The 144,179-nt window shown below is 37.1% G+C and overlaps 7 protein-coding genes across 17 annotated transcripts; 3 read left to right on the top strand and 4 right to left on the bottom strand.

Annotated features, from left to right (window-relative positions):
* Window positions 1-16,316: 16,316 nt before the first annotated feature.
* mideasa (mitotic deacetylase associated SANT domain protein a) lies at window positions 16,317-36,771 on the bottom strand. 8 transcript variants are annotated; one of them, XM_059356614.1, is made up of 13 exons: window positions 36,386-36,771; window positions 34,226-35,941; window positions 30,477-30,695; window positions 25,291-25,630; window positions 25,135-25,201; window positions 24,896-25,038; window positions 23,937-24,043; window positions 22,566-22,641; window positions 22,300-22,388; window positions 20,129-20,272; window positions 18,627-18,743; window positions 18,353-18,510; window positions 16,317-17,293 (listed from the first exon to the last, which is right to left on the bottom strand). In XM_059356614.1, the coding sequence occupies exons 2-13, from the start codon at window positions 35,705-35,707 to the stop codon at window positions 17,017-17,019; spliced, it is 3,219 nt and encodes a 1,072-aa protein (XP_059212597.1). In that variant the 5' UTR covers window positions 35,708-35,941; window positions 36,386-36,771; the 3' UTR covers window positions 16,317-17,016. The 8 variants fall into 8 exon arrangements, with proteins under 8 accessions (XP_059212597.1, XP_059212598.1, XP_059212603.1 ...); XM_059356615.1 differs by having other exon boundaries at window positions 23,937-24,040; XM_059356620.1 differs by having other exon boundaries at window positions 24,911-25,038.
* A 1,995-nt stretch (window positions 36,772-38,766) lies between these two features.
* ttbk2b (tau tubulin kinase 2b) lies at window positions 38,767-55,828 on the top strand. The gene is made up of 15 exons (XM_059357005.1): window positions 38,767-39,083; window positions 40,169-40,291; window positions 41,317-41,464; window positions 42,639-42,712; window positions 43,560-43,700; window positions 43,799-43,903; window positions 44,292-44,357; window positions 45,407-45,499; window positions 45,588-45,713; window positions 45,807-45,964; window positions 46,217-46,406; window positions 47,767-47,981; window positions 49,483-49,948; window positions 51,900-52,600; window positions 54,623-55,828. Exons 2-15 carry the CDS (start codon window positions 40,223-40,225, stop codon window positions 54,972-54,974), a joined length of 2,904 nt encoding a protein of 967 aa, XP_059212988.1. The 5' UTR covers window positions 38,767-39,083; window positions 40,169-40,222; the 3' UTR covers window positions 54,975-55,828.
* Window positions 55,829-56,404: 576 nt separating this feature from the next.
* Window positions 56,405-59,012, bottom strand: churc1 (churchill domain containing 1). The gene is made up of 4 exons (XM_059355801.1): window positions 58,780-59,012; window positions 57,532-57,667; window positions 56,925-56,995; window positions 56,405-56,792 (listed from the first exon to the last, which is right to left on the bottom strand). The coding sequence occupies exons 1-4, from the start codon at window positions 58,816-58,818 to the stop codon at window positions 56,700-56,702; spliced, it is 339 nt and encodes a 112-aa protein (XP_059211784.1). The 5' UTR covers window positions 58,819-59,012; the 3' UTR covers window positions 56,405-56,699.
* Window positions 59,013-59,082: 70 nt separating this feature from the next.
* On the top strand, window positions 59,083-79,812 carry znf106b (zinc finger protein 106b). 3 transcript variants are annotated; one of them, XM_059355799.1, is made up of 21 exons: window positions 59,083-59,155; window positions 60,310-60,425; window positions 61,098-61,159; window positions 62,645-62,848; window positions 62,937-64,124; window positions 64,213-64,567; window positions 67,136-67,196; window positions 67,316-67,473; window positions 68,422-68,482; window positions 68,573-69,329; window positions 69,853-69,902; window positions 70,611-70,753; window positions 71,502-71,636; window positions 73,057-73,173; window positions 74,041-74,232; window positions 75,049-75,111; window positions 75,247-75,366; window positions 75,505-75,576; window positions 75,681-75,752; window positions 76,980-77,126; window positions 78,005-79,812. In XM_059355799.1, exons 2-21 carry the CDS (start codon window positions 60,312-60,314, stop codon window positions 78,059-78,061), a joined length of 4,128 nt encoding a protein of 1,375 aa, XP_059211782.1. In that variant the 5' UTR covers window positions 59,083-59,155; window positions 60,310-60,311; the 3' UTR covers window positions 78,062-79,812. The 3 variants fall into 3 exon arrangements, with proteins under 3 accessions (XP_059211782.1, XP_059211783.1, XP_059211781.1); XM_059355800.1 differs by having other exon boundaries at window positions 59,104-59,338; window positions 67,319-67,473; XM_059355798.1 differs by having other exon boundaries at window positions 59,104-59,338.
* Window positions 79,407-101,993, bottom strand: capn3b (calpain 3b). The gene is made up of 22 exons (XM_059355802.1): window positions 101,333-101,993; window positions 97,390-97,459; window positions 96,017-96,135; window positions 95,195-95,328; window positions 93,345-93,513; window positions 92,021-92,104; window positions 91,835-91,926; window positions 91,610-91,687; window positions 90,852-91,012; window positions 90,547-90,716; window positions 90,443-90,454; window positions 88,890-89,098; window positions 88,735-88,756; window positions 86,467-86,553; window positions 84,875-84,952; window positions 84,671-84,728; window positions 84,520-84,584; window positions 84,110-84,178; window positions 83,951-84,029; window positions 83,615-83,731; window positions 81,473-81,531; window positions 79,407-80,681 (listed from the first exon to the last, which is right to left on the bottom strand). The coding sequence occupies exons 1-22, from the start codon at window positions 101,642-101,644 to the stop codon at window positions 80,655-80,657; spliced, it is 2,271 nt and encodes a 756-aa protein (XP_059211785.1). The 5' UTR covers window positions 101,645-101,993; the 3' UTR covers window positions 79,407-80,654.
* Window positions 101,994-104,753: 2,760 nt separating this feature from the next.
* On the top strand, window positions 104,754-115,708 carry nrbp1 (nuclear receptor binding protein 1). Its single transcript, XM_059356575.1, has 18 exons — window positions 104,754-105,316; window positions 105,562-105,819; window positions 105,915-106,037; window positions 106,951-107,052; window positions 107,154-107,243; window positions 107,408-107,448; window positions 107,718-107,812; window positions 107,973-108,056; window positions 109,106-109,164; window positions 110,099-110,197; window positions 110,295-110,427; window positions 110,629-110,719; window positions 111,210-111,260; window positions 111,568-111,703; window positions 112,607-112,660; window positions 112,769-112,832; window positions 113,233-113,288; window positions 114,105-115,708. Exons 2-18 carry the CDS (start codon window positions 105,589-105,591, stop codon window positions 114,198-114,200), a joined length of 1,605 nt encoding a protein of 534 aa, XP_059212558.1. The 5' UTR covers window positions 104,754-105,316; window positions 105,562-105,588; the 3' UTR covers window positions 114,201-115,708.
* A 4,817-nt stretch (window positions 115,709-120,525) lies between these two features.
* On the bottom strand, window positions 120,526-139,596 carry si:dkey-12h9.6 (macoilin). Of its 2 annotated transcripts, XM_059356571.1 has the most exons (11): window positions 139,396-139,596; window positions 136,934-137,075; window positions 136,701-136,827; window positions 135,979-136,102; window positions 135,459-135,637; window positions 133,378-133,843; window positions 131,939-132,097; window positions 130,391-130,561; window positions 127,138-127,264; window positions 125,258-125,432; window positions 120,526-123,881 (listed from the first exon to the last, which is right to left on the bottom strand). In XM_059356571.1, exons 1-11 carry the CDS (start codon window positions 139,470-139,472, stop codon window positions 123,691-123,693), a joined length of 1,938 nt encoding a protein of 645 aa, XP_059212554.1. In that variant the 5' UTR covers window positions 139,473-139,596; the 3' UTR covers window positions 120,526-123,690. The 2 variants fall into 2 exon arrangements, with proteins under 2 accessions (XP_059212554.1, XP_059212553.1); XM_059356570.1 differs by lacking the exon at window positions 120,526-123,881 and having other exon boundaries at window positions 124,515-125,432.
* Window positions 139,597-144,179: the final 4,583 nt, after the last annotated feature.

The following is a 144,179-nucleotide window of genomic DNA, read 5'->3' as shown; positions in this document are numbered from 1 at the left end:
TACTGGCAGGTCTTCCTGCTGCACCACCAAGCCTCTGCAGATGATCCAGAACAAGCAGCTCCGAGTCTGGTCTTCAACCAGCCCAGGAGAGCACATGTCACTCCGCTCCTCATCTCTCTGCACTGGCTCCTGGTTGCAGCCTGCATCAAATTCAAAGCCTTGTCTCTTGCCTACAAAATAGCAGTAAGCACAGCCCCTGCATATCTGAACTCCTTTGTTCAGGTCCACAAACACTCCCGTCCACTACACTCTTGTAATGAAAGACGTCTGGCTCCTCCACCACTGAAGGCCTCTACGTCTCAAACCAGACTCTTCTCCTCTGTAGCGCCCCGGTGGTGGAACCAACTTCCAAACTCCCTCTGATCTGCTGAGTCCTGATCAATCTTTAAGAAGAGACTGAAGACCAACTCTTTACTGAACACCTTCACTCTTGATCTACACTGATGACTATGATAAATAAATAAATAAAATAAAACAAACTGTTCACACTGACCGCTCAGCGACCTAAAAGCACTTTCGTCTTAATGGACTCAAACTGAACCCACGGCACTTACTCTGCTATGTTTCTTGACTTCATCTTTGCTTATGTTGTATTAACTCTCATCTGTATGTTGCTTTGGATAAAAGCATCTGCTAAATTACATTGTAGAATTGCAGTATGATCATGAAGCGTTTTACATCATGATTAGGCACGTTTCCATTAGGTACTTTTCCCTCTAGTGAGCCGCTATGGGTGTGGCCTGGGAGAGAGGATCCGCCCAACTTTACCAGTTAGCGGCTCAGGTAGCAGCGCAGAAAGTACCTGCCTCGGGTCGGTACTTTTTCTTGCCTAAAAACAACTAAACTGGCCATTTCATAACGTCAGCAATGCGTTTAAAATGTCAACTGTTACGGTTATGTGTGAGAATGGGTTGAGGGCGCTATTTTTGGAAAGGGGTGTCTAAAAACAAGATAAAAACACCAAATCTGAGGGAAATTATCTCGCTGCATGGACAGATAATTTCACTTGACAAGGTTTCTTGAAGTAAGGTTGTTAAAGCTACAGTAAGCATGTTGAACACTTAAAACAAGAAATTAACTCTTAAGACAAGATCAATTATCTAACACTTCTAAATCTAAGGTTTTTTATCTTGGTAAGAAACAAATAATTTGCAGTTCACTCCTGTAGTTTGTATTTGACAGTAGGACAACACGACACGTGAGGTTGTAGATTTGTTTGACTCCACCGACAGAAAAACTTCTGCAGTAGGCGCCTCCACTGCCACATTTTGCCGCGATGACACACAGACTCATAAAGGGAAAACAATATGAGCCACACAGGCTGTTGTATCGCCAGTTGTGCTGTCAAAGATAATTAGACCTTCGAGATTGTACCTTTAAAGTAAGCCTTTATTTCTTGCCCAGGTGACATTATTGTGGCCTGATAATGCTGTTGTAAGCAGTCATGTGAACGGTCCTCGGGGATGTTTTGTCCATCGTTGGTCCCTGTAGAGTAGAAAATATTGGACAGATAGAAAGAAGAATAGATTAATCAATATAAAGCGTCAGCACTGCAAGTTAATGTCCAAGAGTCAGTCAAGGCAATTAAGATGAAAAAGATTAACAGTGAGTAATGGTATTATTGGAAATGTACAATATGCATGTCTTTAACATGCAGTTCATTCAACAGACCTACACACAGAGGGACGTATAATTTATATATTTCTATCATTTGTATGCTTCTATTTCTACTACATTTTAGTGGTAAATATTGTTCTTTTTTTAAAGATAATTTTATGGCATTTTACTGCTTTATTAGATAGTGACAGATAGAAAGGGGGAGACATGCGGCAAAGCCCCTTCTTTTGAATTTACTACATTTATTTGACACCTTAAGATCATAACATATTAAAAGCGTAAAATATGGTGCATTACTATGGAAAACCAACTGTGCAAAATGATAACGTTATATAACGTTAAAATTCTGCTTAAACCTGAATGCATCAGGATTTATGATCCAACAAAATAATATAAAATAACTTAATAAATACTCAGTCACAGGGGTCATTTTTCTGCATAACAAGTACTTTCAATTTTGATACTTTAAGTACATTTTGCTGTTAATCATACTTTTCTTAAAGTAGGAGTTTTAATGCAGGATTAATTCTTGCAGTTGAGTATCTTCTTCGTGCTCTGATGAGTCTTTTATTAGATTTTTTTCTCATGAAATTCTGGTAAAACTCCCTACTTGTATAAAATTATATAGTGTATCCCATAAGAAAGTGATAAATCACCATATATGCTCCTAAACAAGTAATGTTTCTCTTTAATAAAACAGGTCATACATACTTATTAATGCATGACTTATTGCCTGCTAAGCCTTGCTCATACTTTAATGAATAATGTTGGACTGAACTGAGGAAAGCCCCTCTGAGAAACTGGTCCGTCATCATGCAGCTCTAGTCCAGCTTGTTCACTAATGGAGCTCTGGCTGCACGCCGGGATCGATCACAACGCCACACCGCTGAAGAATTCCTTATTTCAACAAATCAGGAGCCGTCGTCCAGTTTACATCCCTCTGCTGATGTAGGCTGACTCTCCATCACGGCTGGATACACGAGAGCTGCTCAATCATGGCGGTGGGGGTGGAGGGCAGGTGCAGGTGAGACAGGCAAAGGCAAGACGGGCAGAGAAACAGTGAATCACAGAGATAAATCAGAGCATCTCGGCCTCTACATCTCCTCCCCTCTGAGAGGAGAAGGCTGCATGTTGATGACTTTATGATGGATGACTGATTCAGTATCTATCAGATCTGGTGATGGATCGCAGCGAGATGTAACAGCAATGTTGGGCAACATAAAAAACTGTTGGCTCAGGGGTTTCTAGAGGAGCATCCTCGTGCAGAAAGAAACATGCTGATGGGGTTTATGTATCATCTGTGAGTTCAGCGGAGCGTTTATTTGTTCTGAGTGATTTATCACATTTTTACTCAACAAATATCTGTAAAATCAGGTAAGATGGAGGGTTGCTTTAAATGCACAGTCTGTCATTTCTGCTGCAAGGAGAGCTTTGATGGTGAAGCTGTGTGGGATTGTGGGAGTTATTGTCTTTTTTGGTGAACAAGCACCATTGCCCGTCACTGACTCGGACAGAAATAATGTTGAGTTTGTGTATTAACCTCTTACCATTCAAAGACCTTTTTGGTGGTTGTGGGCAGTGGATGTTTAGGGGGAGATAGCAGGTCAACAATAAATGCCACATGGAAGTGGTGAACAGCATCTGAAAGGTTTGAACCCGAAGATTAATTTGAAATGCAGCTCAGCACCGTGAGTCAAGTTGTCCTGGTCAAAAATATCTAATTAAGATGACTTAATAAGCCTATTATGGTGAATAAAGGGTCATAACATTAGGGTATGCTTTATAAAGTCCAGTCCATGTTCAACTGAAATGTGTGTCCCAGAAGTTGTTGCAGCAATTTTTGAGTTGATACCATTTGCTACAGACATTTGATGCTGAATAATGCAATTTTATTCATATTGAGAATGGATAAAATGGTCAGAAAAACCCTCCAGAATATAACATCAATATGCCAAGACCTTTGGAGCAACATAGAAGAATCCATGCTGAGATTTGGGTTTAAAAATTTTGGTCATTTTGGAGATTTCTGTATTTTCAGCGATTGGATGATGAGCACTTATGTTCTACAAACTGCTGAGAAACCCTCTTATTGTCAATATACCTAGGGAAGCTGCACACGGTCAAGGTCAAGACTGACTGTCAAGAAATGACATCACTGCAATGAACTGACTACTACTGATGACTAACATCATCCCACATGAAGAAAACTGGGCTCATTGAATCCACAAGAGGCTCAGCTTTCCAGTGATACCAGTTTATGTAATTCAAAGCCTCAGTATGCACAAAATTTCACATACAGTAGGCAGAAATAGCAAATTAGTACTGCTGCCGTCTGCTCTGCGCTCTGTAAAGTCTCTTATGGGAAAGGAGTAAAACACATGAAGGATGAAATCACAAAAGGTATGTAGGCCTAGCTAACTGATAAAACTGACTTAGACGAAGAAGTCCACACACATGCAAAGTATTCTCACAAACGTGTTCGTATGATTTCTTACAAAAAGTTATGCTATGATATCCTTCAAAATAACAGTTGCTGATTTAAACACATTGATAATCTTGTGATATAGAAACTACTTAAAGTGAGGCAACTACTTGTTTAAGGTTAGGAAAGAAGAACAGGGTTGGGTGATGTCTGACCAGAGGAGGGGAGGACATAGACTTTGCAGAGAGGAGAGCAGACGGAAGCTACAGTTGGCAACTTTAGCAACTCAAATTCAGCCAGTGTAAGACGCTATGCCAGGGGTCTGATTCTGGACCCAACAAACTCCCCACTGGATCTGCAAACTTTTTTTAACAGATGTCAGTGCTGCTGCTGGCCACTGGCCTGCTCTGATCCCCAGTACTGTGGTTTGCACTGGCTGCATTTGAGTTGCTACAGGTTTAGTATTACTCTCTAAAGTGTCATCTTTTCACGGAAATTGAAGCCACCAGAGGGTAAAAGAGCAGCCAAATGACACGGAGCATTACCTTAAATAAAATGACAGATCTTTTTGCATTTGAACATTGTTTAACATTTGGGATAATGTAAACTTTATCACACAGGTCCAGTCTTTTTTAGACATTTTAGTTCAGAAATCAGAAACTGAGTTATAACACATTACATTTTGGGAAACAGACATTTTTTTTGCCCAGTGTTTTAACTGCCAAAACTAATGACCTTTTAAGGCTGACTGAAATATTTGATATATGAAATTAATATCAAACAGATGCAAGTTATTCGAGGGCAGGGCCCATTAGGCTTAAACAAGATAAATTAATGTATGGCAGCTGATTTCTTGATGATAACCCGCAAATGTAGAAAGAGTTTCTGGGCAAGGCGAGCACATTTCATGCAACACTTTACTTCTCTATGATGATGTGATTATGTGACACCTTCTTATTATGTTCTGAATGTATCGCAGGGTCATGACTACAATGAAAATGTGTTTTTTGTGGTGTTCCTGTCCCATTTCTAGTGAAGCGAAGCTGTTTTATTGCAGCGTAAGCAGTAAATAATGTCCTGGTATATAGTGAGAGTGTCTTTGTTAAAGCGGTGACTCACTGAGGATGGGCCAGCAGCTCTTGTTCTCTCATGGGAAGATTGGCAGGAGTCAGGAAATGAGGACTGAATTGAGAGCACTTACAGTGAGTGAGTGCATTTGGCAAAGCTACAGCCACCACCCCTTCCACTCCCGGATAATTTCAGCAAGGTGGCCACCCGAGCTGCTTATTCTGCAGAGTCATGACAAAGGACGAGCCTCCCGCAATAAACAACAAGTGACTTCATTAGTGAAGAGGACGGGCGAATGAGCAGCCCGAGATTTTCGCTGCTGTGATTTAAATCCTTCTGTTTAAATGTTTCTCACTGTTCAAGCTAGATTAAGTTCTCCTTCCCTCGTCCGCCACACCTGGTGGCTGCTTTATATGATTTAAATGTCAAGAAGCCTTCTCTGCAGATCACATTACAGCACTCCCCTGTGATGTAGTTAAAGACTTTGACATTTGGGGGAAATATGATTATTCTCTTTGTTGCAGGGAGTTAGATGAGAAGATTGATGGTGCATTCATGTCCTGCTCGGCCCATTTCACTAGTTGAGAAGTAATTCTTCTGACTTTGATGTGATCGTGAACTTAAAGTCTTAATGTTGAAACCACATGGACTGTTGTGGATGTGGAGATGTGGACTTGAGCAATTTGAGAACTTAATTTAGAAGTTAAAGACTTGAGACTTAAGACTTAAGACCAGTGGTGGAAAAAGTGTTCAGATCCCTTATGTAAAAGTACTAATACCAAACTGTCAAATTACTCCACTACAAGTAAAAGTCCTGTATTCAAAACTTACTGAAGTAAAAGTCCAAAAGTATCAGCATCAAACTGTACTTAACATATTAAAAGTAAAAGTAGCCTACTTGTTATGCAGAATGGACCCACACAGATTGCTTTATATATTCCAAATATATTATCAGAATATTTATATTGATGTTTTCATGTAAGCAGGGGTTTAATTTTCTCAAAGTAGGGTTAATTTTAACTACTTTATATACTGTTATCTGGTTTAATTTATAAAAAATGTGTAATCATTTAAAATTATTCATATTTTTTTCATGTTAAATCTCAACCTGAAAAGTAACTAAAGCTGTCAGCTAAATGTAGTGGAGTAAGAAGTATAAAGTTACATAAAATGAAAATCCTTATGTAGAGTACAAGTACCTCAAAATTGTACTTAAGTACAGAACTTTAGAAAATGTACTTAGTAACATTTCATTGTTCAGTTTGTAGTTTGAATCTTAAATATTATTTCATTACTATAATTTGGATTAAGTTTGTTGAAATACACAATCATTTAATTGACAACAAACCTTGTTTGTCATTTGAGTAAGTAAGTGTCTGTGAGGGCTGATGTTAGCTAACGTTAGCTAACGTTAGCCTGATACAGTCAATTCTCTCACAATTCGGCAGCTAGCTGATGTTAGCTAACGCTAGCTCTGCAGCTAGCTGATGTTAGCCTGATAACGATTGAGCACCAATCAAGCTAATCAATAGAATAAAACATTGGCTTTGTAACATTACATTTCTGCAAACCATGGACATGTTGAAACCCAAACTCTAAGTTAAGTACGTTTGAGTGTTGATAGCATTTTAAAATGCGTGCATCATTAACAGTTAATTTAATGGCTGTTATCTGTTGAGTGTTTTAATGGCTCCCATGCGGACAAGTGGAACTGATATGGACGGTTGCTTCTGTGCTGTTTGAAAGCTGCTTTCACCAACATTTAACGTGATGTTTGTGGTCTAGACGTGAGGTTAGAGCATAGACTGTATAAAATAGAGTGGTATGTTCAGGTTAGAGTGGTATGTTCCGGCTCTTGAGTGCAGTTTAGTGATGGGAATTTGGTCTCTTTTTAGTGAGCCGGATCATTTGGCTCAGCTCACCAAGAAGAGCTGGCTCTTTTGACTCCCAAATGGCTCTTCATTTTATCACTTACACCTTTTATAATTCAGCCAAATTTAGCGTTGTTTTGACTTGTGATTTGTATCTGAACACATATATCACTTAAATTTTAATGAACTGCTGTAGTCAATTACATTTACAGTTGTAAAATCCCTTGTAACTCACAAACTTGCTTGAAGAACCACTCTGCTACTCAAAGCAGATAGAAAATGCCTACAAAAACCTAAGCATAGAAATTTAAAAAGGACAGCTATTGACATTTTTTAAAATTTATTTAAACACACACCTAACAAAACAAGTAAAGTACTGAAAAAATAGAAACTTAATACAGCAATCAAGTAAATGTGCTTTGTTAATGCCAACTACTGACATCTAGACAAAATATATGTTTGGGCAGCACACTGGTTTAAACTTTGACCAGCCCATTTCGTTGGCACATAGGCTAGTCCAAGCCTCTTGGTGCTTCAGCTTCTGGACACCGCCCTGTGGAAGGAAAAAGCTAACAGCACACTTCTGTATCTTGTCTAAGTGTTCGTCAGTGTCTATCTCCGCCTGGGCTCATGACCTTGAATTGTAGCACCAAGAGTGCTTCAGTGTTTCATCTGCTTGCCCTCAAATATGTGGTTATGTGCAAAATGTTATCAGTATGTCCTTTCTGTTGATACTCCTTATTTCTGTGTGCTGTGCCTGGCATATATAATGTGTGTTTTATGCTTTGCGAACTACATTTCTAAGCAGCATTTTATTAAAGGTCATAATGCAGATTTTTGCAAATTTTATTAATCTCTAACAAGATGTAAAGTGTTAATTAGTGATTTTAAGAGGTGCTAGTTGGTGTATTTTGTTACCTTTAGACAGCACCTTAACAAGCTGTTTCCAGTCTTAATGCTAAGCTAACTGTCTTCTGCTTCATTATTTACTGTACCAAGTTAAGAGTGTCAGTGTGGGTTCTCTCCGGGTACTCCGGCTTCCTCCCACAGTCCAAAAACATGCACTTAGGTTTAATTGGTGACTCTAAATTGCCCGTAGGAGTGAATGAGAGTGTTATTGTCTGTCTCTATGTGTCTGTCCTGTGACAGTCTGGAGACCTGTCCTCGGTGTACCCAAGCTCTCGCCCAGTGTCAGCTGGGATCAGCTCCAGCCCCCCGCACCCAGAGTAAGCGGATAAGCGGTTAAGGATAATGAACGAATGAATATACGAGTGGTATTGATCCTCTCATCTAACCATCGGTAAGCAAGCAAATTAGTGTAATTCCTGTAATTTCTACCAATTTCCTTTAACCTGCTGGAGCTCTGTATGGTCCCTCAGGGGAACACCTGATGTTTATAAAGGTAGTAAATTATTCTTGCTGCAGGTGACAGCAGAGAAAGGAGCCTCTTCACTCAAAAGCAGAAGCAACACTTCAAAGTGTAGATTGCGGCAAAGATCTATATGTTCCATTAAAATGAGCAGTGATACAGATCTCACTAAAACATGTTGGTGTCAGTCACCAGCAGCTCGTATTTCTCAGGCACCACAACCTCCCGAGATGGATGGACTGTAGTGGAGGGTCATTTGCATAACTGTGAGAGAGTAATGCTGCTGACTCCAGCTGAAATACTGACAGATGGCTTTAATTCCATTATGTGAGCTACTGTGTAAGGACGGAGTAGCGGCTGACCTGCAGCGCAGCGCGGTGCTCTTTTACGTTCATAGCACTGATCCTGTAAAAAGCGGGAGAGCTGTAGGTACAGATGACAGAAATCGAAGCGGGAGGTGTAACGGGTCGAAAGGTCAGCCCTGCAGATTGTATCCCTCAAGGCCATTGACCGCTCACTGAAATTGAGCTGAGTGGTTTGTCAGTTATATGGCCGCTGTAGTCATTACGTGGGGCAGTTTTGGTTTGGCGTCAAGGACAGTTGGATGTAAGCAATGCTCGAGATCATGTGTGTTAGAGACAGCAGAATGCAGTCAGAGGAAGATGAAGAGAAGCTGCTTCTCCTCTTTAGACAATTTTACTGTTTGTACACAATGATGACATAGAACGCATGCGTGCGCATTCTGGCAGTGGAGGTGGTGTTGTTCTCCGGTAGTTCTGACTGACCAAGAAGCATTTATAAGCATTTACAAACCATATACGCAACAACCAGACATGTTGATGCTGGAAATAGTTTGTAAATGCTTATAAATGCTTCTTGGGCAGTCAGAACGACTGGAGAACAACACCACTTCCGTTGCCAGAATGTGCAATCAACATTTTGTGACGTCAAAATGACGTCAACTTGACCCCTTCTACCCGACTCAGCAAAAGTAACATCGAATGCTCTCGTTTTGGAATGAATTAATATTTTTTATGTTTTCGTTGCCTTATGCCCAAAAGGTGACACCCAGAAATTATATATCTTTTATATCGCCCAGCCCCAGAATAGAGTAGATAGAGGTTGAGGAGGAGAGGGAGGATAGAGAGGATAGAGAGGAGGGTTGAGAGGGGGAGAGAGACATACGTGTAAAATGACGTGTGCTCTATTTTTAGAATGCTCTTTACAGCGAAAAGCTCATTCGGGTCATTATGGGTGGTATTGACAAACGACCTATTCTATCATTTAGGTTGGAGGTCTTGGGCAGAGTCTTGGCAGACACCATCACAAACGTCTATACACACCATGTGTATTAGGGCTGGGCGATATATCGATATAGAAATGATATTGACATATTTTTAAAAACTGATATGGAATTAGACCATATTGCATATATCGATATAGTAAAAAAAGTTTTCTGATTTTTTAGGATTTGTCATATTTATTTATTTATCTTGTAATGTTTGTTATTCTTTTCTCATATAAATATATTTATTTCAGAAAAAGAATGGCCTATTTTATTTCATAGGCTATTTTTTATTTAAGAAATTTTTTTATTTAAATGTGAACTTTATGGATCTTTGATTTTTTTAAAAAAAGCTACTCCTGGTGTTCCCTTAAATAAACACTTTCAATAACTACTTGTGACATGTCATATTTGGCTTTGGCTTTGACTGAACATTTGCTCTCACTTTGCGATGAAAATATTGGAATATATATCGTATATCGATATTGAGCCTAAATATATTGGTATATGACTTTTGGTCCATATCGCCCAGCCCTAATGTGTACCATTCACTAACATGCACTAGGATTGACCAGGTATCCATGCTTGCTCAAGGTACTTGTGCACCAATTTGTTCAGGTTCTCTCCCCTGACCCTCTGGCGATCTCAACCTTAGCCCCTCAAGCTCTTAGGTTAATGCCTAACCTTAACCTATTTGGCTACTACACAAGGTCTTTCCAAGAATTGTTGTAGGATTTATAATAGAGCAAGGCGGAAATCAATTAAGACCTGCCATTTTGAAGGACGTCCCAATCTCCCCACTGAGCCCAGAGGAGTCAAGGCTGGATGAGAAAGGAGACTTCAGAGGAGAGGGATTCATGAGTGCAGCCCACACATGTATAACTGCCTCACCCGCAGCACTACAGCTGGCAGAATTTAACCCTCAAGGCCTCTTTAAAATTAACGAAGGAGGAAAGAAGCAGCACAACCAGAAAAGACAGCCAAAAGTGTCTTGGCATAGATAAATTAAATATTAAAAAGGTGGTATGCCCCAGTCTTATAATGGTGATACAGCTCTGTAAAGGACATTGTTTATATGTGACATTTTGTGAACAAGGACATCCAATTTTGCATCCTACAAACACGGAGCTACGACCAAGGAAGAGGAAGGGAAATTAGATGCAAAATATGATAATGGACTGATGAACCCATTGCCCTTTTACTACATGCATCCCCCAGATACTGCTGCACCCATCTACACACCTGTTCCAACACACTTCTTCACACACTCCTTGCCATGTGCTTCATCTTTTAGGGTTTCCATGTGTCTTCCATGTTGCCTGTCCTGGATTTACCTGGATTTTAACCTGCCTGTCTGCTCCTCGCTACCTATTTGGACTTATTTCCTTCCTCAAAGTTATTGTAAGTACTCCACCATTCAGCGTGCATAATCTACATGTGGGTCCTTCTTCAGTAGTGGAATGTAACTAAGTACGTTTACTCAAGTACTGTACTTAAGTACAATTTTGACATACTTGTACTTTATTTGAGTATTTCCATTTTATCAATCAATCAGTCAGACTTTATTTGTATAGCACTTTTTTATACAAGAGAAATGTAACACAAAGTGCTTTACATAAAAAAGGAAAAAATAATAATAATAGTAATAATAATAATTATAATAACTAGAAAATGTCCTCTGGGGAAATTCTGAAAGGGCTACGGGGGCTACTGCCAGTGTGTGTACACTATGATGAGATTCTTCAGAGATTTCAAACAATTAATACTAGTAATGTTATGATACTATAAGTATCAATTATTTATTTATACAGCAACCTATGACCTTTAACCTCAAAATGTGTGTGTGTGTGTGTGTGTGTGTGTGTGTGTGTGTGTGTGTGTGCGTGTGAAGCATGTGTATCTGGAGGAGTGTGCGCGCTAACACGCACATGTGTGTGTGCATGCGTGCGTGCGTGTATCTCTAACTGTAATCACATCAAAGGATCAAAGGCAATCAGAGCAGAGCAATCAACAGAATTAACTGCAGCTGTAGAATGTTCCGAAACAGTGACAGCAGCCAGAGGTGGACAGAATTTCTGGCCTCGAACAGAAAGCATCTTTGGCAAAACCATAATACCTATCATTGATCCGACTTCACTTTGAGCGTCCTGAGTTCTTCCTGAACAGCTACATATGTTTTTTTTTTAAAGAAAAATGAAAAAATAGCTTTGTAAGAGCGATCTAAAAAACTGTTAAATATGCTTTTCTACAGAAATCTTGCTGTGTTTTTAATATTGGAGTCAATGGGGTTGTTGGTACGTGTTGGTGGTCCGTCCTACGCCCAAACTATAACTCTGACAGCTTTACCAGAGGATTGTGAGTGAGAAGACAAATTTTTCTAAGTTTCTATGTATAAATTATTTCTGTAGAGTGGAATTTGCGGCCTGGACACAGTTTTCAAATGTATTTTTTGACAATTTTTTCTCTCTCTCTACACTGCGTGATGATGTCACACACTGTGACACGAACATTCCATGCAATACACACCCATTATAATCTCAGAATTTCTCCAAAAGTGATCATGGTCATTGAACAGGGATTGATAAAAAACTATATGACCTATCGAAACGAGGATTAATACACCCACACACAAGACTTGTGTCTACTGTTTAAAGTTTAAATGGAGTCTCTAGGTGAAATTATGCCGGAGAAGTAGACTTTTGAAAATCTCCAATTATTGTTCTTTTTCGCTCATTTTTTTTCGGCCGTCCCATTCACTTCAATGCACGATTTTGGGCAGTTTTTTTTCGACTTACGTCACAAAAAATTCATATTCCATAGAGAAAAGTAATAGCACACTGATCCCGATCAAACCGCACGTTTTGATGTATAATTTGACTAGAAAAAAGAAAAAATCCACAGTATAACAATAGCTATTTCTGTAGGGACCAGTGCTCGGTGCGATTGCCCCGTGGCCCTAATAAAACATAGAAACAACCAAACACCCTCCACCCCTGACTCTCCAGCCACCCATCACATTATAAACAAAACACAAACTGAGGAAGCTCCATCTCAACGCCGAGCAGTGAGGAAACACTGGAGGTAGGCTATAAATTAATTAGATATAATAAATAAAAATAAAAATGGTTCAAGTAAAAGCCAAATTAAAAAGATAAGTCTTAAGTTTGCTCTTTATGTAACTTTATACTTCTACTTCACCACATTTTAAGACCAAATATTATACTTTTTTTTCTCTACTACATTTAGCAACAGCTTTAGTTAGTTTTAGTTTTTTAACATGAAAAGCATGATAAATTTAAAATGATTCTGCATTTTTATAAATTAAACCTCATAACAGTATATATAGCTAAAAGGAGCCCTACCTTTGCAAAATTAAAACACTGCTTACATAAATTCATCACTACAAATAATCTGATATTTAGAATATATAAATAATCTGAGTGGGGTCATTCTGCATAACAAGTACTTTTACTTTTGATATTTTAAGTACATTTTGATGCTGAGTTTTGAACGCAGGACTTTTAATTGTAGTGGAGTAATTTCTCATTGTGGTATTAGTACTTTTACTTAAGTCAAGGTCAAGGTTCAAGTAAATAAATAAGTAAGTAAGACATCTGAATACTTTTTCCACCACTGGTTCTATCCCTGTTACCTTACACAAATCAGCGCTTGGCGAGTCTTTCCAGCTGTCGATCACTGTCACTTGCAGCCTGTCTTGCACTGAATTTCTTCTGGAACATGCTTCCCTTAAACCCTTAATTCATCTTTAAATAAAAAAAACATTAATGAAGAGTTTTCAGTCTTTTTGGGAGCAAAATCCTAAATTTAACAACGATTAATCCTCTTATTTTCACACAAATGAGTGTAGGGACAGCTGATCATGATGTGTTATATATGTGCACTGCAGTCACTTTATTAACATGCTGTGGCCTTGTGTGTCTTTCCGTGTATTTACTGCAGGAATGACATTGACCTGCAGTTTCTCGGGGTCATGCCCAGAAAATGATCAAAGTCTTATCGCAGAGTGGTCGAACATAAATAACCTTAATGTACATTTTCTGCTTTGCATCAGATTTAACCTCGGCTCTGCTGGAGGAGAAACATCGATCTCATCATTTGTCTTCCAGACATTTAGTGACATTGATCCAGAGTTATGCTCCTGTCTCTGTCCCTCCACACCGGTCTGCCTCGTAATGTCTTCATCCTCCCCTCCATCCCTAACCTGTTTTACTGTGTCCATGTAACTGGGTTTCTAATGGGGTCTTATTAGCAGGCCCACTGCTCAGGGAAGACATTTGATCCCCACAGTAGACCTCCATCGCTCCGTCACAAGCCCTGGGGCAGAGAGGACCCTCTGAGGACACTAAATACACCACAGAGTCATTTACATTTTCACTGCACACCACCATGTCTGTGATAGGGAGATGGTAGTAATGAGCACAAGTGCATTGACAGCCATGTATTTTTTTTTTTTTTTTTACTCTTTCTTCTTTTTTCTTTCTTTAAAAAAAAAAAAAACTTTTACAGCATTTACAAATTAATACTTAGAACTTAATCAAGAGTAATCATAGAGAAATAAAGAAAAAAGACAGAAACCTAGACATTCTACATACATTCCATTCCTATGTGTACGTAGTATCATCTGTATGTATGAAAGATTTTTTTTAAAGAGAGAAAAATATATATAATTAATTAAATATTATATATATATATATATATATATATATATATATATATATATTTAAAGTGCAAAAGTATCAGCATCAAAATGTCCTTAAAGTGTCAAAAGTAAAAGTAGTCGTTATGCAGAATGGACCCTCGTAGATTGTTTTATATATTCTAAATATATTATTAGCCTACTTGTATTGATGAATTTATGCAAGCAGCATTTTAATTTTGTAAAGACAGGGCTCATTTTAACTACTTAAAATACTGTTGTAAGATTTAACTTAAAAAAAAAGTCAAATCACTTTAAGTTGATCATGTTTTTCATGTTAAATCTCCACCTGAAAAGTAACTAAAGCTGTGAGCTAAATGTAGTGGAGTAAAAAGTTCAATATTTGCCTCAAAATGTAGTGGAGTAGAAGTATACAATTACAATAAACACACACACACACACACACACACTTACCCAAACATTTCCTGATACAGATCAGCATGTTTACATTGTTATTGCAGCACATTTGCACATATTAGGGCTCATGCAGGAACCACTCGTACTAACAGTTTTGTTCGTATTCAACAACTTTCACATACAGTATTTTGAATTCTCTCTTTGGCACAAACACAATTAAATTAATTAATTAATATTAATTAATTAATAATAAATTATAGATTGCAAAGTAATTTATGATAGGAATACATGAATGTTCTTGCAGGAGCCTCATTGTGATGGTAGCATGCTGCTGTAAAAACACACGGTGAAGATGTCACTGTGACTGAAATTTAAACAGACAAGAGTACTGAATAAATAGAAATTTTGCGGTAAACTGTCCCTTTAATGTAATTCAATGCAGAAAGCACATAAAGCAGCAAACTCAATGGATTTTCCTCATTTCTTAAACTTCTTATGTCCAGATTTTGGTTCAGATTTGTCAACTTCCTATGCATTCTGTCTCTGTTTAGCATCTTTCAGTCTGTCCTTACATCACATGCATGGCTCCTTTTCCTCCACACAAACTTGGCTATCCGTCATTTTTCATCCAATCAGATTTTTCATTTCATTTTAATTAACAAAGTATAAAGCTGCCAGGAACCCAAAATACAAACAAAAGACACGTGTCAATGGAAATGTACCTTTTTTAAAATTATTTTTTTTTACCATTTATACACACAAAAACTACAGAAAAAATAATAGAACTGCAAATAAACTGCATATAAATTAAAAATATTAATAGTTTTCATTGTAGAGAGAAAATTCACATTTTAAAAATGGTCTAGAAACATAAATGGCACACTGTGAAAGCTCCTATGATTGCATTTTCAACTGTTTTTTCTCAGCTTGTCTACGTATCATATGTAAATAAAGATATTACTGTAAATAAAACATGTGTATTGTCAATAAATAGATGGACTCCAGAGGGTTAAAGCAGCTATATGTGTGTCTATACAGCAGTTTCTGCAGCAGATGAGAGCTGACGAGGGCCAACATGTTAGTGATGAGTGAGTGGGAGACAGAAAAAGGCCGTTTTGTTCTCTGTGACCTCGGGCCGTTATGCATTATATCTCGTCTCCTGAGACGTTTCCCTTTTCTCTTTTAATGGCCGACTTATGTCACCGCTGATCAGTGCCAAATTTCACCACACCCTCGTGTCTGACGAGCTGGCTTTCAGCCCTTGATCTGAAAATGATTACAGAGGCTTTCTTGCATACTGAGTCAGACCTATAAATACAGAATTTAGAGTTATATTCTTCCAAGGTAAATCTTTGCTGCTCAGAAAATATAGATATTGGTGTAAAGACAGTATTTCAAGCTTAATGTAAAGAGCTGAAATGATCTAAAAAGTGGATATAAAGATAATCTCATCTGAACAGACAACTAAATGTCTATTCATCGAAACACAACCACGTGTATGTGAAAGAAATATCCTGCAACATAATGAAGCTCTGCCTCCACCTGCTGGATCCACAACGTCTTGCAAACATAAATTGACCATTTTGAGACTGAAAAAAGTAAAGACAAACTTCTCAGAACAGTAGAGATTTTAATAAACTTTTCAATTCACAAGTCTTATTGCAGCTGATTAGTTTTTATATTACCAAAATCATTGCAAAAATGCAGCATCATAAATATATGGCCATCTCATATATACTTTTTTGTACATTTTCATTTCAAAGGTCCCTTAGTTGTAAAAATAAGTGTGCAACCAACCTAAAAAAATCTGATGGAAATCTGGAAAAACTCAGCACAGTATTTTCCTAAGAAACAGATAAATACAAGCTCTTACTCTCTTTATTTAAAAGGGCTGAAAGATTGCTTTGATCTCGATGTTTTATAACCAAACAGGCATCCTGATTATCTGATTATCAAATAGAACCATTAAGTCCACGCAATGAAAATGTGTATTTTTTTTTGACATATATTCAATTAAATAAAGGATATAAAAAGGCAACATTGGCAAAAGCAGAAGCATACGGAATAAGTGCATTTACAAAAAATAAAGTTCCTCTGAATATTTAAAAGATACAAAATGTGTGAGGATGTGGAGTGGTGATGGCCCCACGGAGCCAGCAGCCGCTAGAGGAGTGTGAAGATTAACAGGAAGACTTGAAAAGCGCTTTGAGTCTTTATCCGGCTCTCTGTGGGGCAGGAAGTTTCTTTCTCTCTCTTTGATTCCATCTCTGCTCTTTTTTCCCCTCTTAATCCATCTTGTCGTCTCTCCTTTCAGTGCCAGTCTTCATCGTCGTCATCCTCTCCCTCGGTTGAGTCTTCCTGGCTGCTGCCCTCTGCCTGCTCCGTCACTCCGTTCCCGTTTCCTCCCTGATCGCCCGCCACCGCTGCTGCTGCCGCCGCTGCCACCGCCACCGCCGCCACCCTCCTGGCGCGTGCCTCGGCTGCAGCCTGCTCCTCCTCCTCCTTCTGACGCAGCGCTGCAGCCTTCTTCTCCTGCTCGGCGTGGCTCTTCATGTGAGCGCTCCGACTCTTCACTTTGTAAAACACCCTAAAAGGTACACGAAGAGAAAAAATGCGACATTACACACAGTAAGCCACAATTTGTTACAATTTGCTTATTTCAAAATGTCTTTTGAAGAAGTTTTAGTTTCACAACGCGTTTCCCCTTTTTATTTCATAATGCAATTCTTCTTCACAGTCTTTATCCGTCAATCAAAATAAACAGAGCAGACTTATTTTACAATTTCGAGGCCAAGTAATATATTTTGTCCGTATTTCTTCATACAGTCATGGAAAAAAAATATATTAGACCACCCTTGTTTCCTTCAATTTCTTGTTCATTTTAATGCCTGGTACAACTAAAGGTACATTTGTTTGATATTGAAGATATTGAAGAAAACGAGGGTGGTCTAATCATTTTTTCATGGAGGCTCAAATAATCAATTTTTATTCAGGTGTCTTGAGGTCAGAAGTCAAGGGATCCCTTTGGAAGTTATCATATCAGTTTTTTCCTCGTCTTAAAGTCAGCCTAACTTTTTGTGGGATAGTGGGTTTTTTTTTTAGGGGGAGAGAGCAGGTCACAGTAGCAGTAGCTACTAGCTGTGTGATGTATAATATGGGGACATAAGATTCTCACATGTTCAGTGATATCCAGTTCATGCAATTCCAAGACTGTTTACCCAAGTATGAAGAAATATTCAAAAACAATGGGCAAAAATGTCCTGCAAAATGTGAAAAACTAGATATTTTTTTTACACCAAAACAGCATGGGATTAGCATAGAGTGGATATGTCTGTTAAGGAGAGACTCTCAATGCCCTCAGAACCCATTTTTATTAAGATAACTTGAGGTCAAAGGTCAAAGGTCTGAAAGTCAGCTTAACTTTTAAAGCCTTATTAAACCCCCCCTCTTGACAAGATATCATGACATACCAATTGATTCTCATCAAAACTAATATCTGCAGGTCTGAGGGGGATAATGGATGAAATAAGACAATATGGAATAATTGATCATATGTAGCTAAATAGACAATATGTTTGTCTCTACTGAAAAAAACTCTGCCAGGTTATCAAAGAGGAAGTAAATCTCTGTGATGACTGTGACTTACCTGCCACATTTCTTGCAGGGAAATATTGCGTCAGGATCCGGCGGGGCCTTGGGTGGCGCTCTGGGCTTCTTGGGCTCGGCCCGAGGCCTGTGAGGTGCTGGCGGGTGTTGAACCTTATTCACAGCGTCCGGCTCTTTGATCACCAGCACTGTTCCTGCCTGCAGCAGCAAAGATAAGTCAGGTTATTCTTTACTTGAGGCTCAACCAGCCGCCATTCTTCACAAATGTGGGTGAACTGTCCTGCAGACAGGACAATATGTAGTGAAACACTCACATAGTCATGAGCCTGTAGTGACTGAGCAACCCTCGCCTGGTGGCTGCTCTCATAACAAACGTCTTTCTTATCACCTGCATCCGTTTCTCCTTGAGTCGGTTTTGGCTGCTGTGAACTCTGTAACCAATCACACCAGAGAAATACGACATGCATGCACAAAATATTAGAACAAACTTTTAAAAACACTTTTAAATGCTCCCATCTTTATCATAACCACACTCAAATGAGTCATTTTAATGCTTTCAGACACATAATGGCCCTCATTTATCAAACGAGCGCAGAAACCAGCGCAGATCTGAGCGTATATTTCGTTTTACGACAGGGTTCACGTGTCATTTATCAAACGTTCAGATCTTGCCAAGTACATCGTAAAAATGATCCGATAAATGTGGCGGCTGAAATGATCATTCAAATTTAAATAATCATTTAAATTTCACGCCCTTATATATCACGCCTCAAGAGTTTACAACACCGAAGGATGCAATACGGGCAAATGGAGGATTTATTTTTTCCTTTTCTATTTCTAAAGTCACCTTTATTAGCAAAGTGCACCGTTACAAATAACAACAGGAGTGAAAAAGACATTTTACAGAAATACGCATCGACGGAGGTTTATGATATAAAAGAACTTAAAAGTCAAACATGTTCACTGAAGATTTTACATTTGGAGCGCAGACTTTTGGTTGAAGGAGGTAAACAATGTTTTAAAGTAAGTTTTAACACAAAAAGAAGAGTAATTTCTCAGAGGCAGAAAGTGAAACACTGACGTCCAACAGCTGCAACAGAACAAACTGCTTTTGTTTGGCAGCATAAAAAGTGAAAAGGAAGGAAATCAGTGGTGCTGTCAGCAGAGTAGCAGTGGACCATTCAACTCCCGGTGAGATTTGAGTAATTAATTCATACATCGTGATATATAAAGCCTAATAATCTATATAATATCCAAATATTGTTATTATTATGATGGAGAGATATTTTTAACTTCTTTACATTTACTAATAATGATGTCCCAGTCAGAGGAGCGTGTGGCAGCGCTGATTGGAAATGTTTTCTATTGGGGCACCACTGGTGGTGAAGGAGACGCTGACGCTCCGATGTCCAGCAGGATAACGGTAAACGGCAGAAGACAACAACATTTAATAGCCTCAGCTGGTATTATGGTTAAAGAATTTCACAGTCACAGGGTGTATTTATTTTAAATTATGTTTTAATGATAAATAATTTAGCCTAAACATGCTTTGGTTTGCCACCATTAAAAAACAAAACACGGCAGAGTTTTATCAGCTCCAGGCATCGATACAATAATATAAGAACAATTCTCTGACTCAGACATGTCGACTTCACGCTGACTCAAATTTGCGTACACGAGCTGAGAGCAGACGTGAGATCTGATCGTACCCTCTGCTCACGTCCAGACTGATAAATGTCGAGCCTTGTAGAAATGACCGTACGCTCACTTTCTACCGTACGCTCATCTGATAAATAAAGGCCACTTTTAACTCTACCTTGATGTCCACCACAGCCTCTGTGTGCTTCTCCCCGGGTGAATCTGGAGGGCCGAAGGTTAAAATCCCATTGCGGCCGATCTTGACTTGCTTCTTGAATGTGTAGTAAAACTCCACACACTGAGCCACAGTCTTAGTCTGCACCTTTAAAATGAATCCAAAACAAACATACAGATCCAGAATTTAACATCAATAATTAAGCTTTTCCACCTTGATGCTGCTGTGTGGGATGCACCTTACAGTTCTGAACCTGCTGCTGAGTTTAAAGGGCCAAAAAAAATTCAATCTCCAAAATGAAAACATTTATCACGGCCAGAAACTGTAAAAACAAAATATTTTGAGATTTTTAGTAGTTGTGACAGTCTTTGAACTAATCATGACCAACATTTCTGTCAGGAAAAATAACTAAACCTCAGCCTAAAATAGTGACATTTAAAAAGTTTGTACTAACCAGAACCTGTAGAAAATGTTCAATTGTGCACAGGAAGCCATTACTGACTCAGCTGATTTCAGTAAATTTTGACTGAACTGCTGTTTTTTTTTTTTTTACACAGACCAGAAAGGAGAGGACAAGGGAGGTTGTAAGTAGGGATGGGTACCAAATTCGGTACTTTTATAGGTACCGACCGAATTCCGTCGGTACTACCGAGTACCGATTCAAGTAAAATCAAACGGTACCATGTTTCGGTACCTAAACGGCGTTACCTTTAAACTGATCATTGATTTCAACCTGTTTTCATTTGACGTCTTGATTAACAAGCGTGCTGACGATCGCACTATTTTTTTATTTACCTCCTCGTCTGGTCCTGTCTGCTCACCGCGGCCACTAGCCACTAGCTGCTGCCCTCTTCCACCCCGGCGCAGAGACGAACAGCCGGCTCTAGACCTGCTCGCCGCCAGCTGCTATCTCTCCAATATCTCTACCCGGGCTTGGCCTTAGTCTGCCTCCAGATTGGACCTTCCTTACTCCGTTTGCTTTCTCCATTCTTCTGTAGATCAGTCATTAACAGCTAGCAGCTAGCTGCTGCATCTCTGGTCCTCCGCTAAAACTTCGATCTTCAACTCAGGAATATTTCCTGCCACTTTACTCCAAACTGCCTCGCTGAAATTAAATCCCTCAGACTCCTGCGTCATCCTCGATATGTTCACAGAGCAGTCCGACTCAACTTTGTTTTTTCCAACCATGCTATGCCCACAATAATGTCTGACCGGTGCTGCGCCGCACAGCTACGACGTCATCACAACAAATCACACGTGCACTTGCAACCTTTTTTTTTTTTTTTTTCTCTGTGCACTTGCCACCTGAGAGCTCCTCTGCATTCTTTGATAACACTGCAACCTTCATGTTACAAAATGCACGTTCACTCAACAATAAAGCACTGCTCATCCTGGATTTTACATTGTTTTGATATATTTTTTAAAGTTTATATTTTCAAACGCAAAAGTACCGAAAATTGGTACCGTTGAGTACCGATACCGATTCACAGGTACCGGGTATCGGTACCGTATCGGTTCAAATGTGAACGGTACCCATCCCTAGTTGTAAGTAGTAGTGGTAAGAATGTAAATGCTTATTATCAATATGTAGAGCATGGGAAATTCCCATTTTTTCCAAATAGTTTTAACACTTGTAGGCAATTGGATAAATGTTGTTTATATAGATTCTATTTTTCCCATTTTTTTGCCGTTTTTATTTTCTATGATTTATGTCATTATTAGTGTTATATTGCACAAGACATTTTTTTGTTGTCTAAATAATAATAATCCGTGGTATGATTGCTGTTAATGTTACTATGAAATGAAGACCATATCCAGTTTCATATCCTGTCACACAGAGGACATGGCTTCTTCTCTAATTTTGTCTTTTTTTTTGCACGTTTGGAACTCATTAAGTTTTCACTCTGCTTGTGATTAGAGAAAAGGAGATTTTTCCATTACATCAGAATCTGGCCTCATATTGTAAAATACCGACACGGGAGACTAATGGCTTAAAAATCTGTACTTTTATGGTTCTGTTTGTTTAAAGCAATTATAGTAATGCCTCATAATTAATGTGCTAATGCTGTATTGGTATTGAAACGCTACACAGAGCACTTTTAATCAAATTTCAATGCATTTGCTTACATTGATTCCCAATAGTTCATGCTGCAGGGTAAAATTAACGAGCGTACCAGTTTCTGCACCATAAAGAAGTCCTTCCTGTAGGCAGAGATCCCCTTATTGAAGTAGCGCTTCTCGTCTGCAGTCCAGCAGTCGGAGCCTGCGAGTGAATCAGACGCAGAGAGATTTAGTGTGAGGAGAGAATGAGGAAACACTGACAGAGGGGTTAGGAAATCACAGAGAAGGAGGAAGACGGAGAGACAGAGGCACTAAGGAAATCTCTGAGATGATTGACTTACATTAAATATCTTGAATTTTCTGTGACTTCAAAGCTCACCTGAGTAGTGATAACCTGCCAGGAGATGACCTTTGGGGAAAACTGGGTCCTGAAGCATCAAACGTCCCAGCGTTTCCTTAAAACCAACATGATTTAACACAGTGAGAGGAACATTCTTTGACAAGCTCACTCTTCCTCATTCGAGTGCTTAAACTTACCACATTATGAATCAGTTCTAAGTGTAACAAGCACAAAAAAAATTTCAGACATTATTTATCTGAGAGAAATTCAAGCTTCCAGTAGCAGCATTCAAACATACATTGAACATACACTAAATATAAAAATAAAAATAAACCTAACCTATAAATAATAAACTTATGATGAATCTGAATTTACATTAAAGACCTTTGCTAAACTATTTAGACAACGCCACTTTGAATGAAATTAACCAAATTTGAAGAAGAAAAAAATCCCTAAGCGACAGTAATAACTGAGGGGTAAGGGACAATTTTGCTTAAATGTTTATTGTAACATAATAAATTACTCAATTTTTTTGTCCTGTGGCAGAGAAAAGAGTAGAACAGAACTGGGAAATATTTTGAATTTCTGCCTTTTAAGTGTAAAATTCAAACGCTTAAACCATATTTAATGTACCTTAACGAAAAATGCCCAAAATATCAAAGTCTTAATCACCACACCTAAATTGTTACTATAAACAGAATTGCAGATGGACGCTTTCATGGCACCGAAGAATGGAAAAATGCCCCCTTTTGTTTAATTTTTGGTGTACATGAGTAATTGTGCAGATAAAACACCAGAATATTCAATTCCTCACCTTATAAACATAACGATAAAGATAAAATTAAGCATTTTAAAACTTTATGCGAACCCTTTTCTTGACGAGTGTGTGTTTCTCGTGCATGCTCTAATTCCCATCATGCTCGGCTTTAAAAAAACAAACAAGGGTTTTGCATAAAATACACAGAGACTTCTATGCATGACCTGAAACTGGTTTCGGTCATTTGGTTGAATGTGAACTTCCCCGTGTCGTCCAGGGTCCAGTGACAGTGAAAACAACATATCAGTGTTTAATTTTAATCATCTGTGTGGCGTTAATGCGAGAGGCATCTGGTACACTTTTGTTACCAATTATTCTGAGATTTCACAGCACAACGTCATAAAAAAACATTCAGAGAATCCCACTTCTCAAGTCTTACTATTTTTATTACTTTTAATAAACTAATAATAAGGCCTTTATATTAATTCATTCATTGCCTTTCAAGAGTTTTTAAGGTTCTGTGGGAACTCTGTATGATCATAAAGACATTTTTTAAATCATACTGCTTTTATATTTCAGGGATTTAATTAAAAGTTGTCCTGCAAACTGAACTGCAGTAAGTTGAGTGAATGATTAAAAGTTTCTATACTCACAAGGAAATCACCTCCACATTCATGTAAACAGTGTAAAACCAGTTCCTGATTGGTTCCTCCACCTTTGAGCACACTGCAACAAGCCATGTTCATCAAATCCTCCACTGCTGAAACAAAAAAAGAAAATTATGACAGTTTGAAAGAATTAGCGTGGATGAGACTGTGACAAACACTTTCCATGACACCTGTGTCTAAAATGCATTATAAACATACTTATAAGCACTCATTAATATCTATAATGCTTTATCTCGGTAATCATAACACATTTTTAGGCAATTTTATAAGGAATTCTATGGTCAAGTGTCAATTTTTTTGTAAGGATCATAGTGTATTATAACTCTCATAGTCATTTTGACTGATTCATTATAATGTGATTGTTAGTTACTTAACTTGGGTGTTTTGAGTGAAATAATGAAGAATTATATTAATTATTTAGAATTAAGAATTATGACCTTGTAAGTCATTAGAAAATGTTTTTTTTATTGTGTTATGATATTGTTATAAAGTAACATTATGATGCAATTCTGACAGTAACAAATACAAAGTTGCATTGAAAATAAATTAATTTCTGAATAACGTATGAAGGTTCTTGCAGCTTAATGCAAATTAGATTTAAGACTTTTTTAATGCCACTTGGGATTAAATTTATTTATTAATAACCAAAACTGAAAAAAAAAAACATAAACCTGAATTATTTTGCTTTAGGTTAGGGACAATTTTGCTTAAATATTTATTAAAACACGGCTTAAAAATTACTTATTTTGTCTCGTGACAGAGATTTGGGTACAACAAAGCTGGAAAAAAAAAAGTTTTTAATGTAAAATTCTGCACTATCAGCAGATTATAACATTCTACGTGCTTATAAAGCATTATAGACTGGGTGTCAGAGAAAAGCTCACCCAAAGAAGGTATAATAATGGTATAATAATGGTGGATAACAGGTAATGTGAGATACTAACTGGTGTCTTTGTCACCGTGTTTGAGCTGGGAGTCGTCCAGAGGGACCCAGACCAAGTCGGCCTTGTGCTGGTCCAACTGGGAGGAAGTTTGATCCTGGAAGTCAGGAATTTCCGCCTGGTACTGCAACCCGATGTTGATACGTCTGAACGAGCATAAACAGGACAGAAGTGCTGAATTGTTCTTATTCTTGGGGGACAGGTATTGAAAACCTCAGGTCTGTTTCGGTGACTGTACTTACGGTTCGAGGCAAACTGGCGTGGCGTCGGTGATCAGGGGCAGAACGGGAGGTGTGATATCTGAACTTGCTGCAAACACAAAAAGAAATCTCCCTGTTAGACATCTGGGAACGCCTCATTAGTAGAATCTGTCTCAGATCACACCGATTAAGACTTACAGGATCGTAACAGACTGCGCGCCGATTTGGGCGTCGGCGGCGGTGGGAGGATTTGGTTGCTCACGGCGATGTTAGTCAGGAAGGTGGAGAAGTAGAGGCCCGAGCCCTCGCGCACAGGAGACAGGATGGGTGGAGGCGTGTAGGGGGGCAGGGTGAGCGGGTTGTCCGGTAGACGCACCGGGGAGCGCAGGTTGCTCTGGTAGGAGGTGATGCTGGAGTAGAGGGGCGGAGGGATGAAGGTGGAGGGTTTGTGCGGCGGGATGATGAGAGGCTCGGGGCGAGGCCGACGCTTCAATTTGGATTTTCCATCCTCGTCCATCCCGGGGTCGCTTTCCCCATCCTGGACGGAAGAATGAGGGTTTGATTAGATCTTTACTTCTTTGATTAAGTTAAGAATATCTATACATCTTTACTAGGGAGCAAACCTGCCAGCTCAAGCATCTATAACGTTAACGATCAACTAATTGATTAATCGCTGCATGCATACTAGGGGTGGGCGATATGGCCCTAAAGGATTAATACGATATTTCAGGGTATTTTTGCGATAGCGATATTCTTGACGATATTACAAAATACTGAAAAATATATAGAAAATATGATTTTTTTTTAGTCTGTATACATAAATAAAAAATGTTCAACAAAATATAAATCTATCATAAATCTAAAATGAAGTGTAAAGTGCAAATCTCAACATTTGCCAAATGCAAAGAAATTACTCGACTCTTGAGTATTAGTAAATAATAAAAAATAACCATCTTGGGGATCCGAGGGCCCCACCAGGAAAACATTTTGTACATTTTTAAGTAAAATGCATCAATGGGGAGCTTTGGGAGCTAAATGTGAACAAACACCTCACATGACATTTTTCACAGTCAACAGGGCTTTCCACTAGGACGTGGAGCAGCCAGACAGTGTTGAAAAATAGTTGACTTTATATTATGAATAGTATAGATATACTTTCAGTAGCTTGAAATGTGATGTTAGGGCAGCACATGAGATTATAGTGGGTCGCCAACGTCCAGGTAATTAATGGAAACCCTTACGCCACTACATCAAGAAGTAGGAATGTTGCCAATATCATGCTATGCTTTTTTTTTACTATAATTGTGAACGATACGATATGGCACACCCCTAATGAATACATGGGCAAAATAAAAGATACATATACAGTATTGTGCAAAAGCCTGTTTTGATAACGAACGCCTTTATTTTGAAAGGACGAAAAGAGACTTCCTGTGCATTGTTAAACTAACTCAGTGAGATTAAACTGTAAAGATAACTTCAAGGAGTTCAATGTTTTATGTGTTAACCCCAAAGACGCATGAGTTTAGTTTTCACAGTAATCTTCATATTTAAATGTCTTTTGTGTTTAAATAACTTTTGGATAAAATTAAACCTAGTAATTCATGCTAGCAAGGTTTGATACAGTAAGATAGTTTTGCTCAAATTAATACTCTTGTATTTCTCTGTGTTTTAAAATTGTTATTGCAACTTTCAGTTTGCAAACTGTAGCTTTATCCAACTTAATTCTCAGCTCATTGTCTTATTGACGTACGGCCAGAGAACTGAACAATCTGCTGTGTTTCAGTTCAGAGATAAAATTAAAAAATAAACAGATCGATTAAAAATTTAATTTGATCGAAAAAAAATGTTAACGACCATTAATCAATCATCGATTAATTATTCCAATCCCTAATCTATACTGATGATGACAGAATGGAATGGTTATTTACTTTTAATGCCTATAGGAGTTGGAGAATTTTGTTTCCAAAGCTTGAAAAAAAAAAAAACACCCGATGATTTATGTGCTTAGTATTACTTAAACAATTTGAAGTCTTGGGCTATTTTGGCCGTTTCTTTACTTTTTACTCTCCCTGTACATACCACCTAAAAAAGGTTTACCATGCCATGTTGGTATAAGTTTTTTCAGCACAACATCACATATATGACTTGATTATTTTTTCCACTTTGACTAACTGGGTCAACATTTTAACCACAAAAAAATCCAAATAATCAAATTTTGAAAACTATGTCCTTTTTACTTTTAAAACACAGTCATGCTCAGTAAAGAATTTTAAATGTTGCGAATGTGAAAGAAAGGTCCCAAATAAAACATAAGAGGTAAAATAAGGATAATGTCTTGTTATGTGTATGTGTGTGTGTATATATATATATATATATATATATATATATATATATACACATACAGGGTTTTCCCTGCCATTATACGGCTTAGGCGCAGCGCCCAAGCATTTTTGCCTCCCGCCTAAGAGAAAAAATAGTACGGACATTTCACCTTCTGTTTAAAAAAAAAACCCGTGTGCCGCTGCTGAATGAATGAATTACGTGCGCCGCTGTGAAATTCCACATGATCATTAATATCAATGCACCACTAATGATACTCGCACTGTGTGAGCACAACAACACACAAAGTTATTTTCGACTTGTTTTGAGTCATCAACGTAAAAGGGAGCGTTCAAGCTTGTTCACGGTCTATATAGCGAGTAGTAGGGCCACGGCCTCGCTCCGTGTCTCACCGTCTGCGTGTGTGCGCGCGCTGAACTAAATCCAATCAACATGTCCGGGCGGTAGGGTCATATATTTGCTGCTTTGGTAGCAACTTTGCGTGAGCGCGTTGTGGCGAATCAACACATGGCTCATCTGCATATTCTAATGAGCCATGTGTTGATAGTTCACGACACGAAAATGGTCGAGATATATATATATATATATATATATATATATATATATATATATATATATATCGACCATTTTCGTGTCGTGAACTATCATCAAAAAAAAACTGGCTTCATGGAGTTTCAAGCCAGAACTTGAGAGGGAAGTTGGCAGTAGGGCTCAGTGTTGCTTTGTTTTTACGTAATAAAGGAGACATGTGAATTTATCATGCCGTGGTGGACAGTGATTCTAGAGGGATAATTGAGTGTGCTTGAAAAAGCTATATACTATTCACCTGGCTTATTCCTAGATTTTATTCTTACGTTTCTTCCATGTTTTTTTCGGTCGACTACTCCTCCCAGAGTTTTGGTCGCACATACGACCAGCTCAGCTATGATAAGTGTGCTCGGACTTTTCTAAGGGTTTCAGCAAAATCATTGTTTCATAATTTTTCTTCATAAAACACATATGTAGCCGTTCAGGAAGAACTCAGGATGCTCAAAGTGAAGTCGGATCAATCTTAGGAGCGACGGTTTGGACAAAAATGTTTTCTGTTTGAGGAGAATGTTTTGCTGTTTTTCGATCTCTGTCAGTGGCTTCACAGGAGCAGTTGATTTCAGTTGCTCTGCTCCGATTGATGACTGCCACCTGGCCCTGGCTGCTTAGCTAGCTTATGCATAACTCAAGTTTTTGCAGAAGTAGACTAGGCAGAGGATTAACGTGCACTTTTCTTTCCACATAGAGCATTCTCACATCTGATTGGACGAAAGCACAGCTCTTTGGTCTTATCTTCTGATTTTCAGAAATAGACACATGGGGGTTCCTTAGAAAAACGTTGTCACATTCCTCCCACATTTCCTTCTCAACAACCTTCTCAATGACAGTGACAAGCAGCACACTGTGTACTGGCTGCACACACCCAGTTTAAAACAGCTGTTTTGGAGAGTTAATGAGTCATATTATCATTTAAAATCACATTGCAAACATGGCTGATCTGTTCCAGCGGATGTTTTCCAGACTAACATCTCGGAGGCTTCTGAGAGGATTCTTGCACTCAGCAGAGTTTGAACTTTGTGGCCGGTCGATTCACAACAGACCTTCATCTCAAGGCGGTCTCGAGGTAGTTACACGGTGTGGTCTCAGTCTGAATAAACATCTACTGTACAAGCAGGACTTTTGTATACGCTCCATTGTGGAATGTACAATTTGAAAATCACAGGGTACAAGAACAATTACTCAAGAAGTGTACTTATAGGGAAACTTTTAACTCTTAACCTGGTTCGTTTTTCAATGTTTTCGTGTTTTAAGTGAATAACGGGGACAGCAGTTTTTGAAATTTATCTAGTATTGAGTGAGAAAGCTGCAGCCGGCAGCAACAGCCAGCACTCTGTCAATTGACATTGACTAACAGTGTTTGTTTTTGTTGCTGACAGGCTCAGAAGTTGTTATTATAAGTGTCTGACAGCATTATGGGAAGGATTTTCAACTCTCGCTCAAGGAGTACAGAAAGTGTAACTTAGGGTTTAGATTTTCAATGTCAGGGCTGAATATTTAGCTGGTTCCGACAATGTGGAAGAGGACACACAAGATTTTAGAATGAGACTTTGGGCTCTTGCTCAACAGTGCATGAATTAAAAAAAAAATGTTATTCCCATTAGTCACTTGGACACAAAAACATGGGAAAATAGTGTCCAGCTTTAAAAATACAGAAATTTCCCTTTAAGTAATTTTTTTAAAATGAAAAAGTACATAAAATTAGCTCCTTTTTGCACAAACACAGCTGTAAAATTCTGCTGAATCATTAACAATAATCCAATACTGTCACTCATCGTGGCATTCTCCTGCATAATAAGTATTTTTGCATTTGATACTTTTGCAGAAAAGACTTTTATACGTTTATCAACAACGTTATACGTTTTATATTAAGTTTTAATGCAGGACTTTTAGCCTCCACTTTAATATTTTTTTTTATTTCTAAATTTAAGTGACCTAACCCTTACAACTTAAAGTTTAAAAATCTAAAAAATAGTAAAAAATATTTTTTCATAAAAAAGAAAAATATAAATAATAAAAAAAAAAAATCAATGTCATGTAAAAACCAGTGTATTTTATATGTAGGTCTTTCCAATGTACATTAAAAAAAAGTTTTTACATGCAATTTTTTAATGAAAAACAAGTGAATTATCCTCATTGAACCATGATCTGTGAGAGGTAAAGAACACCATTGCACTAAATATTGATCAAAATGGTTAGTAATGGAGTTATTAATGAAATACAAACATAATTACACATGTTCCTGGTCAAACTGACCCATGAACATTATTGCTGTTCCTGAGAAACGAACATAACAGAAGGGTTAAGAGGCTGATAATGTGATTACAGGTGACTGTAAATCTACTGTTTCAGCACTTGGTTTACCACTGACTGAAAGGACGTCAATTATAAACTAACAATTAAACCGATGTTATGTCATTAAAGCATGTCTGATGTCCTCTCCCTACAGTACTCACCTGGCCAAAACTCTCTGTCATGGAGTTTCTGAGTGATCTCCGTCGAGCCACGATGACAGAAGGTTTGCGGTCGGACTGTCCTGCGGGTCGCTCGCCCGGGCCGAGTCGACCCGGAGGCCAGCAGCCCTGAGGGTCAGTTTGACTCCTGTGAACCGGCACCGATACGGGGATAACCAGAGGCACCATGGTGGGCTGTCGGCCTGAAGAACCATCCTCCTGCTGAGGCAGCAAAGCAACGAGGTGAGAGATGAAGATGAAGATGAAGAGAGAGAAAAAGACAGGAAGAAAAGCAGAAAAAGGATTGAGATATAGAAAGAAGAGAGACTGTGTGAGAATCAGATTCATTTTCCAACCAACTACATTAATTAGACTAATATTCTTCCTGAACTCCATTTTTTTTGATAATACATTACATTAGGGCTGCAATTTAAGATCTTTTTCTTTTTTTTTGCTTTTAGTCAATTAAGGTTTTTTTTTGTTTGTTTTTTAAAAGCTTTAAAGAAAGCGGGGTGCAGTAATGTGCTGCCCACTGCTCCTTGCATGGTGTGTTCACTTGTGTGTAAAAAAGGATGGGTTAAATGCAGAGGTTGAATTTCCCCATTGTGGGATTAATAAAGTAATCTTCTTCTTCCTCTGGATGGCAATCAGACAAATAATAATAAAGACTTACTACCCAAATAAATCTAACTCAATACAACCCTGATTCCAAAAAAGTTGGGACACTGAAAAAAGTAATAAAAGCAGAATTAAATTATTTGCAAATTGTCTGCGACCTACATTCAATTGAATACAGCACAAGGAAAAGATATCTAGTGCTCAATATGGAAAAGTTTTGTTCTGAATTTCATGCAATTTGTTCTTATTTACATTTTATACAGCATCCTAACTTTTTGGGGATTTGGGGTTGAATGAAATTAAACAAAAAAAAAAGCAGCAAATCGTAACAACCAGTGAAAATTTTGCATTTTTCTGAAACAAAAAGAAATAAGTATAAATATATTATCAAAATTGTTGCTCTTTGGTCAAGATTGACCAACTGTTGAAGCCACTTTACTCTAAAAGTTGCATTTACTGAGCAAAAAGTAAAATTATTTTATCTACTACAAGGGGGAAAAATTTGAAAAAAAAAATACGAATTGCAACATTTTGATTGATTGTGAAATTGCAATATTATTAACACGTAACAAGTAAGACTATTTATTTTAAAGTCTGTAGGATATGATTTGCAGGCTGCGACTGTGCACCACTTAATTTTGAACAACTACTGCACCTCCTGCAAAATGGATATTGCACGAGTCCATATAACAATTTTGATTAAATTCCAATTGCATGTTCAGCTTAAATGTCAAATGGAACAGAAGGATTACAGTTTTATATATTCTTAAAATATATAGCAGTTTTATCACTTTGTTCCATAACATTCAGAGTAGGGCTGGGTGATATATTGATATAAAACATATATCGATATAGTTCAATTATTTTCTTTTACATATAAATGCCGCCCTTACTAAGGTTTGTCATATTTAGTTATTTTGTAATGTTTGTTATTCTTTTATCATATAAATATATGTATTTCAGGAAAAGATTGGCCTATTTTATTTCATAGGCTATTTTTATTTAAGACATTTTTTTATTTAAATGTGCACTTTATGGAGGTTTGATTTTAAAAAAAGGAACTCCTGTTATACAGTATTTATGTTCACTTCAATAAACGGTTTAAATAAAACTACTGTCGTGTCACATTTGACTGATTGAACATTTGCTCTCACTATGTGATAAAATATCAGGATATATATCGTATATCGATATTCAGCCTAAATATATCAGGATATGACTTTTGGTCCATATCGCCCAGCCCTACCGTGCACATAAATCCCTGGTATGTCTCGTCAAGCTGATAAAACTTTCTGCAATCCTGAATTCAGCTGGGGGGCAGTAAAGTCCATAAATCAGTTTAATGATTTCTAATTCAAGAGCGGAAGACAAGACATTTTAATCTTCTCTCCTAACCCACAGACGTGCAGCGTGTTAACCACAACACACCAACTCCCGGTTGTGAACAGTGATATTAAACCTGTTTGGTGTGTGTGTGTTGGGGAGTATAGGAGTGTAGCTGTGCAGGTTGACAGCTCTGCCCCTCCCTGGCTCTGCTGAATGACTGGGAAGGAGCCTGAGGAATGTGGAGGTGTGCAGACATGCAGCTGCACCAACTGTTCATACATCATGCACACTCTGCACAAAAAACCTTCCACAGACCTGATAACCCCCGAGGGGAGAGCACAAAACATCCCTGCAGTGAGGAAAAATTGACAAAAACTCAGTTCAACTAGTTCTTGCGCCTAGTATCGGTTTACAAAGCTGCTTAAGAGAAAATAAAGAAGCCGGTTCCACTGGGTGTGCCGCTTAGCATGTAAACATCATAAATCCTGAATAACAGCATTTAGTTTATCAGCTTTCTTGCAGTGCAAAAATGAGATCAAGCTTTCAAATCCAACGGGAGGAATCTTCAATAATAGCTGTTTTTCAGGTTGCGCCGGTGCATGACAAGGTCCTGTATGGTGTGACTGCACACACTTGTTCAACTGCCTGCTGTAGCTCAGGCTCTGCAGCTGTGGGAATCAAGTGCACTGACCTAAGAAAGGATTTTGTAAACCATAGGGAAGTTCTGCATAGAAACAGGGTTCTTCCTCTTTGTGCAGCTGCTCGCCAACTTTGCCAGATGAGAAAATTTGCTCTTATGTGCACAGATTAGTTGCCCGTCCCTTTCTGCCTCAACTAAACTGAACCTAAAGCAAGTACTTCACCCTTAAAATAACCATTTGCATATCAAATTATCACCCTGTGTTACCTTGAAAACTTGTCTCGTTCACGGTGAATGGAGAAAATTCTTGCTTAATTGAAGTAAATCGGTGCAGCGTTAAACAGCGAATTATATCAAAACATCTGTTTACAAACTCATGCAGTTTAGTTCAACTGTCATTTGCTCATAACTTCCCTAACACATGCAATTTTGCTATATTATACCATTTCCGCCACTGACGTCTTACACTTGTGCAAGTCTGGACAAGTAGCGAACCAGGGGCCTGTTCCATTAAGCCAGTGTATCTAATAAGCCAGGCTTGTCTCAGTCTTGTCAAGTCTGACTCTTTTTCAGTTGATTCGGATTCATAAAGCAACTTAATCACAGTTTAAGTTCAGCTACTATCACAACTGCAGCTGGGAAACTAGTTGAATATGTTTGTGGAACCGAATCAACTGAAAAACTTGTTTTATGGAACAGGCCTCTATTATACTGCATTAGTTGGGTAAAAGGTTGTAAACAGATACTTGGGGTATCTTAATTCTCCAATTCAATTCGATTTTTTCGATTTTAAGGTCACGATTTTATCGAATTTTATGAAGGCAATTCGATTGTTAGACTATAAAGTATTGATTCATAAAGATCAAAATATCATTGGTTTTATCTTTAAAAAGTAGCTTTCGTGCTATGAAGTGCAATTTAACTGCAATATTTTTTCTGGAATATGCTCCACTAAGGCTGAATGGTCAAATTTGCAAATTTGTTGGTCCCACTTTTGATTCTATAACTGAAATTAAAACTTAATTTGATTGACGTAAAATAATGAATGAAATCCTGACAGCCCCAAACTTGTAAGGGGAAGTGTTTTCTAATAAGGCTTTTTTTGCTGTATTATAGCCATAAATAAATAATAAACTGCAGCTGCAGAGTAATGAGTATTTTTTTTAACCTTGACCATTTTAGCCGGCAGGAACTCCATTTCTGACGCCTTCTGGGCCAGAGTCTCCAAGTTGATCTCCTTAGACGCCCTCCTTCTCCTCCGGATGACCCCGCCCGTGGCAGCCTCCGCTCCTTTCGCAGCCTGAGTGGCTGCGACTCCGTTCTGGGATGACGGAGGCTCTTTGGATGGTTGAGCCCAGATGTTTGTGGAAGGGGGACCCAGTGGGGACTGTCCGTCTCTAGAGAGGCGACGTGAACGCCGAGGGGCAGCCGGCGCGGCGTCTGAAGGCTCTGCAGGATTTGTGGCGACCTTTTCGGCGCTTGGATCAGCTCCAGGTGATGTGTCAGGGGGTTGTGCCTCTGGTTCCTGCTGCAGGACACCCTCCTTTTTAGGTGCAGTGTCAGGTGGAGCAGGTTTAGGAGGCTGAAACGTCACAAAGTTTTGGTTTTGTTGCTGTTTTGGTTGCACCTGTGGTGGTGTTGTTTCTTGCTGTGGCACGTTTTGTTGCTGCGCTTGCTGCTGCTGCTGCTGCATTTGTTGAATTTGTTGCCGTCGCTCCTGAATCTGCTGCTGGTGATACTGTTGTTGCATTTGCTGCAGTTGTTGCTGTTGCATTTGATGCTGTTGGATTTGTTGCTGCTGTTGCTGCTGCTGCAAATGTTGCTGTTGCTGCAGCTGAATGTGATGCTGCTGCTGCTGCTGCAACTGTTGCTGTTGCTGCTGCTGGTGATGGTGGTGCATTTGCTGCTGCTGCTGTTGCTGCTGCTGCATCTGGTGTAGTAGCTGTTGTTGAGTTTTCGGCTGCTCGCTGTACGCCAGGCTCGGTATTCCCTTGTTGCCTGGAAACACAGAGTAATAGCCTGATGAAAACTGTTGCTTGCTGGGTCTAAATGTTGTCTGGAATGGCTGCAGCATGGGCCCCTGCAAAGTGTGCGAGGGCACGTGGGGCGGCTGACCCTGGAGGTCCACGCCTTTGTGGGCGTGTTGATAAGCCTGCAGCTGAGCCTGGTGCACTGCAGCCGCGGCGTGCTGCCCCCACTCGAGCCCCCTCCCCTGAGCTTGCGCCTGGGTGGCGTCTCTGTAAACCTCAGCAGGTCCCGGCAGCGGGTTTTCTCCCCCCATTGGCAGAGCTACACCCTCATGGACTCCTTTGTGGAATGCCATCTGACCCCGGGCGTTCACTCCGCTCATATAGGGGCCAAAGTTCTGCCCCCAGGCCGGTACAGGGGCTTCCTGAGACCAGCCGGGGGCCTGCGTGGCGTCCTGGTGCATCCACTTTACTGGAGCAGCCTGTTGATAGTGCGGCAGACTTTGGGGCCCTTTCTCCGGGTTGTAAACAGCAGAGCTGCTAGCAGAGTCGCTGTGGCTTGACTCTAAAGCCGGAGGTCCCATTCCATAATAAACCTCCCCTGAGTGCAGCACAGGCTCTTTCATGGCCGCAGCCCGGTGCTTGCCGCTCTTGTCAGTATTAACTTGAGGAGGAAGACTCATAGTAATATTGTACGGTAATGTTGGACTCTCAATCTTGATCTCTGAGCGTGCAAAATGTTAAGTGCCTCTGTAGTGTGCTGAGGAATTCTTTGTGTAATTGTGTATACAGAGGTATTTGGGAGGAAATATAAATCCCAAAGGAAAAGTGCAGGGTGGGGAGCATGCAAACCCTCCTTCCAGAATCAAATCTGAGGTTTGCTGTCCTTTCTTCTCATCCTCTTTATGGTGCCGGACCTTGTGAGAGAAAGGAAGGGTTAGACACTTTCTTTTTCTCTGGGGACATGAACACAAAGTTTTCAGTGGTGTGTCACCCGTATGCAGCAAAGAGGAAATTGAGGCCTACACGAGCACACAGTCCATTCAATAAAGTGTTAATGAGTCAGAAAGTATGTCTGGAGCAAAACCCATATTTCTATATTTACGTCCAGGTGCGTGCAGACAGGACATTATAATCAGAAGAAGTTTCAAAGCGGCGGACAACAGCGACAAGGAGGCGCTGACTGTGTAGCTGCCATTTGGCATAACAAGAAATACAGGAAACGAAGGGGCTCGTGCAATCACCCGAGCGATAGCCACTGATGTTATGTTAAAAAATCAGCATTAAGGAAGCGTCAGAAGAGCTGAGTGCTGTTAGGCAACACGGCAGATTAGTGAGCATGAGTTAAACACAGTTTATACCTTATCAATGGTGCACGGAGCTCTCCATGGCCAGCTCCATGGAGTCACTTTGGTTTCGATCAAAGTCGACTGCATGCAGCTCCATGAAGGGATTGTGCGCAGCAAATGTCATAACTCTGAATACTTTCCCTCGAGTTTCACAGCGCACAATATGGCGAACAGGCGAGTTTACAACCGCACCGACACATAATCCAAAGTCCGGACCGGCTGGACGGGCTCATTAACGCTGTAGTTACAATGTTGCACACTGTATCCGTAAAACCCGTGCACTTCAGGGGAAAAAAATGTCCACAACTTTCTCCCCGCATCAACGAGTAAACCACACATGAGACGGCGAGTGTGTGGAAACTGTGCCGTGCAGCGGCCTGCGCTGGTATTTCCGCTGATTTCAACACGCTGCTGACGCGTCTCCTCTGTGTTTAAACGTCGTGTTATGGCTTTATCCAGGATGTATGAGGAGCTGCGCAACTGCGCAAACATGCAGAAAGTTGTGCGCCCCTGAACGCACCGCCTCACCCCAAAACAGCTCAACTCACATCCTGTTATCCAATCCGATTGTCTGGCCACTCCCTCCGCTGTATCCGTGTACGTTTGTTTTGTTGTCTGTGGCTGCCCGGAGAGCGGAGTCTCAGCTCAAATAACACATGGAAACAGTTTGTTGTGGGTTAAACAGGGCTGCAGCCAGGGTTTCAAAATAATGAGTAAAATTCCAAAAAGCCGTTTGTCTAATATGTATTATTTTACTACTGACTACTGTTCCATTTTTTTTATTGTTTCTTGTAAAATATTTTACTTTATTTTAATATTTTTATTCATATTATATATACTATTTTTATTTTACTATTTTCTTTTTTTGACAAATGTTTCTGGAGCTGGCATGGAAAGAATTTCCCTGCAGTGTGCTGAGCATTATCTATGATGAAAACATTTTATTTTGACTTGATAGTTTAGACGAAACCTCTAGAGGCTATTTAGATAATTAGATTTAAATGTCAAAGTTACATTTTAAAACCCACCATGTGTCCAAATCTTATAATGTGCCCATTATAAGATTATAAAAGTATTTGTAGAAAAAATACAGCACTATGACCCAAATAATAATAATAATAATAATAATAATAATAATAATATCCCAGAATAACAATAAATATGAATTATATTTCTTATGTAAATACTTTGCAGAGATATTTATTTATTTACATTCTAACTTGTGGTAATTACATCTCTATTGTAAAAAGTCTAGATTATTGAACCAAAGAAAATCTCTTTGAAAAGTCACATTCTGAACAGGAAAATATCTACAATGAATTAAATGTTCATCTACTTAATTCACATATTCACTTCTCTGTATTCTATTTCCTGCTGCTATCAAAACAGCCTTTTTTGACACAATGAATTGCCTTGCAGAAGCACAGTCAAGAGCCCTTACAAAGGAATGTAATGCATCAGTAGCAAGTCAGTAATATACATAATCTAAAATGAACCATTCTACATAATGTGTATATTGGAAAAAAACATGTTTTTATGCTCATACTTTTTTAACTTCAGTAAAATCTTATATGCATGACATGTGGTGTGGTATTACTACTTTAAAAATATCTGAATACTTATCTTCCAGCACCGGCAGTGGTGCTTGTGGTGCTGGTGAGCAGTGGTGGAATGTAACTAAGTACATTTACTCAAGTAGTGTACTTAAGTACAGTTTTGAGGTATGTGTACTTTACTTGAGTATTTTCATTTCATGGGACTTTATACTTCTCCTCCACTACATTTAGAGGCAAAAAATTTTACTTTTTACTCCTCTACATTTAGCTGACAGCCTTAGTTACTTTTCAGGTCAAGATTTAACATGAAAAACATGATACATTTGAAGTGACAAGACATTTTTATCAAATTGAACCACATAACAGTATATTAAGTAGTTAAAATGAGCCCTGGCTTGAGAAAGTAAATTGCTGCTTACATAATTGCATCAATAATAATAATAATAATAATAATCAAATAATATATTTGAAATATATTTGACAACCTGAGTGTGGCCATTCTGCATAACAAGTACTTTTACTTTTGATACTTTTGTACTTTCACTTCAGTAAATTTTGAATGCAGGACTTTTACTTGTAGTGGAGTAATCTCACATTGTAGTATTAATACTTTTACTTAAGGGATCTGAATATTTTTTCCACCACTGCTGGTGAGTTGAGGTGTGGGGTGGAAAAGATATCAATATTTTATCAGGAGCACCAGAATTCACTGCAACGCCCTTTACTTGCTACTCTTGATTTTATACTTCGACAACCACAACCGATCAGTTTGAATGGTGACACCATAGACTGCATGTGATGCAGTGTCCCCTCACCTGTCTAATGCGCTGTTTGCACCACATGTAGTGCCTCTGTGCTTCGTGTTATTACCATGTGCAGAGTGTCGGGATGTGCCGTGGCTCTGTGGGATGCAGGAGTCTGCGGATCAATCAGGAGAGACTGGCGCTGTGACGTCACCGCCACCGCTGTGAGGCAGAGCATCGCTGCCCATCCGTTAGCAGGCTAGCTGGGCTAACTGTGGCTAATGTCAGCTATGGTCCATCACCACAGCTGACGATTTCTAAAATAAACAACTGCTACTGGAATGACAAACACTAACAGACTGGGAGCATGGGGACGGTTTGGATTTTAGCGTAATGGTGCAACGGAGAGAGGTAAGAGCGGTCGAGAGAGGTGTTTTTAGTAAACATGCTAGTTAGTTAGCTTGTTTTAAAGACCACCAGAGCTGCCGCATTGAACGCAGTCACCTCGCCAGATTAGCTCCCTAACGGCTAATCCTCTCAAACGGCCGGTTTATGAGCATTTATGACCAGTGCTTGCCGTTGCGCTAGTCCTGCTTGTGTTATGGCACAAAGTCAAACAATGCTATCTCTTCGTGACCGTCTAGCTCTGATAGTATGCGTCTTGGAGACGTGAGGTGCTGCTGACCGTTAAAGCCGTTGAATCTGAGTTATCATGTTTCTGTCAGGCGCAAAAACATGCAGCTACATCTATTAGTGTGCAGTGTTTTTCACAGAGAAAGTTGACTTGCATTTCGTCACACTGTTAAAATAATCGCCTAAGTCATTTTTTGTCAACATTGTTGTTTTTTTTGCTTTAGTCATCTCTTCATGACGCCGGCCACCTATGGTAAAATCGCCTCCATCCTCAGTTGATCAGATCATGTGATTTTACCCCTTTAAGATAATGGCCTATGTAAAGTGTGTGACTTAAGCGGATAATTTATGCCTAAGTCAAAATAAAATGTGACTTAGGCAATTTTTTGAACATGCCTTGTGACTTAAGCAAGATATGGTAGCACTTTATTTTGAAGTTGTCTACATAAGAGTGACATGAGCGTGTCATAAACATGACATGGGATGTGTCATGAACATTAATGACACTTTGAAGTAACATTAATGCTCATGATACTTGTCATGTCATGTTTCTGACAGGCTTGTGTGACTCTTATGTAGACACCTTCAAAATAAAGTGTTACCATAACTTGCTTAAGACACACAGGCATGTTCAAAAAAATGGCTAAGTCATTTATTTCTCTTAAGTTACATAATTTACACACAGTGTTATTACTATGCCAATAGCCATCCATTGTTACATCCTTTTTGAGTGAAATGATCAATAAATGTCATATGTTACACTTTTGGTGAAGTTTTTTTGTGTTTCCTGCAAAACTTGAAAAAATGAGTAAGGTGATTATTTTAACAGGGTGATGATTTTTAAATCTGTTCCCTGTTTTCAGTGAGGAGCTTGCGTCACTGATGCCAGGTGCAGGCTGTAGCAGAGAGCACTCAGGATGAGTGGGGCTGGAGAGCACACTGACATCCTGTCAGTGGCAGACGTGGTCAGAGACAGATGGAAAGTGGTAAGAAAAATCATGTTTACACTAATTCTACCTATAAAGTGGGTGCATATATGGAAAAATAACACCTAACCCTAAAAAAAAGTGTAACAAAAGGTTTCTCAGCTGCTTTTTGTAGAATTAGATGTCCTTAATAACATACTAAAAGTTTACTAAAATCAGACCACTAGAAAGGTGTCATTTTCAAGATGGGCAGGAAGTCACCAACACTAGGCAAAGCCATATGAGAAAGGAGAAATATGCACTTACTGAAGGGAAATAGTAAAGTGTCTGTGGTGCAAGGTGCTCATGCAGGAAGGCTCACTGAAACTGCTCAGATCTTTGTGGTTGTAAATGTAATAAATAATACATAATACGAGTGAAGCTAATAAAGTTAAATTAAAGTTATGCATGTTATTCATTTTTCAGAATATATGTACTGCATACGGCCTATATTAATGAGTTGAAAATAATGTAAATACATGGCAAAAATGAACATATCTATTGGATCAAATAATCATCTAGTGATATTCTCAATAGCTTTAAATGATTCCTTGACCCAGAAAATGTATATTTTGACAGCAAGATTGACCTTCTGAATGGCTTGGAAGATATATAATGGTTCTCATAGATATTATATGGCAGCCATCTCCGATCCACAATCTTGATGAAGTGGCTCCCATCAAAAATTGAAAGTTATGGTGATAGAGAACATTTGGAAAAAATGTGGTGCTTTTGTCCGACGTGTCCCCATTATTTAGCTCAGCCACCTGACTAAAAGGAGTAATGGTCATTTTAAAGACCTGGCGATTTTGAAAATGTGACATTTCTTGGAGTCAAAAATTTAAAACTTTTAGTATGTTTTTTTTAGTACATCTGATACTACTGTAAACCACTGAGAAACCTAGATTTACTAAAGACTTTCAGTTTTTAGTCTGGGAGTGTGAAAATCTTTTGGTTTAAGCCCAGCATTAGAGAAACAGAATGAAGAGCAGTGATTTCTCCATAACCACTCTTGGTTGACAATACACATTCCTTTTCTTTTTCAGTCGAGGAAGATAGGTGGAGGAGGGTTTGGGGAGATCTACGAGGTTTTGGATCAGCTGAGCCAGGCCACTGTTGCCTTAAAGGTGGAGTCTGCTCAACAACCCAAACAGGTGCTAAAGATGGAGGTGGCTGTGCTGAAGAAGCTTCAGGGTGAGTGATGCTGTCCGCTTGTCACTAACAGAGTTACTGAAAATTACCAGCTAATTACTAAGTAAAACAGTTTCCCCCACTGTTGAGAGAAATTCTCCTTTACAGAAAGCCTTTATTGGTTAAGTTTGGGGGGAAAAAACATGTTTTGTGTTAGGGCTGGGCGATATGGACCAAAAGTCATATCCTGATGTATTTAGGCTGAATATCGAGATTTTAATATCAAAGCTCCTTAAAGTGCATATTTAAATTTAAAAAAATGTCTTAAATAAAAATAAAAATAAATAAAAATAGAAATAAGAAATAAAATAGGCCAATCTTTTTATGAAATAAATATATTTATATGAGAAAAGAATAACAAACAATACAAAATAACTAAATATGACAAACTCTAGTAAGGGCAGCATTTATATATAAAGGAAGAAAAAATTGGAACTAAATTGATATATGCGATATGGTCCAATTCCACATCACAATCAGAAATATATCGATATATATATTTTTTTATCGATATATCGCCCATGCCTAGTTTGTGTTGAAAGCTTTTTATTTTCTAGGTGTTCTAACCCCCAACATCATCATCAATTTTGTTAATTTATTTAGCAATTCCCAAACTTAATAAACACATGACATTTACCGTGTGAAATGAAGGTTTTATGTTTTGCATAAAGATCAATGTTTTTTATCCACAAAACACAGTAGGAAACCCAGGTGTATCAGAATCACACTGTAGAGCCTGTTAAATACTGCAGTGATCAAAGAAGGTGCTTTTAGTGTCTATGTTACACTGCTTTTTTGATTATTTGATTATGAGTGATTAGTTATGGCATTCTAAGGTCTGCATAATGCGCAGTATATTGTACAGTGAGTGTGTCATTGATGCGAAAGGAACCTTTTTCTGTGATTTAAGGCATCCTGCAATAAAGACCTGCTCACTGTACATTATCCCATACATAAATCAGTTTATTCACTAATGCTGAAATATATTGCAATATGTCACAAAATCAGCATTTGCAACATATTTATACCAAACATTTGTGTCTGGAATAGTGTCAATAAATATAAAAAAAATGAGAAGTATAAACACATGTGGAATACAGATTTTGTTTATTATGAAAAGCAAGGCCAGTCTACATGTTTGTATACATTTATATTTATATCTATGTTTCTTTGACAGGCAAAGACCACGTCTGTCGCTTTGTGGGCTGTGGCCGAAATGATCGGTTCAACTATGTGGTGATGGAACTACAGGTAGGATTATTACCTGTCGGTACGTTTACATGACACAGTGTTATTCAAGTGTTTGCTGCTGAAACCAAATCCCTCTGCGTTGTAAATATTTGAAGTTATTATTGTTATTTTGCACAAAAATAAGACAAAAAAGAAAAGGATAAAGAAATAACAACAAAAGGAAGGTGCAAGGCAAAAACCAAAAAGGGCTTATACAGGCTTCACAAGTTAAATTCAAAACAAGTAACTATGAAATAAATAAAAATAATTACCATAAAAATGAAGCAAAATTATAATAATATTAAGAAGTAAATTAAAACAAAAGTGTAGGAATGTGTATGTGTATACTACTTTGTGATCTGAGTAATCAGAGCCACTAAACTGCTCTTGTATGTGTTCAGAGAGGAAAACTATATTGAACTATTAAACTGATCAGTCCAGAGTATTGTTCCTCTGTATTTTAAGAAAAATTGATCGAGTCAGTCGTCTAGTATTCTACTTATGTAATTGTGAGTTGACATGGAAATATTCACTGAAAGCTTTAGGAATGGAATTTGGAATATACATATACTTAAAAATAAAAATGCATATTTGGTATATATTGATGTGAAAAATTGTCATTATCTTGGGTTTATGGAAAAGGGGAGCAGAAGGATCTAGTCGTTTTGAAAGTGTGGCAGTTCTAACAAATCTTTTCTGAACGAGATAAATACTATGGAGGTTGGAGTCATATGCACTGGCCCAAACAATGTTGCAGTATATAAGGTGTGGATAAATCAAGCTATAATATAAAGTAAGTAGACAGTTTTGATTAGGCAGGTCACGAATTTTCCTGATGACACGCTGAACACTGATTTCCTGTCTTAAGGGGAGGAATCTGGCAGACTTGCGCAGAACCATGACCCGCGGCACCTTTTCCGTCTCCACAACTTTGAGACTTGGCAAGCAGATTTTAGAGGCCATTGAAAGCATCCACTCTGTCGGCTTCCTGCACAGAGACATTAAACCCGTAAGTTGACCTGAAAGTCTCGATGGCTTGTAAATTTGTATTTGTATGAAGATCAGTTTACCCTAAACTTGTGTGTGTTTTTCTGTGCAACATTGCAGTCTAACTTTGCGATGGGAAGACTAGCCAGTACCTGCAGATGCTGCTATATGCTTGATTTCGGCTTGGCTCGTCAGTTTACCAACTCCAGTCAGGAAGTCCGTCCAGTAAGTTCTCTCTGTCAACTTCCTTCAAGCAAGGTTTTGGCTTTTTTAACAACAGTGCCCAAGGTCAATCATCGGAAAAGCTGTTTTAAAGCAAACTCTTTGAGAGGTTTGTTATTGATTTAATTCACATGACATCTTTAAACATGACTGCTGTTTGACCTTAATGACCCTCATGTGACATCATCAGTGACCATCCAAAATAGGTTTACATGCCTGGGACCGGAAAATGTCTAGAGACTTAAACAGTAGATCCAGTTGCCTTTAACACAGTATTTATATATACCTCAGAACGTATAAACTATACACTTGGTGTAAAGGCCAAACATTGTGTTATTTGTCTTTTGTTTTTACTGTTTCTTTATTATATTATATCTCTGTTCTCTTTCAGCCACGTCCTGTGGCAGGCTTCAGAGGAACTGTGCGATATGCTTCAATCAATGCTCATAAGAATAAGGTGAGCACAGACCAAACACATACATGGTTTACAAGTCTGAAATTTAAGGACTTTTAGTTTTTGAAAAATACATAAATAGACATATTTATTATGTGGAAGGATAGAAATCGAAGTTGTTTTGATATGTGTTTTCTACAATTCTACAATGTCATTCATCAGACCCTTTTTGTCCAAAGCGACGTACAAATGAGAGTTAATACAACACAAGCAAAGATGAAGTCAAGAAACATAGCAGAGTAAGTGCTAAACCGTGGGTTCAGTTTGAGTCCATTAGGACGTCAGTGCGATACTTATTGTAGTCATCTGTGTAGATAAAGAGTGAAGGTGTTCAGTAAAGAGTAGGGTCTTCAGTCTCTTCTTAAAGATTGAGAAGGACTCAGCAGATCGGAGGGAGTTTGGAAGTTGGTTCCACCACCGGGGCACTACAGAGGAGAAGAGTCTGGTTTGAGACGTAGAGCCCTTCAGTGGCGGAGGAGCCAGACGTCTTTCACTAGAAGAGTGTAGTGAGTGGAAGGGTTTGTGGACCTGAACAAAGGAGTTCAGATAAGCAGGGGCTGTGCCTGTTGCTATTTTTTAGGCAAGAGACAAGGCTTTGAATTTCTTGTTTGGCTATGTTCTGTCTGCATGGGTGTTTCCAGCAGTTGCGTCATTGTTTCACACGCCACCTGCCTCGAAAGCGCAACAATCACGTGCATGCATGAGTTGAATGATGCAGGTTAAATGGTGGCGAGCGAGCACAAAAGCGAACCTTCAGCCATGCATGGAAAGTGTAAATTCCAGGAATTGTGGCTCACCAAAGACATTTACAAAGACCGGCTTGTTAAAGATTATCCTCGTGGTCCAATGCAGAGCCTGCAGCAAATAAAAATTCACGTCATAGGAGAAGCAATTTCTCACTCTTGTAACTGTAATTAACCTTGATCCGTGTCTTAAACTATGGATCCCTAAATTTGAGGGAATTTGGCGATGGTGAGACCATTGTACATAAGCTGCTATTCCTGCTTATATTTCCCTTGAAATAATTCACATTTGTGAATCCTAATTTGTAGGAGATGGGTCGTCATGACGACCTGTGGTCCCTCTTCTACATGCTGGTTGAATTCATGGTTGGTCAGCTTCCCTGGAGGAAAATCAAAGACAAAGTAAGCCTCTATACATTAGTCAGTGTCAATTTGTAATGTACTGCATGTGTATCTATTTACACTCCTATTTTTTCCTCTCTGCTCTCAGGAACAAGTAGGAAACCTAAAAGAGACATATGACCACCGACTCATGCTCAAGCACCTTCCCTCTGAGTTTAGTACCTTCCTGGACCACATCTTGACGTTGGACTACTTCACTAAGCCAGACTATCAGGTTGACTGTCTCTTCTTTGTCATATTTTGCACACACACTGTTTATTCCCCCGCCGGCTGTCAAACGCTGACGCCTGTGGTTTCTCTTTGACAGCTTCTGATGTCAGTGTTCGAGAACGCTATGAAGAGCCACAACGTGCTGGAGAATGACCCTTATGACTGGGAGAAATGTGATTCGGAGGATATGCTGACCATCACTGCCGCAACAACCACTGCTCAGCAGCTCACTCGCCTCACACCGGCATACTTAGGGTATTTAAAGCTAAAGAAAGCTCCATCACTATTGACATATAGCCATTATTTCTTTTAAGTGCTGTCCTCTTGTGCACTTTCACTTTAGCTTTTCAAAACTTCCTTCACACTCTGTTGGATATGTGTTAAAGTATATAGCTGCAGCTTTTTTTAGACTCAAATTCTGCACAGTCAGAGATTCCTGAGAAAATCGCCTGCTCTAAATTGTGCTGTGGAACCGAGCTGCAGGGTGACCTTCCCTCTCCTCCACAGCATGGCCAATGCTTCAGTGCTGCCGGGCGAGCTGCAGAGGGAGAACACTGAGGATGTCCTGCAAGGGGAGCGCCTCAGCGATGCCGACAACTGCCCCCCCATCCCCACGCCGACCACCCCCGGTGGAGATGTGTGGGAAGAGATGGACCGCAACCGAAACCATAAACACGCCCAGCCGATGATCAGAAAGGTCAGGGCAATGTAGTTCACTGTAAATGCCAAGTGGAATGTTCTGACCTACTGGTGAAATACTATTCTACTGTAACTGCTGCTCTTCCTGTGCATCAGACTACAGTTTATCTGCACTGCAGTGGATGTCATGCATAAAAACTCTCTCTAAGACTACACTGACTTTGCCTGGAGACACGATAATAGCTTACCCCATGCTCACCTCTATTACTACACCTGCTCCTCCTGGATTTCAATTGAAACCAGTGGTGGAATGTAATTTAGTACATTTACTCAAGTAATGTACTTAAGTATAATTTTGAGGTACTTGCACTTTACTTGAGTATTTCCATTTTATGCAACGTTATACTTCTACTTCACTACATTTTAAGACCAATATTGTACTTTTTACTCCACTACATTTAGCTGACAGCTTTAGTTACTTTTCAGGAGATTTAACATAAAAAAACATGATCAATTTAAAGTGATTATGCATATTTTCTTTTAATTAGACCTCATAACAGTATATTAACTAGTTACAATGAGCCCTACATTGACAGCAGTGAGACACTGCCTACATAAATGTATCAATATTAATGATCTATTAATACATTTTGAACATATAAAACAATCTGAGTGGATCCATTATGCATAATGAGTACTTTAACTTTTGATACTTTAAGTCCATTTTGATTCTGATACTTTTGTACTTTTACTTCAGTAAATTTTGAATGCAGAACTTTTACTTGTAGTAAAGTAATTCTGCAGTGCGGTATCAGTACTTTTACTGAAATAATGGACCTGAGTACTTCTTCCACCACTGATTGAAACCTACTACTGCCTCCCTATCAAAGGGCACCTGTCATGCTTAGTTTCTGTCATATATATAATTTTACAATATCAGATGTTCATATTAAATGTGGTGTCAAATAATGAAGTAAAAGTAACATCCCTGTGAGCAAAAATCTGAGGTTTTGGAGTGTTCTCAATGCTCACTATTTTCTACTTTTGCCTCAAACTGATTTGAGCTTGTGATGGATATTTATATATCACATGTCCTGACTGCACTTATGGTTGTACAGAGACGCTGAGAGCACAGATACTGGAGTCCTGGAACTGCTGACCAATAAGAGCAGACAGGGCCTTTTGAGGAGGCAAGTTTAAATGGAGGCGTGCTTACAGTGGAGCGTCTCAGACAGAGGTTGAATAGAGGTGCAGCAGCCATGGGCAGTTTCAACAATAATGCATGTTAACATAGTAGTACAATTGCAAAACACAAGTATGAAGCTGAAAATGTTAGTAATTAAATGGATGTTTTTGCCACAGCTTCTTTCTGGGGATACAAATGCAATATTTACTTTTTTGTCATTCATTCTCCTCAGGTGGTGAGTGAGGATGAACACAGTCAGAACCAGGGGAACCAGAGTCCCAACACCGGCTCCATGCAGAGTTCCCCTAGACGGGTGCGATCAGAGACCATGTTCCTGGAGCGGGCCGCGCCGCTGCTCCGGAGGATGAGACACAGTCAGAGCTTGGCGTTTGAAAAGAGGCTCGCACCTGAACCCAAGCCCACCATCGAACGCTTCCTTGAGGCCTAGTAAGTACTCAATACAATTAATTATAAAACGGATGGCTCGAATCAAGCAATCTGATTGATTGTTAGCCGCGGTATAAATCCCATATACCACGGCTATGACGTCTAATTCCTTGTCACAATACTCTAGCACTCCGCTTTCTTCTTTTATACGAGGTGCTTGGGACTTCCTGCCGTTACTAAGCAACTAGGGCTGGGCGATATATTGACATAAAAAAATATATCTATATATTTTTAAAGGTGATATGGATTAGACCATAACGCATATATCGATATAGTTCAAACTTGCGCAAATATACATAAAAATCACTTACAGGATTAAAATTCAGAAAATAAATATAATATTTGATATTTATGATTAGGATTGGTGTTGATTTAAAAAAAACAAACCATGAAACAAGAAAATAATATTAATGTAGAATATTTCTAAAGCTTGATTTTGGAAAGCACTTGGTTGTATGAGTGTGTTCAAGTGAAACCAGAGTCAAATTTATTTTTTAAGATATTTTTTTAATTAAATTTGCACTTTATGGAGCTTTGATTTTTAAAAAAAAAGGTTCTCCTGTTATGCAGTATTTATGTTCACTAAAATAAATGGTTTCAATAAAACTACTTGTGACATGTCATATTTGGCTTTGACTTTGACTGAACATTTGCTCTCACTTTACGATAAAAAATATTGGGATATGCCTAAATATATCGGAATATGACTTTTGATCCATATCGCCCAGCCCTATAAGCAACCAAAACAGCTTGTCTCTTTAATCTCCCATTAGTATCAAACTGGTTTTCTAGGGTACAAAATGGATACATTTATGGTCAACTTGGACCTCAGTGGTGGCCTAACTATGGACTTAATAAATGGAGAGAGACCCTCCGAAAATCTATATCCTTTCAAGTCTTTGTTTGTGTATCAGTGAATGTTCTTCAGACAGAAATCTCCTGTCAGTGTCTCGGCCGTCACCAGTTCAGCACCACAGACATCTTCGAGAAGCGCCAATTTACCTTATATGATCACATGTGACAAATTGTAGTGGACACTGGACATAATTCACCATGCTGTGTAATTTATTCAGCTATATATGCTGAGTGTCCCTACATCATAAGGACGCTGTCTCTTTTAGGGAGCATCTTCATTGTTTATATTCCGGGTGTTCACACGTGTTTGGAAATGAATGAATACATTATAGGACACACCGCTGCGCTGTCGCAGTGAGGAATCGGCTCTGAAACTTAATTTATCGCAATTTCCACACTAGTGGCCCTTACGTTTTTCTACTAGATCATTCCAGAGACATCAGGAACGCTGTTTCTCTGAAGCTCCCGGTGTTCTGGGAATTGTCTGCTTCAGCTTGGTTTCGCACTGCGAGAGATTATCGCGGTTACCAAGTATTATTATGTAGTGTCGGCCGCTCAAACATTACTGACTGATTGATAACACAGTCAATCAGGTTATTTTGGAGAAACTAGAACTCACCGTCATACCTTCGATATCTTGTTTCAGCTTGGGCAAACAGCGTCCTGTCCTCTCTCAAGTCGGGGAGAAATCCATTCCTGAGAGGGTCCGCGGGCAGCATCCATCCTGTAACGAGGAAGACTCCGGCACAGCCACGCCTGACCAGGAGGAGGCGGCAGCAAGCAGCGGCTTTGTGGCCGTAAACCTCAGTCCCGTACCCCAAGAGGGAGACTCTCAGGAGTGGGTGATGCTGGAGCTCGAGCAAGGCAGCGGCTCTGGAGCCACCAAGCCTCCAGGAGAAGCCCCGCAGGAGGACAAGCCTCGGACACACAAGGCCCCTGAGGCTGGAGACCAGTCCTCTGAGCCGCAGGACGGCCAGTCCACATTGGTGCCGAGCAGTCCTGTCCTGTCCCAGATGTCCATGCCCGGCACCTGGTTACTGGGCCACAGAAGACTGCCGGGGATGCTGGGACAAATGCCCTCCGTCATTATGGGAAGATCCCAGATGGACCAGGTAGGGCGCACCTAGCATCTGCTGAGTTCAAAGCAGCATTGTGAAATAATAAAATGAGTTTTATATAATCTCAGGTTCTTCTTACTTGCATGTTCTGGAGATTTTCACCATTTTACCGTGTTCTCATCAGCAGATAGAATTCAGCTGTGTCTTCCTCTGTATAAGAACCACAGGAAATTCTTGTAAGAAAAAACAAAAAACATCTAAATTTAAAAACATAAGAACCTAAAATTAACATATACAATACAGTGAATGATTAAGAATATATAATATACAGTATATAAAGATGTCACTCACATGTGCTGTGGACTATAAATAGTAATGTAAAAAAAACAATTCATATAAAAAAAGTTATTGTATAATAGTATAAAATCTCTTGGGTATGGTATATAATGCAAAAATAAACCAATCCAATCAATTCAACTCATTTCAGCTAATAGGAGATATACACTTTTTGTTTGTATCTATTACTAGATGGTAGTGACCTACTACAAATATATAAGACAAAAACAATGGCGCTTAACATAGCCAGCTAGCTGTATCTTTTAAAGAAAGCCTACTTGGCAGAAATCCAGAGTTCGGAGCTGATCTCTTCCAGGCGTTGTTTTTCTAAGTGTGCTTTAAAATATTGTCCATGAATCTTATACATGCTTTATTAAAACTCGTAAGGCACTGAGGTTCCCCTCATTTACAGCGACAACGAGTACATTCTCTCATCACCCTGGCTCTGACCTGTTTGACCTGTTGCCCTCAGGGAAGCGCTACAGGTGCATCAGGTCCAAAACAAACAGATTCAAAAACTGTTTCTTCCCAAAAGCAATAACCACCCTGAACTCTCATGCACTGATTTCATACATGGACACAGACTCTCTTACTGTGCAATATTTTTTTTAAATGTACAATACCTAGCAATGTGCAATATTTGTCCTTCAATGTGCAATGTATTTATAGATAACACTGTATAGCATCATATCTGCTTTGGGAAAATGAAGACTGTGCACCTCACCTCACTTTTTTTGCCCATGTTTATATTATATCATATATATTTTCTTTACATTTACTTTCCTATGTTTATATTGTATATTTGATATATATTTTATTTACTGTCGCACTGCTTTTTGGAGTCAGCTTTTAATCTCATTGTACATGCATATAGTGACAATTTACACTACATTTTAGATTTATGATTTATTTTTATTTTGTTGAACGTTTTTTATTATTTATACAGACCAAAGATCATATTTTCAATATATTTTTCAGTATTTTGTAATATCGTCAAGAATATTGTTATCACAAAAATACCCTGAAATATCGTGATATTCTTTTAGGGCCATATCGCCCATAATGCAGCATAAGCATCGTGTTGCTTCAATTTGAGTTCTGTTGCCAAACGTAGATGTCCAAAGTTTTCATGATTCATAGGCGCCCCAACAACTGAGATATACTATTGACAAAGATCGACCATGACTTTTTTGTTTTCTCCATATTTTGGACATCCTATAATATTGTGTTTTTCTGCCATTTCCTAATAAATTATGTGATAATAGATATCAACAGGCAGAGATAATTGGGCTATTTTTTAACATTTTTAGGCATTTTAAGATGTGACAATTTTTGACAGAAATCAACATGCACGACTTTTTTGTTTTCTTTTGGACATCCTATAATATTGTGTTTTTCTGTCATTTCCCCCCATATTTTCGTCTATGTATCAACAGAGTGTAATACACCAATTTTCGACATTTTTAAGCAATTTAAAATTTGACATTTTTTTGACAAAAATGTAGATATTTAGATGCGTAGATATGCAAAATATGGTGGGGTTGTTTTTTTTTTTTTTGTTTTTACAAAATTTTAGATTGGATGGTATTCTTTAATACTCCAAATGTTTGTGGAACAACTTTGGACTTTTCAACATCAAACCCCCTAACAGTCCTTTCACTCTTCTCAGTCTTCTAGCACTGGGCTGCAGTCGCCTGTACAGGAGAGGAGTGATGCAATACCACTAGAGGCACCATCTGGTGAATCTGAACAACTTCCAAAGGAAATCTTAAAAGATGAAGGGAGGTTGGAGTTAGCTCCAGTGCCAAGCTCGGCCAAAGGCCCCGCTGCTCATCTGACGAACGACAGAGACCCAGAGAGTGATTCTGGTCTGCCGGATCGCTCCTCAGAGCCCAATCAGCAGCCTCAAGCTGACACAGCAGGAGGCGCTATGGAGAGCGCCGTCACCGTCTCCTCCTCTCCACCCCCGGCGCAGCTCAGGAGAAGAGACTCTCCCTCGTCCCCGAGATTGAGTAAAATCCCAGTACGAGACCCAAACAACCCCCTGGACTCTCCGAGCAGGGACCTCAACATGGAGAGGCGTCATCGCTGGAGTAGTCCGGTCCCCGGCTCCCCCACCCACTCGCCCTCTCCGTCTCTGTCCTGTGACAACCTGCCTTGTGCTTTGCCGAGAGACAGGCTGCTGTCAGAGCGAGGCTCCAGGTCCGACTGTGCAGCAGAAGACCCTCTCTCTCTGTCCTTGTCATCAGGTAGTAAAAGTAAGATCCCACGTCCTGTGAGCGCCACCTTTATACCCGAGCAACTCACGAGCAGGTTCCTGCCTCGACCACCTCCTGGGAAACCTCCAATCCGCCCGTGTGTGGACAACAGGTATGACGCTGTGAAGGTGTTTTAAAATTAGCCACATTAATCAGAGTTGAGTGAGTTAATTTGTCACTTTTTGTTCGGTGGTAAATATAGAGGTTATTTCAGTCCTGGTTGATTTGGGGACACCCATGGGTACTTGTAATACTGTAATTTAATACTACAGCAAATACTCAAACAGTTACTATATCAGAAATATTACAGCAGAGGAACAGTTGTATGTTTTCACAGTGCCTCCTGTTGCTTTTTCTGAGCTTTTACACATCAAAGAACAGTGTCAATCAATCAATCCTGTTGTGTGGAATAGATGGAGGCCTATTCAAAACATAAACTATTGAGGGGGTTACAAGCTACACCTATACTTATGAGAATTATTAAACAACAATACAGAGGCTCCATAGTCTGAACCTAGATAACAAACTTCATTACTCCTTTATACCTTGACAGAGGCAGGAAATACCAGCTATATCCTTCTGTTTTTACCTTTCACAATAAAAGCCCTGGACTTATAAACTGGGCGATTATTTCCCACAAGGGACGCAAATGCACTCAAAGCATTCAGCCAGTGGTGGAAAAAGTATTCAGAAAAGTATCAGCATCAAAATGTACTGAAAGTATCAAAAGTAAAAGTACTCGTTATGCAGAATGGACCAACTCAGATTGTTATATATATTCAAAATATATTATTAGATTAGTTGTATTGATGCTTTTATGTAAGCAGTGTTTTAATTTTGTAAAGACGGGGCTCGTTTTAACTACTTCATATACTGTAATTAAACGGCATATGACATTTTTTTTAAACAAATGTCTAATATCTTTAAATGTATCATGTTTTTCATGTTTAATCTTAACCCAAAAATTAACTAGTAACTAAAGCTGTCAGCTAAATGTAAAGGAGTAAAAAGTACAATATTTGCCTCAAAATGTAATGGAGTAGAAGTATAAAGTTACATAAAATAGAAATACTGAAATAAAGTACAAGTATGTCAAAATTGTATTTAAGTACAGTTCTTGAGTAAATGTACTTAGTTACATTCCACTACTGCATTTAGCTCCATGTATGTGAAAACGTACATGGCAATAAAAAGGATTTTGATTTAAAGGAAACTTGATAAAATAGCTTTCAGTAGCTCAGGGCATACAACAGCAGACAACCTCAGACAGACTGCTGTACACGGTTCTAGGTCAACAGGATCATGGTGATTGGTCCTCTGCTTGTACAAATTTATTTGAAACATTATTGCAAAAGTGTTGCATCTGTTGCAAATTTGCATCACTGCAGGTATGAATAGTTTTAATGCAAAATATTCACAAGTGAGTATTTTGCATTTTTGTGTTGTTTATTAGTCACAATGTCACAAGGCAAAGGCCTTAACGCACTTATGTTGCCGTAAAGATGTTAGTCAGTAATAAGGCTTTGTCATTGTTCCACGAGCAACTGCGATCTAATGTTATGCAATACCTTGCCATCCTCACTTCTGCTCGGTTTGTTGTTTTTATTTTATCTAATGTTTTTTGCTGTGTTTGTAAGGTGACCTTGAGTGACGTGAAAGGGGCCCATAAATAAAATGTATTATTATTATTATTATTATTAACAGGAGATCTAATCTTAGTGAGGAGTTGGAGATGTGTCACCTGAAACAGTTCAATGTGACAGCTCTATTGTATGACATTCCTTGGCTTCAAGGCTAACTTGAAAGAGATAAAATTACAAACAGCAATACTTCCTGTAAATTCCTTGTGCATAGATAGCCAATGTCAATCCAGACTACACCACTAACAATGAAGGGGGCGGGGGTGGGGGTGGGGTTGGGGGTAGTATTAGTTTGAAGGAACAATGAAAAATGTAAATGTAAATATATCAGAAGTCACTTACTGAAAAATAGACAGTCTATATTAAAACATGGTTTAATTTCATTTGAATGTTAAGGTTTATAACTTAAATGTCTCTTCACAGAAAGTTTTGAGGAGGTGGAATCAAACTCCAGAAATCATCGTCATCATATCGTCTTGTGTTCTTTTCCCCAGACGACGGCGGTTAAGAGTGCGGGCCAGCAGCACTAGTGACGCAGACTTCCTCGCCAGTCTGACTCAGCTGATGCAGGACCGAAGCGGGATGCTCTTCAGCCCCCCGCCTCGCCCTCGCAGCTCCTCCTCCTCCCTGCAGCGCTCGCTAAGTTCCTCCCCCTCCCGCCAGGAGCTCCGGGAGGGTGGAGTCCTGCAGGGACGCAGCCGCTCTCCATCCAGCTTCTCCGGCTCCCCTCCTCCTCGGCACGCTCACCCACACGACAGGTCCGTAGGGCAGGTGCAGTGGGGCCACAGCTCCAGGGGGAGGGGTCTGATCCAGGAGGGAAAAGGCTCCGGCAAAGTGAGTCGATGACTGTATTTGACACATAAGTGACTGATTCGGGTGGTGCAACTGTAGCGAGAGGCTGTTTCACATCCAGTCGCTGATAGCATGTGTAAATACGGTATTTACTCAAGGGAATGTACTGTATGTAATGTAAAATGTATAAATTGTATTTATTTATTTATTCATTTGTTGGATGTGTCTCTCAGAATACTTGACAATGTGGCTTGATACCTGCAGTTGAAACAAAAAGGTTGAGGAAACCTTGAGATTGCCAACTCTTACCTCTCATTTCACTCCTCTCTTAACTCTCCATATAGGCCTAATACGAGACCAAAAAGATAATGTTTAATACTCGAGGGATGTAAAAATGAAGCTTATTGTAGATATGTACCATGAGGAAAATAGCAAACACTAATAGAAACCATGTACTCACGTTAAGAACACTAATAGTAAATAAGACTGCGCAGTATACGAACATCAGCATTCATGTACAGAACCAGGGCATGCTGCCCCATATCGACCTCACTCCTGTAAAACTTAAATTAATTATTCTATGTGACAATGAATTGCTCATTTGGCATATCACAGTGTAGTAGTGTGCTTTTACTTTGCTAGGAAATATTTGTCATGCAAAAGGCATCCGCATAATAGAATGTACATGTAAGTGCACTCATATTTAAGTATTGTAAAAGTGCATGAGTATCATTTGCAATTGATTTTTTTTATTTTTGTTCATTTGTACAAGACATCAGTATTTTTATTGAACTGCTTTTGATCAAAATACATCATAATGTAGACCAGCAATGATGTGCAATTTTATTTCTTACACCAAGTAGATGGTAAAGGAAGAAAACTGATAAAAGTGGAACCTGTTCATTATGTCTGGTTGTTGTTGCATTTTATTTTTATTGCGTTTTAATTGTATTATATGCAGTATTTTGCTAAAAGAAAATATAAATTAAAAAACAAATCCATGCAGGCTGTTCTCACTCCCAGGTTGTCAAATACTGTATGAATTTCATGAATGAATACATGAATTTCATACATGTCACATTATTGTTGGCTTCATTCTATTTACCCTGTTGAGGTCAGCAGTGAACTTCCAATTTCAAGCAACTTCAAAACTAAGTTCTTAACTGTGAAGATTGTCTTCCCCAAATTTGGACTGCACAGCAGTTGAGTTTGGAGCTTAAAATGATCAAAACACAACAGTCACAGTTTGGTGGCTATGAGACATGCTATTTTGGGGCAAGCTTTTTGGCAATATAAATAACTTTGAAGCATATAAACAGTTAAATATACTTTATCTGCTTATATAAAATATATTTTACAAATGATAGCAATCTTTGGATAATAAAAAATATGTAATTTCTAGCTAGCTCCCTTATTTTGTCATTCTGTCATTCTGCAACATTACATTTGTGTCGGGCAGTAAATTAATGAAGCAGACGGTAATAAAATGTAGTAGTAAAAAATGTTTATTTACAGTGCATCATCAATTCACACAGAATATTTGTTGTTGTAATGATAGTACAAAGTTATATGTCCTGCTCAACTGATCTCAGCATACAGTAGTCTATAAACAGACAAGGATTTAAAATACTGATTATATAATTGAAGATGTGCGTAAAAATGTTGGTTGTAGGACTTTTTAAAAAAAAAGGGTTGAAGCCCCGAAACCAGGAGCCAGCAACACGTCCGTGGTGGTGACACACGGTCTAAAAAGTGAATCATGACCTCAAGGTTTGAGGTCTAGAAGAGAGGTGCAGCCTGTCTGGGGTCATCTGGTAACACACTGATGGAGTCCTCTGCCTTTCCACACAGCATGCAGAGCATCGTGTACTCCTGGACAACACACAACAGACTTTACATGCAAACTGAAAGACTATACAGTGGCAACAACTACCCAAGAAAGCTGTTCCTCATTAAAAAAATTGAGTTAGTTATGGTCAATAAACAGGTGTAGAGATATCTTACCTGGTATTCATCAACAACAGAGAAAGTGTATTCATGTCTGGCAATGACATGGTCACAATTTTTGCAAACATCTGGAAGGAGAAACGGACAACAGTGGATTATTTTAAAAGCTTTTTAATTGCTGTGGATGCTTAAAAAACAGATTCTGGTAATTCTTTCTTCTTCACAAGACCCTTTAATGGAATATCCAACCCAATCCAATCCACTTTATTTATATAGCACATTTATAACAAACACAAGGTTTCCAAAGTGCTGCACAAAAATATAAACACAATAAAAGCACGATAAAAAAGATAAGTAGAAAATAAAACGATAACATAACATAAGATTAAAAAAGAATAAAAATATGATTTAAAAAATAAAATGCACCGCCCTGAATACACTATATGGCCATTTAAAGCCTTTCAGACATATTAAGATGCTTCTATTACAACCTCTACCACTCTTTAAAGGCTTTCCCTAAGATTTGCTTTGCAGAAGTGGTCCACAGGCAAACAAGTTGAGTCTAGTTGAGGCTTGAGTCTGGTTAAGTATGTATCTGGAGGCTTTTTTCCACTACAATGAAAACTGGTTGGTAAAAAGGAGAAGCAGAAGAATAATGACTAACGGTCATATGTGACGATCTCCTCTCCATCTTCATCCTCTGTGGCTTTATTGCTGATCAGCACAAAGTCCCTCTGATGGCAGTTAGCGCAGCCCACATAGTTCATCAGGTAAGAGCCGTTCTCCAGACAGGTGTTCCCCTGAGCAGGAAATACCATCACATTTAAAGGGACAGTACACTCCGAAATTAAAACAAAACACATATTTTTCCTGTTTCTTTTACTGCTATATACTCATCATTATTGTATGGGTGTGAGTTGTAGAGTGGAGCTACTGGCTGTAGAGATGTCTACCATCTCTTGAATATTCAGTCAAAGCCAAATATGACATATGTCACAAGTAGTTTTATTGAAACCGTTTATTTAAGTGAGCATAAATACTGCATACCAACAGGAGTACCTCTTTTTAAAAATCAAAGCACATTTAAATAAATACATGAAAAAAAATCTTAAATAGAAATAGCCTATGAAATTAAATAGGCCACTCTTTTTCTGAAATAAATATATTTATATGAGAAACGAATAACGAACCGAACGAATTTATATATAAAGAAAGAAAAAAATTGAACTATATCGTTATATGCGATGTGGTCTAATTCCATATCACATTTAAAAATATATAGATATATTTTTTATATCGATATATTTCGCCCAGCCCTACTATATCATATATATATATATATATATATATATATATATATATATATATATATATATATATATACACACATCTCTATTGTATTGGTGTGAGCTGTAGAGTGGAGCTACTGGCTGTAGAGGAGTCTGCCATCTCTTGAATATAATGGAGTATATTTGTGTGCTGTAACTAAAAATAGTTCACAGACTACTGTTTCTGGGTGGGTTTTTCTTTTTTGGCACTTTACACCACAAACCGAGTGCCATCTGGTCCTATTGCATTTTAGAAAAGGCAGACTCTAAGGCTCCAACACTGCAACGCCAAAACAATCAAGATTGACACATACAGTACAGGTAAGGGGGGATAGGGGGGATGTATTTTTGATTTTGAGGTGAAATACCCCTTTAACTCTTTGCTTTTTCGGTGGCGCCCTGAATTTTATACTTAAGCATTTTAACATATTTTGAGGTCTTTGGATAATCTAACTTTACATAAATTAACGTTACCCACAGCTAACTAGTTTGATTAGCTGTAACATCATTATATCACGTTATAATTTATCAGCTTTTAACGTAAGCGTTAGTGTCCTAACTAGTTAACAGTCAGCGTGACTTACCCGGTCCGGGTACTCTTTTTGCACACATCCGTTACACATTTTAAATTGAAATTATTTTTTAACTCGATAAAACGCTGCAAACATCCAACAACCAGCTTTTCTTTTCCTTTTTTTGGCAGAAACTCCTCTTCCGCACGAAACGATGGTCCCTGCGGCTAAGTAGAGCTATAAAACATCTGCATACGCGGACATCGCTGCAAAAAATACCCAAATCTCTCTCATCCGGTTGTTTTGTAGATCTATTGCAACTGCCCGCCGACCAACTTCCGGCGTCATCTTTAACGAACGATTGGCCGACGTAGGTTTTACGCACTTTTCGTAGGCAAACATGGCGGTTGAGCTGCAGTTGAGATTTGTTGCCATGTGAAATTTGCTGGTAAATATGATGAATTTACAATTTAAACGTAATATTTTTGCGGTATAATCCGTTAAGAAGTTACCTAAATGCCGTTAACTTTACCCAACGGCTGTGTGTACTGTAACACTTGGACCGTTACTCTATAGTTTAGTCCTCCTCAGACGTTAACGCTGGCTAATTCTGATCTGACAACCACGTTGTGTAAGTTTAGACACGAATATTGATGTGTTGTATTGCTTATAAACTGTATACTGATGTCAATATAAAGCAATAACCACCAAACAGTCTATATCAGGGATGGGCAACTTAAATGCTGGAGGGGGCCACAATTTTTCATCAACACTACCACAGGGCCACATATAGGACAGTGCACTTAACCAGATATGATAAAACTGCAATTTTAAAAATGTTTACAGTGCAGTAACTTTACATATTTCATGCTCAAATGCATGTATAAGAGTATAAATAGCAAAATGTTTGAAGCAAATAAAAAATAACCACTTACTGTGATTTCTTTTTTTTATCAGTGCAAGAACAGCAGACCAACATGAATTGCAAGAAGTCATTTTGTGCATTTTCACACTGCACTTTTAAGATTTCATGCTCAAATGCATGTAGTTGTACTAAGGGACACTTCAAGTGAGGGTGCGGGCCGTTTGCGGCCCCCGGGCCTCCAGTTGCCCATCCCTGGTCTATCTTATAAGATAAAGTGTTTAATCTGTGATGATATGATGCTAGACTGGAGCATATCTATTCCTTTAGGGTCCTGTAATCTCCAGCTCAATATCCTTGTTATTTGACGCATTTAACACTTTATAAAGAGTTTTTTGCACTTAGCTGTGTTTTTTCCATGTTTCTGTGTTTTATCTGTCTATTAATGTTATACTACTTGAAACCGTAGCCATCTCCAAGGTGGTTCAACAGATTTTCACCATTCAGACTGCATTAAACCTTTACCCAACTTCTTTCTTTTAGATTTTTAACAGCAGAGATAACCTTTACAAACACCTCACAATGTTAGATTATGTAGGACCCTGACAACATATGGATGACCCCACTGAGACACTGCAGTTTGGTTTTATTTATCTTTTATTTAAATGCAATCAAAGTGCAAGGCTTCGTTTACTTTCGTGTGTTTTCATCACACTGTTCTTGTTTTGTTTTTTCTTCAGAAATGGCAATGGTGAAAACCCCACGTGATAATGTGGGTCAAACCCCTGTGAAAAAGAAGAGGAACAAGGGCAAAATAACCTACTGCATCTTGTGTCGCAAGCAGCATTTGAAACATGTGAGTGGCTCTAACTTTACAAAGACATTTAAATGAGTGGCGGCTAGCAGTGGTAGAAGAAGTATTCAGATCCTTTACTAAAGTAAAAGTACTTATACCACACTGTTAAATTAATCCACTACAAGTAAAAGTCCTGCATTCAAAGCTTACTTCAGTAAATGTATAAAAGTATCAGCATCAAAATGTACTTAAAGTATCAAAAGCAAAAGTACTCGTTTTGCAGAATAGACCCACTCAGATTGTTTTGTATATTCCAAATATATTATAAGATTATTATTATTGTTGCATTTATGTAAGCAGCATTTTAATTTTCTCAAGGTGGTGCTAATTTAAACTACATAATATAGTGTTATGGGGTTTTATTAAAAAAATGTCTAATCACTTTAAATTGATCATGTTTTATGTGAAATCTCAACCTGAAAAGTAACTGAAGCTGTCAGCTGAATGTAGTGGAGTAGAAAGTTCAATATTGGCCTCAAAATGTAGTCGAGTAGAAGTACAAAGTTACATTAAAATGGGAATACTCAGGTAAAGTACGAGTACCTCAAAATTGTACTTAAGTACAGTACTTGAGTAAATGTACTTAGTTACTTTCCACCACTGGTGACAAGTGTGGGTTTATTTTTTCCCCGATAATAAATATAGTCTTGATAATATGTCTCTAATCTACAGGAAGCGCAGCATCATGTGCATAGTATGCTGCATCACAGAGAGATCGAGACGGTGCTGGGCAAGTGAGTGATGTTTCTCAGATATGAAAATAAATTCTCTTTTAATAAATTATTTTGCTTGGATGCATAGTATGATCTGAGAAAAGAAGTATATAAGTAGATAAATATACTGTTGTTATTAATATAATAATATACTTTCATAATATTTTTGAATAATTATATCATTTTTTGGATTATAAAAAGGCTTGAATTTCTATAGCTGCATGGTTAGCTCCCTTATTTTCCCTCATTGTCTTTGCAACATCTGTCAAGCAGTAAACTAATTGTATTTAAAGTTAAGTTTATTTATCATCAATTCACACAGAATATTTCTTGTTGTCATCGAAGATAATAAAATAATATTATATGCCCTAAAGCTAAGCTGATATCAGCATACAGTAGTTTATAAACAAACAAGGATTTCAAATGATGTTTATTTCATTACATTTAAAATAGAATGGCACCTTATGTAGGGCTGGGCGATATGGACCAAAAGTCATATCACGATATATTTAGACTGAATATCGATATACGATGTATATCCCAATATTTTTATCACAAAGTGAGAGCAAATGTTCAGTCAAAGCCAAATATGACATGTCACAAGTGGTTTAATTGAAACCATTTATTTAAGTGAACATAAATACTGTATAACAACAAGAATATATTTTTTAAATCAAAGCTCCATAAAGTGCACATTTAAATAAAATACCTTAAATAAAAGCTGCAGCTTGCCTGGAGCAAGGATCACAGTGCAAATTTGAACTACAGTCATGGAAAAAATGATGAGACCACTCTTGTTTTCTTCAATTTCTTGTTCAATCCATGCCTGGTACAACTAAAGGTTCATTTGTTTTGACAAATATAATGATAACAACAAAAATAGCTCATAAGAGTTCATTTTAAGAGCTGATATCTAGGACATTTTACATGGTTTTCTTGATAATAACCAAAATCATAAACAAGAAAAAACATGGAAAATGTCTAGATATCAGCTCTTAAATTAAACTGTCTGTCTGTCTGAACAAATGTACCTTTAGTTGTACCAGGCATTAAAATGAACAAGATATTAGAGAAAACAAGGGTGGTCTAATCATTTTTCCCATGACTGTATATCGATATATGCGATATGGTCTAATTCCATATCACATTTAAAATTATATCGATATATCTTTTATATGGATATATCGCCCAGCCCTAACCTTATATATAACATATGTCGAGGTGGTATTCTTCTGGAGTAAGATAAGATAAGATATGACTGTATTTATCCCACAGTGGGGAAATTTAGTTGTCACAGCAGCTCAAGGTACAGACATATAGATATAGAAAACAGAATAAAGAATATAAAAAAAGACATATATACATTATATATTCCCTTCTGCTCTGTATCAAATGTCAACACTTTTTTGTGCCGATAATTCCAACATGAACTGTACCAGCCAGAATTCTGACAGCTGCTCATATCTTTCAAAAATATTGTTTGTTATTATGCTCTCCCATTATCAGGGATTCACGACATGAATGCCACGCATGTATGGCCGCCTCCATGGGTTTAAAGGAGTTCGCTCAGCACATCGCCACGGCTCAACACAAAGCCAATCTGAAGATCTTGGTGTCTAGAAAAGAAAAGCCCCTCTGGCTGTCCAAGGCTCTAGGCGAAGAGGCGTTGACCCGGATCCTGGAACGAAACAAAGCACTAAGAAAAGACGAGTAATAATTTCACCTTTTTGTCTCTTCACATTTTATTCTCTCCATACTGTAATTTGTGTAAATAACATTTAGGGTTTTTCATTTACAGGAAGAAAGCATTGAAAAAGAGAAAAAAGAAGCGGAAGCAGGCAGCTGGTCAGAAGCAGGCAGCTGGTCAGAAGCGTGCAGAAATGCAACCGAGAGCCAGCAAAAAAAACATGGCGGCGTCCAAAATAGCAAAATTGGAAAAGTCCAGACAGGAGAATATGAGGACACGGCAACAGGTGACCTACCAGCAAGGAAGAATCAATGCAGTTGTTCAGAACAAAGAGAATAAAGTGTCCAGTCAGCAAAGGCCTTTTCAGCAAAGAGAATCTACTCTGCAGAATCAAAGCGGAAGATTGGCTTGTTTTTCAGAAGAGCCTGCTCCATGTTGCCCTTCTCTTCGAGACCAGTTCACCCAATCAGCCCAGCAGCCGATTTATGACAACAACTACTCTGTCAAAGCTGAGAGCTCCCAAACAGACATATATGTTAGAAGACCACACAACACCCAAGGAGGAACCACTAACAAGCCACAGCAATCATGGACTCAAATCAGCCAGCATGACTATTACAACAAGCAGTACGACGTTGACTTCACCAGCGATCACCTTCCTCAAAATGGAGCCATCGTCTTCGGCCCCAATGACAGTACGAGATCTCCTCAGCCGGGACAAGAACCTTCAGCTCACCCTGCTTCTGCAAACGCCAACGCGGCTCCTATACGGGAGGTCGACGTCAGTTCGATGCTGCGGCAAATCAGAAGAGCGCTGGGTCTGAGGGAGCCGTGCCGGGCCGACCGGGAAGCTCGGAAGCAGAACAGTCAGACAGGTGATCACAGCCGCGCGCAACACGCTGGAGCGGAGAAAGAGCAGCCAATGGGTGACTCCTACGCCAAGGAGACTACTCTTTCTAATCCAAAGCAGGCAACTCAGCATTGTGAGAAGAGCTCAACGTTTTCAAGTGACTCGGATGGACCCTCAAACAGCACGGAGCGAGAATCTGAGAGGCCCCTGGACTCCAAGACTTCTATTAGCCAGTGTTTGACCCCGCCCTCTGAGTCCAACCTGAACGTCACCCGCAAGGTTCGGATTGCCCACGGATCAGCCAAAGTTCAGCAGGGAACAGAGGCTGTGCTTAAATCAACCCTGAATAAGTTGCTTAGCTTATCAGGGGCCAAGAGTAAGATAAACTTAAGGGAAATGCATCAGGAGATGATAAGAAGGAAGACGGAGCGGTTCAAAGGCATGCCCAGGTAATCCTCTTCCTGTCTGTGTCCGTGTTACCTTTTGTTTACCACACAGAAGTTAAAGTTTTTAACTGTTAATTTGTTGCGGTAACAGGTTTGGAATAGAGTTGACAAACCGTCTGTCGGGCCAAGAAAGCTCAACACAAGCAGAGGACAGAGACACGACTCTGTCTGAAGGCTTCCACTGGGAGTCGGTCGCAGATAGTTCTTCAGGTGCAGACTGCATCGAAATTCCTCTTCTGCCTCAGGAGACAACGTATAATGACTTTAACACGGAAACAGAGTCAGGTCATCAGATGCAGGAGCCTGTGGAGCAGCCTGATGCAGCACAGGAAGGCTGCAGCCATCAGACGGTCGGAGCCGTCTCTGTGAAGACGGAGGCCAGCTTTGAGGGTGAGAATGGAGATTTGAGAGCCAACAGTAGTGCAAGCAAGAGGAAACAACATGTGGTGAGTAGTATTCAGATTCATTAAGTGTAGGGCACAGCTAACATCCAGCTGATACACTTTTACTGTTTAAAATTAATTATGAGGGCTTCCGGTCTAGCAGCCATGAGGTAGGCAGCATACTAACGAGCTCCCCGATCATTAAGGAAAACGCCGTAATTCTTTTGAGAGATTGTTTTATGTTAATATAAGAAGTTAAAGAGGCGTTTACAATATGCCCAAAACAAAACAACCTTTCACAGACGAAATAAAGGGCACAAACAGCCGAGGAAGAGTCAGCCGAGGACGACTCAGCTAGCCAACCGGACACAAGGGAGCTACAGGTGGATGCAGAGATGGTTAGCCTGCAGACAATCCTGCTAGAGCTGAGAGAGTTTCGGCGTGAAAACATAGAAACTCTCCGAGAAATACGGGAGGACATTAAGAAAACTAACAGCAGAATTGAAGTTGAAATGCGGACTTCAGAGACAGAGGAAAGAGTGCTGGGGCTGGAGGAGGCTACGAGCTGGAAGATAAGCTAACGATCAAGAGGGACGATCAAGAGGGACGAGCAAGACGGGAGAACATAAGAAGTCATGACATAGAGGAAGGGTCGGAGAGCAGCTCCACGTCGATGATATCATTCGTGGAAAAACTGCTGAATGAGAAACTAGCTGCCCCCCACCGGCGACCTGAAGATGCCCCCCTCCGGCCGATTCTCCCCCGAGATCCATAGTGGTCAAGTTCTCCAGCGGCAAAACTAAAGAAGAAATACTGAAACTGCTACGGCAAAAAAGGGGTTTCTGTATCAGGGCAGAAGATTTTTTGTGGATCATGACTTTGCTCCAGAGACCCTCAAGAAGCGCCGGGAATACGCGGAGGCTAAGAAGGTGCTGCGGGAGAATAATATATGGTTCCAGACACCTTTTCCAGCCAGAATGAGGGTATTTTACGAGGGAGAGACATGCTTGTACAACTCTGCAGAGGAGGCTACGAAGGACATGGTGAAGAGAGGTTTGTCCGTGACGGTGTTTAAACCACCGCCGAGCTTTGCTGACAAAGTGAAAAACCTGATGTGGCGCAAGACTCGGTCCCCAAAAGGAGCAGAGCAGCAGCCGGAGACTCCGCGGGATGGGTTTAAATGGAGATTGGACGTTTTCAGAAGATCTAACCGCTGAACTTATTAATGTGTCGGCGCGGACCCTCCGCGGTAAGGAGGCATGGTAGTAGATGTGGAACACATAATTAATAAATAACTGCCATAGGAGGCGTTTTGGTTAGGTTAATGACATTAATAATATTACATGTATGATCGGGGATGATCCGGCTATGCTTAAAGCATGGATCATTTTGGAAACTTAAAGGAGGGCCCTCCACAGCGGGAGACGAATGGAGGCTTTCCCTCCGAGCCGGCAAAACATCTGGGCTCCTTCAGGGTCACAAACGAGACCTCGCAACAGGAAGCTCAACCTGAGAAAATGGCGAAATGTATTAGGTTTATGTTTATCTGGGACTGTTCTAGTTATGTTCCTTTTTGTGTTCATGTTTTTATGGCGTTTGAGTGGAGGAGGGGGGTAAGATTAAAGATGATACCTTTTTTTGTTTATAATAATAACTTAGGTTGGCTTCTTACAATGTAAAGGGTTTACTAAACCCGGTAAAAAGAAGTAAAATTCTGGGCAAAATGAAAAAAGACAAGGTAGATATAATATTCCTGCAAGAGACCCATTTAAGCAATTCCGGGCATGCTAAACTGAAAAGGCAGGGCTTTAACCAGGTATTTTCATCGTCCTATAAAACAGAGATTCAGAAGACTTATCCCCCTTACTGGCCATCCGGGCATATAGGTTTTTGTAATATTTTTCAAAACAACCATGAATGTCGTGAAAGTCAAATTTCAATCCTTTGGTGATTGGATCTTTGATTTTATATACTACCCTCTCTGCTTGTTGTTTTCTTAATTTATAAGCCAGAATTTGAGCTGATCCTACAAGAGAAGCTAACATTCATTCTTAAGCTTGAACAAGATAAATTTGAAAGTTATTGGGAAAGTTGGACAAACTATCTAACAACTTAGAGGCAAGATATTGGTTAAAGTGATAAACCCCCTCTCGAGTTCTCGACTCCACTCATCTGGTTCTGTTTTTTGTTTCTGTTTCAATAACTATACTCGTATTAATCAGTGCTATACATGTATGCAGCAAACCATCTTTATTTAATTTACTAGTACTATCATTTGAGTTGATGTTGCTCTTGTCATCAATGTTATCACCCCATGATAAGGTACTGTTTGCAAAAGAAAACATGGATGAAGGAAGGTGTACATTGTGATTTTCGAATTATTATTAGGTATAAGTATGTCTTTATAGGAGTATTGCGATAGTGTAAATGCTTTTGCAAGGATGTGATTTTTATTTTTTTTTAATTTTTCTTCTCTTTAATTTATTTTCGTTTTTAAACCATTTTTTCTTTTCATGTATTAATGAAAAGACTTTGTCTACAAGATGTAGAACAACATGTATGTGCTGTTTTGTTTTTATTCAAATAAAAAGTTTAATAACAAAAAAAAATAATTATCATGTGTTCTTACAGTATGAAGACATTTCTGAAAATGAGCCAAGTGGCAGAAAGAGGAAAACAAAGTCAAACAAAGGTAATTCTGTTCAATAATAAACGCCCCTTAGCTGTACTAAAATCACCAAATGTCAATCAAATGTTCAAATGTTAGTTGTTAAATCTCAGTGTGTATATTTCCCTTGTTTTCCTACCTAGCAGACCAGGACCAAATGGACCAGCTGCTGGCTGTGTCTCTGAGGGAGGACGAGCTGAGCCACTCGCTGCAGGATTTGGACAAGTCTCTGGTCCAGGCCCGCAACGCCCTGCAAGCTGCCTACACAGACGTCCAAAGACTTCTGTTATTGAGACAGCAGGTACTGACAACATTAAAGACGGACATTATCTGCCGATATTGATCTATTTAAGGCGTACCGGTGTATATGCTGTCCGATATGTGCCATTATGAAAACTTTTTTACACAATTTATAATGCAGAAAATGTAGCTTGTTGTGATTTAGAAAGCTATTGGTGTTAGCTATTAGTTTTTTTTCTGCTTTTTTTGTATAATCAATTGACTGAAACTGGAAAGTAATGATGTTAATTTAGCTATTTATTTTATTATTATTTATTTTCTCAGTTATCATTTGTAGAATTGGCTGATAATACAGTGTGTAGTGGCAATTTTTTTCGAAAAATAAAATTAAAACAAACTAAATTTAAAAAATGCCACTGATGCACAATGGGTGTATGGTGTACACAGGAAAAGAAGCTATGAAGTCCATGCAAAATTGTGAGTTTCAAAGGTTTATTTAATGCAATTCGAGCAAGCAAACAAAGAGAACAAAGAAATCATGGCTCCTGCTGCCTCTCTTCGCAGTAGTAGAAAACCATAGCCCCCCCAGGTGCATGCCAGCCCTCTGCCTACCCACTTACCTATAACATCAGGCGCCCACAGTGTCAACCCAATTTCCATAAAAACACAAAAATACTGTGTAAACTAAATACGCTAAACAATTTTTGATGATTAAACTAAACAATTTGAAACAAACAATGTTATTTATTATTGAATAAAGTAAATGTTTGAGAAAGTAGCTCTCTGGGTACATTTGCAGAATAGGAAAAAATCAGTACAAAATCCACATAAAAAAAGATCTATAGTATAGTAATTTTTCGGTAATCAATGAATTTTCCCCTGTTAAATCAGTATCAGCATCGGTCTCAAAAATCCCATATCTGTCTGGCTCTACTAAAGATCTATATCTTTTAACCTTTTCCTCAGGTATTTTTCACAGGTTTTGATTGAATTGTTCTTCTTGTTACAGTTTACTGCTGAGGTCAACAGTCTGAGAGCCAAGCGCATTGAGATCCTGCAAGGAATGAAAGGTAGAGTTCGATAAAACTTTCTATTCATATGTTCAAGCCGTGGTCTCTGATTTAACTTTTTCTTTCTTTATCTCTCATCATCTAATGCAGCCAGCACCTCATCAGCAGCGTCTGCTGCTTCCCCAAGACCCTCTCCCCTCCCTTCTCCTGGTGCCTCCAGCCATCAGCCATCCCCATCAAACCCTGCATCTTCCATTAGCCCGCTTGCTCTGCCGAACATGCCAGTAAAGAAAGAAGGCTTGCCAGCATCCACAGCTGGTCAGGCCAGTCCGTTTGCCAAAACAGTCCCCTGTAACTCTGAACCACTTCAGGCTCCTGTGAAGCCGCCGGTGCCCTCGTTTCCCCCTGAGTTGCTCCCTACTCTGCTTCCACCACCGCCACTCATAGCTGCTCCTACAGCTGCTGTTACCTCTCTCAACCCACTCAGAACAGGCTGCTCTCCATCAGCAAGTGCAAAAAACAATTTCCCTGAATCATCTGCCAGGCAGCAGACAGTGAGCTTTGTAAAAGGAGAAGCACTGACAGTTGACAGTGATTCTGAGGAAGAGACAGGACGACGTCAAGCCAAGGAAAATGAGCCAGCAGCAGAGGTGCCAGTCTCAACATCTGTTCCCAAAAGTGGTCAAAACGTACCTGCTGCTCCGCCAGAAGACAATGGAGGGAACGAGAGCGACACCTCTGTCAAAATGATGGAGTCCCCCGACTGGGTGATCATTGATGTCGCTGAATCAGACAGTGACGGTGCACTAAATGTTCCACCAGTCCACCAAGAGCCTCCTCAGAAGTCCATCAGTGTGGAGTTCAGTCCTTCAAGCAAACAGACGGCTCAGCAAAATGATGCCGAGAGGTGAGATCAATCCTAAACATTATGAGCATCAATTTACATGTACAGATCTCAAAAAATTTGAATATCATGAAAAAGTTTAATATTTTTTGTCAATTATTTCAGAAAGTGAAACTCATATATTATATAGATTCATTACTCATAGAGTGAAATATTTCAAGCCTGTAATTCTTGTAATTTTGATGATTCTGGCTTAGAGGTAATGAAAACACAAAACTCAGTGTCTCAGAAAATTAGAATATTACATAAGATTCATTTAAAAAAAAAAAAGGATATTTTAAACACAAATGTCATGCTTCTGTTCATTTCTATACACTCAATACTTGGTTGGGCTCCTTTTGCATGAATTACTGCATTAATACGGCGTGGCATGGAGGTGATCATAATGGAAGCCTATGTCCAATATATGAGTTTCACTTTCTGAAATAATTGACAAAAAATATTGAACTTTTTCACAATATTCTATTTTTTTTAGATGTACCTGTAAGTGTGAAATGTCAGTGACTTTTCTCTCTCGACTTCTCAGGAAAGTTCAGCCGACGTCTGTGCCATCAAGTGTTGACAACGATTCTTTAGGTGAGCACTGTTTCTCCTGTTTTCTCCTTTCGATTGTTTTGTTGTTTTAAGAAAATTATTTTATACCTTTTCTTTTTTTTAAATATATTAATCATGTTCTATTATCCTTTCCTGTTGTATTATATTTTTTTAACTTTAAATTTTATTTTTTATTGTATTTTTTTTTTGTACTCACCATTGCTATTTTTTAATATATATATATATATATATATATATATATATATATATATATATATATATATATATACACACATAGGTATTTTCCAATGTACTTTTACCTGCCCAGAATTAGGCATTAAAACTTAGAAATTGATACATGCACTGGTGCATCTCAATATTAAACATACTTTTAGAATTTAGAATTTTTTAAAATTGTTTTTTTGTAATATTAAAAATTTTTTGAGATACCGAATTTTAGGTCTTCATTAAATGTAAGCCATAATCATTATAATTAGAAGAAATTACATAAATTAAGACATGAAATGTTAAATTCTGTGTGTAAAGAATCTATATAATGTGTTATTTCCACTTTTTGGATTGAATATCTGACATAAATAAACTTTTCTATGATGTCATTTATTGAGATGCACCTGTATGCCCTGAAAATGTCACTAACACTAAATTGTGTTGGGGAAAAGTGTCACAGGGCATGTTTGGATGCAAATATTGTGATATTTTAACAATAATCAATCTTTTTTTTCCCAACAGATTGTGTTGAGGTTGTCGAGGATGAAGAGCCTTCTGTGGGAGCTTTTGAAAATCACACAGGTCCTGTCCACGGCCTCCAAGTTCACCGGGGAAGATTGTACACATGTTCAGGGGACAACACAGCACGGGCCTACAGTCTGACGGTATGTTGATCACTGTTTAAAATTCATAACCCCTTTTTTCAAACCTTCCCTTTTTAGACAATCCAACCAAAACAATCAGTCTGTGTCATGCTCATTTACTGCCTTTTACACTTTTTTTTTTTGGTACCAGTTTTGGTAGCATTTATCTTGTCATTTTTTATCATTTTTTGACATACCAAGCAGCCAGTGGTGGAAAGTAACTAAGTACATTTACTCAAGTACTGTACTTAAGTACAATTTTGAAGAAGTCATACCCATTTTATGTAACTTTATACTTCTACTTCACTACATTTTGAGGCAAATGATTGTACTTTTTTACTCCACTACATAAAATACGTGATCAATTTAAAGTGATTAGACATTTGTTAACAGTATATTGAGAAGATAAAATGAATCCAACCGTGACAATGCTTAAAATGCTTCTTACATAAATGCATCAATAATAATAATACAATAATATATTTAGAATAAATATCAATCTGAGTGGGTCCATTCTGCATAACGAGTACTTTTACCTTTGACACTTTAAGTACATTTTGATGCTGATACTTTTGGACTTTTACTTCAGTAAGTTTTGAATGCAGGACTTTTACTTGTAGTGGAGTAATTTCACAGTGTGGTATTAATACTTTTACTTAAGTAAGAGATCTGAATACTTCTTGCACCACTGCATGCAGCAAAGCAGAAGCATCCATGGAATTATAAAACATGAAATATTAAGCTGATTATTTTGTCTCTGTGTATCCAGAACAGGGAGTGCCAAGCCGTGTTTGAAGGTCACACAAACAAAGTCAACTGTCTGCTGGTGTCGTCTCTGCCAAACATGCCGGCGCGTCTCTACACCGGATCCAGTGACCAGACGATCCGCTGTTACAGCACAAAGGTACAGGACGTCTGAACAAGCCCTGTTGTGATACACATTCGACCTTGTGATCTGTATGTGACCTTCATAGACTGTTAAATGGAAGTGAATGTAGCCTCTGCGAGTCTGAAAAGTTTAGCCAAGGCTGAAGTGCCTTAAAATTGCATTCTTTCTAACGACCAGCAGGGGGCAAAAACTAGGTCAGGTAAGGTAAAACTTTAATGTCCCTGAGGGGAAATTTGATTTAAAAACAGTAGTTTAAGACAAAAAGACATAAAATACAAGTGCGACATACATACAAGTGTTATAGTGCAAACAACACAGTTCCAAATTGTTGCTCACTGTTAAATTCAGTAAGATTATAAGAAGCTTAACGTCCTGACATCATTGCTTATTAAAAGTGGCAATAGCAGACTAAACATTCATTTGTCACCAGTTATTTTACAACACAGCCTGACCATTTTATCTAGTTTGTTTTTTGTTTTTAAGACTGAGATGTCCAAACCAACAGATAACATTAAAGGAAAGTACAGACTCAATAAAAGCAGAATGAAATATTTATAGGAAGGACTGGTCACACCAATTAACAAATTCATTAAGTACTGGGCCCTGATCATGTTGAGAACCCTGCAGAAGACTAACAATAACAGTCATCTGCGTACTCGGTTACAAAAATAAGTCAGATTGGATAGAAGTCTATGAGAAAAGGACCCTACTTTTCACTTGATTTATTACCTCAGTAAACATTCCCATAATGAGTAAATTGGTCTCAATCACTAGTTTGATTCTTTCTTTAATACAGCATGATGTTCATTTAGTAAATTATGGTCCCGTTTAGAGTGAAAAAGACGATAAATCGTATGTTTTAGGGCATGTTTTCAGTTCATGTATTTTTGGGGATTTTTTAACCCTTTAAAAAATAGGGAATTGTACGATTGCGTATTAGGGCCACGTATTAAAAAAAAAAAAAAAAAAAAAAGCAGACCAGGGAAAGGGGGGTAATATTTCGAGATTAAAGTGGCAAATCTATGAGAAAAAAGTTGCAGATTTATAGGATTAAAAGTGGCAAATGTCATAAATCGGCTAATTTTTTCTTGTAGATTTGTCACTTTTTCTCATAAATCGGCTAATTTTTTCTCTAAATATTACCCCCCTCCCCCGGGTCCTTTTTTTGTTTTTTCATACTTGTCCCTGATATGATAAGAGAAATGCTTCATTTGTTGATCCTTTTTTTGGGGCCAGTGAAAACTGGCTTTACTGGCATAGGTAATGTTTCTTTATGATTCCCTGTAGTTATGATTTATTTGTTTAATTGCTAATATGTTTTGAACCGTCATATACCCACTTCTGTAAGCTTAGAACAGCCTCCTGTCTTCTGTTTTGATTTCTTTGATGTTGATTTAATTTCTTTTCATTCTGTGTTTTATTTCTCTCCTCCTAGACCACAAAGTGTCTGGAGCAGATCTCTCTGTCAGACCGAGTGTTGTGTTTGCACATCGGCTGGAACATCCTGTATGCCGGACTCGCTAACGGATCTGTGGCTAGTCACGATGTACAGGTGAGTGAAGTGATTGTACAAGTAAATTCAGGGGAAGAAAATTAAGATCAACATGACATTCATTAAGCTTAAGATAAACTAATATGCTGTAGGGATGGGCGATTGGAAGAAACCTGCCAACTCAAGCATCTTTAACATTAACAATCAATTATTTGTTTAATCGTTATGTTTTTATACATACTCCTGGGCAAAATAAAAATAAATATATATACAGTAATATGCAAAAGCATGTTTGGATAATGGACACTTTTATTTTGAAAGAACGAAAAAAGACTTCCTGTTGATCGTAAAAACTCAAGTGAGATTAAACTGTAAAGATAGCATCAAGGAGTTCAATGTTTTATATTTTAGCGCCCAAAGTGGCATGAGGTTAGTTTTCACTGTAATCTTGCATATTTAAGTCTGTTTTGTGTTTAAATAAGTTTTGGATCAAATTAAACTCTGAAAATCGTTATTCATGATAGAAAGATTTGATACAGTAGGCTAGTTTTGCTCAAATGAATCCTCTCATATTTCTCTGTGTTTTATTGCAACTTTCAGTTTGCAAACTGTAGCTTTATCTAACTTAATTCTCAGCTCATTGGCTGATTGACGTATGGCAGCAGAACTGAATGCTCGGCGTGTTTCAGTTCAGTCAGTACTGATACAGTCAGTTAAAATTAAAATAAAAAAACACGCAGATTGATTAAAAATTCCACGTGATCGACCAAATTCTTAACGACCATAAGTAGATCATCGATGAATTATTCCCATCCCTAAACCAGAGTACTTGAATGACCAGGCTAAAAGAATTGTTTTCTAAATATCCTGAGCAAAGGTCTTTGTTAGCATAGGTCTTCAACCTCATCCTGATCTCTGTCTCGTTAGACTCTGAAGCAGCTGGATGTGTTTGAGTGCCACGGCCCGCGAGGTGTGAGCTGTCTGGGTACGGCGCAGGAGGGCGCCCGCAGGGTGCTGCTGGTCGGCTCGTATGACAGCACCATCAGCGTACGAGATGCCAAGAGCGGCTTGTTGCTGCGCTCGCTGCAGGGTCACACCAAAACTGTACTCTGTATGAAGGTGAGGACACGTCTGGACCACCTCCTCTCTCATCTGTTTAAACAGCCCCCAAGCCCCACTGGAAATTTGATCATTAAAAAACACAGCACAGTTTTTGGGTGCAATAAAGTGACATCGACATGCCTCAGGGTTGTGGGGTTCAGAGGGTTTATAGAGGGGCAGATAAGCAAACCAATCGTGCATTTTATGACTAAAGCATGAACGTTTCAGCATATAATCTACACACCTAAAGCTTGTATTTTAGACGTAGAGGCAGTTTGTATTTGACCTCTGGTGACCTTGAGAGGTCGTTGACCTCAGTTTTGCATTTTTCCATTTTTTGCACCATCACCAAATTTAGTTTAAAGCCTCAATTTGGCAATAGGGGCTCTTTACCCTACAAGTATATGGACATTTTTTTTCAGGTATAAAGGTAGAGACTTGTTACATGGAATTTTATGACTGTCAAATCTGAAATGCCCCCACGTCTGAAATAAAACTTCATGGTCTATAGAAACCATGGAGAAAGTTTCATGCTTTAGTCATAAAATGCACAAAACCTTCCATATATGAGCTTTTCCGCTCCACTATGAACTCTCCAGATAAGGAGACTAAATAAATTGAAATTCAGTTATTTTTCTGCAGATGCTTCTCAAAAGTGTCTAAACATATGATTTACATCTTCTTAACAGCTGGAAATACTTTGTTCCGTTTGAATTCTGAAATAAATAGCTATATTTTGAGACATTTGGTCTAAAAGTTTCAGTTTTATTATTACTTTAAGATGAAATGTAGATCATCAGGTGTACTAAAATACATTTCCTTTGTTGTTTTCAGGTGGTGAATGATCTGGTCTTCAGCGGCTCCAGTGACACATCTGTCCATGCTCACAACATCCATGTAAGTGATGTAGCAGGAGATTTCAGCAGAGTTTTATTCTTGCAAAGGTCAAGAGATCAAAACTCAACTCAAATCAAATGTTAATTTATGCAGATTGTCTGGGTTTGTTTCATTACCATCTTCTTTTTTTTTTAGACTGGTGAGTTGGTTCGTATCTACAAGGGTCACAATCACGCCGTCACATCGATCGTCATTTTGGGGAAAGTTATGGTGACCGCCTGTCTGGATAAACTGATCCGAGTTTATGAGCTGCAGGTACAGGATTTATGACTTAATTTTACAACGGTTGACAGACGTTCAACACTGTATTTTGAAAATGTTGATAAGATATGAAAGAGAAAGCATTGAATTTTCTGAACAAGTTATTTATTTAAACGTTGTATTTTTTTTCAGTCTCATGACCGCCTGCAGGTGTACGGGGGTCACAGTGACATGGTGATGTGCATGGCTGTGCATAAGAGCATGGTATGTTGACTACAACTGTCCCAGACATCATTTTGAATAAAAACTTTTATGAAAAGATGGATGGGTATAATATTAAACTCTCTACAATTGTTTGTCCCTATCAGATCTACACAGGCTGTTACGATGGCAGCATTCAAGCTGTGCAGCTCAACCTGATGAAGAACTTCCGCTGCTGGGTAACACCTAAATATCATTATAGAGAGACAATCCTAAAGGAAAATGTTGATATTTTATATATTAGCAGTGGTGGAATGTAACTAAGTACATTTACTCAAGTATTGTCTTTTGACATACTTACAAGTATTATTTTGACATACTTGTACTTTACCGGAGTATTTCAATATATGTAACTTAATACTTCTACTTCACTTTTATATTTTAGAGGCAAATATTGTACTTTTTACTCTAAAACCACATAAATGTATATTAAATAGTTACAGTAAGCCATACGTTGACAATAGTAAAATGCTGCTAACATAATCAATATCTATAATAATAGTACATTGATATTTAGAATATATTAAACATTGGTTAATTTTGATAATTAGTACTTTTACTTTTGATACTTTAAGTACATATTGATGCTGATACTTTTGTACTTTTACTTCAGTAAGTTTTGAATGCAGGATTTTTACTTGTAGTGGAGTAATTTCACAGTGTGGTTTTAGTACTTTTACTTGAGTAAGAGATCTGAATACTTCTTCCACCACTGATTAACAGGGATGGGAATTATTGTCATTAATAATGACAATAACAATAACAATACAATTTAATTATAGAGCGCTTTTCAGTAAGCTTAAAGACACTTTAAAAATTAGTAAGCACAATTTAAAAAAACAACAGCATAAAAACAGTTTAAAAGCACGGACGGGAAACAGAGATGTAATATAAAATAACTAAAACCAGTCATGCATTACAAGCCATTCTGAATAAGTGAATTTTTGTTGAGTTTTTTGAAGGTGGGCAGATCAGTACAGCCACGGATGGGTTTTGGCAGGGAGTGCTAGATGTATTGAAGTTCATTGAGTTGACTTTTTTTATATATAAGATTTTATTCATAGCAATGCTATTATCAATTCTGCTTTATCATTCTTAATTGATTCCCTCTGTTATTCCAGATCAGTTTCCTGCATGAGGAAAAAAGTAGTCCCACAGTTTTCTGCTGTTTAAACACTTTAGTTTGAAGTTATTGTTTTGAAATTTTCAACTGTCAAACATGTTTGCATCAATAAAATATATTTTGTTTATGATTTTTATCAGTTTAATTAGTGCCTTTGCTTGGATCCACTTACAAGAATAATATCCAGCATTCTTCTTAAAAGTGTTTGTTTATAAGATTTGTTCTATATTCATATTTTTGTATCTTAACGTGCATCTTTGTGTGACCTTTGCCTTCTGTCCAGTGGCAGAATTGCACTCTGATGTTCGGCATGTCGGAGCATCTCGTACAGCACCTCGTCAGAGATCATAGCAACCCCAACCTGCAGGCCGTCAAATGTCGCTGGAGAGGCTGCAGCTCATTTTTTGGCACACAGCAGTCTGTTAGAGAGGTAAGGAACCAATCAGTGTATGAGCTAGGCAATGCAATTCCTTCCTTCCTGGCTTCCTGTCTGTCAGATAATTGATTTCAAAATGCTATTGTTGGTCTACAAAGCACTGAATGGTCTAGGGCCGAAATACATTTCTGATCTTCTGCTTAGCTAAGAACCACCCAGAACTCTCAGATCATCAGGCACAGGTCTGTTCAGTGTTTCCAGAGTCAGAACTAAACATGGAGAGGCAGCTTTCAGTTTTTATGCTCAACAAATCTGGAACAAACTCCCAGAAAACTGCAGATCTGCTGCAACTCTCAACTCTGTTAAATCAAGACTAAAGACTTTTCTGTTTGCCACTGCCTTTACTGCAGTGTAACTTTTTATCAGCTCGCGTTCAATTTTATTTTATTTTATACTTTTATATTTTTTGCATTTCTGATCTTCTGACTCCTCTCGTTTAGCAATATGAGTAGAGAATAAAATAAAGGACTCTTCTCATTTAGCGATATGAGTAGAGAATTAAAAATATATATATATATATATATATATATATATATATATATATATCTGCTAGCTTTCAATTCTAAAATGTTATGTTTGAATGTACTTCTATATTTTTTCCTAAATATTTTATCTGCTTGATTTTAGTCTTAGTTTTTTATATTTGAATGGCATTTTATATGTCTTTTTTTAAATGCTTGTAATGTTTTGTGTAAAGCACTTTGAATTGCCTTGTTGTTGAAAGGTACTATACAAATAAACCTGCCTTGCCTTCACACCATGCATAGTGCACTTTTCATGTTTTGTTGAAGCGTAATATTTTAATGCTATGTGCAGCTCTGTGCAGAAAACAGCAGAACAGTTCCTCAGTCTTGCTTGTGCTTCTCCTGCAGAAGCTGCCGGATCACATGCAGAGCCACGCGGAGAACGACAGCAAAGTGCAGCCTTGACGGCAGCAGCAGTGAAGTGATGCAGTAGATAAGGTCGGATCCATCACAACACATCAGCTGAAGTTCTTTTCAGGATTTCCAGTTTTACTTTTCCGTTATTATAAGCTGTTGTATGACAGATTTTAGACATTCACTCAGTCCTGCTGTTAAAATAATTATCTTTAGCTGTCTTCCTAATCAGTTATTTGCAGTGTAATGTGATGAATAATTAAGCTTCATTCAAGGAGTTGAATTATTAATTACTTTTTGTTCTTTTTGTTTTTCACCGTGAACACACCGTAAATACAACATACAGTAAGCCTCTGTAGACTGTAACAGGAAGCTAATTATTCAGAACGTTTAACAGCTATGCTTGCTTTTGCGAAGCAGCTTAAACTGTGAACTGCCTCCAGAATGATCTTGTTTAAATCTGTTATGACTCTGAAGAGGAGGTTATAGATGTTTAATATCATCTGTTGAGGAACAGCAAAGCGAGATGCCACAGCCTGAATCAGAATCAACATTTATTTAGTTATACATCAAATTCCAACACCAAGTTTGTGTATCCGTCTGAACACTAAAGAGTTATTTCAAAGGAATATTCCACCGATTTAGTACTGGACTCCTGTCACATTGTCAGACTCCCGATGGATGGTGGGGGGACGAAAAGAATCAAGGTTGTTGTAGCAGAACCACAGATGTTTATTTCATGCATTCAGCTTTCTTGTTAAAGGTTGGAAGCTGCACTACCCTGTAGATTTGGGTGTGTTTATTTAAGAGAGGCTATTGTGGTCTGGAGCTGCTGGATTAGGACATGAAACTGGTTAGCTCCATTCTTTCAAACTCCTCAAATGTAGCCGTCAAACCCGACCAAAGGCCGACTTAAGTGACATAACTTGACGCAATTTATCAGCTGAACTCAGAACTTTTGTTCCACATATGCAGCATCTCCCCCTACACCTGTAAACAGACTGATCTGGTGCAGATCCCCTTTAATGATATGCAAGTGTCTGAAATGTCAGGACTACACAAAACCTCAGATATTAAGGATCCTTCTAGTTCACATTACGAAGGATCTGTCTGGGTTAGGAGGATTGTCAGGAGGTTTTTTAAATTCTTTAAGACAAAAAAAACCCTCAAAATATAAGAATAAAGGACCTGAGCTGAAGGGACATAAATGAAGGCTCAATGGTGGAAACAAACATGCTGAACTTGCTGGTTAACGGTTTATTTATAGAAGGTGCAGTTTGGAAAGTAACTCTTCAACAATTTACAATCCATATATGGTATTTAGCAACCTGTGCTTTGTTTATAAAGAATAAAAGTTGAACCTCTACCCCCCCTGATTTCAAGTCAGAATTCAGTGTATCAATGTATCCTTAGTAACTTCCTGGCTCAGACTGTTGTCTCCTGTCACACTTGAATTCCTCCTGTACACTGAGGAGTTTTTTTTTTTTTAAATATGTTTTTCATCCTTACATATATAAACCATCTATTTAATTTATAACTTTTACATCTTCACATTTACTGGAGAGAATTATTCGAGGCTTAGTATTCGTTCCCTGTATCACTTTGTACAACATGTTTGAACATTCGTTTTGGGCATTAGAAGAAGTCGTAGTGGAAGTTTTCCGACCAAACTGTCCCCAGAGTAACTTCGTACAATGTTGTCAAAGTCATGCCTTAATTTTTTGTATGTTATACTGTACAGTGTGTGTTTGATTGTGTTGAATACCTACTGTATGTGTACAGCAATAAAAATACAAATATCATTTACAGTGTTCACCTCTGCTATATTAAAAAACAATATACAGCACATTCACAAAAGATCTGTCAAACTTAATTAATTCAGTCTTCATATTCAAGGGTGGGTTTTTTTTCCATCGCCACTTCGTGGCAAACGCTAATGTAACATGATTATCAGATTACACAGAGTTCAGCATTTATCACTCATCAGCACTGCAAAATCTAGAAAAAAAATTAGATGTTTCAGGAATGGGATGTCAGTCACTTTATCCCCTTAGCGTTCCTGCAAATTAACCTTAAAATGGCGAAAACAATTGAAAATGTAAATTGAAAGCTGTTCTTGAATAGTTTGGAATAAATCTGGTTTTGGTCACATTTGAAAGGTAACACTGGAGTTTATTCCCAAGGAGTCAGAAAAGCTGTAAGTGCTACTGATATTGAGTGATGGAAGTTGAAACACACTTAACATTTGCTGGAAAACACAATAGGGTCAAAGTATAAAACATTACCTACTCCCAGTTCAAATTTGATGAAGATATCTCAAAAAATGACTATTTTACACAGGTTTTTATAATTATCATATTATTAATTATGGGCGGGACATAGGAACGCTAACAGGTTAAGATAAGCTAAAATAAAATCTGAACCATCATAGTTTCATAATGAGAAAAATCTAAATTTCACATATAAGAGGAGAAATAAGCAAAACCTCTCATTTCCACTTCAAGACTTAGCAGTAATCGCACTTGTGCAAAATTAAATTACATACATTTTGTTCAATAATGTGTAAGAAAATGAAGTAACTGTCCAGGAGAGTTGAGTCATGAACGAGAGCTCCGACCGTCTGCAGCTACAACAAGAAGGTGACTCAAGAGTACATGGTAAGCTGAAGCCACTGGAGAGAGAGCAAAATAAAAACAATGATGATAAATAGATTAATAATATCCTCTAGGTGACCAAAACTAAATAGAAACCAAAACAGGTTGTAATGCAATCCAATACAACAGTATAAATGATACCTTTAGTGAAACATTGTAGTTGTTTGGGTCAATGATTACATTTTTTGAGACCGTTAAGGGCTGCAACTAGTTTAGGAAATGTCCTCCTCTTATGCTGTGGGTCAAATTGAACCATTTCAATGTTTAAAAATCTTTTTTTTTTTAAATGTTAAAAGTATTTTTTCATAAAAAGAATTATTATAATTTGAATAATTATAATTAAAAATGTTAAATAATGTCCTGTAAAATCATTGTATTTTATATATAGGTCTTAGGGTCTTTCCAATGTACATAAAAAACGTTTTAACATACATTTTTTATGAATAAAGAGTGAATTATCCTCATTGAACCATAATCTGTGAGAGATAAAGAACACCATTGCTCTAAATATTGATTGAAATGGTTAGTAGTTAAGTTATTATTGAGATATAAACAATGTTTATTGGGATTTTTTTTAGTTTCTGACACTTTTGGATAATTAAACATGTTATTGCTGTGCCTGAAAAAAATAACATAACAGGAGGTTATAGCTTATTGTATACTTTTAATTTTTTTTTTTTTTTACTCTTAACTCCCATGGAGCAAATGTACTAAAGCAATGTGACAAACACAATATAGACTTGGACTAAAAGATTGCATAAAAAATAAAATCTGCTTTTGTAAAGCAAAATCACACAACCAGGCTTACCTCCAGGACATTGAGCTTGATTACCCCATCTCCATCTTTGTCAAAAGCATTAAAAGCTCCTGCAGGAGACAAAAGATCATTTAAAGAGCTGGATGAAAACTGCTTTAATCCATGCAGTATCTCAATGCTGCAATAATTGGTCCTACTGTAAATTAAATCTGGCCCTTTAGCGCATCATAAAAATGTCAGATGTTTTATAGTACTGATTCAATTTCCAAATTAGGGTGTCAGTATTACTGGCACTTGTTATGTCTATAAAATCATCAGTATTTAAACGAACTTTATGTCCACATAATTATATTTGAGATGAAAATAGCCAGTATAGCCTGTCCTGGGGCCCCTTCTCTTCATCATCTACCTCCTCCCACTTGGCAATATCTTCCGCTCATTCAACATTAATTTTCACTGCTTCGCAGATGACACCCAGCTCTACATCTCCTGTAAGCCCAACACCAGTCTTCCATCCTCCTCCCTTACCTCCTGCCTCTCCGATATCAAAACCTGGTTCACTTCAAACTTCCTAAAACTCAATAAGGACAAAACTGAAAACCTCCTTGTTGGCACCAAATCCACTCTCTCCAAAGTTGACAGTTTTTCCCTCCAAATGGACATCTCTTCAGTCTCCCCCTCCCCTCAGGTTAACCCTTTATCAGGCAAAGAACTATATTTGGTAACTTGAGGTAATATTTCAAGAAAAAAAGTTGCAAATTTACTAGATTAAAGTGGCAAATCTACAATAAAAAAGTTGCAGATTTACGAGAAAAAAGTGGGGAAAAAAGCAACTTTTTTTCTCCCAGATTCACCACTTTAACCCTTAATAGGACACTCATTGAAATACTTGCAAATTCCAAATTTAAACCCTAGAGAATATTGGAGAATGTTACATACTGCCAGAATGTGTAAAAAAAAAAAAAAACATACGAAAATAATATTTTGAGAAAAAAGTTTACGAGATTAAAGTGGAAAATCTACAAGAAAAAAATGCGTAGATTTATGAGATTTAAACCGACTTTTTTCGCAAAGATTTGCCACTTTAAATCTCTTAAATCTGCGACTTTTTTTCTTGTAGATTTGCCACTTTAGTAAATTTGCAACTTTTTTCTTGAAATATTACCTGAAATTACCAAACATAGTTCTTTGCCTGATAAAGGGTTAAGAGTCTGGGTGTCATCCTTGACAGCACCCTATCTCTCCACTCAATAACATCACCGGTCTGCTTATTTCCACCTCCACAGCATCAACCGTCTCCGCCCTTCCCTCAACCCCCACACCACTTCCGTGCTGTTCCATAGTCTTGTCACCTCCCTCATTGACTACTGCACTGCCCTACAAAGTCTAACTGCAGTAACTAAACAAGGAGTAAAACTGAGAAAAACAGCTTTAAAGTTTAACGTTTTATACTGGCCAGCCGAATGGGTTATATGTAGATAAGTGATATGACACTTATGACCTACATGTATTGATGATGTAATTTTTATGCTCAAAAATCATGATAATTTATTTGACATTTGAACCTAAAAATGTAGTTACTGCACTGGTTTTGCTGTAAAAGGTTCTAATAGTAATTCATAAACAGAACGCAGTAACTACAATGTTGTTGTCTTCTTTCAGCTTTTATATTTTGTTTTCAGCAAATAAACAATTTCAATTTTCAAGTGTTTAACAACTATATTCAAAGATGTCTGTGTTTTAGACTTAATATTGTAAAGTAATGTTATATTTTAGTCTTAATATCATTTTATCTTACTATTTTACTTATATATCTCCCTATATATATATATATATATATATATACATACATATACACGCACGCACGCACTCACACACACTCACACACTCCTCCAGATACACGTTTCACACACGCATTTTGAGGTTAAAGGTCATAGGTTGCTGTATAAATAAAAACTTGTAAAGGAATGCTTGTTGTAGGTGTGCTCCTTGTATATTATATAGTATTAGAACATTACTAGTATTAATTATTTGAAATCTCTGAAGAACCTCATCGTAGTGTACACACACCGGCAGTAGCCCCCGTGGCTCTTTCAGAATTTCCCCAGAGGAAATTCTAATATTCTAAAATTCTAGTATCATTATTATAGTAGTTATTTTTACATGCACAAGCTCCGGTGTGATTGTACTCACTGAACATGCCCTCTAGTCTCACAAAACAGCAGATGTAACTGTCAAAGTCGATGTCCAGATGTTCGTCTGCATAGCGCATCGCTATGATGTCATACAGCTGTTTGTTGAGCTGAAACCCTTCAAGTGGAGAAGACAAAACACATGATTTCTGACAAAAGGTACAACAGAACTGAATTTAACCCTTCTACAGTTTTATTATAATATTATATTAAGAACTGACTACTAGAAGTACAACTATTATTTATTTATTAGTTTAAATAAGGAAATAAACATGATGCACAGACAAACATCCTGTGAGAAGTTGATTCTTGAAGGTATTTCCTTCACGCTGCTCACCTGCATCATTAACAGCGTTCCTCATCTCAAAACTGCTGATGGAGCCGGATTTATCTTTATCGTATCGTTTGAAGACCAGCTGGAAACACAGGAGGAGACGGACAGTCAGGTGTTTGTTTAACATGAGGAGAAGCTCTCGGGTGGTTTTAACGTTGGTACCTGCCACTCCTTGATCTTCTTCCACAAGTGTTTGAACTCCTGCAGGTTCAGTTTTCCTGTTCCATCAGTCTGAGAGCCTCAGTTTAGAAAAACTAACAGCCAGTGAAGCAAATTTGAAAGGTGCATTTGATAACATTTTTGTAGTACTTTTTTTTTTACCAGTAATACATTTTTGACTGTATTTAATATATATATATATATATATATATATATATTAAATATTCAACTTAATTTACTATTTACTAAAATTCACTTAAGTTGCCAAAAGAAAAGTCATGTATATATATATATATATATATATATATATATATATATATATATATATATATATATATATATATATATATATATATAAACTTTCCACTTCCCTTTGTAATGCAAACTGCAATTTCAGTCATCTGAAAGGATACATCCATCAAGGCGATCATACTCCGACACGTCTCAAGGCTGAAACCTTCCGTCTTTATGTCATTATCTGAGGAAATAGGAAAGGAAAGCTCGGTCTGAATGATCACGACATCACCTGTATGAAAATGATCTTAATGTTTGCAGTGAACTCACGTTTGGTGAGTACGTTTCTCATGATCATCTTGAGTTCGTTGGCACAGATCTGCATGTCCTGATGGAGGGAGGAACAATTTGTTGCATATTTATTCAATTCAGACACCCACACCTGTCTTGTATTCCCCTCTCTCTCCTGTGTGTGTGTGTGTGTGTGTGTGTGTGTGTGTGTGTGTGTGTGTGTGTGTGTGTGTGTTTACTCACCTCACCAGCAATCTGTCTGTAAATGGCTCTGAACTGTTTTTCCTCTTCAGTCTCCTCCTCAGGTTCCAGTAGTTTACGCTGAGAGACACATTAAATTCATAAAAAGAGTTATTGCTAGTAAAAATAAAAAGTCTATCACAGCTTTATAAGTTAAAACCTTATTTGTATGTATTTTAGGAAGAGGAGGAGCATTGTATGTGTGGACAATCGATGTAAAGGGTCTCTGAGCTTGGCATTATGATTACATTGAGCTCCCACCTTTGTTTTTGTGAGTTGAAGAGAACAGTTGATAGCTAATTACTATAATTGTGGATGGTCAATAGTTAAAGTAAATAGACCTCCTTACTATTCAAATAATATGCGGTTTAAAAAATGGCAGATATTCCATCAAATATTAATGTTTTCTGGTTCTTGTTTGAACTGAGTGTTGTGGGATGCTTCCTTTTCTTGTATTTAAAGCATTTAGACATTGTGCCAACCCACTCTGTGATTGGGCCGGCTGGCACAGCATGACTTTGGCATGCATCTCCTCAATTTAGAAACATTGATGTACAATAAAACATATTTATTTATAGCTGAGGCTTTAACCTTTCTTTGGCTGCTGGTTCGAATATTATATCATAAATCATGTCAACAGCCCCCGCCATCCTGCTGGAGGGGGACTTTTACTTTTACTTCTTATTCTGAAAGCAACAGTAGAGCAATTTAGTTTAATAGTGATCATTTTAGCACAAGACTTTTTTATAGCAGATTCATCATAAATGCAAAAATGAGCGTGCAGCTGCTTTTATTTAGTGATAAAGGATGTTAAAATATTTTAAATGTGCTTTTTTTATATATATCATTTGTTCAGTTTGTTTCTGCTGCACTATAAACAGTGTTGGAATTTAACTAAGTATTTTACAATTTTGAGGTACGTGTTCTTGAGTATTTCCATTTTTATGTAACTTTACACTTTACACACTCCACCACTATTTAGAGGCAAATATTGTACTTTTTTACTCCACTACATTTAGATGAAAGCTTTAGTTACTTTTCAGGTCAGTATTTAACAGTATATTAAGTAGTTAAAATGAGCTCCACCTTTACAAAATGAAAATTCTGCTTACATAAATGCATCTATACAAATAATCATATAATATATTTAGTATAAAAATAACATTCTGAGTGGGGCCATTCTGCATACTTTTACTTTTGATACTTTAAGTATATTTGATGCTGATACTTTTGTACTTTTACTTCAGTAAGTTTTGAATGCAGGACTTTTACTTGTAGTGGAGTAATTTCACAGTGTGGTATTAGTACTTTTACTGAAGTAAGGGATCTTCCACCACTGACTATAAATAACTCAATAGCAGCTTGGTCTGCAGACACTCTGAGGTCTTACGGGAAAACAGGTGCAGCTGAGTCACTTGAGATGAAGTTGGCTTTAAGCTCAATTGTTTTATTCCCAACGATGTAATTTGACCTGCTCCAGATTGCGTTTCAGAGCTATCAGTCTACAGAAATTACGGGAGGTCAAAGGTCACTAGGAGCTATTTGCTGCGTGGCTGCAGTGTGACGATGTTTGGCTCCAGAAACAAGGAGATTACCTTTGGCTTCTTCTTCCTTTCCCCCTGAATGCCGTCATGCTCGATTTCTTTGTTGGCTCGTGCTCTGTCTGACACAAATACAATAGGCTGGGTAACAGCAGGGGTTAGTAAGAGGAGGGACAGAAACAGAGAAGAAAAGAGAATTATTTTACAGTTTTTCCAATGGTTATGGTCTAAATATGCAATGATGACACAAATAGTGCAGTAGATAAGCTCATATATGGAAGGTTTTGTGCATTGTATGACTAAAGCATGAAACTTACTCCATAGTTTCTATAGACCATGAAGTGTATTCTCAGACGTGGAGGCATTTCAGATTTGACCTCTGGTACGAGGCATTTTTGCATTATTATTTACCTTTTTGCAGGTATAAAAGTGGTAAACATCAATTAGTTTTATTTATGTTTTTATTACACAAAGACTGCACAAAACTTCTGCAAAATATATTTTCAAATTGAGGCTTTAAACTAAATTTTGTTACAGGAAAAGTATCTTTATTATTAGAACAAAGTTGCAATTTTGGCAAAGATAAACATGGTTATAATGCAGAGGCAAAAAATGGAAAAATTCAATACTGAGGTCAACAACCTCTCAAGTTCACCAGAGGTCAAATACAAACTGCCTCTACGTCTAAAAGACAACCTTTGGGTATGTAGATTATATGCTGAAACTTTCATGCTTTAGTCATAAAATGCACGATTGGTTTGCTTATCTGCCCAAATAGTGCAGCAGATAAGCTCATATATGGAAGGTTTTGTGCATTGTATGACTAAAGCATGAAACTCTCTCCATGGTTTCTATAGACCATGAAGTTTAATTTCAGACGTGGAGGCATTTAAGATTTGACCTCTGGCACTAGGCAGAAAGCAATTATTTCAGGCTGTTAAATTGTGATTTTGTTTACCATTTGCAGGCATAAAAGTGGTAAACATCAATTTTTTTTTATTCATATGCTCTTGTTACACATAGGCTGCACATAATTTCTGCAAATTATATGTTTCAATTAAGGTTTTAAATTAAAGTTTGTTACAGCAAAAGTACTTTTATCAGAACAAAGTTGCAATTTTCACAATTTTCGCAATATACATGGTTATAATGCAGGGTGATGGGGCAAAAAATGAAAAAATGCAATACTGAGGTCCTCTCAAGGTCACAAGAGGCACAAATACAAACTGCCTCCAGGTCTAAAATACAATCTTTGGGTATGTAGATTATATGCTGAAACTTTCATGCTTTAGTAATAAAATACACAATTGGTTTGCTTATCTGCCACACTAAAACTATAACTGCTAACATGATGGAGAGAAGCAGTGGGGAAGTTTAAAGAGATTAGAAGCAGTTAAAAGCAGTCTAATAATAATGCTATTTGTAACGTGCATGCATTACCTTTTCTTTCTTTTTCTTGTCGTGCTGATGGCCAATGAGACAAGGAAGGACAGAAGGATGAAATGAGATGAAAAGGAGGAAAACACTTCTTAAGTCTGTTAGTTACACTTGAGGGAAAAACAATGAGAGCAGTGTGAATTGGGACAAGACGAGAGATTTGAAGAAGAAAGTAGATGAAATATGTATGTGGCACAAAATCTCAAATTCAGACTGATATTGCAGAGGGAAAGTAAGCATCTGTTCTGTATAATTTAAGTCTTATTAATATATCTTCATATATTAGGTCTCTGTGAGAGGAAGCTTAATATCAAGGTTTAAGTTGAGATCAATTTCAAGTTTTTTTGTTTTTTATTATTTGTTTGTTCGTATTTGTATTTGTTTTTATTATTATTATTTATAATAATAATAATGGATTAAAAGGCTGAAAAATACTAGGGATTAAATTACTCTTACTTACAGGAAATGGACACTGATTAATGCTTATTTGTTGTTGTTTTTTCAACATTATTTCTGATCAATTTTAATATTACGTGTCTGATGAGCAGTGGGCTTGTGTATTATATATATATTAAAAAAGAATAAATGAATAACCCAATCTCAGTCCTTTTTATTCTACATTTCAGTATTTCTGTTTAATTAAAAATGTTATTAAAAAAAGAAAGTGTGTTGCAAGAAAGCAGTTTTAGAGAGTAAACAGCATTGTGTAGACAAGCCTTTTTCAAGCCCAGAATTATTAATATATCAACAAGGCACTGAAGGTGATTTAAATCATGCTGAAACAAATTTTTTAGATATAAAAAGTGAATCTACTCCTCTGCAATATCAGATCAAATGTCCGAATTTTGAAAGTATATTTTGATTCTGCTTCTTCATGTTACAAACCTGGATCGTGTTCTCGGCCTCCCTGTAAGGAAAAACAGACACATTAGGACTCCTGCCAGTCATCGATAATGACCGTCTCTATATGTTTCAATTTTACTGTCAACGATCCTCAAAATAACATCAGCTGTTTGGCCCCGTGCCCCGGTGGTCCTTACTCAGACGTGCTCTTCTTCTCAGAGAAGACCCTGAGGATGAACTCTCCCTCCTGATGGGCATCAAAGGTGGTGGGAATGATGACGTACTCTCCTGCAGGCAGATGGAAACGCTCCGTCACCTCCCGCAGATTAATGTAGGTCTTGCATTTAGCTTTGGAGGCTGTGTACAAGAAGAAGTCCTTCTGCAGGTGTTGATCCTTTCCACACATCTGCGGATGGAAAGAAGTAATTTAGTGGGACACAAAGAACTTTTTAACACTTAATAGGGCACTCATTGAAATACTTGCAAATTCCAAATTATAACCCTAGAGAATATTTTTTATTTATTTATAAGGTTTATTCAGATCATGAAAACTTTCCAGAGATTTTTTTTTTATGTAATTCTCAGGTTCACTCTTATCCAAAGCATCACTCTTTAGATCTTCATCCTCCAAGATTTCTTACATGCAGAGGTCAATTTGTTGTTAAATTTAGGGGGACTAAACTATGGAATACCTTTTTCCCATCTGTCAAAGAACTCCATCTCTATAAAATGTTTCAAAAGATGTCTAAAAGCCCATTTAACTGCTGTTTAAAATTCTAGTTCACACACAAATACACTTTTATATCATGGTCATATTTTTGTTTTTATATTGTTATTTTGTTATTGTCATTATTAACATATAAATACATAACTTCTTGTTGATGTTATACATATTTTTTACTATTATCAGTTTGTTATTACTTTCTTATAACTTATAACTATAAAATTATGAAATTTTAGGTGAAGGCTTTAAATAAGACCATATGGGTTTTCTGCCTCTCCCTACACTTAACATTATTTGTTATCTTTGTCATTTTATGTTATTATGAATAATGAATAAACCTAAGCCACACCATGCTTAGGAGCAGTGGGCACTACAGACCTCGACTTGCCAGTCCCGGGATTCGAACCAGCAACCCTCCGGTCACAAGCCCGAATCCTAATCTCTAGGCCACGGACCACGGAAAAAATAGAATATTTCTGGGTTTTCCACAGTTTGTGGTATAAAACAAGCAGTTTGAGCTGGCGATTTTCACTATTTCGAGAATTTTTTGACTAAATTAGTTGAATTATTGTGTGTAAAAAAGGATCGGTTAAATGCAGAGGTTGAAGTTCCCCATTTTGGGATTAATAAAGTGTATAGAGATTGAGTGTATACTCTTGCATTTTTAGGGGATGCAACAGTGTCATGGCAAGTGTTTTTGTTTTTGTTTTTTTAGTGTGAAGTTGTTTGGATGAGCTATTCTAGAGAAAGATGCACACAAATACTGGAGGCCAAATATTCGGCCTGTTCTGAAAAGGGAAGTTTTAAACACTTTGACACTGCAACAGTTGAAGAAATAACAAACAGATTATTCCACAATGTCAATAAGACGACACTACTACTACTGCTACCACATGTACTGCTAAATAAAACACACACACACACACACACACACACACAAACACTATTGTCGGGAGATACAGGTCAGTACTGTGAAGACGCTGACTCTATCAAACTATCAAACATCCGTCTCCGAGATGGGCATACCTCCTTCGGCACCTGCAGAGACAAAGAAGTTAAAGAAGAAGAAGTTTAAGTGTCTTAAATGTCCATCAGCTCCTCCAGTGATTTAGTGCTCATGCGATCAGTACCTCGTAAATGGAAAACCCGATGGTGAGGAATTTGGCCCCTTGATGGCGCTGCATCCTCCGACCTTTCTGCATCAGAGCCACGACGACCGTGCAGGCCTCCTGCCCGTCCTCAGGGTCGTCATCCTCCTCGTACAGCTGCAGCCGATACTGAGGGTTCGTCCAGAATGTATCTATGAATCACACAAAGTACATCTGATACGAGCGATCACATAATCACAGCTACATGCTATCCTATGTGATAGCATGTGGAACCAAAAGAATTTGATCAAAATTGGCTTTTTGACATTAAAGAGGATGAGGCGTACTTGGGAAGTTCCTGCAGCCTCCAGCAGAGCTGCCCCTCACCCAGCGACCCTCATTGACCGACACGGTCCAGCTTTTCCTTTCATCACCCATCAGGGTGTCCGGGGTCAGGTTACACATCTCCAACTTTGTGAAGTTTCTCTTGAAATCATTAAAAGACATCCTTGAGGGGAAACATGACAGAAGAAATACTTTACTGCTCAATTTGGTGAAAAACTGGGGATGAGTTTTTCCTCAGTCACTTTTTTTTTTTTTTTTTACCACTAGTAAAACAAAAAATGTAAAGTGGCAGAAATTTAGTTGAGCCAGTGGCTATTGTTTTACAGTCTGATTACCAATTAGAGACACATTGGAATTGGAGTTAAGAGGTGAAAAAATATTAGACTATTGTTTTCTTCAGTTTATTGTTCATTTTAATGCCTGGTACATCTAAGGGTACATTTGTTTGGACAAATATAATGATAACAACAAAAATAGCTGATAAGATTTTCCATTGTTTTCTTGATAATAACCAAAATCATTATCGAGAAAACCATGTGTACAGTTATAATAGTACATTTTAATAACTCCACTAACTTGCTCTGGGTCTAATAACACTAATATTTCTCGTTACGAGCAACAAAACAAATTAATTCTTGTGCAGCATTATAATTTTGTGCAAAAACAAAGACACAACTGGTGAATACATTACATGAAAATTGTACTTTTTGAGCCAAAATGAAAGATGTGATGAAGAGTTTGTCAGGCTGGTTTAACTCACCAGAACTCACTCGCCTCGACAGTCTGTTTCTTCAGGTTGTCTCTGTCTGCGGTGGAAATGGTCGACCATTCCTTTGAACTATGGAATGACAGAATCATATTAATACACAACACAATGAAATGATTAACCCTAGTACAGCACCTGAGTCATATTATTTTGTAAATAGTATCATTTTATAATAATCTAAAAGGTTGCATGATAGTTTTTCCAGCTTTTGGATCTTACTCTGCGCTCCATGGTCCCTTCCACAGAACCCAGCCCCACGGATTGCGCAAGCGAATTAGGCGAATTCTGGTGTCCTTTGCAACCTCGTCACACTAGAAACAACCAAACTCATTACAATTAATTGACAATTGAAAACGATTTTCTGCCAAAAAATACCAAATCTTCATTCTTGGTAATTTACTGCACCTCTGCCAGGCCAATGATGGAGTAGGCATGACCTCTGACCAGCCCATGATCAGTCCGACTCTCCATTTCAGCAGCTGAAAAAATCTGAAGATACAACATAAGAGCAAAACACAGAGTGGACTTTAGGGCAATACAAGAGGCTAAAACACCATTTTTAATTCAGTAAGTTATTCTGGATTCAATGGTTTAACCCAGGGATGGGCAATTTAAATGCTGGAGGGGGCCAACATTTTTCATCAACACTACCACAGGGCCACATATAGGACCATGCTCTTCACCAAATATGATGAAATTGCAATTTAAAATATGTTTACAGTGCAGTAACTTAACATATTTCATGCTCAAATGCATGTTTAAGAGTATAAATAGGAATACAAAATGTTTGAAGCAAATAAAAAATAACCACTTACTGTGATTTATTTTTTATCAGTGCAATAACAGCAGACCGACATGAATTGCAAGAAGTCATTTTGTGCATTTTTACATAGCACTTTTAAGATTTCATGCTCAAATGCATGTAGTTGTACTGAGGGCCACTTCAAGTGAGGGTGGGGGCCGTATGCAGCCCCGGACCTCCAGTTGCCCATCCCTGGTTTAACCCTTGTGTTGTTTTAGGGGTCAATAATGACCCGCTACTATCTAACAGCAGAGGAAACCCCCTTAACGGTCTTTTTTCAACGTGAAATTTGATGACTTTTCCGTTTTTGACTCTGCAGCTATAAAATCTTTTTCATACCAGAAAAAGCAGAAAACCAAGCCTGCATGCATGAACATACACATGCATGCTTGCTAAAAGAATATGTTTACACCTATGCAGTAGCTTTAGTAATAAAAAGTAATTTTAAAAAGTAATTAAAAAACAAACCCCTACTTTAATAACACACTAAACCAATTATGACAGATGTGCTGTAATAAAAACGAGTGGATTCCCCTGATTAAATCTCGATATTCATAAAGTTTGTGATGAATGACAGGTTGTTTCCTCATGCAAGATAGATCTGGGTTTTAAAATTCAATCAAGCTGTTTTATTTAAGGGGTTTGATTTTTGAATTTTTAAGTTTTGTAGACACAAACGTTTAGACAACACAAAGGTTAAATCTATCTTCCAGAAATAAAGTAAAAAAAAAGACATAAGGGATTTAAAAAAACTTTACACTTTGTTTTAGCCTTTTTCTAACGTGAGAAATTTGTAAAAAAGGCTGATTTGGGTGGAAAATTCAACTTATCTGCAGTTTATGGATAGGCTTTCTTTTTGTACTTTTTTTACCTCCTCCTTTTGCACAGTGTAATTTTTTTCCTCTTGCACTTTTTTTTATCACTCACATCTATGGAGCAGCCCATCAGCGAGCCTCTCTCCAGCGCCTTCCTCATGATGCTGTAGAGGTCGGTTGGCGCCTCGGACAACTCGAAGAACTCAGTAACTCCTCCTGTGAAATCCTCCATGGCTTCCAGAGTGTTGCCCCCTTTGAGTGCCTCATAGGAGCCGTGCAACCTGAGAGAGAGAGAGAGAGAGAGAGAGAGAGATGGAGGATAATCACTCTGGTCATTGCGCTGACATGTGTCTTCTCTCAGAGTCTTGGGTTTTTCACAGAGTTTGCAGCCAATTTTGGACACATGAGGACTGGGGAGCGGTGTGGCTAGTTAGTGTCTCTACACTGCAAAAAATAAACACTTAAACAAGACATTCAGGTCTAAATTGAAGCTTAAAATGTATTTTACTTGAAATGATTTAAACCAGCGAGGTCAGAGGTCAGCGGTTTTATCATCTTGTTTGACCGATTTTCATACATATTGAACTTACTTATTTTCATGCCAGTGGAGTAATTTTCTGTCACTGATGCTGATAAATAAACATTGATCAAAATGTGCATTTAAAAAAACTGAAATTATTCAATTATTTAATGTTAAAAAAAAAGGTATGATGTAATCTAAATTAATTCCTCTCCATCATCACTATGACCCACTAGAAGTGTGTCATTAGCCGGGACATTTATAGCTCTATAACGTCTCGCCTGCACTATGAAAGCGGCAGAAGCAGGATGCCAGGATCAAGTGATCCTCCTAATTTTCCAGTAGCCACAGAGGCAGAAAATTAGTGGGACTGTTGGAAGCAGATATTTGACATCTAACACACACCTCCCACTTGGTCCAACAGTCATCCAATCATGTTCAGCAACTTGCACAACAACTGCGCCCGCTGTCACTAACTGTGCACAGCCTCCGCCGCTTATTGTAAACAAACCCGCATGCTAACTGTGCACAAAGTGTCCGCCGCTGATCGTAAACTAACCGGCATCGCTAACTGTGCACAGAGTGTCCAGTGCTTGTTGTAAACAAACGGAGGTCGCTAACTGCACATACTGCTGTAGCACATACATACTGTACTGCTACAGATCTAACTGTGCAGCCCATTAGCACTGTCTACTGTGCAGCACATCACTGTCATCTCCTCCACCGCGTTCCGCGACGCCGGACTGCACTATGAAAGGGCACGAATATCACTTTTCCCTTCACAGGATCACTATGAATGTCCTGAGGAGAAAAGCTGGCACAGATCTTTCTGGCAATATAGCGGGACATTTGCGGGACCACACTATGAAAGGGGCTACTGTCTGTATCTGCAGAGACTCTAACTGTATTTTCTCTATTCTTTTCATGTTTCTGTGTTCAGGATGTTTCTGAGTGTCACCTTTTGGATGCAAAGCCATGGAATAGCTGACAAAACTGCAGAAAAACGTGCAGTATAGTGGATGCCAACTGGACAAAGCTCGCACTAAAAGTGAATCTGCAGTTTGAGGCCTAGTTTGCGTGTTGTGTTTACAAACAGGAAGCGACCAATCCTGCAAAGTGTGCCTTTAACTTCTTTAGCAAGAAAGCAAGAACTAAAGACTGAATAACAAACTTCTTTCTGTGGATGGACAGGAAATCTAAACTGTACAGAATGAACAGACTCTTGTCACTACAGACATTTTGTCAGGAGAAGCACGAGTTCATTAACGATGGCTGCATCCCATTAGGTGAGTCAGCGCTTTAGCATTTAGCTGACTGGGACACTTAATGGAATGGAGCCATCGTTAATGCACCTGTTTCCTGCTATGACAAGACAAAATGTCTATTAACTCATGGAGGTGACGTTGTGGAGAGCTGCACCGATCAATAACCGCTTTGCTTACTTTGCATAAGCTTTTTCCAACAGAGCGCTCCAGAACTCGTTCTTTCTGAAAGATTTGGTGAAAACCAGCTGGTTGTTGCAGGTGGGGATGCGGTCGTCCACGACCACGTCGATCCATTCTCCATAACGCCAGAACTGTGTGTAAGAAGACAGAACAGATTTTAAACAGACACAAACATTCGAGGCAGCAGTAAACCAGCAACTCCTGTGTTCTGCAAGGTAAAATCTCTGTTTTTGTTAATGCAGTCTGGCAGCTTTGAAGTGAGCAAATATAACAGCTTCTGTTCCCCCTGCATGAACGTAAACAGGGCTGTCTGAAGGCGAGATACAGTGGTAAAAACTATTCTAAATACAGGTGCATCTCAACAAATTAGAATATCATAGAAAAGTTTATTTATGTCAGTAATTCAATTCAAAAAATGGCTTACATTTATTGAAGACCTAAAATTCAGTGTCTCAAAAAAAATTGGAATATACAAAAGACCAATTTTTAAAAGAGTGTTTAATATGGAAATGTTGGCCTCTGAAAAGTATTTCCACCTATATGCACTCAACACTTGGTTGGAGCTATTTGACTTGAACTACTGGAAATGGACTTTTCATCATATTCTAATGCATTGTGATGCACCTGTATAACATACACTTACAGTGATATTTATTTGGGGTTTTTTTTTTAACTGTATTTCAATTACAAGAAAAAGCCTTTATATGTGAAATAGCATATTTTACATATGAAAACGTGAATCTGGCATTGTCCTTTTTGTATCTCAACATTCAATTGAGTTTATTCTTTGCACAATTTGCCAAATATCCATTTAAAAACCTGGAAATGGAAGATGCCGGCATAGTTTTCAGTGAAGCTCTGGTCTGGGGGAATCACTCGGTACAGCAGCTTCTCGTTCACTGTCAGACAGGCGATGGCAGCCAGCAGCCAGCAGTCACCTGTCAGCAGCAGATTCATGAGGTATAAAACACTTGATCCAGACATACCGCTCCATAAAACAGTTGTCACAGATTAGAGTCACATTGCTGCAGGCATCAGTCATCAACATTAGTAAGACAACTACTTCAGGCTAATTCTCAGGGTCGTTCCAGCTGTCAGGCACATTACCGGCTCTGGTTTCTACCTTACGTGACTTTTGTGGACTCTGTGTAGTTAAAGACCCGTGTCCCCCAACAGAACTGGTTCTGCTTGTACCGAAGCTGAGACACATTTGACTTTTTGCACCATTAAAATGTTTTGATTGAAGATCCACCTTGAACTAAAAGCAGCTCAACTTTATTGTTTCTTTTTACACTTGTCCATGCTCCTGCTATTATATTCTTTATTTATATTTTATTTTAGCCATTATGCATAACTAGGGGCATTTACATTTTTCATTAATTTGAAATAATTAATTTAGATTTTTTTTATTAATGCATATAGTGTACATTTTGTCAAGGGTGTTTTCTTTATTTTATTTTATTTTATTTTATTTTATTTTAGCCATTATGCATAACTAGGGGCATTTACATTTTTCATTAATTTGAAATAATTAATTTAGATTTTTTTTATTAATGCATATAGTGTACATTTTGTCAAGGGTGTTTTCTTTATTTTATTTTATTTTATTTTATTTTAGCCATTATGCATGATGAGAGGCATTTTTTAAAATGAATTTTAATTAATTTATTAAGATTTTTTTAAATGCATATAGTGTACATTTTAGAAAGGGTGTTTTCTTTATTTTATTTTTATTTTATTTTAACCATTATACATGGCTAGGGACATTTTACATTTTTAATTCATTTTAAATGTAAATTTATTTATTTAAATTTTTTGTTTGTGCATTATAGTGTACATTTTTGCAACGTTGTTTTCTTTATTTTATTTCATTTTATTTTGGTAGTTCAACCTTATGGACAAAATATCTCAATTTAAACACATTAAAACAACAATTTTTGATCCCATAGCATTCAACATAAAATCATGTGTTCTATTATCAGACTCAATATAGAGCTCTGGTAGTTTTTACCGTTTTTACTATTTTCAACCACATTGAGCAAATTTCTCATGTTTGCCCTGTGGGGGCATACGAGTTATTTTATGTGTTAAAACACTAAATCACGCTCCTGTCAGTCAGTTCCCAGGCAGCATGCTGTACTTTAGCACTTTCTAAACCACATGTTTGAAAGCAGAAATGGTTTAAATGTTACCCAATTCTCCCTGACAGATGTCTGTCCTGTTGGCTCCGTCCACAATGAACTGGGGGTTTTCACAAATTTCCTGTTGTGGGAAAAAAAAAGTGAGAGTTAAGAGGGATTTTTTTAGCAGGTTGTGAAATATTAGTGCCCAAGTTCAAACCTTTTTTTTGTCATTTTGATTCATGCATTAGCTGTAAAAGCCTATGTTTAAAATATATTGATTGAATCTCTATAAAAATGGGGAAAACATACCACTGTCTGTTTGTCAGCATGACTGCAGAAAAATTACCGACACGACTATCATAAAAAATTGGTAGAAGGGTGAAGCATGAGCCAAGGAAGAACCAATTTAATTTTAGAGTGGATCTGAATGGATACAGTGATTATTTTTACGTTAACATTGCAAGATAGGACATGGCCTTTTAGCCTTTTTTTCAGCCTGAAGTTCACATTAGGAGTGTATGACTTATGTGTCATAAAACTAGACAAGAAATTAATATTTATTGTGAGAATAATAATTAATCCAAACTTCTAAATACAGTATATGTTTTTATACAGTATATACACCGAAGATCTGTTGAACAGGCCTTTAAATATCAGGTCAGATTTATGATCTTATTGGCTTATTATTTGAACAAATTGAAGCGCTGATGTAAATCAAATTTTTGCCACTTGTAAATATTATAACATAATTCTAGATTTGACTTCAGCATGGTCCATGTAAGTTTCTTCATGTTTAGATAACCTTTGACATTTGAGAACTTTGGCTTTTGTTAAATTTATCTGAATATTTTTGTTAGAGATTCAATGTATTATAAAAGAATGATTTAGATTTTTGGTGGATATTTGAACTCCTCAACAATTCAGTATTTCTGTATTTAAAAATCTACTTCTGACATGATTGACAGTATGAGGACTTGACCCTGAAACTGAAGGCGAGTTGGAGAAATTTCTCTGCTGCATTTGCTGCATATTTATAAGGAAGCAGCTGTTGGAGGGCTGCAGGTCACGACCCTGAAGTCCTCTGAACAAGTGATAATGTCGTACTGAATGCAGAGAAGCCTTCACCTCGTAAGTATCTCAAAGTGATTGACTGTGTCTGAAGTCTGTATAGGACCAACTTATTATCCACCTATATGCAGACACTTGTTTCATGTATTCAAATCACTTATTTTTTAATGTATTCTTCTCAAAAATGTACTCTGGCCGGATATTAATGAACATGTTTATGCTCATACTGTGGGAGATTGTTTTGAAGCACATATTTTATTATTTCTGATTACATGTTCTTCTATAAAAGTGGTTTCCAACTTGTAGATGTGGACCCCTCAAAGGGCCAAAGGATGATTAACTTAATAATTAATAATTTTTTCTGACTTTTTCTTCTTTTTTTGTCGTTTTTTCTAGTAAAACATTGATATTTTCATTTCTTTAGACATCTGCAAATTTTTAATGAACCAATCAGAGAAGAAGAAAAAACACATGCAAACAACATTATCACGCTATTGAATGGCCGTTTATCAGCTCTTATCATCCCGTAAGTATGGGTAAGCAGGTGCCTGCTCCACCTTCTGGATGGTGCAGTAGGCTATAATAAGTGGAATGGCCACACCCTGTTTCCTTTTTTGGTTTCAGTTTTTATTTTTATTTATTTATTTTTTTTATTTTTTTATTTTTTTTATTTACATTTTATTTTTTTAGTTATTTTATTTTGAGTTATTTTCCTGTAAAGTGTCTTTGAGTGTCTAGAAAAGTGCTATATAAATTGAATGCATCATTATTATTATTTTTAATATTATTATTCTTTTAAACCTTTTGAAGGCACTGATATACTAAAAATGCATTATCATCAAGCAAAAAACAACACAGCATTTTTTAAACTCCTGAAATATTTCAAAATGTACACATTTCACAGGTTAGAAAATAAGATAATGCCTGTCTCTGTTCTATTTATTTATTTAAATTATTTTTATTTCATGTTATTTGTCTGTTATCCTTGTGAGAAAAGATATCATAAATGAAGTTTTATTTCAGGGGTTTCCCAGCAGTGGCTCTGTTCCCCTCATCACACCCCTGAACATTATGATCATTACTAAAGCTGTAAAAGTGCAGCCTGGTGTTCCTAATTTAGAGCGTGCTCCGCCGCTGACCCCCTGGATGGGATTCATGTATCAGTCATCTCAGCTGAGCGGCTAAAAGTGAAATTCATCATCAGCCGTTAAGCAGCAATCAGGCTGCAGATTCATGTTACTGAAAGAAACTCTCCTGTTAGTTCAACACTTTGAGAAATACGCTAATTCTTGATCAGAATTTAATGAGTTGATTAATATAACCAGCAAGTTAAATATAAAGCTTAAATATCTTGACTGCAAACAGGCAGCGTCTCTGTCCAAAGATTACAGAATCAACCTCCCAGCACCTCTAAAGCTCAATAATTAACACGTCATATCTTGTTTGTTTAATCTTATACAGTCTATGGTTTAATCCACTGGCTAGCTGTTTCCCATAATTTCCTGTCTTTGTGCTAAGCTACGCTAACAGCTGCTGACTTCATCTTAATATTACTAAACATCAAATTCTCAGAAAGCTTAATACTTTTTTAATTTAATACTTCAACATATAGCTGCTTTTAAATTGGTCCTCAATAGCTTTTTTAATTTTTTTTATTTTTTTTTACAGTGAATCTATTGTTTGTCTAGTTTTTTTCCTGTTCCTCTTTTTTTCTCTTTCATCACCTCTACAGCCTGTTTAATCCAGTCTTATGTTTTGATGTTTTTTTTTAAATCTTGACTGTATATAATTGTATCTTGTCTGTAAAGTACTTTGTAACTGTGTTTTAAAAAGTGCTTAATAAATAATAACAATTACTGTTATTATTATTTTTTAACCTTAGTATTTAATGTGGTTAACATGGTATTCTTGAAATTTAAGAGTGATTTAGAGTGTGAATAACAGCTGGATTTCTTTCAAACTCTCACAAGCTACACATCAAAATAAAGCTTAGAACATGTACTTTTTAGTTGTAGCTTATGAGATGATTTCCCGTTTTTCTTTTAACTATATGAAATATAAATATATGCAGGGGCATCATTATTGGAGTTTAAAAGAATTCCATTTAACTGAAGGATATTTTTCTATATCAGTACTGTAAATTAAATATATCTCCAATGCAAAAAAAAAATATATATTTCCATTTTTTTAAGTAAAAGGTAAAAGTATTATTTTATTATTATTATTATTATTATTAGGCACTGAAAAAGGGCTGCAGGTTGTTGGGTTTAGGCTACAAAAAAAACTTCTTAAAGTTATGACTAAATAGTTCCTAGTTAGGAGTTATAATAATAGATAATCTATAAAGCACAATAAATGCAAATAAATACCAAAAGTTAAGTAGTTACAATGATGACGTTAATAAAGGAAGTCACATAGTCTGCTGACATATTTAAAAATCTACAAATTTCACATTTTTGTTGTTGTTTTTTTTGCATGTTAGTATTGTTCCATACAGTAAGTGTTGTCTGTGGTAGAGTTTTGTGTCATTTGTCAGTGTGTCGGCAGGCAGAGGACAGGTGTCAGGAATAATAGCAGCAGGTTTGGGAGAAAGATATCAAGCTCAATCATAACTATTTGCAGACAGTCAGAGAATAGGAAAGTCTATCAGACTTATATGAAAACTATGAATCTCTGAGCCAGCAGTGAGTTGCCACTATGTTTCCAGCGCTGTCAGAGGGCGTCCTCCTCCTGTGTGAGAGTCAGCTGTCTGTGATTGTAGAAGGTGATAACCCAGAGCTATGCTTCCACAAACATGCGGGCACTTGACACCCCAGGCAGCCATGTGTTGTGGTGGCAGTGATGAGATACACTGGGATTTTAGAAAAGAGCTCTCCCAAACATATTAGAGCCACTTTTAGAGTGACTCACCCTGAAGGATTGATGAGTAAAAACTGGCACTCACCGATGGACGTTTCCACTGAATCTTCATCAAAGGTTTGTGGCTGTAGAAGAGAGAGGAGTCATTTGCAGGGAACAAGGGGTCTTCAAACACCACCTTCTTCTTTGCATATTTGTCTCGCAGTTCCAGGAAAGTTTTAAGACGCTTTGCATCCTTGACAGCTTCATTTCTGCTCAGAATGGCAGAGTAGATGGAGTTTGTCCCAGCAGGAGGGTAGTCAGATTTCTCATCAGGCCCGAATGATGCTTCATTTTCAAAAAGCACTTTCACCTTCATTTCCTCAACAAGAGGCACTCTACGTTTCTTGTCCCCCATCTTTTCTGTGAACGCCTCAGCCTTTGGTGTTCCTGTTTCAAAATCAGGTTAAAAAATAAAAAAAACAGAGAGTTCTTATTCGCAGAAACAGAGCATAAACTTGCAAAATAGAGAAAAAAAACTTCCTGTGTGTCCTCCCTGACGCTTGAAATCACTTTTAGTTCCTTTATTTCCTGGAAATGTTGTCACTGCTCATGTACAGTCAGCAGCCTTTCACACCAGCACTCACACAGTCAGTGAATCCTGTTGCTGGCTGAAACTAAATATAGGCCTCTCAAGAGGAGGGGAGGAGGCTCCTCAGAGAGACCCTGACAGAACACTGTCAGGTCACAGTGTGCCGAACTATAAAGTCAAAGGTGTGCCAATAAAAAATTTTAAAAATCAGAAAAATAATATGAAAATACATGTAAAGAGAAATAAATACATGTGGGATTATAAAGACATATATACAAAATAATATTAAAAATAATTACAAGCATTTTCAATTCTTTTCATTTTTATTTGTGCATTTATTTCTTTATATATCTGTATTTAGCAAATATTTTTAGTGTTTATATTTTTATTTTATTTTTCTGTGTGTTTGTATTTTTTCCATTTTCCTTTTGTTTTTGCTAAAAAAATTGAAAAAAATAAACTACTTATAATTGTTCTTTAGATTTTGCTATTTGTATTTTTTCCACGTTATTTATTATTTTACTATTTCTATTCCAACCTTTGTAAATACGTTTTTATTCCTTTATTTCTCTTTAAATGTTTATATTTTTTATTTATTTTTCTTTAAATGTTCACCCTTTCAAATAATGTATTCCTTTATTTATTCCTCTTTATATTACTACATTATTTCCTTTTTTTTTTTTTTTTTAAAACAGATTTATTATTTTTTTCATGGCCCTCCAATGACTCCTTACTGACCAAAATCTGTACATTTTAGTGAAGATATGGCACTATATGAACAGTGAAACCTCCTCTAAATGTGGATTCCTGTACTAAAAGGCCTATTGGATATAAAGCCTATAGCTAGTTCTTATAAACTGATATTTACTCATTGTACCAGTTTAGTTTATCCATATTTTAATGTACAAGACAAGCCTCACTATGTAACTGACTGGAATATAATGACTCCAAACATGTATAATATCTAGTTATATTGACACCTAGTGGCAAAACAAATGCCTCGACACGTACTTCCTTTTAAATGTTGTGTTGAGACTGACTAATCCAACCATTCATCCTAATCCAGTCTTCAATTGGTCTGAATCTCTGTCAATCCAAACTCACATCAAATAAGAAGAGGAGGCTGTGGAGCGCAGGGTTGCCAGGTTTGAGAGAAACCTGCATTCTTGCTTCAGTATAAATCATAGACTGCATAAACCAGGAATGAAAACATCACTTTACAAAATTGTGCAGCTCAACTAAGTGTTTTGTATTACAGTACAAAAATAATGTGATAATAGACGATACTGCTCTGACTTTTAAGTAAAAACTAAGAGACAACACATAAACACACTCTCTTTCTCACAATTTTGACTTGACCACCATTATTATTTCTATTTTTATCGTTCCAAATCTTTCACCAATTTCCCCCTTTTTCCTGGTTATTTTCCAGGTTTCTTGTGTATGTTATTTTAAACAGCCTTCCACATTAAATCATAGGTGCACTTGATTAAATAAACTTAACTTCAATTTGCTTTTTTGATGAAATGTGCAAAATCTGTGACTTTAAAATAAATTCAATCTTAGATGATTTTTGGCAGAGGAGTGTGCTTAGATAATGCAATCATGACTTGCTCTTGTACCTGCACTGTTATGGTGGAATAATCCTGCCTGACTTCAGGGTGTCTGTGTGTCACTGAAATGTCCCCTGTGTACACAATATAAAACCCAATAATTAAGTTGACAGTGAAGGGTCCTCTTCCTTTCTTTCATTCTTCCTAAAAAAATGTGTTACTTGAAAACAGTAAATGACTGGACTACTTTTGAGCCAATGTGGATAATAAGTCCTTAAAGTGCTCAGAAAATTTAAATCTAATCATAATAATTTGAACACATTATAATACATTACAAAAGAAGAGTAAATATAAGATTTACTTTTTCATTTTTCCTTTACTGTTAGGGAGGAAAGGGAAAGAGGCCACCATAGACTTTGAGCTACTACTTTTACTTCCAGATACTTTATGTGTTAAAAATGTTAATTGTTAAAATTACTTATTATATGTTCACAATAACATATGTACAGTCATGCAAAAAAAAAATATTAGATGACATTTTTCCTTCAATTTCTTGTATCTTTCTCCAAACAAATGTACCTTTAGTTGTACCAGGCATTAAAATGGAAGAAACGGAAGAATACAAGGGAGGTCTAATATTTTTTTTCCATGACTGTATACACGGACGTAATTTTTTGGGGGGGCACAGGGGCCATGTCGCTGCACTTTTCCAAAAGGCTGTTTTTGTCAGATTACAAATTTGATTTTATACATCCATACTCATGATAATTGTGAAACTTAAGTTTTTTCATCTATAACCGTATCATCAAAATTGATGATTGTTACACCGCAAATTATCACACTGTTCATGTCATGCATTAATATATTTCTGTCACGTGACGGATAGTAAAGATGCAGAAGGAGATACAGGAGGAGAGGCTGGAGGCTCACAGGTGAGGTTGAAAGAATAAACATTAGGCATGAGATTAAGCATTGTGACATGAGCTGGGTCAAGAACCCAAAAATAAGTGTAAAATTGGTGGTACAGAGTTGGAGTGAAGTTCACTAACAAGGTGAAACACAGAATTGGGTGATAATGTTTTGCTAGATGCTTTAAAAAAGGTCAAACCAAAAAAGGGAAGAGTAAACTTAAAAGTAACAATAGAAAACTAGAAGAACTACTAGAAAGAAGACAGTGAACTGAAAGAGTTTTATTAAACATACTTGTGTCCACCCCACCTCTGAAATCAAAATTTCGTCTGACTGTATATATTCTAGTTGCATCACTGAGAACAAAGTTGCTTCAGTGATTTCAGTCTATGGATTTTAACACCGCAGAAGGGGGGATGTGACAAACCGGACCTGGCAACTTGGCCGGGCTGTGACGTGCTAGCCTCGCAGTGCAGTGTGCATCTGGAAGTTGTCGCCATCATATCTGGCTAAATGTTGAGCTAGCCTTCAAGTCAGTCGAGGATATCAAGTTATTGATATCAGTAACCTCTCTTTGTTTATGTCTGTCGAGTATCTGTGAACTGTTGTGATGTTATGAACCAGTGAAGGCGTCTGAGGATCGACGCTGTTGTTGTAGTCTGGTGTAGTTTACTCACATTAGCTGCGGCTAATATTCACACTAGCTGGAGTCTTGAGGAGCAGAGAGGGCGGTGGGCTGAGAAAACTGTCTCGTTAGCAGCGAGCCAGCTCGCTAGTCAGCTGGCCACCAAGTACTAAAACAGACCTTATTTAGATTAAAGAGGAGAAAGCAGCGGTTGTTTGCCGGTTGTTGTCCCATGATAAGTTGGTAGCGGACCGTTAGCCAGGGAGCTAGCAGCGTCACAGAGTTAGCTGCACAGAAACGGAAGATTTTTTTAGCAAACAGAGCTAACTACAGAAGAAGCTGGGTTTGGTCTGCGACGGAGAGAGTCTGCTAAACTGGAGCTGGCATCGTCACATTTCCCATCTTTAAAACGTATGTATTTACACTCATATTTGTGTAACGGTTCATAATGGCCTTTTCTGTAATGTGCTAGTTAAGCTAACTTATTTAAGTCCCACCGGTTATTCTTCTGCAACTATATTAGACACCTACATCCACTATTCATAGAAAAAGCTCTCAGTGAGGTTTTATGTAATTGCCATGTTTACTCCCTCAGCAGTATGAATAAGAGTATGATGCTGATATTGTGTGTGGGGGTGTATCTGTGTGTGTCTCAGCTGGCTGCTGGCCTGACAACCAAGAAGATGTCTGAGGGAGAGAGCAAGCAGGCCTCGGACACTGGCCAGGAGGTGAAGGCAGAGGCCGGGGCAGGAGCACCCACAGGTCAGACAGTGTCCTCCGTGTCCCCCCCTGTGTCCATGGTGACCCAGCCTCCAGCCACTGCAGCCACAGAGGACGAGGAAGAGGAGAGTGAGGATGAGTCAGAGATTTTAGAGGAAAGCCCGTGTGGACGCTGGCAGAAACGCAGAGAAGAGGTACAGGGGATATTTATGTCTGCGGAGGGGGGTCAGATTCACCTTTACTAAGGTATAAATTCAGCCTGATGCATTATTTTGTTTTCTTCCTGAAGGTGAATCAGCGCAATGTCCCCGGGATCGATAATGCTTACTTGGCCATGGACACAGAGGAAGGAGTTGAGGTGGTCTGGAATGAGGTCATGTTCTCAGAAAGGAAGAACTTCAAACTACAGGAGGTGGGTGTAATGCAGCGCTGATGACTGAAGCGGTTACGTGCACTACAGTATGATAAAACAATAGTTAGAATAATACGTATGCCTGCGAAAGGACAGTGGACCTGTTTTCTGGATTGTGTTTTGGTCTTGGGTTACATTCTTCACTGTGATTTTGATAACAATGTGTGGTTTTCATCCCCCCCCCTGGCTCTAAGCTACTTAGGCAAGTGGTCAAACTAGTTGTTGCCAGCAACAAAGTACACACTGTACCTGTGTAGTTGCAGAAACATTTTAAAGAAACTTCTAGGGAGGGAGGGAGTAAGTAGACCAGAAAAAAATGGATATGAGGCACTCATTTGCTTAAACCCTCTGGCACTTTATGAATTAATGTAGATGCTTGTGCATAATTTTGAAGTGGTTTCCATTTTCTCACGACTTGCTATGTCGCATAAAACACGAGAATGAGGTAGTAATTCTGTGTTAGATAGCTGCTGAGTGCCCTGAAGCATGGCGCGTTTGCAAAATGCAGATTTTAATATGCAAATGACTGAATAATACAATCATTTTGTTAGAAAGGAAACATCTGATGGCATTATGGAGTAAAGAGCAAACCCCAGAGCTGCTTTAAATGGGTGCTCATTTACAGCTGTGGGATTTGAATTTGACCTTGCACTTGTGAGATGTTCTGTCGTGTAACCTCCTGACCAAATGATGACCATTAAAAATTATACATATTTTTTGTTAAGACATAATTTGCCTGACCTGAATTTTATAAAACTTTTTTAAAAAAATACAGTAAATCCAACTTAAATTTGACAACACGGATGGATGTTGTAACCCTTTAAAAAAGTAAAATGCTATTCTAATAATTATTTGTCATAATGTATACATCTAAATTTAAATCAAATCTTCTCTGTTTGTGTTTTTTTCACAGGAAAAAGTCAAAGCAGTTTTTGACAATTTGATCCAGCTGGAGCATTTGAACATTGTGAAGTTCCACAAGTACTGGGCGGATGTCAAAGAGAACAGAGCGAGGGTAGGATGTCGTCCAAAAACAACAAATTATTTGTTTATTTTAGTGCTGAGTTTGATGGTTTTGAGGTTGATTGTTTTGCATTTTCTTTTTTTTGTCTGCAGGTCATTTTCATCACTGAGTACATGTCTTCAGGGAGTCTCAAACAGTTTTTGAAAAAGACAAAGAAAAACCACAAGACCATGAATGAAAAGGTATGAAAATTCTGCTGAAACAAATTTTTTGATTTTCAAAAGAAATAACTTTGGAATTGCTCTGACAAGTCAAGAACAGCTGCTCAGAGAGAAAAAAAACCTGTTGAGTCTGTTTAAGCATAATTAACATTTATATTTCCTATGACCTGTTTCTTGTCTGTCAGGCCTGGAAGCGTTGGTGCACACAAATCCTGTCTGCTCTCAGGTAAGCAGGGCAAAAAGGTTAATTTCTGTGAATCTTTCAGTGTTAAAGAGTAGATTTGGGTATTATGCATTGACATAATTCACAGTTTAAGTTTAAGCAAATATATTTTATTTACTACAATTGTTGCCAATCAGCTATGTTACAAAGGTAAAATAAAAAACATATTTTTCTTGTAAATGGCTTGTAAATTTTATAACTCGCCAAATGTATACAAAACCGTTATTTGTTCAGTGGTGGTTTTATTGACTTTGCCCTTCATTTGTCTCCAGCTACCTGCACTCCTGTGAACCTCCCATCATTCACGGCAACCTGACCTGTGATACAATCTTCATCCAGCACAACGGCCTCATCAAGATCGGCTCAGGTAGAGATCTTTCAGAGGATTAAATCCAAACAGTGTGAAGCCAGTGTTGCATCCCTCTTGAGCTAAATCTTTGTTTTCTATACCACAGATGCATTTACTGTTGTTTCCGTACTCGGTCTTGTATTAGAGTTACTTATAAGGCTTTTCTCAACTGTTTCAGTTGCTCCAGACACCATCAATAACCATGTGAAAACCTGTCGGGAAGAGCAGAAGAGCCTTCACTTCTTTGCTCCAGAATATGGAGGTAAGATCCAGTCGTTTGTCATCATAGATCCTGTTTTTCAGATCGGCTGGTTAAAGCACATGTCACTTAACTGCAACATCCTTTGTTTGATTTTTGTCCTTGGGACCATTGTTGCATGTCAAAGCGATCTCTCTCTGCCAGTTTCCAGTCTTCATCCGTCCAATGAAGGCAATAATCTTAAAGAGGCATTGTGTAGGATTTAGTGGCATGTAATGTTGAGGTTGCAGATTGAAATCAATGTAGAACCCCTCATTTTCCAAGCATGTAGGACAACCTATAGTGGCATTCAATTTATAAATGTAATGCTTTTAATATGTTTTTAATATGTTCATTTCTATGTTCATTCAGTGTGAATCCCTTGGTGCCTGTAATTCCTTTATTGTAAAGAACTTTCATGTATGAAAGGTTCTTTACAAATAAAATTTATTAATATTATTATTATCCCTATGTAGATATGAAGGCTCAATCTAACCTAGGGCTGGACGATATATCGACATAAAAATATATCTATATCTCTAAATATAAATGCTGTCCTCACTAGGGTTTGTCATATTTATTTATTTTGTAATATTCATTATTCTTTATTCTCATATAAATATATTTATTTCAGGAAAAGATTGGCCTATTTTATTTTTATAGGTTATTTTTATTTAAGATTTTTTATTTAAATGTGCACTTTATGGAGCTTTGATTTAAAAAAAAAAAAAAAAAAAAAAAAGAGGTACTGCTGTTATACAGTATTTATTTTCACTTAAATAAACGGTTTCAATAAAACTATTTGTAACATGTCATATTTGGCTTTGACTTTGACTGAACATAAATATATCGGGATATGACTTTTGGTCCATATTGGCCAGCCCTAATTCAGAGCCAACAAAAACATGACTCTGTGTCAGGTGATTATACAAAATTGTTATGTTATGAATATCATATTCAGTTTCTGTTAAAGATACCCCTGAATCCTACACACTGCCTGTTTTTTAAGATCCTGTGACTTGCATTGTGCGGTGGAGTTTCTGTGATACTGATCAGCTTATTTCTGCTTCCAGCTGTTGCCAATGTTACCACAGCCGTGGATATCTATTCCTTTGGAATGTGCGCCTTAGAGGTGAGAGGAAACCTTGTTCTGCTCTGAGCTGTTGGTGGCATACTGACAAGCTTAATCACTCATTCTTGTGTTTATGGAAAATGTGCTAGTTGGTAATTCCCTGATTTGGAATGTGTCAGTGTATTCTTTACAAAAATGTCACCCCAGCTTGCGAAATGCTTGGTGTTGTTTGTTGCAATGTTGGTGTTAGTTTGCTTTTTTACAGCAGTTACGGAAATAGAAATCAGGATGTCGGTTGTTTACAAGACAGGAAATGTAGAGTTGCAGTTTTTAACCCTTGTGCCTCACTTGGGACAACTTTTTTATTTCTATATTTTATTAATATTTTGGCTATTTCAATGTGAGTGGCAAAGGGGTGGGAATTGTTTTTGTTTCAACCAAGAGTTTTCACAGATTTTCCCCCCACCAGATTAAGCCATTTTTTAATGTTTGCCCCATGGGCCAAATACATATTTTTTTTTATTTTTCTGGTTTCCAGTTGAGTGACTACTGCTGCTGTATTATCGAGCAGTGTTTGATGCAATGCAGCAAAATCTGTTATTGCTAATATTTGACATTTACATTTTTGTGTTTTTTTCCTATGAAAAACAACAATGGCATTATGTAGACAACCATTTAGAGGATTAAAGCTGTTTAAATTGAATACATGTTTTCTAGTTAAATCAGGACTAAAGTTGGTTAAAATGTAATTCAATGAAAAATTATATTAATGTGTTATTTTAAGGCAGAATTTTTTGACATCTGGGAACAACAGAGCAACCTTTTTAAAAGTGAGGGAAAAGGGTTAATCGTTGGGGATTTTCAGGTCTGCAAAAATGATCAAGTGTCTTCCACATGTGTTATGTAACATAACACGAGGGTGCTGTTGACTTCTGTGTTTTGTATTTATTAATAATTTCCTATCAACACCTCTTTGTGTCCGACCACTCTTCAGATGGCTGTGTTGGAAATCCAGAGTAATGGAGATTCGTCTTATGTGTCCCAAGAAGCCATAAACAGTGCCATTCAGTCCCTAGAGGACCCGTTGCAACGGGTGAGTGAAGGAGAGAGACTATTTACGTACGTTTATGTACAGCTCTTTGGAAGAGACAACTATAACTCAAAGCCCCCCTCCCCTCATGCTTTCTCAGGAGTTTATCCAGAAGTGTCTGGAGGTGGACCCCAGTAAGCGACCCACAGCCAAGGAGCTGCTGTTTCACCAGGCCTTGTTTGAGGTGCCCTTACTCAAGCTGCTGGCTGCACACTGCATCGTCAGCCACCAACGTGAGTCACAGTACACACAGGCTTTATCAGCATGGTTACTGGCAATATCTTTAGATTAAAGATACACTTACTGGCCCATTGTTTACAGCACACCTAAGACTGAAACTTCATCAGTTACTGTATGGCATATGCCAGAGTCCACTAAATTTGGGCTTTTTATGGCAAAAAAAATCTGATAACTGTCTCTTTGTTTATGTGTAGATATGATTCCAGAAAATGCTTTAGAAGAGATGACAAAGAACATGGACCCTAACTTGGTGATAGTTGAGGCCAAGGATGGAGTTCAGATGAAGTAAGTCTTTAGTAGTATCCCTGTGATCTTCTGTCTTCATATTAATCAATAGAAAATGTAAATTCACATAATTTTAATACCAAAAGTCACTTTTGGTTATTATGTTATCCTGATCTAGTTTTAATGTTATCTTCTCCTGGACTTAAAGGTTGCAGCATAGTTAAATGATGCAATACCATAACTTACCTGTTCTAATATGGAATGAAATTTAAGTCAATATTCATTAAATGAATACATAAAGAACTAAATTTGACTAAGAAATTAATCCTGTAATAAATAAATGAGGCAATATATAGTTATATAAATAACATATTTAAATTTAAATATAACAATGTAAATTAGTCAACATTGTTCAATAAATAAATAAATGCATTGGGCTTTTTTTTTTTTGTAATTATTTTAATTTAGGTGACTTTTATTTCCCATTTAAAAGGCATATTTATTTAGATTTAGTCACGGCTCCTGATGAACAGTTTCTCTTCTGCCCCAGGCTTTCTCAGTTTCCTGCCCTCGAGCTGGACAAGTTCCTGGAAGATGTAAGGTAAGAAAACAAATATTCTACAGCTGGGAGTGTCCTTGGAGACAAATTTGCTGTTGATTTGCCTGTGATTTCATGTGATTATTCTGGCTGGGAGGCTTGCTGGTAAAATTAGTTGGGGAAAATAAAAAGAGAATGACTCATCCTCCACCGAAACAACTGATGATGCCAAAAAAATGGGAAATAGTTGTTGCATTGCAGTAAACCCTTCATTTATAGATGTCCTCTGGTGTTCAGGGCACTACTGCACAGCATGACATCAGTTGCAGCTGTCCTCAAGTTATGTTTCTCCTTTCCTCTGATGTACCAGGAATGGCATCTATCCTCTGACTGCGTTTGGGGTACCATGTCCTCAACAGCCTCAGCAGGAGACAGTGAAGTCGCCCATAGTGCCCCCCTCAGTGAAAACCCCGACCCCTGAACCTGCAGAGCTCGAGACCAGGAAGGTAAGAAACGAGGTGCAGGAGAGCACTGAAATGAGATCTCTGTCCAATGATACTAGTCTAATGGTGCTTTGTTATTAGGAGTAATTTAAAACTGTCAGAACTGTAATAATCACTATTATTACAGAACCTGTTAAGTATTTATGTATTATTCTTTTGCTATTTTTGGACAAACCATACTACCACACGTATCAACAGACTATGATCGACCCATTTCCAGCATTTTTAGGCATTTTGAAATTTGACCAATTTTGACAAAAATCTACATGACTTTTTCCACCACTTTTTGGACATTGCATAATATGGTGTTTTTCTGTCATATATGCCAATACTATGCTCTAATAGGTGTCAACAGACTATAGTTGTCTCATTTTATTCCTTTTTAGGCATTTTAAAATTTGACAGATTTTAACAAAAATCAACATACTTTAGTATGACTTTTTTTTAAGGGGGGTAATTTTTGGACAACCCATGATATGGTGTTTTTTCACTTTTTTGGACAAACTATAACATATACTCCAACATGTTACAAATAAATTAATTGACCAATTTTAAGCATTTTTAGGCATTTTGAAATCTGACCAACTATGACTTTTTTTTAGGGGGTAATTTTTGGGCATCCCATTATATGGTGTACATTATTCACTGTCCAAGACCTTGTAGGAAATATGAGACCATAGACAAAGTATTAAAGGATATTTATAAATCCAGATGTATCAGATATCAGAATTACTGTACACGAGATGTCACCTAAAGCTTCTCCTCTCCTATAACTAGTTTACCTCCTAAAGTGCTAAAAGTGCATTATGTTACATGCTTTTTTTTTTCTCCAGTGTCATTTCTCAATTTTGTTTTTGGACTGTGCGAACCACCTGTGTCGTACATTAAGCTGTTTTTCCTTCACAGGTCCTTCAGATGCAATGCAACATTGAGCCTGTTGATGAAGGCACCAAGCATCATGTAAGTTTCAGTTCTGCCTGTCTCATGAGTTATAAACTAATGTTTCCTCTGCTTCTATGTGTGAAAGTGCTTTTTTTTTCTAGATGACATATTTTCTTCTCCTTTCAGCTGACCTTGCTGTTGAAACTTGAGGATAAACTGAACAGGCACTTAAGCTGTGATTTGTTACCAAGTGAGTATCTGTATTAATTGCCATGTGCACTCACTGATTACATAATCATCAGCCTTTATTTGATATTCAAAATATTACAGATGTATTGCACCAGAGTTGCATTAAAACTAACTAAACTTTGGATTGCTAAAGCCTCCTTAAAGTCCCCTAAAATGTGACCTTTGCCATACTTGCATTGTGGTTTTTTTTACATTCCTCTACTAATTGGGCAGATATCTGTGGCCGTCACTGCAAGCTTTGATTAAATTGAGCACAGAGAAAGTCAGATTTGGTGCTTCTCAACTTAGTAAGCCAATCGAAAAACCAAAATGAAACCTGATGTAGTGTTGATGAGAGAGAAACCGTAGATGTGTTTCCAGCCACTATATTTGTATTCTGACTGCCTTGTATTTGTGTTCAGATGAGAATGTGCAGGAGCTGGCTGTGGAGCTTGTCCAGCTAGGATTCATCAGCGAGGTAAGTGGAGTTCATCGCCACGACCCCGCTGCCCTGAACACCATGTAACCATAACACTGCCCTACCAAGCCTAACTGCAGTAACTACATTTTTTGGTCAAAATTGAGTTATAACTAAAAATGAACCCCTTGATGTCTGTCTTATCTCGTGACAAAGTTTTAGATTTCAATTTTGCTTTATTTCAGAGAAATAATGATATAAAAACCACAAAATCCAACTCAAAACCAAGCAGTAATTGCACTTACCACACTGCGTTGAATATATATACTAATTTAAACATAAAAATAATAGAAATTATAAGTTTATTTGAAAGGGAAAGTATTATCTAGATAGCGATTAAGTAAAAAGTGAGATAAAATTAAGACTAAAATATAACATTTCTTCATGATAAGTCTAAAATAAACAAATCTTTGAATAGAGTTGTTAAACAATTTTAAATACACTTATAAAAAAATCAATTTTAAAATGTTTATTCACTGAAAACAAAATATAAAAGCTGAAAGGAGACGTCAACATTGTTGTACTGTGCTCTGTTTGTGCTTTACTATTAGGACCTTTTACAGCAATGCGGTATCTATGTTTTTGGGGTCAAAGGTCAAACATGATTTTTGAGCATAAAAATGACATCAATATATGTAGAAATAAGTGTCATATCACTTACCTACATAAAACCAATTCGACTGGCCACTTAAAACATGTTAAAAAACTGTAAAGCAGTTTTTCTCAGTTTTACCTTTTGCCTAGTTACTGCAGTCAGACTTTGTAGGGCAGAACAGCCTCTGAGATATTTTTAACCTCGCCGCCTCTTCATTTCAGGGCGATCAGCCACGACTTGCATCCGTTCTCGAAGAGGCCTTTTCAAAGTTCTACAGCCGGAATGGTTCTCTCAATCCGGTGACCGTTTCCTCGTAGCGGAGGACTCATTCGGCCTTCTCTCAGCCCTCCTCATCCTCTACAATGGGACTAGCTTTTTGCTCCACCTTTGAGTTGCAGGAAAGCTTTGCGAGGACAGAGGAGGAAGCCTTGGTCTGGTTGCAGATTCTGCAGCCTGTCGTCGTATCTTCTGGTGGGAAAAAGCTGCCACTAAGTGGTCGTCGCTTTCTATCTTTTTTTTTTTTCCTCCCACCCAATACAGCCATCTGCTTCTCTTTTTAAAGAGGAAATCTTAGTTGCAACTATAAGGAAAATACAAATGTTTTCACTTTTTGGCTTATTTTCTGTTAAAGAAGCAAGCAACATAAAACTGGATGACAGCAGTATTTTCCTTAAGTCAGTATTAAATCTTGTATTTTAAACATTTTTACTTAAAACTGTTTAATAGTTGTCTGTATTAAAAAAAAAAAAAAAGATAAAAACAAATCTTTGTCCCGGCATACTGAAGTGTATGTATTCTGGTGTTGTAAGGTTAAGTCTGGTTGTCTGGTCCTTTTAAAACTTTCTCTCGAGCATCTTCCTACCTTGTATCGAAGACTCATCAAGCTATAAACGCAACAGATGCAACGTCACTTTTACTTCAAAATTCTGTAATTATACAACATAGTCAATCTGAAGAGCTGCAGCTAAAGTATAAAAGAAAATCAAACTATTTATTTGTGTATTTTTCTTCAGTGTGTACTGTAAATCACTTCCAGCACTATTAAGGCCGGTGGTTGTTTGAATGTATGCTTTTACTTTCTCTCTTTAAATTGTTATTTTCTATGAAAAGAGGGTGTCATCACTTGACTGTGGTCCAACTACGACTGTAGCTTCTGTTGCAGCACGCATCAACTGTCTAGGTAAAAAAACCAACAAGTTGTTGAGGTTCATGTGACGGGTGTTTATCAACAGGTTTGATGAGTGCATGTGCGCTTTTCTGTGTCTAAATGGAAACCGATGCATGCAACACGCAACAAGCTTCTGGAGTATTTTAACAGCAATTGGTGATAGTCAAGTAATTCATCATGCAGAGGATGTTGTCAGCGTAGGCCTGTCCACATTTAGATTTTGCAGCTCTGAATCATTTCTCCATGGCTGACACCAGAGTAAAACTTTGGCCCCCAACATGTAGATACTCACTTATTGGCTCCTTTGTCTATGTTAACTGTTTGGGGATCTCTCTGTTAGTTTGCACTGCTGTACACTTTTATATCCTGTTGGAAATGTCCTGTGGCCTCTGGCTTATTCGCAACAACAACAGGAGGAACTTAGATGAATTTGGAAAATGGTGACATTATTAAACATGTAGTCAGTGGTCCAGTCTCCTCTCTACTGTGACTGCCTTCTGACAGGGTCTGTAGATACTTCGAGATACAAGTGTGGAACTGCCTGGCATGCTTGTAACCATCTTGTACACTGTATGCTGGACACTGTGCTCTGTTTCTGCAATGCATTTACCCTCTTTTTTCACTTCCTGAAATAAAAATTTACACGATCAGATCACACTTCAAGTCTTTCTTTTGGTGTCATCAGCATTCATGATCAAGGAAAATACATGTGGAAGAAGATTGAAGAGCAAAAGATCGGTCATGTGCCTTTCAATATAGTGGTTTTCACTATACTACCACATGTATCAACACACCATAAACCTTTATTTCTCTTTACCATTAACCTATTTTTAGCATTTTTAGGCATTTTAAAAATTTGACCTTTTTTTGACAAAAATCAACATATATTACTTTATTTTGAGATGGTCATACTTGGACATCCCATAATATGGTATTTTTTCGCCACTTTTTAAAAAAACTATACTACCACATGTACTATATCAACAGACTATATACCCATTTTTAGCATTTTAAGGCATTTTAAAATTTGACCATGTGCCTTTCAATATAGTGGTTTTCTACCCTATAAAGCTGAGGTTGTCAAGGTTTTCATGTCCGATTGTGTTTTTAGGCATTTTTAGACAAACTAAACTGATCATTTTTGACATACAATGGTATGTTTTATTAAAATTTTTGGACATACGTAGGACTTCTTTTTGAGGGGGTCATTTTTGGACATCCCATAATATGGTGTTTTTTGCTACCTATGGGTAAACTATACTACCACGTACCAACAGACTATAATTGACCCATTTTAAGCATTCTCAGACATTTTAAAATTTCACCTTTTTTGACAAAAAAAATCATGCAATATGACTTCTTTTTCAGTTTTTGGCCATTGCATAATATGGTGTTTTTCTGTCATTACTGCCCATATTATGCTCCTAATAGGTATCAACAGATTATTTTTGAGCCTTTTTTCCTCATTTTTAGGCATGGTGTTTTCATGTTATTCCTACAAAAGCCACCCTACTACACATATCAACAGACTATAATAAGACCGTTTTGAGAGTTTTAGGCAGTTTGAAAATGTTATGACTTTTTCCCCAAAATATACATGTTTTGTTTTTAAAGTAAAATTTTGAGGTACCTTTATGTACATTTTATGTAACTTTATAATTCTACTCCACTACATTTTGAGACATATATTGTACTTTTTATTCCTCTACATTTAGCTGACAGCTTTACTCACTTTTCAGGTCAAGATTTAAAATGAAAAACATGATACATTTAAAATGATTACCCATTTTTGTAAATTAAACCACTTCAAAGTTTATTAGGTAGTTAAAATGAGTATTAGTACTTTTACTGAAGAAAAAGATCTGAACACTTCTTCCACCACTGTCTTTTTTACTTCTTTACTTTTTTTTACATTTACTTTTTTTTACATTTTTTTTCTTTATGATCTTTAATTTTTTTATTTATTTATTATTTATTTATTTATTATTATTATTATTATTATTATTTTTTAATTATTATTATTTATTTATGTATTTTATTAAAAAATGTTTTCGCTTCTGCAGAAGCAGAAAAAATAATAGTTATTGATAAAAAAATAAAATAAAATAATAATAAAAAAATAAAAAAATAAATAAATTAAATTAAATAATAAAAAAAATATAAATACAAAAAAAGAAAATAAAGAAAAAAAAAAGTAAAAAAAAAAAAGGAAATGTAAAAAAAAGTAAAGAAGTAAAAAAGACAGTGGTGGAAGAAGTGTTCAGATCCTTTTCTTCAGTAAAAGTACTAATACTCATTTTAACTACCTAATAAACTTTGAAGTGGTTTAATTTATAAAAAAGGGTAATCATTTTAAATGTATCATGTTTGTCATTTTAAATCTTGACCTGAAAAGTAAGTAAAGCTGTCAGCTAAATGTAGAGGAATAAAAAGTACAATATATGTCTCAAAATGTAGTGGAGTAGAAGTTTAAACATAAAATGTACATAAAAGTACCTCAAAATTTTACTTTAAGTCCAGTACTTGAGTAAATGTACATAGTTACTTTCCACCATTGCTACCTGCCTCTTCTAACTTATACATATCAGTTAAGAGGCCTCCTTCAGACACTGTATGAGGATTAAAGGGATAGTTTGTGCATTGTTATACAAAACTTGGTACAATTATTGTCAATGCCCTCCTGAGGATAACCCTTTAAGATTTTATTGATCGGCCCCTAGGTGGCACTGTGGTGGCAGTCTAATTTCATATTTGGTACCGTGGCCACACTATAACATTAAGGCAATGAAATTCATTGCCTTGTGGTATAGACTGGCCCCTGTAACGAACACACCCCGACGGCAGCATGCCCCGGCATGCGTGTACTGCGAGGGCCCGTTCAGTACTGCTTGCAGTCCTAGTATGGTGTTGTTTTTCCACTTTTTTTGGACAAACTATACTACCACATGTATCAACACACCATAAACCTTTATTTCTCTTTACCATTAACCTATTTTTAGCATTTTTAGGCATTTTAAAAATTTGACCTTTTTTTGACAAAAATCAACATATATTACTTTATTTTGAGATGGTCATACTTGGACATCCCATAATATGGTATTTTTTCGCCACTTTTTAAAAAAACTATACTACCACATGTACTATATCAACAGACTATATACCCATTTTTAGCATTTTAAGGCATTTTAAAATTTGACCATTTTGACAAAAAACAACATGCTATCGTATGACTTTTTTTTTTAAAATTTTGGACATCTCAAAATATGATGTTTTTTGTTATTTCTACAAAAGCCTCCCTACTACACGCATCAACAGCATATAATAAGACCTTTTTCAGCATTTCGGAGAATTTTTTAATTTTACCATTTTTGACCAAAATTGACATGCTATAGTATGACTTTTTTTTTTCAAATTTTGGACATCTCAAAATATAGTGTTTTTTGTTATTCCTGCAAAAGCCACCTTACTACACGTATCAACAGACTATAATAAGACCATTTTGTGAGTTTCCGGCTGTTTGAAAATTTTATGACTTTATGACCCAAAAAATACAACATGCTATAGTATGACTTTTTTTTTTTTGTTGTTTTTGTCCAATTTTTCGACAACCCATAATATGGTGTTTTTCTGTCATTTGTGGACAAATTATATATAATATGTATCATCAGACTATGATTGACCCATTTGAAGCATTTTTAGGCATTTTAAAATTTGACTGATTTTGACAAAAATCAACATTCTACATTCAACTTTTTTGAAGGGGTCATTTTTTTACTACCCATAGTAAGGTGTTTTTTCACTATTTTTGGACAAACTATACTACTACATGTGTCAACAGACTATAATTGACCCATTTTTAGGCATTTTAAAAAAATTGACCTCCAATTTTTGGACATACTGCAATATTGTGTTTTCTTTTAATACTTTTGGACAATAATTCTATTTTTTTACACATACTATGCCCTTGTATGTATCAATTTATGACTTTTTTCATGAATCCCTTAATGCTTGTTTATAAAGTCAGGAACCAGTGTATTCCAGTTGAGGAAATAGTGTCTGACAACCAGTCTCCCCTTGCAGATTAAGTATATTAACTTATGCTCTGAAAGTAAAAAAAAAATGGACACACAGACAAACAGATGACACCAAATTCAATTGTTTAAATTATTTATACAAAAAACCATCCTGGTATATCAGGAGTGTGATCTCTACCCTCAGAGCATCACTGTTTGAATTAATTATTTGTTCAAAATGTTTAAGAAAACTGTAGCCCTTGTACAAGTATATTCATGTACATACTTAAAGTCACAATGTGTGCTCAAATAACAGTTGAATAAAACACAATTCATGCTGACAAAACACATTGCCGTACAAAATTACAGCAGTATAATAATAAAAGTACAGCGAGACTAAAAAATATTTTTGATATAAAACACCCTAGAAACACACTCTAAATAAAAAGCTACCAAAATGGTGACATCCAATTCATGAGTGTTTTTCAGCTCCGTGGGTATCTTCAATTCTGTACATCGTGAGTAAAAGTAGAAACAAAAACTACAAAAAACAGTACATAGCACTTCAATTCAAACACATTACTCTTTCACATTTAATTTGTGTTTTACTTCCCAGTTAGAAAGTAATGTATATAGGCACAGTAATTAAATTCATGAACCATGTTTGGTCAACACCATTCCTTGGTATTCACAACTCCACTTTAACTCATGGACCAAGTCTGATTCTGGCAAACAAAGTGGAAACCTTCACACTTTCTCTCTTTTCCAGAGTTATCGTGGAGCCGAGAGCTGCCAATTGTAGCTGTCAGTTAAAACAAAGAGATAATCACCACTAACTGTGAGCTCTTGTTACTGCATCTCCTCAACTTTAACCGCTCACTCCGACAGTTAAACATCACTGCACATTGTTCTCAAGAAACTCCCAGACTGCACCAAAACGACACCTGTTGAATCAAAATGTCGGCATCTCTCTTCTTTAAGATTTAAAAAATTGATTATTTGATCTTAATTTCAGCACAATTCAAGTAATCTTAATCAACTATTTACAGGCATAGACATAAATTCATTCAAAACAGGGCTGTAAATTAACCATTATTATCATTATCCATTAATCTGCTGATTCATCAATTAATCATTTGTCTATAAAATATCAGAAAGTATTGAAAAATGTCCAAACCAGCTTTTCAAAGTCCAAGCTAATGTCTTTAAATGTCTTCTTTTGTCAGTCCATAACCCAAGAATACTAAGTTTTATAAAACATTAAACAAAGTAAAGCAGGAAGTTTCCATATTTGAGGCTGAAAACAGCATTTTCTGAATTTTTGCATGAAGAAAAAGTTAAAAATAAATTGATTATCAAAGTAGTTGCCACTTATTTTCCTGTCGATCAATTAATCTTTGCAGCTCTACTTAAAAAACATATTTTTATTCAAGCTTATTTTGCTAATAATTATAATTATGCTTTGAGAAAATTGTAAATAGAATATTATTTGGACATAATATTTGTATTTTTTTTTTTAAATCAAATAAAGGTTCATTTTATTCTTTAAATTCAAAGGATGACCATAAACACAACTAACTAGGGTTTGGAAATAATTAAATATAATTATTTATCATCTCTTTCTCAATATGTTTTACCAAAATCTCTCTCAGTATGAATTATCTATATTTAAATGGGCCTTTTTCACAGCAGACATTTCAACTTGTAGGCAAATCACAAATCAGGTATAAATAATGAAATCAAAGATGGCTGGATTCCATTTAGCTGCCTCAGTTTCAGGGTCCTGGTATTGTGCTTGCTGTAAGGCTGTCAAAAGTACTGATACTTTGATACCACGTTTAAAACAATATCTCCATTAATTATACATTCCAAAGTATAGTATAGTATCAAAAGTAACAAAGCTATTAAAAAACAGATCTACAATCAGATTTTCAAAGATGAAATGCAGGGAAGAAGATCAGCTGGTCCTGTTGCTGTTACGGCGTTCTCTCCAGCTACGAACCCACCAGGTGACTGGAGGCAAAGGCACAAGCAGGCAGCATTAATCTATCAAAAATGATCTTATTTGTTGTGGTTTTGACTTTTTTTCCTCTTTGAGCTGTGGCATCAAATATCATCTTTTTATACTAGTATTGTATCAAAGTTTAAAATTCTGGTCTTGTGACAGCCTTAGCTTGCTGGCTCACTTGAATAAAACAGAGATTTTTTTATTTTTATTATTAGAACAGCTTAGGGCTGGGCGATATAAATCAATATAAAATGTATATCGATATATTTTTGAATGTGAAATGGAATTAGACCATTTCACATATATCGATGTAGTTAAAAAAAAATATTTCTTTATATATAAATGCTGCCCTCACTAGGGTTTGTCATATTTAGTTATTTTGTAATGTTATTCTTTTCTCATATAAATATATATATTTCAGAAAAAGATTGGTCTATTTTATTTCATAGGCTATTTCTATTTAAGATATTTTTTTATTTATTTAAATGTGCACTTTATGGAGCTTTGGAGCTTTTTCCTGTTGTTATACAGTATTTATGTTCACTTAAACAATTTCAATAAAACCACTTGTGACATGTCATATTTGACTTTGACTGAACATTTGCTATCCCTTTGCGTTCAAAATATCGGGATATATATTGTATATACCGATATTCAGCCTAAATATATCGGGATATGACTTTTTGTCCATATCGCCCAGCCCTACAACAGCGAGAGCCCGACAGATATATCCATGATTAATGATTTTGGTTATTATCAAGAAAACCTTGAGTTAAAGAGTTATTTTTGTTGTTATCATTACATGTCCAAACAAATGTACTTTTAGTTGTACCAGCCATTAAAATGAACAGCAAAATGAAGAAAACAAGGGTGAACTTGTTATCTATGAATTTCTTCATCTTGTCTTTTTAAATAGTCAGCTATATAAATTATGTGAATTAAGCTATTAATCTAATTCCTATTTATTCTTTATTTTCTCCGTTATTATTTATAGAATTGGCTGACAATGTAATACATTTTTCTATAATGTATAATAATGTTAACTATTATTTAATTTAGTTTTATGTTTGAGAAAGTAGCTCTCTGGGTGCATTTGCAAAGTGGTGGAAAATCCTGCAAAATCTACATAAAAAAGGTCTATTATTATTCCAGCTAAAAAAAATGACTATATCGGCCGCCATATCAGTTAGCGATGAATTTTCTCCTTTAAAATCAGTCTGTCGGTCTCAAAACTCCCATATCAGTCCGGCTCTGGTAACAGCTGTTTTTCTGTCATAACAAGTCAAAATGTCTGCTGTGAAAAAGGCTTATTAGATTATTTTGTTCTGTACTAAAACTCATTTGATCAAAGGGATGAACAAGATTTAAAAATTATTATGTTATTTTGAGTTTTTAGCGGATATCCCTGCAGATCTTCTGTATAATTAAACAAAAGTTATCATAGTTCTTTAACTCTTACAACTTTGTAAGTATGATACTTTTGATAAAGACATAAATAATATTGAGTATGCTATTACTGTCATGCCATGAAATATATTGAGTCAATCTGTCTTTTACAGCAGCAGGTGAGTAACTTAATCTACAGAGTATTAAGATTTATCTACTTTTATGTTTCACTGATTCAGACGAATCTACAGGGTCTGATTTTGAAGAAGTGTTGTGCTTTTCTCTGTTGCACCCCGACGAGATGGTTTATGCTGTTATGGCGAGTATCTTTATGAAATAAAATGTGCCTATGGAGCTCTGCATATTAGCTAACTTACAGGTGCATCTAAATACATTAGAATATGATGGAAAAGTCAATTTCCATTAGTTCAAATAGCCCCAACCAAGTACTGAGTCATATAGATGGATATACACTGCAAATTATTTGGTTCTTACAAAGATAAAAAAAAAAAAACCCAACAACTTATATTTAGAAGTGTTAGATAATATATCTTGTTTTAAGAACTAATTTCTTTTTTTTTTTAAGCGTTCAACATGCTTATTTCTAGATTTAACAATCTTAATTCAAGAAATCTTGTCAAGTGAAATTACCTGTCCATGCAGCTAGATAATTTCCCTCAGATTTAGTGTTTTTATCTTGTTTTTAGACATCCCTTTTTTTGTAGTGTACTTTTCAGAGGCCAACATTTCCATATTAAACATACTTTTTAACATTGGTCTGTTGTAGTATTACATTTTTTTTAAAACATTGAATTTTAGGTCTTCATTAAATGTAAGCCATAATCATTATAATTAGATGAAATTAAATAAATAACGACATGAAATGTTTCATTCTGTGTGTAATTGATCTATATAATGTGTTATTTCCACTTTTTGAATTTAATTACTGACATAAATAAACTTTTCTATGATATTCTAATTCATTGAGATGCACCTGTATTTCAGAGTGAAACCTCGCTGTGGGACAGGAAATATGTATATGATCACGTGACGTTAGCACCATCAGTGCAGCAAAAGGCATTCATCTCGTGGAGGTTCTTTCTGGTTCCACTCACGGCTGGAAGGAGAAGACTTCATGGTGTCATTTAGCTCTGTAATAAAATCCATTAGCCCCTGCCCCTCATGTTTTATGATGGAGGGGTCTGAGGGTCAGAAAAAGGCGATGACATCCTTCATTTCTTCAGACACTGGTACATCAGCGCTCGTGGATTCAGCATGTAACGCTCAGAGTTGAGTAACTTGGTGAGATACTGCGGCACCGGAGGCCGGGGAGCCATGTAGGACATGCCGGGGCTGACGGCCATCACCTCCGCTATCTTCTGCTTCATCTCCTTTATCTCCCGGTCCTGCCTCATCACTTTATCTGCACAGACAAGAGTCAAAGTCAGAAGTCAAATTTCTTTCTATAGCACATTTACAGACGGCTGAGCCTCACCAAAGCGCTTCACATAAAAGTGCATAAAGTGCAATAAAATACAGGATTGACGAAGGTGAAAGAAACAAAAAGGGTTAAAAGATATTTGCCTGCAAGAGTTGAAATAAACGGGCCCAAGCAGAGTGAAGCCGTCGGAGGAGCCGGCCATGCCAGGTCCAGTGATGGTTGAAGGGGCGAGTTAATCAAGGACTCTCTGCTGAGTACACCTCATGCAAGTCTTTACGACAAACGGTTCATTAGTTGAGAAAAGGGGGCGTGGCTAATCAAAAAGAGCGGGACTTCATGAAATACATAGTTTTTGTGTATGGCTTCTTGAAACTTTTTGGGGCGTCTTCCCATGATACATGTATGTACCAAATTTCGTGTCTCTACGACAAACCTGTTTAAGGGGCTCAATTCTAGGGGGCTAGTAGGTCATTTTGCCACGCACATTTGTGAAACCAATGAAATACGTTAGTGCTCGGGCCCTAATTAAAAGAAGAAGGGATCATTTTAAAGGCACTGGGGACTTAAAACATTCAGGGACGGATGTTGAGGGGGGGGGGCAGGTACAGAGTCTGGGAGCAGCTACTGCAAAAGCCCTGTCGGCCCTTATTTTTAACCTCCAACAGCAGTTGGTCAGCTGACCGTAGAGCTCTGGAGGGGGACAAGTATGTAGGGGCCAGACAGATTATAAACAGTCAGTAGAAGTTTGTTGTGGATGCGGTGAAGGATGGGGAGCCAGTGGAGCGATGCAAGGACTGGGGTGATGTAATCACGTTTTTTAGTGCAGGTGAGGAGTCGGACGGCTGAGTTCTGGACCAACTGCAGACGGCGAAGCTGCAATTGATCCATGCCGGTGTAGAGAGCGTTATAATAGCCCAGTTTAGATGTGATGAAGGCATGAAAAGCTCTCTCCAGGTCACTCAGAGGCAGGTAGGCTTTGGTCTTGGCTAGTGTTCTCAGGTGGAAAAGCACTACTCCAATAACCTGCTGCGCTAATGCTGGACTTTCACAGTCCCAGACTAAAAACTGAAAGTATTTAGTAAATCTAGGAGTTTTACTGGAGTCACATCGCGCTCTCGTCATCTCCATCGTTAAGTTTAAGGTAGTAATCTGCTCTGTTTCATAACAGTGTTTTCCTAGTCTTGGGTTTGTGATCATATCAAACGTGTTTGATATTGATAGGCAAAAATTAGCATCATACATATGAATAAAAAAGCAGCAGTAAAAACATACAGAAACTCTTAGTAGAGGCAGTAAGCCACTCAACCCAGGCACAAGAATACACATTAAAAAATGAAATGTAAAGAAAGAGTGAGAACCTTGAGCGATCTCCAGCTGTCGGCGTGCGTCTCCCAGAGCGGAGAACAGGTCCAGTTTGATGCGAGTCTCTGCGCTCAGGTTGTACTCCAGATGTTGAGCTTTCTCCTGCATGGCCGACAGAGTGGACAGCAGCATGTCCGTCTCTTTCTCCACACAGCGGTACTTTCCCAAAGCCTGAGTCCAAAGACAAAGCAACCGTTAGAACATCACATGAAAAACACCAAAACATCAATAAACGGTGTGCGATGATGACCACCTGAGGGGGCCGGTGCTTTGGTTTCCTAAATATATTTGTGTTATTTCACAGTCAGTGCTTCACTACGTTTCCTTTTCCTTCATGGTTCATTCACTTAGGAAACCAATGCACCACAACAGAGAAAACAGTTTCCATGATGAAGTGGCCAGCCATTCAAAAAACATGAAATTTGCACATTATATCACATAACACTCGAGCTGTAACAATTAATCAATTAATCGATTGAGAATTTATCTGCAACTATTTAAAAGTCATTCTTTAAATGATAAAAAATTGATATTTTTCTACTTAAGTTACAGTAAATTTAATATTATTGGGGTTTGGAAATGTTTGTTGGACAAACAAGTTATTTAATGGAGTACCTCTCAGTTTGAGGGGGCTTTTTTTGCAGACCAAACAATAAATAGAGAGAAAATACAGTCATGGAAAAAAACACCCTTTTTCTTCAATTTCTTGTTCATTTTCATGCCTGGTACAACTAAAGGTACATTTGTTTGGACAAATATAATGATAACAACACAAATAGCTCATAGGAGTTTAATTTAAGAGCTGATATTTAGAGATTTTCCATGGTTTTCTTCAATAATAACCAAAATCATTATCAAGAAAATCATGGAAAATGTCTAGATAGAGAAAACAAGGGTGGTCTAATAACTTTTTCCATGACTGTAGTCCCTAGATTAATCTGTAACCAGTGGTGGAAGACGTATTCACATCTCTTACTACAGTAAAAGTACTAATACCACACTGTGAGATTACTCCACTACGAGTAAAAGTCCTGCAATCAAAACTTATTTCAGTAAAAGTGCAAAAGTATCAGCAACAAAATGTACTTAAAGTATCAAAAGCAAAAGTAGCATTTTACTGTTTTTACAGTAATTTTTCAATGAAACCACATACAATATACTGTTATGTGGTTTAATTGAAAAACATGAGTAATCATTTTAAATTGATCAAATCTCGACCTGAAAAGTAACTAAAGCTGTCAGCTAAATGTAGTGGAGTAGAAAGTTCAATATACCATAAAATGGAAATACTCAAGTGAAGTACAAGTACCTCTAAATTGTACTTGAGTACAGTACTTGAGTAAATGTACTTAGTTACTTTCCACCACTGGCTTTAACAAACATGAATGTTAGTTGCAGTTCTGTTAGATTCTCTGAGGGAGGATTCTTTATGGTTTATCATTGACTTTTAACATTTTTTTTAGTGAGATGACCTTTACTTTGAATTTTTTCAAAGCAGTGCAATGTTTTTTATGAAAGACCTGGCTTCTGTTTCAGCATGCTTCATGGAGAGTATGTCACTAAAATGAAATCAAATACCACACAAGTACAACAATGTACACACCTGATGTCAAGACAACAGAAATACAAGATCACTGCATACTGATAATGATGACAGAGTGCAATATGTTGACTGCAGGCCAAAATAAAACAGAATTTAAAAAAAATACTAAATGGTCCCAATGAACGATTCTAATAGATTTTACAAACACAAAGACATAAAAATCAAACAGCAAAAAACGACTACATGACCAAACGAACCAAGTACTGGACCACTGGAGACTCACAGACACTGAAAACTCACACGTTCATTCCCAAATAGTGTAAAGAAAGATACCTCAACATCACTCTCTAGATCTACCACACGACTCTCTTTCACTTGACACTCCAGCTGCAGTTGTTTGTACTCTGTCTCTAGATCTTTAACTCTTTTCCTTAACATTTGGGTTTCACAGTGTTCCTGCCTGGTGTAGGAGATGGAGAGAATAACAGTTTTGAGCGGTGAGAAGGGTGATTCATTGGAAATGAAGAGACCGGTTCACACAGAAAGAAACATGACATTTCATTTACATTGGGCCTATTTTTTTATATTGCACATACAGTCATGGAAAAAATTATTAAACCACCCTTGTTTCTCAAATTTCTTGTTCATTTTAATGCCTGGTACAACTAAAGATACATTTGATTGGAGAAATATATAATATTTTGAAACAATGACTTAGTATCTCAAAATAATGACCTAATACGTTAAACTAATGATTGAGTATCTTAAAATAATTACTTAATATCTTAAAATAGTGACTTAATATCTTAAAATAATGATTTAGTACCTTAAAATAATGATTTAGTATCTTAAAATAATGACTTAGTATGTAAAAATATAGTGATAACTAATAACAAAAATAGCTGATAAGAGTTTAATTTAAGAGGTGATATCTAGACATTTCCATGGTTTTATTGATAATGATTTTAGTTATTATCAAGAAAACCATTGAAAATGCCTACATTTCAGCTCTTAAATTAAACTCTTATCAGCTATTTTTGTTGTTATTATAACAGGCATTAAAATGAACAAGAAATTGAAGAAAACAATGGTCTAATCATTTTTTCCCATGACTGTATGTAATGAAGGAGCTTACATCAGACACAAGGAAATATATCATTCTGTAAAGAAAATGTTATGTGTGCATTAAAGGTACAGTGAACATTTTGGCAGTTAAAAAGTTTGTCACTTCACTTCACTTTCTTGCGAAGACTTAGATGAGAAGACTGATACCACAGCCACGTGTGTAAGTTATAGTTAGCTGAGCTAAGCACAAAGAGTGGAAACAAAGGGAAACAGCTAGCCTAGCTCTGCCCAGAAGCAAACCATAATATATGTGCCTATGCACACCTCTTCGGCTCACTAATTAACTTAAAATGCACAATACGTAATTTCCTGCCACTAGGGCTCTCTCAATTAAAACCATAGCAAAAGATTGATTCGGTGAAGTGGTAGAATACTGTGGGATCATCTGTGTTTCTCCTGGTTAATTGTGTTCCTTTATCCTTCAGGAGGTTTTTATTGGGAGCCGAATTATTCGCAGAGGTCTCCTCCTCTTCTTATATGAGCTGATCTGCTTCACTAGAGGGGCACTGACGTCATTGACAGACTAAAAAAATGATTTGGACCAGTAATGTTACTGATTTCTCTAGGTTTGAACATTTTTCAAAACATCTGGGATCATGTCTAGTCAAGGTCAAGGTACTCTCAGACATTTTAATGTAAAAATGTTATATATTCATTCATTTGTTACCGTTAACAGCTTATCTGCACTCGGGTCGCAGGGGGCCGGAGCCATATGATCTCTTCAACTGGGAGTAATATGTTGTTTGTTTTAAGGCATCCATAAACTGAACAAGAAGTTCAGTTTTTAAGCGTTATCTTTCTCTTCTGTTTGTGTACAAATTAAACAGATCAGATACATCTATTAATTAATGACTATTGGAGGCGTTTGTAGGCAGATTACCTAACGGAGGCCATGTTTCCCCCTGTTTTCAGTCTTTATGCTAAGCTAAGCTAATCAGCTGCAGGCTGTAGCTTCAAACCACACTCACAGACATGAATTGATCTTCTCATCTAACTCACAGAAGGGCTGTCACTTTTTATACAATTTACAAACAGTTAAAAGTAGTTATTTGAGTTGTGGTCTTTGCAGTGCTTTTTCAAAATTTGTGTATTTGCATGTGTTTTCTTAAGTTGCAGCACTGTGAGCTCTCAGGGCCACCGTATATTTGAACCAGAATATTTAAACTACAATGACATGCTCAAATTCAAAAGTAGTCAAGTATTTTACCTCGTAATCCAGCAGAGAGCGCTCTAAACTCTAAACATTCAGTCGGGTTGACCCTTTAAATGCTCCACCGACCTATCAGTAAACTAAGTGATGATGTCGTGTTGTTTACTTGGGAAAATGGAGAGGAAAGCCGCCCTGAGCTGACAATGACGACAACAAAGCATCTAAGAAGCAGTGTGAGGTTCACACACATGAATTGTGGGTCGTTTCAATTAGTTTGAATTTGATTTTTGAACAAAGTGACAGCCCTAATTCATGGCAAGACAGCACATAATTAACCCTTGTTAGTCCTCCCGTCGACCATGCACCCATGGTCCTCGGGGGTCAAAAAGGACCCCATGACATTAGACTGGTTTTAGGACATTATTAATTCAAAAATTATTAACAACTTTTTTTTCACCTATTAAGACAACTCATGACCAACAAATTGATATATCATTTTCATATTTTTTTTCATTATTATTGGTCAATTTTAGTCAAATATACAAAATAAGGCCTCATTTCAAGAGGAAAAAAAAGTTATATATATTAAAATAAATATAAATAAATATTTTTTTCCTGAATAGTTATAGCGAAATAATAATTTGTTGATGGGAGAGTAGTTTATGTCAACTTTTAGTGAAACGTATGTTTGAAAACTTTTAGATGACAGCAAAAAAAAAATCACACCTGTGGTCAAAAAGGACCCCATGACATTAGACTGGTTTGAGGACATGTAGAAAATATATTAACAACTTTTTTTTCACCTTTTAAGTCATTGATATATAATTTTCATATTTTTTTTCATTATTATTGGTCAGTTTTAGTCAAATATACAAAATTAGGGCCTCATTTTCAAGTTTGCAGTTATATATCAATTTTTTGGTCATTTGTTGGGCCTTAAAGGGTGAAAAAAAAATTGCTTATAATTTTTTTCTACATGTCTTAAAACCAGTCTTGTAAGGATCATGGGTGCTATAAAAATGTATGAAGAAAGTTGACATTTCTTTTATCTATAAAGAATGCAGAGGGGCACATATGCTGAAAATTCCAAGCAATTCTATGTAAGTTTACCAATATTAATGGTATGATGAAAATTATTTGGGGTCAAAAAGGAGTCCAGGACAAAAAAACAATAACAATTTCTTCACAATTTTTAGTTATAAACACATTAATCATACTTAGTAGCACACAAATGCAGCTCCAGCTTTACTCTGCAGGTACAAAGCCACTTCAGTAAAAAGCCGTTTTAAAGGTCTGATGGGTGTGATTTACCTGTTTGTTAGACTCCGCGCTGTGCTGGCTGCTTCCTCCAGTTTCTGAGCTTGAAGCTCAGCCAACTGTTTCTCAGCAGAGAGTCTGGCCTCCGTCTCCGCTCTGGTCTTCTTCTCCAGCATCGCACTGCTCTGTTTGTCCCTCTGCTTGGTTTTAGTCAAACACAGAATCCTGAAGGAAAAGCATTAATCTCACTTTACATAATGAAGTAAATATGTTAAAATAAAGATTTAGTATCTTGAAATAATGACTTAATATTTTGAAACAATGACTTAGTATCTCAAAATAATGACCTAATATGTTAAACTAATGATTGAGTATCTGAAAATAATGACTTAATATGTTAAAATAATGAGTGAGTATCTTAAAATAATGACTTAATATGTTAAAAATAATGATTAAATTTGTTAAAATAATGATTTAGTAGTCTTAAATAATGACTTAGTATCTTAAAATAATGATTTAGTATCTTAAAATAATGACTTAGTATCCTAAAATAATGACTTAATACGTTAAAATAATGACTTAATGACTTAGTAACTCCACATATGTAGTCGGTATCTTAAAAGTGATATTGAGTTAGAATCCAAAAATAATGTCTTTCTCAAGCAATATTAATTCATGTTTTGCAATACTAAGTCATTATTTTAAGAAAGTTTCTCAATATTTGGTTGATATTATAATGAGAAACTTTCTCAAATAATTACTCAGTATGTCAAAGTATCGAGTTAGTATCTTAAAATAATTAGTTTGAATCCTAAATTTATGCAAAACTTTTTTAAAGAGATGCTAACTGATATTTTTTCCTCTAAAATCTCATGCGGTTAAAGATTCAGGTGGTTATCATTTAATTAGGCACAATCCCTCAACATGAACTATGACTTTATATGATATTAATTAGGGCTGGGCGATATATTGATATAAAAAATATAACAACATATTTTTAAACGTGATATGGAATTAGACCATATTGCATATATCGATATAGTTCCTTATTTTTCTTTCTTTATATATAAATGCTTACTAGGGTTTGTCATATTTAGTTCTTTTGTAATGTTTATTTATTTCAGAAAAAGACTATTTAAAAGGCTATTTTTTATTTAAGATAATTTTATTTAAATGTGTTTTATGGAGCTTTGATTTAAAAAAAAAAATACAGTATTTATGTTCACTTAAATAAATGGTTTCATTAAACTACTTGTGACATGTCATATTTGGCTTTGACTTTGACTCAATATTTGCTCTCACTTTGCGATAAAAATATTGGGATATATATCGTATATCGATATTCAGCCCAAACATATCGGGATATGACTTTTGGTCCATATCGCCCAGCCCTAATATTAATTCCATCTTAAAAAGAGATCCATCGATGCTTTTGAGGTTTAAAAAAAATCAGCTTGCAAATGGTTTGCTTTCACACAGATAATCAAAGTGTGAGCAGCACCTCTGCCTGCCTTACTGTTTATTTTTAGATGATGCAATGTGTAAAACAGCCCACAGAAGGAGCCAAAGAGCTTGCAGCAGTGCATCTGGTGGATGACTCACTTGCTCTGGAGCAGCATGTTGGACTGTCGGAGCAGGGACACCTCTGGTCTCAGGCTCCGCTCGCTGTTGGTCAGGTTGCAGATGTGGCTTCGCAGCTCCTGCTCACTCTGCCTGCTCGCCTGCAGCTCGCCCTTCAGCCTCCTCAGCTCCTGCTCCAACCTGAAACATAACAAAAGTAGTGTTACGGGGAAAAGAAAGATCTGATTTCTAGTGATTTAATATGTTAAAATAATGACTAAATATGTTAAAATAATGATTTAGTGTCTTAAAATAATGACTTCATATGTTAAAATAATGATTTAGTATCTTAAAATAATGACTTAATATGTTAAAATAATGATTTAGTATCTTAAAATAATGACTTAATATGTTAAAATAATGATTTACTATCTTGAAATAATGACTTAGAATCCTACAATGACTTAATATGTTAAAATAATGACTAAATATGTTAAAAATAATGATTTAGTATCTTAAAATAATGACTTTATGCTAAAATAATGATTTAGTATCTTAACCTCCTCAGTTCTTGCTCCAGCCTGAAACATAACAAAAGTAGAGTTACGCGGGGAAAAGAAAGAAATCTGGTGTCTAGTGATGTGTCGGTCGCGAACAAGAAGAGCCGGCCCTTTTAAGTGAATGATGGGAGCCGGCTCACGTCCGTCAGCGAGCCTTTCTTTTTACTTTATTTTATTTTATTACTTTTCTCGTTATAAAAAGTACCTCTTGGTGCTGCCGACGCTGACTGTCACGTGCATGCTGTGTGAACCAATCATGAGGATTGACAAGGATCATACCACCAAGCAGGGAGGGGCGGAGGTGGCACTGCTGAGACACCTAAAGCTGTTGGATGCTGCTGTTTTGCACATTGGATTATATTTATTTTTATTATATTGTTTATTTATTACTTTACTCTACACCAAAAATATTTTGTTTTTTGTCGAGATGTCAGTAGTTGGCATTAACAAAGCACATTTATTTGATTGCTGTATTTAATTTCTATTTCAGTACTTTACTTGTTTTGTTAGGTGTGTGTGTTTAAATTCATGCCAATAGCTGTCCTTTTTTAATTTCTATGCTTAGGGTTACGGTTTTTATAGGCATTTTCTCTCTGCTTTGTGTAGCAGAGTGGTTCTTCAAGCAAGTTAGAGAGTTACAAGTGATTTTATAACTGTAAATGCAATTGGCTGCAGCAATTTATTGAAATTTAAGTGATATATGTGTTCAAATACAAATCAGAAGTCAAAACAGCGCTAAATTTGGCTGAATTATAAAAGATGTAAGTGGTAAAATGAAGAGCCATTAGAGAGCCAAAAGAGCCGGCTCTTCTTGGTGAGTTGAGCCAAATGACCCGGCTCACTAAAAAGAGACCAAATTCCCATCACTACTGGTTTCATCTTTTCCATGCATGATTTCAAACTGAGCTAACTGAGTCGTACTTGGTCATCTGTTCAGCGTGATGATTCTGCTGAGCTGCTGTGGCGCTCTTCTCTGTCACGTCCCGGTTGGGGCTGACTGTTTTCGAGCTGGATCTTTGCTTCTTCTCAGTCCTCCCCGCAGGTGGTGACGGAGTGTTTGTGCTGCCTCTGCGGGCTTTTGGCGAGGAGCTTTTAGCCGCCCGAGTGGCTTTGCTTCCTTGCTCATCTTGAGGTAGATTTTCCGGGGTCATGGAGGATTCTGGTCCTCCCGCCCCACAGTGGAGCACATCTCTGGACTCGTTAGGTTTGGATGATAGCAGCCGTCGGTTTGGTTCGGCTGCCCGCACCTCCAGAGTTCCCTTCTCCGTCGCTCTCTCCTCGCTGCGGATCTGGAGGCAGTCCACAGTGTGCACCTCATCATGGGCCACCACGGCGCTGTTCTGACACTGGTACTGAGTCGACTCAGGCTTTATCTTCCATTTTGAGCCTGCACAAGCAGAAACAAAAAAAAAAGTCATTATTATGTTTCTCATATGATCTCATTCTGCTGACTTTGATGTGAACCATTTGGGTTTTATAAAGATGTGCTGCAGTCAAAAGGATTCCCTTTAGCTGGATGGACACAGTAAAAAGACAATAAATACATTTGTATGACGGGACGCAGCAACTTTAGAAACTCGCTGGTTAACATCAAATAACAACGTGACTCTTGGTTTGATAAGCCCCGCCTCCTGACTCACTCTTTCATAGGAATGAACAGGGAAAAGCTTCTCATGTGGGAATAAAAAGTTCAAATTTGACCCTTCTGTAAAACAATCAGACTGATCCTGCCTCCTATTCAGACCCAGTACCAAGTAGTATCAAAGTCCTCTACTCAAACAATACCTGCATTTGATCCTTTTTGTACCCAGAGCTAGAAATGTTTTTATGGATTTACTCACCATCCATCACTGCAAGCACTGATTTTATTCAATTTGATTTTTGGAGCTGGCAGTTGGCATCACTTTGAGGGTACTGGTATTAGGGCTGGGCGATATATCGATTCATTTCATTTTATTTTAAAATTTAAAGAGGAAGTCATACTTTTTAGTAAATGAGGGAATTCTTACTCCAGGCACTTCCTCCCTTTCCTACTCTTTCTTTTAAAAAGGAAAAGGATGAGAACACAACTTAATTGGCAGCGAATATTGCACGGGAACAACCACAGTTTCTTTTCCAAAATTGCAATTATTCAAGGGTGTTGTTGATGTGTAGTAACACTAACAGGTAGACTGCTGCTCATTTTCATACTGTTTTATGCATAGTTTTCTGGGATAAATACAAGATAAGTTAGGAAAGGAGTACAGCTGTGCAGGGCTGGGTATCATTTAAGAAATGACAATACCAGTTAGGTATATCGATATAAAAAAATATATCGATATATTTTTGAATGTAATATGGAATTAGACCATATCGCATATAGTTAAAAAAAATATATTTTTTATATATAAATGCTGCCCTTACTAGGGTTTGTCATATTTAGTTATTTCGTAATGTTCATTATTCTTTTCTCATATAAATATATTTAGTTTAATTTAAGATTTTATTTAAATGTGCACTTTATGGAGCTTTGATTAAAAAAAAAAAAAAAAGGTCCTCCTGTTGTTATACAGTATTTATGTTCACTTAAATAACATTTCAATAAAACTACTTGTGACATGTCATATTTGACTTTGACTGAACATTTGCTCTCACTTTGTGATAAAAATATCGGGATATATATCGTATCCCGAAATTCAGCTTAAATATATCGGGATATGACATTTGACAGTATGTCAAATGACAGTAAATTGCTTAGCTTCTGTGCTGTACTCGTCCTGTTTCTCCAAACTGGCCATTGCTGACTGCCATCTACTGTAGGTAACACACTGATTGTGGCACCTAATACAAACCCACTTAAAAAAAATCCCTTTACCAGCCTGTTTCTGGTGGGTCTTTCCCACTGCTCATTTGGAAAAGCACAAAAGAGTGCAGAGCCTCCGATCTCATAAATTAGGAACATCCTGCAGATTGTGAGAACGGCAGATAAAAGTGTGTATTAATAGATGGTGCAGAGGACTTACTGCTGCTGCCATCTGTGCCAGTCTTGGGGTAAACCTGCAGGCCTGGAGGAAGCGAGTGCTGCAGGAGGTGCATGTGGAAGTCATTCTCATTCTGCACGGCTTTCTGTATGCGCAGCTTGAAGATGTTGGTGAAGTAGCAGGTGGCGTCAAACCCCAGATACACTACAGGATATCCAATGCTGCATGTGAATACAAAAGGGGGGGAAAAAACACAGACAGAATATTTGTGCCACATTAAAAAGACACAAACACATCTTGGATAACAGATTTATTAATTAATGGTTAATCTATTTATAGATTTATGCACATTTTTACTTAATTGGTAATTAGCTAGTAGCATTAAAGTGAATTTACTCCTTTTATCTACGGTGCAAAGACATCTAGGAGGATTCGTGATATATCACACAGGGGATTAATAAAAGTTTAATTCTAATGCTTTTCTATTACAGCTCAATTTCATGTAAGAAATCCCAATGCTGGAAATTCTTCTAAGGGAAGAATTTGTGTTTAATCCACATACCAATGTGCAGCAAAAAGATGAGACAGGTTGGCATGAGAGGTTTTAAGGTCTTTGAGTCGAAGTGAAGCCTCTGTGTACACAAGCAGGATCCACAGGGACACTGTTGATATACAGATGCCTTTCTCTGCAGAAAAATAATGAAACAATCAGATGTAAATACATGGAAAGAGTACCTGGGCATATTAAATTGCTGCTAATTCAAGTTTTATGTTTTTTATCTACTAAAAATAGATGCATATGCATGAAAAACAAAGCCCAATTTGTATGAAGGGAAAAGAGTTGGTATATTTTCTCATATATAGGGCTGCAATATATGAGTAAAATATGCAATAACCTTAGTTTTAGTCGTATATGAGGTAAAAAATTGAATAAAACAAACAATAATCTGCATACTCATCTGTGAGGTTGGGAAATTTACAAGCTTATTGCATCTAAAATAAATATAATGCACTGTTGTTGCACAGTATTGAGATGTTGTTTCTTTATTTCTGGTTTTTATTTATTTAATAGTAGGATAACATAATCTATTGAAATACCAAAAAATCAGAATCAGTTTTCTCTTAAAACATGCCAAAACCTCACAGGACCACAAGAGCCACAAAAATAGTAATAAAGCACAATATTAATTAATAACTAATTACACAATAATAATAATAATAATAAAAACATTAAATAACTGCTACTTCTTTATTGTTATGTCATGCTAACTTTGTTTTACTCACCTGTGTGCCATATGTAATTGAATAACACATAGGTGCTTGCCACAAAGAACAACCAGTGCAAAGGAACAAAAATTAAACAAAAGATGTCCAGAGTAAAGGCAGCACAAACAAAAACAACACAAATAACCTGCAAAAGAGGGAGGAAAAAGAACATTAATTTCAGTTTTATTCTGTTGGATTATCATCATAATGTCTGAGCACACAATATGAAATGTCACAGTGGGGTTTCTCACCAGCCCGTGGCAGTGGAACGTGGTGTATACACTCCCAAAGAAGAGCCAGCATGGCCACAAATACTCCAGTCTGAATTCAAGGATGAAATCTGCCAGCAGCACCAGCGTCCACATCATCATAAACTTCAGGAACGTGTATGCACTGCAAACACAGGGATGAAGTCATCACTAGGCCTGTCACCAAAACAGTTTTTAGGACAATACATTTTCTATTTTTCTATCACGATAAACGATAGTATCATTGTATTGATGTTTTAGTTTTATAACGACATTTGAGCATAAGTTCATCCTTTCCCACAGCAATGAATTTTTAAATTTCGAATGTTAAAGTGTTGGAATTGAAATGTGGAAAAGAAAAAGTAAAATGCCCTGGATAAATAAAACATAAATAAATAAACTACAACCAAAACAAATAAAATAGACTTTCAGGCTCTGTTAACAAAACATTGCAATGAGATAATCATTATGTATCATATTGTTTTATTATTAAAATAACATATAAACAGCTGGAATGGTTGCTTGGGATTTTTTTTTCCAGCAGTTTGTGCTGCCTGTCAAACATTTGCAGCTTGACTTTAAACACAAAAACACAAAAAGTCATGCATGGTAACGACAATATATTGAGTCCAGAAAAAAAACTATCGTGTCCATTTTTATATATCTAACGATAAGTCGATATAGTAATTAGCCTGACAGGCCTAGTCATCACCTTTATTATTATTATTATTATTATTATTATCAGTATTATACATCAGGCATCAGCAGGGGGGTGTGTTCAGTGTGAACAAAGGTGAAACAAATGGCTCCAAGACATTTCAGAAGCCTCTTCAGCCAAAGCAGTAAACACACAGACACAGAAGCCAATTCAAGACTACAAATCACATGCTAAACCTATAATTGAGCAGCTGCATCTTAAAAACTGCACTCTGTCCTTTTAAGTAGAGGCACTACAGAACAATGACTGTTCCCTCATTCATTTTATCAGGCGACCACGAGCCAAACAGGAGCTGTGGTTTCCTCCTTTGTTCTGCTCGTCCGCACACTGCTATCACATCACCCCTTCTTTGTTTGGTAACCATGGCAATATTTCATCTGGAGGAGCGAGGGAGCCCCACAGCCTCTGACTGCACATGCAAGTGTAACATCTTGTTTAAAAATGAACAAAAATAAAATGCATATGAACTTATTTTACGGGTGTTTTATGCTATATAATATACTAAATATGCAAAAATAAGAAGAAATATTTTGGGAGGCGGGATAGCAGCTTTAATTCTTCATACAAGCTTAAAATCTAATTTTAAAATACACAAAAATAAAATGTAAATGAACATAATTTGCAAGTATTTCATGCTAAATAATATAAGAAATATGCAACAATAATAAGCAATATTTTGGGGGGCGGGGCAGTAGCTTTAATGCAAGTTTGCGTTATAACATTACTTAAATAGTGCTTTCATTTTTCTATTTATCTCTCACCTTTATCTTAAATATAACTGCCAATAAGCAAATTATTGCACAATACAAGAATCAATATTTAATTTGTTTATAGTTCAAATAAATCTTGTTATTTTAATAATAAAGCTTATTTTAATTTCCTTTATAGGTATTTTATAACAGCAGCCAAATATGCAAGTTATTCCACACATTAAAAAAAAATCAATATTTAATTTTTAAAAATAAGGAGGACGAGAAAGGGGGCGTGTACACCGTCTTAAATTCCACAAAGGAGTTTTAAAAAATCTTGTATTAACTCTATTACAGTTTAATTTATCTTACAAGTATTGTAAACCACATCTGCCAAATATACAAGTTATTTCAAAATAAAATGAGTATTTCACTGCAAATCCGTATGAACAAATAAAGGCATTGTTAGTATTTTCAAGATAAAGTATATTAAGCTGGTTTTCATTTACTGTTTTGCACATGTGGAACAATGCACAATTAAAACAAGTGGTTTTTCTCTCCTGAGGCAGTCTTTTCTTGTCTGGACTCTGTCTAGACGCTGTTAAATTATGCTTTTTTTATGTGCAAAATGAGCTGCTTTCTTTCAGCCTGATATGAAATTACAGTTAATATGAACATAACGCGTTAACTGCACATAATTTAGCAGCATTGAGGGCGTAGGAGACTGTAACATTAGATGTGAGGAGAGGCAGGCCGACGGTAACTTGCACAGCTGCTGGTTTCTGTCTTTCTGTAAACAATAATGTCGGGTGAAGTAAGTCGCAACAACATTTCTACGCTTCTGTCCGCGCCTTTAAAACCGCGTTGAAGCCTGTTAAAGCTGCACACTGGTTGGTATAAGATGTGAGACACGAGCTGAAGTGATGTGGGATGAGAGGCAGACAGGTGAGCGGGATGACGACGGCTGAAATTTACACAAAGACGAAGCACCACAACAAAAGCAGCCTCCGCCAGCCAGCCAGGCAGCAGGCAGGCAGCCAGGCGACGCGGCTCGCTACCTTTCAGACAGCTTCTCCGTAATTTTCAGTTTTTTCATTTTCCGTAGCCTGTTCGCGTCCACATAACGTTTCTTCATCTTATGGCTTCTGCTCCCTCCGTGCTGTTTGTTGTGACACCGCGGCGGCGGCGGCGGAGACAGAAAAGAGGAGCTCAGATGAATAAAAGATCCCTCCTTTTGCGCGAAGAGGATGTTCAGCTGAACCTGTGATGATGATGATGATGTCTGGGAGAACAGATACAGGCTGCCTGCCAGCGGCTCTGCGCATGCTCAGTGGGTGTTGTACCTACAAGTGTTCATCGCAGGAGGGGAGCAGAACAACACACTGTACACACTGTACCACCTATCTGTATTCATTAATAATAACATGATGTAATAATCAGGCTTGAGTCAGATTACTCTCAAATGTAGGCGTGTCAGCTACTAGATACAAATTATGCATAGAATAGATAAGTTAGGGCCACAGCACTAACAGTGCGAGGATCCTGTTGAAATTGGCCCGTTTATTGTTATAATTATTATTATTATTATTATATAACGGCAAATAAATTGTGTTTTCGAGGCCTTTATCATGTTGGGACAAAATTCAATCCCGCCGAAAATGTACCTATTTCACTGGTTTCAGAAATGTGCGTGGCAAAATGACCTACTAGCGCCCCCTAGAATTGAGCCCCAAAAACAGGTTTGCCGTAGAGACATGGAATTTGGTACATACATGTATCATGGGAAGACGCCCCAAAAAGTCTCAAGAAGCCATACCCAAAAACGGAAGATGGCCATCTTGGATTGAAAATGGCGTTTTAGACGTTTTTCGCCATTTCCACGCCGCATACTTTAACAAATTTCTACTACAGATTTAATCCGATCGACTTCGACTTGTTCAGTATCATCGAAAGGCCTTTGACATCAAAAGTTATTGAAAGTTTTGCAGACCATCACACTAGGTGGACGTGGCATGGTGGCAAAATATGGCGTTTTGGCATAAAACACGAGACTGTATAAATTCACCATATATTGTCCAATCTGCCTCAAACTTGTCATGCATGATGATGGTCCATCACTGAACAGTTCTACATAACAATATTTCATAAAGTCCCGCCCTTTTTACTAAAGCACGCCCCCTTTTCCTAACTAATGAACCGTTTGTCGTTGAAACTTGCATGAGGTGTCAGTTAAATCTCAACCTGAAAAGTGACTAAAGCCGTCAGCTAAATGTAGTGGAGTAAAAACTTATTTATTTAAATTACAATATTTGCCTCAAAATGTAGTGGAGTAGAAGTATAAAGTTACATAAAATGGAAATACTCAAGTAAAGTACACATACCTCAAAATTGTACTTAAGTACAGTACTTGAGTACTGTTACATTCCACCACTACTTAAGCCTTAAGTATTAAACCAGAGATCAGAAAGGACATTTATTTTGGCACTGTGCCACCTTGGACAAACACAGGTGCCCTTTGACTGTAGGCAAGGTGTAAACTTCCAAAGAGGAAGGAGAACCCATTCGACAGGGTGGATTTGGCAGGAGACAGGAGGAAAAGTTAATTCCACATGGATTTCCCAAGGCTGAGCCAAGAAACAACCACAGTTTGCAACCACACATGCATGCTGTTACTAAAATAAAGACAGTTTATAGATGTCAAACTGATCTATGTCGATTTATCAGTTGATACATTGAAAAGTGTAAATTGCGTTGCTGAGTAACGTTCCAAAACCTTTTATATTATCGTGATATGCTGATAACATTGTCAGGTAAATTTTGGGAGGGCTTCCTGTGGAATCCGTTGCACAGGAAGCCGAAAAGGTAACTTCCTGTTAGATAAGATGGTAACCTCACCTTAAAACACACTACTACCTGGAATTCTTCAGCAAATCATTTTCACAGCTTTTGGGGCTGTCCCTCTGTGGCTCCATTTTGGAGAGAGATTCTTGGGGTCCTGGAGACTGGACCTGAAGGAAAATGTTTCTAAACTTCAAAGTCATGTACTTATGTGATATGGATGGACTTGAATATGCAAAGCGGGACAAATACTTTTTGAGAGTGTTGTTAGTGGGGTGTAAAAAGGCTCTGACCAGAAAATTGCTTAAGAAAGACAAACCAACAATAAATAAGTGGATAGATGTAATCTACAATATAAATGTTATTGAGAGAATTACATTTAAACTAAGGAACCAAACTGATATGTTTGAAGAGAACTGGTCAGCTATGTGTTAATTGTAAGACCTGATTTAATATAGATCGCAAAGATAAGATCAGTATCTTAATTATATTGTTTTGAGTATAATTTACCTACTGACTATAGCTCTATGTGCTTATTATATTATATTTATATGCTTTTTAGTATTATTATTATGTGCTTATTTAATTATCTTATTGTTTAAAGACTTCTTTTTAGTATTGACATTGTGAGCTTTTTCATGCTTTTCAAGCTATTGAACTGTTGAATATGGTGAGTTGTTACCTAAAATACTGGTTCCAATTGAGAGTTTTAGTTGCATGTAGTTTGAATGCCATTTCAAAAGCATTTTCTACCCACCAAAATGTGCTCGTTTCAAGTATTTCTGGTTTATTTTTATGTTACTACAGTTGGGCTTTTCAAGCCACAATTGCTCAAAATAAGTATATTTGGATTTATTTCAACATATCATTGGTTTTCCAGTGCTTGGATATTTTTTAATTATTCAAAGAATTCTTACAAAGAAAAATGTACTTACTGCACTGGCAGATAATTTTACTTGTTTCGAGCATGCTTTTGCTAATTTCTAGTTATTTATTTCTAATTTTTGTCAGTTGGTTTTTGCAGTGTAGGATTCGGTTTGCGTGTAAGCCCAACTTCTGCAGAAGGATAAATTATCGGGGGTCATTCTGACTGGGATCCTGCAAGAGCTGTGTCAATCTGAGTCCAGAGCTGCATCATTTTACCTGTGACCTAAATAAAAAGCTTGCATTGAGTCATTTTTCTCCGGTGTGTGTTTACTCTTGAGCTTCCAATCTACGAACCTGAAACCTTTACACACGGTACTATATTATAACATTTATTTTGAATATTTTGCAGATAATTCAAAGTTGAAAAAAAGGCAGGGACAATGGGGGGGACCTGTGCTCAAGTGCAATGAAACTAGTTGTGGCATCATAATATCTTAAAAATATTAAATATATAGGGAAATGTTCAAACTTTTAAAATGTGGAGAACTTGTTACTAAAGCCCCATTTTATCAGCCGACATTGGCTGACATATTATTGACATATTATATTTGCATATATGTTGTCCGATGTCTGCCAATATGATTTTCCTTTTTACAGAATATAATGCAGAAAAAGATGCTTGTGTAATGTAAAAAATAGTGTCATGATATAGTTTGTCCAGCAGAGGACGCTTTGACTCACAATCTGGTGGCAAACAGCAAAGCATGTGAAATAAAACAAAGATTTCAACAATGTCAGCCCTAAGTTATTTCACATTACATAATTAAAGTTAGCTATTTAACATAGTGATTAAAACCAACACAAAAATAACAAGTGCCAAGATAGGACGACAAACAGACACATTACAAACACTAACAAAAAGCTACATTTGCATTTTAGAACAGCAAATAGAAAACTTTAACCAAGTAGCCGATTCTGCCTATTGATGGTAATATAAATAGGAGTGAAGCGGAAATGTTAAATGCAAATTTTCAAAACTCTAGTATCAGTCGGTCTCTACCAAGGTTATATAATAGTTTTCATTCAATAGTTTCATTAGTTTTAGTTTTAATTTCGTTGTGAATTTTTGTTTTCAAAACAGTTAGTTTTTAGAGTGAATTTGCTAGTTTTTTATTAGTTTTTTTTTTGTTGAAATTAGTTTTAGTTTGGTTTTTATTAGTTTTAGTTTTAGTTTTTTGTAATGGGGTATTAGTTCGGTGCAAGATTCAAAAAGGTCACAATAAATTTTGCCTTTATTTCCTTTGCCCCTATCCATCTCAGACCCAATAAGTTTATTAACACTCGCAGTTCCGGGTGTTTTGAATTGTGGTTCTAGTGAAGTGCTGAACTTTTAGAAGGCGATCTATTCACATAGTTGTGTAGACTAGTCCCAGCTCAATAAACAGATTTACCAATGTGTTCCTGTATGAAAAAGTTCACAAAGAAGAAAACTAAGGAGATTTTCACTATAATTTTAGTTAGTTTTGTAACCAGAGAATACACTTTCAGTTAGTTATTGATTTAAAAAAAAAAACCTCTTTACTCTTATTTCTGTTCACGAAAATGTTTTTCCCAATTCTAGTTTACGTTCAATCTAATCAAATCCAAATCAAATAGCCTTTTATTGTCATTATATAGGCAACTATACAATGAAAATGAAAGTGCCACCGCATAAGGTGCATAGATAAAACAATCATAACTCAAAACAACTTGAGTGAAAACATTTAAAAAGGACAGAAACAAGAACAAGGGCATGTGATGTAATAAATAAGTATAAAAATGTATAAATGACTATTGAAAATGCTAAAACATTATAGATATAGGTAGATAGCATGTCTTGCACGTATCAGTTGTATTGCACATGTCGGTCTTATTGCACATTTTAATTAATTTATCCTGTGTGGGTGTTGAGAGTTCTGACAGCCTAGGGGGAAGAAGTTGTTTTTCATCCTGCTAGTTCTGCTTTTTAGGCTTCTGTACCTTAACTTTAATAACCTTGGTCTCTACTTGTTGGGAACAAAACATTAGGCATTCGACCTCGAGTGTATATGTTAAATATGGATGCTTTAGCTTTGTCAGCTGATTTGAAGACGAAAAA

The sequence above is a fragment of the Centropristis striata genome, chromosome 18 (assembly GCF_030273125.1).
Source record: "Centropristis striata isolate RG_2023a ecotype Rhode Island chromosome 18, C.striata_1.0, whole genome shotgun sequence".
In the NCBI taxonomy this organism is placed as follows: domain Eukaryota; kingdom Metazoa; phylum Chordata; class Actinopteri; order Perciformes; family Serranidae; genus Centropristis; species Centropristis striata.
The sequence above is the reverse complement of the archived record's forward strand: the minus strand, read 5'-3'. Positions and strand labels throughout refer to the sequence as shown.

What these genes read in the sequence shown, in the direction of transcription:
- mideasa (XM_059356614.1), bottom strand. Translation starts at nt 35,707, where the DNA reads ATGAGTCTTCCTCCTCAAGTTAATACTGACAAGAGCGGCAAGCACCGG. An exon ending in TGCCGGCTAAAATGGTCAAG is followed by an intron (nt 30,696 to 34,225) that starts GTTAAAAAAAAT and finishes TTGCTGCCTCAG; the next exon opens with CAGGAGGATGGTTCTTCAGG. An exon ending in GCGCAGTCTGTTACGATCCT is followed by an intron (nt 25,202 to 25,290) that starts GTAAGTCTTAAT and finishes TTGTGTTTGCAG; the next exon opens with CAAGTTCAGATATCACACCT.
- ttbk2b (XM_059357005.1), top strand. Translation starts at nt 40,223, where the DNA reads ATGAGTGGGGCTGGAGAGCACACTGACATCCTGTCAGTGGCAGACGTG. An exon ending in TCACTAAGCCAGACTATCAG is followed by an intron (nt 45,714 to 45,806) that starts GTTGACTGTCTC and finishes TCTCTTTGACAG; the next exon opens with CTTCTGATGTCAGTGTTCGA. An exon ending in GAACGCTTCCTTGAGGCCTA is followed by an intron (nt 47,982 to 49,482) that starts GTAAGTACTCAA and finishes ATCTTGTTTCAG; the next exon opens with CTTGGGCAAACAGCGTCCTG.
- churc1 (XM_059355801.1), bottom strand. Translation starts at nt 58,818, where the DNA reads ATGTGTAACGGATGTGTGCAAAAAGAGTACCCGGACCGG. An exon ending in GGAGATCGTCACATATGACC is followed by an intron (nt 56,996 to 57,531) that starts GTTAGTCATTAT and finishes TTCTCCTTCCAG; the next exon opens with ATGTTTGCAAAAATTGTGAC. An exon ending in CTGTTGTTGATGAATACCAG is followed by an intron (nt 56,793 to 56,924) that starts GTAAGATATCTC and finishes TGTGTTGTCCAG; the next exon opens with GAGTACACGATGCTCTGCAT.
- znf106b (XM_059355799.1), top strand. Translation starts at nt 60,312, where the DNA reads ATGGCAATGGTGAAAACCCCACGTGATAATGTGGGTCAAACCCCTGTG. An exon ending in CGGTTCAAAGGCATGCCCAG is followed by an intron (nt 64,125 to 64,212) that starts GTAATCCTCTTC and finishes TTGCGGTAACAG; the next exon opens with GTTTGGAATAGAGTTGACAA. An exon ending in CACAGCAGTCTGTTAGAGAG is followed by an intron (nt 77,127 to 78,004) that starts GTAAGGAACCAA and finishes CTTCTCCTGCAG; the next exon opens with AAGCTGCCGGATCACATGCA.
- capn3b (XM_059355802.1), bottom strand. Translation starts at nt 101,644, where the DNA reads ATGGGGGACAAGAAACGTAGAGTGCCTCTTGTTGAGGAAATGAAGGTG. An exon ending in TTCAGTGGAAACGTCCATCG is followed by an intron (nt 97,460 to 101,332) that starts GTGAGTGCCAGT and finishes TTCCCACAACAG; the next exon opens with GAAATTTGTGAAAACCCCCA. An exon ending in CCGGCATCTTCCATTTCCAG is followed by an intron (nt 95,329 to 96,016) that starts GTTTTTAAATGG and finishes TCTTACACACAG; the next exon opens with TTCTGGCGTTATGGAGAATG.
- nrbp1 (XM_059356575.1), top strand. Translation starts at nt 105,589, where the DNA reads ATGTCTGAGGGAGAGAGCAAGCAGGCCTCGGACACTGGCCAGGAGGTG. An exon ending in CAAATCCTGTCTGCTCTCAG is followed by an intron (nt 107,449 to 107,717) that starts GTAAGCAGGGCA and finishes ATTTGTCTCCAG; the next exon opens with CTACCTGCACTCCTGTGAAC. An exon ending in TTGGAATGTGCGCCTTAGAG is followed by an intron (nt 109,165 to 110,098) that starts GTGAGAGGAAAC and finishes ACCACTCTTCAG; the next exon opens with ATGGCTGTGTTGGAAATCCA.
- si:dkey-12h9.6 (XM_059356570.1), bottom strand. Translation starts at nt 139,472, where the DNA reads ATGAAGAAACGTTATGTGGACGCGAACAGGCTACGGAAAATGAAAAAA. An exon ending in AACATGCTGCTCCAGAGCAA is followed by an intron (nt 130,562 to 131,938) that starts GTGAGTCATCCA and finishes CTTTTCCTTCAG; the next exon opens with GATTCTGTGTTTGACTAAAA. An exon ending in ATCTAGAGAGTGATGTTGAG is followed by an intron (nt 125,433 to 127,137) that starts GTATCTTTCTTT and finishes CTTTGGACTCAG; the next exon opens with GCTTTGGGAAAGTACCGCTG.